This window comes from Felis catus, chromosome B4 (assembly GCF_018350175.1).
Source record: "Felis catus isolate Fca126 chromosome B4, F.catus_Fca126_mat1.0, whole genome shotgun sequence".
Classification (NCBI taxonomy): Eukaryota; Metazoa; Chordata; class Mammalia; order Carnivora; family Felidae; genus Felis; species Felis catus.
In genome coordinates this window covers 137,556,652-137,678,547 of record NC_058374.1, presented here as the reverse complement: position 1 = coordinate 137,678,547, position 121,896 = coordinate 137,556,652, and the positions used below count along the sequence as shown (strand labels likewise).

At 54.6% G+C, this 121,896-nt stretch overlaps 3 protein-coding genes and 3 long non-coding RNA genes across 11 annotated transcripts; 4 read left to right on the top strand and 2 right to left on the bottom strand.

Moving 5' to 3' along the window:
* Positions 1–3,584: 3,584 nt before the first annotated feature.
* UPK3A (uroplakin 3A) lies at positions 3,585–11,326 on the bottom strand. 2 transcript variants are annotated; one of them, XM_023257601.2, is made up of 7 exons: positions 10,950–11,102; positions 10,019–10,174; positions 9,289–9,406; positions 8,622–8,898; positions 7,459–7,541; positions 5,478–5,610; positions 3,585–3,891 (listed from the first exon to the last, which is right to left on the bottom strand). In XM_023257601.2, the coding sequence occupies exons 2-7, from the start codon at positions 10,058–10,060 to the stop codon at positions 3,744–3,746; spliced, it is 801 nt and encodes a 266-aa protein (XP_023113369.1). In that variant the 5' UTR covers positions 10,061–10,174; positions 10,950–11,102; the 3' UTR covers positions 3,585–3,743. The 2 variants fall into 2 exon arrangements, with proteins under 2 accessions (XP_023113369.1, XP_003989417.2); XM_003989368.5 differs by lacking the exons at positions 9,289–9,406; positions 10,950–11,102 and adding an exon at positions 11,185–11,326.
* Positions 11,327–31,950: 20,624 nt separating this feature from the next.
* Positions 31,951–38,228, top strand: LOC123386771. The gene is made up of 2 exons (XR_006601188.1): positions 31,951–32,138; positions 36,656–38,228. It is a non-coding gene; the product is annotated as an uncharacterized LOC123386771 (long non-coding RNA).
* Positions 38,229–42,304: 4,076 nt separating this feature from the next.
* Positions 42,305–82,087, top strand: KIAA0930 (uncharacterized protein KIAA0930 homolog). 4 transcript variants are annotated; one of them, XR_006601186.1, is made up of 12 exons: positions 43,282–43,403; positions 47,730–47,939; positions 66,154–66,305; positions 70,039–70,164; positions 70,269–70,346; positions 70,696–70,797; positions 72,041–72,181; positions 72,545–72,739; positions 75,500–75,662; positions 76,876–77,034; positions 77,551–78,390; positions 78,599–82,087. XR_006601186.1 is itself a non-coding variant. In XM_045062505.1 (11 exons), exons 1-11 carry the CDS (start codon positions 43,340–43,342, stop codon positions 77,589–77,591), a joined length of 1,431 nt encoding a protein of 476 aa, XP_044918440.1. In that variant the 5' UTR covers positions 43,282–43,339; the 3' UTR covers positions 77,592–82,087. The 4 variants fall into 4 exon arrangements, 3 of the variants coding, with proteins under 3 accessions (XP_006934214.2, XP_011282638.1, XP_044918440.1); XM_045062505.1 differs by having other exon boundaries at positions 77,551–82,087; XM_006934152.5 differs by lacking the exons at positions 43,282–43,403; positions 47,730–47,939 and adding an exon at positions 42,305–42,368 and having other exon boundaries at positions 77,551–82,087.
* A 3,153-nt stretch (positions 82,088–85,240) lies between these two features.
* NUP50 (nucleoporin 50) lies at positions 85,241–106,349 on the bottom strand. Of its 2 annotated transcripts, none has more exons than XM_045062506.1 (8): positions 105,952–106,349; positions 102,260–102,338; positions 99,818–99,901; positions 96,583–96,769; positions 94,894–95,562; positions 91,638–91,719; positions 89,692–89,810; positions 85,241–88,686 (listed from the first exon to the last, which is right to left on the bottom strand). In XM_045062506.1, exons 2-8 carry the CDS (start codon positions 102,326–102,328, stop codon positions 88,484–88,486), a joined length of 1,413 nt encoding a protein of 470 aa, XP_044918441.1. In that variant the 5' UTR covers positions 102,329–102,338; positions 105,952–106,349; the 3' UTR covers positions 85,241–88,483. The 2 variants fall into 2 exon arrangements, with proteins under 2 accessions (XP_044918441.1, XP_019691269.1); XM_019835710.3 differs by lacking the exon at positions 105,952–106,349 and adding an exon at positions 105,886–105,906.
* Positions 106,350–106,549: 200 nt separating this feature from the next.
* LOC102899874 lies at positions 106,550–110,957 on the top strand. Its single transcript, XR_002160170.3, has 3 exons — positions 106,550–106,729; positions 107,968–108,170; positions 110,898–110,957. It is a non-coding gene; the product is annotated as an uncharacterized LOC102899874 (long non-coding RNA).
* Positions 110,958–111,016: 59 nt separating this feature from the next.
* Positions 111,017–114,445, top strand: LOC123386770. The gene is made up of 2 exons (XR_006601187.1): positions 111,017–111,078; positions 112,499–114,445. It is a non-coding gene; the product is annotated as an uncharacterized LOC123386770 (long non-coding RNA).
* Positions 114,446–121,896: the final 7,451 nt, after the last annotated feature.

The following is a 121,896-nucleotide window of genomic DNA, read 5'->3' as shown; positions in this document are numbered from 1 at the left end:
CCCACCCTCTGAAAGACGCTGGGTTCCCTTCTCTCCCCCGGTGCTGCACGGGAGGGACCAACCGAAGGACCCCAGAGAGGCTGTTTTGTGGACAGAAGTGTGTGTTGGGGAGGAGGTTTTGGAGACATGGGAGCAACACTGTCACCATCTCAGTGATGGGGAGGTTCGGGGGCTGAGCGGGAGAACAGAGGCCAGAGACCGCGTCGGGGTCACAGAAGGTAGGGTGCAGCTTTCCGGTGAGTTCTCTTCCTGTTCTCTTGGGCGTCCCTCCATGCCGGCCCCACTGCGGACGCGCTCGGTCCCTTGCAGTAGTCTCTGTATCCCCCTTAAGTGATCTCAGCCAGTCCCCGGGCCTCTCACATCGTGTGTGCTCCGCGCATCAGCCTCTGTGGGCGCCTGGGCGGTTCAGTTGGTTAAGCGTCCGGCTTTGGCTCAGGTCACGATCTCGCGGTTCGTGGGTTCGAGCCCTGCGTCAGGTGAGCCCTGCTTCTCTCTCTCTCTCTCTCTCTCTCTGCCCCTCGCTCACTTGCGCGTCCCCCCCCCCAAAAAAAAAACAAGTCAAAAGAAAACAAAAAGAAAGTCTGTGGGTTATGCCGTAACAGGCCTGCCGAGGCCAGGCTGGCAGATTCGGTGGGGAACAAACGAATTTCCCTGTTAGACTCAGACAGCCAAGGAAAGCCGGGCGAGACCCCAGCCCCCTGCGATCCTGCAGGCTGACCCTGAATCACCAGGGGCCAGACCACTGCCTCCTGAGTAGGGGGACACTCCTGGACTGAACTTTCCTGCTCCAGCAGCACCGTAAGGCAGGAAGCCTTAAACCTCATCAGAACCCGGGATGGGAACCCGGCCCCTGGCGGCCTCCAGGGAAGATGCGGAGGCTGGCGGCGGCTCTGTGGCACCGACCCCCCGCGCCTCCTGTGCTCGCCTGTCCTGGGAGGTCACAGGGCGTGTGGCCAAGGCTCGGAGCAGCCGTGGGGAAGCCCTGCCTACGCGGCCGATGTGAGTATGTGCAGGGGCTTCTGGGCACAGGCTGGGAGCTGCTCCACGAGTCGCCTTTTTTTTGTTGTTTTTTAATGCTTATTTTTTTTTTAATTTTTTTTCAACGTTTTTTATTTATTTTATTTTTGGGACAGAGACAGAGCATGAACGGGGGAGGGGCAGAGAGAGGGAGACACAGAATCGGAAACAGGCTCCAGGCTCCGAGCCATCAGCCCAGAGCCCGACGCGGGGCTCGAACTCACGGACCGCGAGATCGTGACCTGGCTGAAGTCGGACGCTTAACCGACTGCGCCACCCAGGCGCCCCTATGCTTATTTGTTTTTGAGAGAGAGCATGACAGAAGGCAGAACGTGAGCAGGGGAGGGGCAGAGAGAGAGGGAGGGACACACAGATTTTGACTCTGAGCTGTCCGCACAGAGCCCACGAGAGCGGGGCTCGAACTCCCGAACCGTGAGATCATGACCCGAGCCGAAGACGGCTCAGCCACCCAGCCACCCACGGAGCCACCCAGGCGCCCTGTCTTCTTCTTCTTCTTTTTTTTTAATGTTTAGTTTTGAGAGAGAGAATGAGCAGGGGAGGGGCAGAGAGAGAGGGAAACCGAGGGCCCAAAGCTTTTTTACAAACGGGGAAACCGAGGCTGCACGAGACGAAGCGGCTCACCTAAGGTCTCCCGGCTGACAGGTAAGTCAGATCTGATGCCAGAAAGGCTGTGCTTCACTCGCGGGACCAGCAGCCTCTCCCGACGTGGGAAACAATTTGGTGGGTCCTCAACGCGTGAAACAGAACGGCCATATGACCCGGCCATCCGCTCCGAGGTACGCACCCAAGACCCCCGACAACGGGTGTCCAAACAAATACGTGAAGGTGGCCGTTCAGAGCAGCACTGCCCCCCGCAAACAGTGACACGACAGCGAACGGTGGAGACGACCCCTGCGTCCGTCCACCGAAGAAGGACAGGGTGGACTGCTACGCGGTCGTAAAAAGGGAACAAGTCACCGACACCTGCTACGGTGTGGCTGGACCTCAGAAACATGACCAAAGACTCAAACATGACAAGCCAGACTCAAAAGCCCACGCGTCGTATGAGTCCGTTGGTACAAAATGTCCAGAGACACTGGTGGTTGTCAGGGACTCGGGTTGGGGGGGGGGGGAGGAAACAGGAAGTCCCTGCTTGATAGGTACAGGGTTTCCTTTTGGGGTGATGGAAACATTCTGGAAGCAGGCAGAGGCGATGGTTGCATAACATCAAGAACGTTCTAAATGCCACTGAACTGTTTGCTTTAAAACGGTTAATTGTGTGTTATGTGAAGCCCACCTCAATGAAAATAAATACAGGCATGTTACAAAACAGAAGGCAGGGTGCGACTCTTGATCTCAGGGTTGTGAGTTCGAGCCCCACACTGGGCATAGAGATTACTTGTTAAAAAACGGAAGAAAAAACCAAAATGCACATTTGCAGGAATTTTTAACAAGGGCAGACTTCCGGAAGCCTTGCCTCCCCTCTGTGGCCGCTGGGGTTTCTCCTGGAGGAGCTCTGGAAGCATAGCCCTACTGGAGGCAGGGCTCGGGGAGGACGAATACAGTGTCGAGGGATCCAGAGCTGGCCGGAGCCTACCCAGTCTGCGCCACCTCTCCCTCCTCCCCACGGCCCAGGGACTGGATTCCTCTCAGCTCCCGTGGCCGCGGCCACCCTGATGGACCCTCGGCCGCTTTGGCTTCTCCTGACCCTTGCCTGCCTTTAGGCTTCTCCTCCTGCCTTCCTGGCTTTGGAACCCGCTGGTGGACCCGTGCTGGTCTCAGCATCCGTACCCCCAGAGGAAGATCTGGTGGTCTCAGTGGACCCCATCAGCCACTGCTGATGAAGGCCAGCGGGGAGACCGCCGCCTCTCAGGAGTGTTGTCTCCCTCACAGCTGACAAGTTAGCGTGCCTGCTTTAACCCAGCCCTGCTCGGAGAAATTTCTCCTTTCCGTGATGGGAAAACCATGACTCGTTTTGCACATTCCCCAGAGGGAAGTGGTCTTGCTACCTGGCTCAGAAGAGAGAACTGAGTCATCTGAGCCGGGAAGCGGGAGTAGGAGGGTCCCTGCGGCGCCCCCACAAGTGGACTCGGTGCCCCTCTTCTGTTTCCGGAAGCCTCTTCGGCCCGCCCACCGCGGTGCCCTCAGGGAAAGCAGGGAAGGAGCCTTGAAAGTAGCCATTTACACATCAATCCATTTTACAGATGAGGAAGCTGAGCCCCGGAGAGAAGGAGATGGCTGCTGGGGGACACAGGAGTTGATGGCCGCTGCCCCTGTGGGGCCCAGTTCAGCTTCAAGCACCTCGGAGTCAGCGAACCCCAAACACCATCTAGTGACTGCACGCCTGGCCCGTCTCCCGGGACCCCTCCAGCTCACGGGAGGCGATCAGGGGGGTGCTGCTTCCCCCATCTTCCGGAGGTTCCAGGGGTTCTGACACCCGTTTTTCCTAACCCTCACCCCCTCCACTCTGATGGAAAATCAGTCCCCTGCCCCCACCCTCTAGAGAAACAATCCGGCCCCTCCACCCAACACGGACTCAAGCATTCATTCATCTGTCTAGTCCCTCATTCATTTGGAACTCAAAACCTTGGGAAGATTTTATTAACAGTTTTCCCGCAGGTTGGGCCAACACGCCCTGTTCCGCCGTGGGTGGGGCCAGGGCACCGGCTGCCCGCACACCCCCTGGGCAAGGCCAGTGGGGAGAAGGCCTGGGCTCAGTCCTGCAGCTAGCTGGAATACGCCTCAGCCCTGTCCAGCGGCGGCCCCCGGTTCCCAGACGTGTACGCGGGCTCCGAGGTCCCCAGGGACTTGGGGACGGCCTCCTGCGTGATCTGGGAGTCGTGTGTCGTTTCCCTGTCAGAACCGCCCGTGTCCCTGACCAAGCAGACAAAGAGAGTAAGGGTTAGGGGCACAGAGCAAGCCTAAACCCCTGCAGCTGCTCAGGGACCTTTCTACTTAGACGCTGCCCTCGGCCAGAGACCAGTCTTTCCAGAGCCCTCACTGCGTGCCAGGGCCCCGGGATAAGGGAAGGGGCACCCCCTTTGGAACTGCGGGAACAGGCGATTTACAGATCTTGCCATGAGCTGGACACTTGGAGGCCGCCGTCCCAAATCCCCAAAGAGCTAAGATTGTGGAAGACAGGCCACAGCAAAGAACGACCAGACAGAACGGACAGGAAGGCTTCCTGGAGGAGGGGACAGGTCATAGATCCCGAAGGAGGGGGCTGAGAAAGGCATTCCAGGCACGCGACAGGAAGGGCTGGGGTAACAGTGGGCAGTCTGGTGTCGCTGGGGCTGGGATGGGGGTAGAGGAGGGATAAATGGGAGAGCCAGGCTAACGTCAGGTAACAGGACCTTTGGTGCCAAATTAACGTGCTGCCCACAAGGAGGGAGGGACATACCCCTGTCCCCAGGGCTCCCAAGTCTGACCAGACAGACCAGTCTCCTAGTGACTAATCTCATCTGTTATTTGTGTTTTAAGGACTTAAATGGCAGAGGGCAACCTGATTTGCAAGTTCATTGTCCCCTTCCCCATCCCCCACCCAGCCCACAGGGCTTTTCCCGCCTGGCTGGTCTCTGTGTCCCCTTAATTTCACCTGCTCCAAGGGGACTTCCCATCTGTCCTCCCACCAGCACTGGGGCAGGCACCATCTCCCCCTTCAGAGCCTCCCTCTCTCTGGGCAGCACTCTGCATAGGACCTGACGACTCATCCCCGTACAGACTCGGCTCCTCCTGCTCCTTCCTCCAGGAAGCCCTCCCTGGCAGGGATCCAGCCAGGACCTTCCTCCCCTTCCTCTAGATTCCCACAGCACCTGCCGGTGCCTTGACTCCCCCCCTGCGCCATCATCCCAGGACGAGTGGATTGTGGGCACACCTGACTTCCCGCCAGGCAGCCCTGTGAGCTGCTCCGGACCCCCCACGGGAGACCTCAAGTCCTCGTCCAACATCAGAGCTGTTGGTAGCTTCAGAAGCCCAGGGCTCTGAGCTCAACTCTGTTTTAACTGGCTGTTGTGACCTTGGGCCTCAGTTTCCCCATCTTACAGCAAGTAGGTGAACTGAACTACGACAACAAAGCTAATATTTACTGAGTGTCCAGGTGCTGCCCTGAAAACTCTAGGGATTATGTCACTTAACCTTCAAGACTCCACAAAGAGGATAGTATTTATTCGTATCCCCGTCGCCCGGATGAGGAAATTGAGGCACAGAAGGAGAGGTGTCAGAGCCGGGACCTGCCCGCAAAGCCCGGGTACCGAGCCCCTCCCTACCCAGCTGCATGATTTGACCTCGGACACCCCAGGACACTGCTCCCCTCTCACCAGCCCCCGGCCCCGCCCCCACCCCAGGGTGGAAGGCAGCTCCATGGCCTTCTGGGCTCTCCCCTGCCTGGCGGGGGGGACCCTCGAGGAGGAGCGTGCCTGGGGTGCACCCCGAGTCGCACCCTCCAGCCGGCGGCTACTCACAGGAGGCTGAGGACGATGGCACCAGCAAAGGCGACGAGCAGGAAGAAGGGCAGGGAGCCCAGGATGGACGTGATGACGATCATGCCCCCGCTCCGCCGGCCCGGCCACGTGTCGATCGCGGAGTAGGGGGTGGCTAACGGGACACGGGCCCACTTACTCCCCCAGACACTGCACCCCTCAGCCTTCTCCCGGGGACACACAGGGGACCCCCCCCACCCCCAGGCCCGGCAGCCGCAGATCTCAGGATGAAGCAGGGACCCGGGTCGGTGTCTGTCCCCCCTCAGGTCTGAGGCACAATTATCTTGCTTGTTCCACACCCACGTCCCAACTACCTCGTGTGTCTCGTCTCCTCCTCTCTTAAGGGTCTTTCCGCATAATTTTATTTTTAAAAAATGTTTACTTAATTTTGAGAGAGAGAGAGAGAGGGAGAGAGAGCCAGAGGGAGAGGGGCAGAGGATCCCAAGCAGGCTCCAGGCTGTCAGCACAGAGCCCGAAGCAGGGCTTGAACTCACGAACTGTGAGATCATGGCCTGAGCCAAACTCCGAGGCTTAACTGACTGAGCCACCCAGGTGTCCCTGGCCTTTTGCATAATTTTAAATTACAACCTAATTCAACTCGTCTGGTGAAATGGATGGGATAAGGATTATCCACAATTAAAAACGAGGCCTGGGGCACCAGGGTGGCTCAGTGGGTTAAGCATCTGACTTCGGCTCAGGTCATGAGCTCGTGGTCGGTGGGTTCAAGCCCCGCGTTGGGCTCTGTGCTGACAGCTCAGAGCCTGGAGTCCGCTTTGGATTCTGTGCCTGCCTCTCCCCTGCTCACTCTCTCTTTCTCTCAAAACCCTCTCAAAAATAAAATTAAAAAAAAAATTTTTAAAGATGAGGCAAAGGGCCCTGGTCTAACAGAACCCCTCCACCCCTCTACCAAAGTCACCTTTAGAACTCAGTGAACAACTTACAGGTCCTACGGTGAACTAGCTGCTTTCTGGTCATTGCCCCATATAGACCCACGAGATACCCATTCTACAGATCACTTTCTGCAGCTCAGGGAGATTGAGTTCCTGTCCCAGGGCACTCGGACTCTAGACTCGAGTTTACGTGCTGGTCTGTCTAGTCCCAAAGGGCACAGTCTTCCCACAAACTGACCTCGGGCCCTGCCCAAAAAGAACCGGGCCTGGTGCTTTTGCCTGGATAATTCAAAGGAATCCGGCTGGGGAGGCAGACCAAGGGTTTTTCCTCCCACTTCTGAGATGTGGGAACTGAGGTTCTGAAGGGTTCACACAGCAGTGAGGGGCAGAGGCTGGGCTTGAACTCGGGACTCTTGGTCCCAAGGCAGCACTGTTACAGGGGCGGGGGGGAGGGGGGTCACAACGCATGGGCAGGCGGGGAGCCACTCCAGCCACATGCACACACGCCCTGTCCACACCCGTCACTAGCCATGTGACTTCAAGCTACCTTTCAGAGCTACTGCATGGCCCGTCAGCTTACCGTGGGGGTGGACCCAACATGGGGTGGGGGGGTCAGGATGGAATGCAGGACAAACTCCACACCCACCTCAGTTACGCCAGCAAAACCCGCCACAACACCTCAGACAAGGGAGGGGGCAAGTGTCAGGTAAACCATTTTAAGATGCATCCTCTGGGACCTCTGGGTGGCTCGGTCGGTTAAGCGTCCGACTTTAGCTCAGGTCATGATCTCATGCTTCGTGAGTTCAAGCCCCGGCTCTGTGCTGACAGCTCGGAGCCTGGAGCCTGCTTCGGATTCTGTCTCCCTCTCTCTCTGTCCCTCCCTCCCTGCACGCACTCTCTCTCTCAAAAAAATAAATATTAAAAAACATTTTTTTAAAGATGCACTTTCCTCATCAACCCAACAGCCTGCCCTGCATCTGGGGAGACTTTTCCCCATGACAGGCTGAGTCTGCTTTCCCGGGTTCCCCTGAGGGTTGCCCCGCAGCCCTCCCCCCCCCCCCGCCCCCACTTACGACGGTTGGTGCGGATGGGGTCGGACCATAGGGTCTGGTCCTGTACTAAGCCCGCGGACATGTTGACGAGGAGGTACTTGAACCTGCAAGGAGACGGAGCAAAGGGCGACTTCTATCCATCCTGTGCACCCTGGGCCACCGGAAGTGGGAGGGGTTGGGAGGACTGGTTTGGGGGACAGACGGGGTACTTCTAGGAGATGGAAATCTAGGCGGCCACAGGGTGGGCTCTGGGCGACAGGACAGTGCTGGATTTGGCATCGGCACCGTTGCCCCATATTCCTGCTCCTGGACTCTTTCCAGGAAGCCTCCAGGAAGGGACCAATGGCCCTCCTGTCAGCTCTCCCTCTGGGAGCCCCGCCCCCACCATTTCTCTAGTATCTATACGAGGCCTATAGCATACTGGCTGAGTATTAACCCATTTGTCCTGACGGTATTTTTGCCTTCCACTATTCCCAGCTTGGTCCTTGGCACACAAAAGGGACTTAAAAAAAAAAAAAAAAAAAAAAAAGGAATAATATTCATTCCCAACTCAACTTTCCTGGGACAGGGCTATATTTTTATGTAGAAAACCCCAATCAAGTGTTTCTAATCATAAAGGAAGATCAGCACAAAATACCAAGAGCCCGCTGACGGTCTCATACATGGTCAGTTTAAAACAGCGGATATTCTGAGAACCAAAAAATCAACAACCTCTAGTTTAACACTTAAAAAAAAAGGGGGGGCGCCTGGGGGGCTCAGTTGGTTAAGCATCCGACTTCGGCTCAGGTCACGATCCCGCGGTCTGTGAGTTTGAGCCCCGCGTCGGACTCTGTACTGACCGCTCAGAGCCTGGAGCCTGTTTCGGATTCTGGTCTCCCTCTCTCTCTGCCCCTCCCCCTCTCACACTGTCTCTGTGTCTCTCTCTCTCTCTCTCAAAAATAAACAAATGTAAAAAAAAAAAAGATTTAAAGAATAATAAAAGAATTTCAAGATGACAAAGGCAGAGAATTAAGCCAAGCAGGGGTCCTTCTGAGTGCTTGGGGCCCTGGCATGGTCACACGCCCTGAAGCAGGCCCCTTCGTGAGCCCTGGGCCAGTCCTGGTACAAGAAACGCGGCCCTTCTGGGCCTTCCTGGGTCAGGGCTGGGGCATGACGGTCACTCACCCACAGCTGCCCACACCCACCTGTACTCCGTGGCCGCCGACAGGGGCGGGTTGCAGAGGCCGTGGAAGTTGGGGTCTGAAAGGCAGGTGCCGTTGGCGCCCACCTTGACGAGGTAGGCGTCCAGGATTTCCGAGGCCCGGGCCACATCCCCGATGGCATCCAAGCTGGGCAGGTCACCACAGGGGATCAGGTCAAAGGCCGCTGCCTTATAGGGGCCCGTCCTTCCCCCCTCTGTCTGCTGGAAGGTGGAGCTCAGCGGGGTCTTGGCGTCCTGCACGGAGGCGTTCCTGGAGCTGGCTGCAGAGACAGGGTCGGGAGTGAGATTCCTGGCCACCTCAGCTCAAAGTCACTCACTCAGCCATTCACCCAATACCCGCGGACAACCTCCCTGAGCCAGCGCTATGCTGGGCCCTGCGTCCCAGGCTGAGGCAGGTTCAGCCCTGCTTCGAGGGCTCCCTGTGCAACGGAGGGGGCAGACGGGATCACCTCTCGGCTTCGGGCGCCGTGCCCGGCTCCCGGCTCTCACCCACCTCCTCTTCCCACAGACCCTCCCGCCCCAACAGACTTCCACCATTTTCCCCTGAGAGCCCTGGATCTTCCGTAAAGTGAGAAAGGAGGGTGCTACGGTACAGGGGAAACAGCATGCAGGCAGACAGACCTGCGTCGGGTCCTAGGTCCCCTCCTTACTTGCTGGGTGATTTCGGACAACCCCTTGTACCTCTCTGGGCCCTGGTCCGTAAAATGGGAGAGAACCCCCCTGCAGTGGGCACAGATCGGGCGCAGGTAGGCAGGCGGGAAATGTCGGCTGAAAGAATGAAATGATGGCCCTGAACGGGCTGCCAGAAATGTCAGAGGTCGTCACTGGGTTCTTTCTCTCAGAAGCCCAGGATCGCCCCAGTGAGCAGGCGAGGCCGGGCCAGAGCACGTGGGTCCCAGTGCATGGTTTCCCTCGCAAACCCCTATCAGGCACCACCTCGGGGAGCCTGGGGAAGGGCCGGGGCTTGAGACACCACAGTGATCTGGGTTCACTTTCCAGCCTGGGGGCTCCCACGAGTGACTCCACCTCTGTGAGCCTTGATTCCTTGCTCTGTGATGGGCATCCTAGCAGCTGTCCTGCCGGCCGGTTGTCAATATTAGCTCTAAGGTGTGGGAAGCACTGAGCACGATGCAGGTGCTCAGTGACTGGTGCTGCCTTTATTTCTCCGCTAGACTGGACGCTTCTCGGGGACGAGTCCATACGTGTGGCCTCAGCTCCCTGCCCAGGGCTGGCACGGAGCCCCCAGGGCTGCCTGTCAGTGAGGTACACGGGGGCAGTCGCGTTCCAGTGCTAAAGCGCCCCACGACCCATGTCCTTTCCTCCTCCCTGCAGACAGGTCAAAGCCCCTTTCGGTGCGGCCCGCGGGAAGAAGGCCTTCACCTGAGTCGACCAGGACATAGAGGTAGACCTCAAAAGTGCCATCAAGGGCCGCTGAGCTGTCAAACACGCAGAGAGGCTTTTCCAAGGCCACCGTGGTGAGGGTCGGGTTGTTGGTGGCAAAGGTCACACTGGCCAGCTGGGGCTGGAGGTTCACACCTAGAGGAGGCAACGAGGACAGGAGCTGACCCCCAGCAGAAGAGCCCACACCCCTGGGCACACTCTGCCCCCCACCCCATGTCTGCACAGGGTTCCCGACACCCAGAGTGTGCCGGGCACTGGGGTTCGCCCTCCCCAAGGGCCATTTCAGGAACTTGTCTCAGACACAGGCGGCACCCCTGCCCCCACAACCCCCCCTCCCACCCCCTGAAGCCAAGCGGTCCAGCCCCCCGCTGCCCTCTCTCTCTTCGGTTGCCAAGAACCCCACTGCCTCTCCTAAGCATCTCGTCACACAATCAGCCCAGTCCAGCGGCTCCACTCTCTTCACGTGGACCCTTCCCCCATTCTCGGCTCTCTAACATGCAAACCTGACCCTGTCACTCTCCTCCTGAGCCCCTTCTGTGGCTCCCCACTGCGTTGGAAGGGACTCCAACACAGTCCAGCCCCTCTGAAGGGGCATCAAAGTCCTGAGGTTCTGGGCTTTGCTTCCTTGGGCCTGCGGCCTCACCCCAAAGCACGCCCCCCACCCACCCCCACCCCATGCTCCAGCCACGCTGAAGGACAGTGGTCGGGAGGTTCCCAGGATAGACCATACTGCCTCCCTCCTTGAACTTGCCGGGGCTGCCCCTTCCCCTGCAATGCCCCTCCATCCCCTCCAGTCCAGGCCTCTCCAGGGTCTAGTCCCGCGCCTTCTCTGCTCTCCCGTAGCCCCCTGTGCCTCTCTCTCACAGCACCCATCACAGGGATCTGTGATCCCTGAGCCCTGGAATCCCACCTGAGGAAGCTTAGTTAGTGTGGTCTATTGTTAGCAACACCCGAATCCCCAGAGGATCCACAGGGCTTGTCAGAGAGCAGGCAGGCGTGCCCGTTCCTGGAGTGAACACACGAAGCTCCCCGTTCCCAATGCTCCTTTGCATCCAGGTTCCTCTGAGGACTGTGGGAGGGTCAGGGCCCAGGTCACAGCTGCCCGCCCTCCCGAGGCACGGCCCCTTCTCCCCTTCCCCGCTCACCCGAGCCGAGGCGCAGGCAGCCGAGGGCCAGCAGGGCCCAGAGCGGAAGCATGGCCTTGAACCAGCCGCGGGGAGCGCGGGGCGGGCGGTCCAGCGGGCACCGCGCCTCTCAGGGTCCGCGCACCTGGCGGCCTGGGCCCTCCCTCGGCGCGCCCCGCCCCCGCCCGCGCCGGCCAATCCCCGGCCTCCTCGCTGGCTATTTGCATACGCCCCGCCCCGTCTGCCCAGAACTCTGGTTCCCCGGGGCACACGCCCGCCCCGCGTCTCCACCGAAGCGCCTACTGTGTGCAAGGAGCTGGGGCGGCGCTCACACAGCGTCTCTTCCCTAATGAGACCTCTGCGGGCAAGACGTCCCCTCTTTGAGCCACGGCTTCCACCCTGTGAAATGGGCCTCTAATTCCTACGGCTGTTTACGGAGACCCTACTAGGTGCCAGATACTCTCTCGGCTCTTGTGAAGATTAAACAGGCTAATGAGAAAAAGCGCTGTCATAGAGACCACGAGGTCCCGGGCCTGTGAGCTCTCCAGAGACCCCGGTGTGACCCTTGGGGTTCACAGGTGGACGGCCAGGGACTCTCCAGGCCGCACACACACTCTTCCAGCGTCAGGAATCTCCAAGAGTGTCTTAAAGACTATATTTTACATATAAGAAATAAATCAACAAGGGTGGGGAGGGGAACTAAAATTGGAAACTTAACAGAAAGTAAGGAATCCGGGTATAGCATGAGCGACATAACCCTGTGCAGAAAACTACCGAGAAACTTGAGGAGGCCTGTCTGACTGTGCTCCCTTGTAGGGAGCACTGTGAAGGCAGGGAGAGCTGTAGCCAAGGCCTGGACCGCAGGAGTGAAGCAGGGGTGGGGAGGGCAGAGCAGTTCTGCAGCGACTTGGGTGTGCCCCAGAACTGGGTCAGGACCCAGGTCCTCAATACAGCAGGAGGGAGATTTGGGGCGCGGGGGGGGGGGGGGGAGGAGAACTTAGGGAGTTTTGAATTGGTAGTATTGCTAAGATAGAAATAGCAACTCCCTAGCTCTGTCTGCTCAAAGGGCCTAGCCACAGTCACTTAGCACTCTGGGTCCTGCAAAAGCATTTCCCAGTAAAAGGCACTGGGCCCCCTGGGAGAGATGGTAACTTCCGGGCTGGGACAGAGAATGTCAGGAGGAGCCTAGAAACTAAAGTACTGGAAAACGATAGGACTATGTCCAAGGTGCAGGCCCAGAAGGGGCTTGAAGGGGCGCCCAGCGGCCAGATGGAAAGTTTGCACACAAAATAAATAATAAAAGTAACAAATCTAGCCCCTTGGGTGAAACATGAATCCGCGGGCCAATACTGGCACTTTAAAAAATGTTATAAAACAGGGGAGCCTAGGTGGCTCAGTCATTTGAGCATCTGACTCTTGGCTTCGGCTCAGGTCATGATCTGTGGTTTGTGGGTTCGAGCCCTGCATTGGGCTCTGTGCTGACAGTGCGGAGCCTGCTTGGATTTCTCTGCCTCCCTCTCTCTCGGCCCCTCTCTTCTGCTCTCTCTCTCTTTCTCTCTCGAACTCGGAATAAATAAATCTTTAAAAAACTTAAAAAGTAAAAAAAAACCCAAAACATGTATGGGGTGCCTGGGTGGCTCAGTCGGTTGAACGTCCGACTTTGGCTCAGGTCATGATCTCACAGTCCGTGAGTTCGAGCCCCGTGTTGGGCTCTGTGCTGACAGCTCAGAGCCTGGAGCCCACTTCAGTTTCTGTGTCTCCCCCTCTCTCTGCCCCTCCCCTGCTCATGCTCTGTCTCTCTCGGTCTCAAAAATAAATAAAAACATTAAAAAAACATTTTTTTTAATGTTGTAAAAGAGAACATTTTTCTTCGGAGAACACCAACTAATAAATGTACAAGGAATGACAAACCAAAAATCGCCATTTTGCAAACGTCCTGGTAATAACTGATTTCAAGAAATAATCATCTCAATGAATGTTAAAACCATAGATGAAACATTTTGTTAAAAATTTTTTAACGTTTGGGGATGGGCTAAATGAATAAGAAGCATTAAGGAATCTACTCCTGAAATCATGGTTTCACTATATGCTAACTAATTGGGATGTAAATTTTAAAAAATAAAAAATAAAATTAAAAAAAATTTGAATGTGTATTCATTTTTGAGAGACAGAGAGAGACACAGAGTGCAAGCTGGGGTGGGGCAGAGAGGGAGGGAGACACAGAATCCGAAGCAGGCTCCAGGCTCTGAGCTGTCAGCACAGAGCCCGACACGGGGCTCGAACTCACAGACCACGAGATCGTGACCTGAGCCAAAGTTGGACGCTTAACCGACTGAGCCACCCAGGCGCCCCATAGGTGAAAGATTTTTTAAGGGACAAGATGTGCAGGAATCTGGGGACATCAGCTCAGGGAAGTAATCAGACGTAAGATAACCAATAATGGATAGACTGACTTCATGTGCTTCCTTGGTGTCATGCCTCTGAGAAGGGCCCAGGATCTTCTTTGCAGTGTTCCCATCCTAAAAGTTTAACCTAAATCAGACCAAGAGGAAACAACCGGACAAACACAAATTGAGGGACTTCCTGCAAACCAGCTGGCCTGGGTGTTTTGAAAATGTGAATGTCAGCAAAGCCAGAGGCAAACACAACACAAAACAAAAGGCTGAGAACTGTTGAAGACTGAAGGAGGCTCAACCACTAACTGCCCCTGGTGACCCTTGATTAATTCCGGGATGAAAACTACCTACAAAGAGCCCTATTACGGGGCGCCTGGGTGGCTCAGTCGGTTAAGCGTTCGACTTCCGCTCGGGTCATGATCTCACAGTCCGTGAGTTCGAGCCCCGCGTCGGGCTCTGTGCTGACAGCTCAGAGCCTGGAGCCCGTTTCAGATTCTGTGTCTCCCTCTCTCTCTGCCCCTCCCCTGTTCATGCTCTGTCTCTCTCTGTCTCAAAGATAAATAAACGTTAATAAAAAAAAAATTAAAAAAAAAAAAAACAAAGAGCCCTATTACGGCTAGTAGGACAATGAGGGAATCCAGATTATGGAACGCGTATCAGATAATAATATTGAGTAGATCTGCCATTTCCAGAATGCAGTCACAGTATCGTGGTCACATAGAAGGAGGGGCATGCCGGACGATGTCACCACCTCCGAAGCGAGAGCAGATACATGAATAAGGAGGGACAGAGAGAAAGAGAGAGAAAGCACATGTCGCAGAATGTTAGCATTTGGTAAAAAAACATGGGTATTCATTATACTGTTCTTGAAACGTGTCTATAGATTCGAAATGTGCCCACGCGAAGATATGTTTAAAAACCGGACACGCTGCTCCCCTCTCTGGGCCTCGCTTTCCCCTCTGTGAAATGGGCACGAGTCCGATCGCCCCGAGCCCTGCCATGCCGAGTGGAAAGTCTCTGGCCCAGAGATAGCGATCTCTTGGCAAGGTGCTGGGGGGTTCCTCCAAAAATGTTAACAGGCTGACATTTCCCGTCCGATCATCATTTGTGTACGTGGACTGGAACAGGACCCGGTTGAGTTGTTCGTGAAGGTTCAGCCCAGAATCGCCCGTGAGAGAGAGAAGACCCAGGCACCCGTGGCCTTCTCCCAGACAGTGCAGTTTCTCATGAAAAAAAAAAAAACAAACAAAAAAAGCCCTCCTGTCTCTTGTCTTGCCCAAATATGGCAAGAACATCTGGGGAAAAGAGTTAAAATAATCTGCTAAGGCCTCCAAACATTCTGGGGAAAAAAAAAAAAAAAAGTCTTGGATTTATAAACATCCACTTCAAAGATGCTGACTTTTGTTTGGTGAATTCTGAAGAGGGACAAGTGCAAGGGGAAATGGGGTCACTGTGGCACATTGGCTGGGAGACACCATGCTGGTGTGCGTGGAGGGACATGGGGAACCAGGAGGCCCTGACAGGGGGGTTCCTGTGCCCAGCGCCCCGGGGTGCACATTCCAAAACCGTTTTTGGAATATATATATATATATATATATATATATATATTTTTTTTTTTTTTTTTAATTTCCCTTTTTGATCAAGCAAATTCCAGGGCACCGAGCTTCAGTCTGACTTTACATCTGTTTGCGAGTCTCAGTGCATCAGACCATCTTTGTGAACCCTGGCCCAGATGACAAGCTTGTCAGGAGGCCGCAAAGCAGGAAGAGCTGGGATGTGAGAGGTTATGCAAACCCCAGCCCTGCGCAGACCTCCTCTGAACTTGAAACGTGGGGAATTTACGGGTGGGAAATTCTTGACCCCGACATGTTTCTCCAAGCACCAGAGAGGCCTGGGCCTCTGGTTTCCATGACTCTTTTCTTTAGAAGCCAGAGAAGTTGCCAGAAATCCTCACCGCAGTGAGCTCTTGCCTTTAGTGTTGGCTACATCTGAAAAGTCCTGGAAACTTTCCGAAGTGCTGAGACCCAGTCACTTTGTTTTATTTTTTTTTCAATGTTTATTCATTTTTTCAATTATTTAAAAAAATTTCTTTTAACATTTATTCATTTTTTGAGAGACAGAGCATGAGTGCGAGAGGGGCAGAGAGAGAGGGAGACACAGAATCGGAAACAGGTTCCAGGCTCTGAGCTGTCAGCACAGAGCCCGACGCGGGGCTCAAACTCATGGACTGTGAGATCCTGACCTGAGCTGAAGTCGGATGCTTAACCGACTGAGCCACCTGGGTGCCCAATGTTTATTAATATTTGAGAGAGAGAGAGAGGGAATGGGTGGGAGACGGGCAGAGAGAGAGGGAGACACAGAATCCGAAGCAGACTCCAGGCTCTGAGCTGTCAGCACAGAGCCGGACTCAGGGCTCGAACCCATGAACCGTGAGATCACGACCTGAGCTGAAGTCAGACGCTTAACCGACTGAGCCACCCAGGTGCCCCTGGATCCAGTCACGTGAAAACAAAATGAAATGAATGTAAGGTGACCTGAGCCCCGAGCCTTGGGAGCCTGGCCATCCATCCCCCCCGCCAGCTCCAGGCTGTTCCCAGAAGCTCCCACCTCTCTCCCAGGCTCCAGCCACCTGTCCTGCAGAGCGTCCCCACCCTGGCGGTCCCGGAGGCCCCCTGCCCCTGCTTCCCTCGGGAGCAGTCCCTGCCCCTTTCCAAAGCCTTAGTGTCTTTCTCAGTAAATGTGGGCTCTCAAGGTGCCCCCTGGCAGAGCAGAGGCATGAAGTGTTTGCTGTGTGGCTGGGGGTTGGGGGCTGGGCAGTGCTGGCGGTTAGAGCTCTCATCTGCCTCTGCCCAGTGCCATCGGGTTTGTCCTGCCTTCTCTCGACTGTCCTCAGCCCTCCCTTCCCGGTCCCTGTCCTGCCAGATCCAACCATATTCGACAGATAATGAGCACCTACTGTGTGCTGGGCACACGAGTTCCCCCCCCCCCCCCCCCCCCCAAGCGACTCATATCCGTGTCTTCCTTTCCGGTCCTGCTACGCTGCCTGGTGTGTGTATCAGTTTGCTAGGGCTGCAGAAACAGATTCCACAGGCTGGGGACTTAAGCCATAGAAACCTTGTTTCTCACGGTTCCAGAGGCTGGACGTCTGAGATCACAGTGCGGGCAGGTCTGCTTCCTTCTGAGCCTCTCTCCTGGGCGTCCTCCCCCTGTGTCCTCACGTGGACATCCCTCTGTGTGCCTGTGTCCCGACCTCCTCTTTTTCTAAGGACACCAGTCACGTTGGATTAGGGCTCACCCTCCAGACCTTATTTTATTTAATTACCTCTTTAAAGGCCCCGTCTCCAAATACAGTCACTTTCAGAGACACCGGGGGTCAGGACCTCAGCATGTGCGTTTGGGGGAACACAATTGGTTCTGTCCGTGCCTTCTTGCCTGGACCAGTAACCAGTAACAGCAGGAGCCCCCGGGTGCAGGGACTATGCTGAGCGTTTGACCTATATTAACTCGTTTATCACATCTGGTCTGGGAGGCGGGTATGATTATTGTCTCCAGTTTACAGATGGGGAAACTGAGGCTGAGGACCTAGAATGTAAACATCTCTCTGGAACAGAGTCTCTAACCCCAGCACCCAGCATCGGCTGCTATGCTGGACAAATAGGTGTGTCCAGTGGCCCCCAGGTAAGAAGTAGGAAGCGGATTTTAAACGTAGGTCATGGGACCCCAGTGCCCAGTCCCTAACCACTATGCCGCCCTGCCTCCTCCCGGGTCTCTTTAACCTGTCACCCCTCCAGTGCATCTCTACCCAGAAGCCAGCGGGGACTTCCTTTTTTTTTTTTTTTAATATAATTTATTGTCAAGTTAGCTAACATACAGTGTATATATACATTGTGCCCTTGGCTTTGGGAGTGGATTCCCATGATTCATCACTTACTTACGACACCCAGGGCTCATCCCAACAGGTGCCCTCCTCAATGCCCATCACCCACTTCTCCCTCCCCTTCCTCCCCATCAACCCTCAGTTTGTTCTCTCTATTTAAGAGTCTCTTATGGTTTGCCCCCCGTCTCTGTTTGAAACTATTTTTTCCAGAGGGGCCTTTCTAAAATATGAATCTGGTTGTCACCTCCCTTGTGCAAAAAACCCCCTTGGGGGCCTTGACGGTCTTCAGGATACAGCCACACTTCCTACCCCAGCGCCCAAGGCCCTGCATGCTGGGTCAGCTCCCGCCAACCTGTCTGCCTCCCCACTCTCCCCTCACCCCTGCCACCAGCCCCACTGGACGCTGGCATGTCCCCAAGCTCCCCATGCTCTCTCTTTTGCCCTTTGTGGCTCCAAAAATGAGAGCTTTCTCTGTGCTCCCCAACTTTGATATAACTGATGCTTTCTCAAGGCCCCTCCCCTGTGCCCACTGCTTGGGGTGACTGAGCCACGATCCTGCCTGGGGGTCCCCTGTCCTCCAAGGCCCAGCCCAAATCCGTCCTTCTCCAGGGAGTCTTCCTTCCGGGGCTCTCCCACACACGACCTCTCTAGCGCTGATGACATCATTCCAGTGGCGTGTCTTGCTCCCCAAGCCCCAGAATAAGAGCCCCTCCTGGGCCACGACGGAGTCTCCTTTATTATAGTGACTCCGGTGCTCTGCCCAGGGCACGTGCCCATCAGTGTTGAATGAATGAGTGAAAGAAGGAGCTATGGCAAGGCACGGAGCAGGTTGGCATCAGCGGGGACAGGAGGAATGTTCCCCCTGAGGATATATTTTGAAGGTTGGGCCACCTTCCACCATCCACCGGCTGGGCTGGAGTGGCCGTAAACGGAGACGGGGGCGCAGGAAGAGTGGGTCTGGAGGGGACAGGGAATCAAGATGTCCGTTTTAGAGCTTTGGATTCCCTTTTTCCCAGTTGAGGCTCTGGGAAAGAAGCAAAGTGGTTAGAACAGGCCACCCAGAGCCCAGCGCAGTGGTCCATCTACAATGTTTGTCCTGCTCCCGACGGCATCCACTTTGGGGTCTACGAGACTGGTCCTCTGTCCTAGAGTCTTGGGGATCTCTTGGGGCCAGCAACAGCTTCTCCCACCCAGTGACACCTGAGGGTGGCAGGAGGTGAGGGGACTGATTTACAACCTGAATTTACCGAATGTCCCCAAGTTCCTCAGGGCGCAGGGGACTGAGGGCAGCCCCTCAGACCCGCTGGGTCCTGGAGACTCTCTTGGAGCCCCATCCCCCACTGCTCCTGCCACAGAGAGTCAAGGTCAAGGGCTGTGCCTCGAGGCACAGGAAGGTCAGCTGGATGCTCGGGCCCCCACCCCCTTGCCCGGGGCAGGGGGCGGGGGAGGGGTGGGCAAGGTGAGGCTTCTCTGGTTGAGCCTTGGCAAACTGGTTTGTCCATCTCTGGAATGAAGCCTGGATTAGACATTAATCTCTCTTTATCGGTGGGATCTGGAGGCTGGCAGGCATGGGGCCCTTTCTTGCCCGGCCCCAAATGGTCCTTGTTGGCTCAGAATTGCTCTCCCTCTGCCTCCTGGCTCAGTCCCCACTGGCCCCTCACCCCCAACCAATCTGGGTGGGTCAGAGGCTTGACCTTCTAGCTCCAAGCGCTCCCCCCTCTCTCGCTTTCCTTCCTTCATCCCCCCACACCCACCCCTGCCCTTACAGGGGAGAAAACAAGATTCACAAGCTGCAGTGACTTCCTCTGACTCCTGCTGGAAGCTGAGCCTGCTTCCCAGGCCGCTGGTCCTGTTTACGCTCTGTTACGCTGACTGTGTGTTTCAGGACTTCTGCGGGCGGGGGCTGTGGATGGAGGGATGGGTTGGGGCACCCCCAGAGCTCGGGTGATGGCTGGGCACTGGGAGCCTGTACTCCAGGCCTCCGCCTGATTTAACTGCTGTGCACCCCCTCCCAAAGCCCACCCAACCCAGGCACTGCCCAGCCAGCTGGAAGCCCCGCCCCCACCGTGTGCGTTCACAGCCACCAAGGCCCGGAGGGAAGAGCCAGGGACAGCCACGCAGCACAGCCCAGCAGGGTAGGCTCAGAACCCCCTGTTCTTGCCCTATTTGTGCCCACATCTCGATCAATCTGGTGTTTTCTGACACTGCCCTTTGGGTCTTACTCCTGCATCTGAACACCCTGCCAATAACCACACATCTAAAATGAGTTTTCTGTGTCGCGTCCCCACCCTAACTCCACCCCCTGTCCGGAAAGGCATGACAAACTAGTTCTTGTGAATCCGTGAATGCCTCAGGGCTCCCTAGGCAGTTCCCTCCGGAGGCCAGGAGGCACCCAGGTTAAGCCCACGGGACTTGTCAGCCCCTGCAGGCTGTGCTTTGGGCAAATAAAATACTCGCTACACGATGTCCTCATTTGGAAACGATCATAATCTCTCCCTCATGGGTCGGCTCTAAGGATGAAATTGACTCATGGAATGGGGCGCCTGGGGGGCCCAGTCGGGGAGGCGTCAGACTCCTGACTTCAGCTCAGATTATGATCTCGCGCTTCTTGGGTTCGAGCCCCAGACTGGACTCCGTGCTGTGAGCACCGAGCCTGCTTGGGATTCTGTCTCTCTGTCTCGGCCCCTCCCCTGCTCACTCTCTCTGAAAAACAAATAAGCTTTAAAAAAATAATAAAATCAGTAACTAATGTGTATAACAAAGGACTCAATTGTGAGGATTAAGTGAGCCGGTAAAGGGTGACTAAGCAGACCCTGGGCAGTCGCTTGTTAAGCAGTTTTCCTCCAAATAACCCGATCGCGCGATCTAGACCATGGGAGGGGAGGGGAGGGGAGGGTGTGTTTCGGGAGGGGCGGGTCTGCGGCTGCTCCTCAAATCCATCCGTACGGTTGAGCCCCGCCCCTTTCTCTAGACCCGCGTGTCCGATTCTGTAGCCGCCGGACACGTGCTGTTCACAGGTCATCCAAATTAAAGTAAAAAATTCAGCTCCTTAAGCGCACTTGCTTGTAGGATAAAGCGCCTCACTAATTCCTTCCTTCAAAGGAATATGCATTCAACAAGCGCTTATTAAGTGCTGGGGCGCCTGGGTGGCTCAGGGGCTTAAGCGCCAGACTCTTGGTTTCTGCTCAGGTCATGATCTCACGGTTTCGGGGGTTCGAGCCCCGGTTCGGGTTGAAATGGAGCCTGCTTGGGATTCTCTCTCTCCTTCTCTCTCTGCCTCTCCCACTCACGCTGTCTCTGGGTCTCTCAAAAATAAATAAACTTCTTACAAAGTGCCTACAACTGTGTGCTGGGAATACCATTATTCCAACATTGCAGGGGGAAACAGCCCCTGCGTCCAGGATGCTCTGTATTAGGAAAAGGGGACATTCATCAAATAATCACACAGAAACACATTAAAAAAAAACAACAAAAAACAAAAACAAACCTACAACAGGCTAGGGAGAGGCTCGGGGAGCCTAGAATCGGGCTTGGACTCCTTCCAGGCTGCAGGAAAGGCTCCCCAAGGAAGCGGCACCTAGGCTGGGCTCTGGGGGGGATGAGGTTTGGCTGGGCAGAGGGGTCCTGAGTCGGTGCAGGAAAGGTTTGCACACCAGAATGGGAAATTTGGGACTGCGCACAAACGAGGCATGGGGTGGCCCTTCCTAGGCCTCAAGGGGCAAGGAGAGAATCTGCTAGAAGACAGAGAGCTGGCTCCTGCCGGTGGCCTCCAGGAGAGCCAGACACACCCAGCTCACTCTCCTCTAGCCCTCCGATCTCCAGCCAGGACCCCCGCTGCTGGACCCTAAGGGAAGCCTGGGAGTGGGGAGCCCAATGGTGCAGCCCATGGGGGGCAGAGGGCCCAGAGGAGGGTGGGAAGATGAGAAAGGGATCAGCCTGGTCTTTTCCCTTCGGGCTGGATGGCTGAACGTACCACGGGAAGTGATATCTGAGGGTCTCCTCGGTGTTTGAGTTCAGCCTGCAGACCTAAGATTCTGACGTATGACGCTAACAAACGCGAACACTTAGAAAACCCGATTATTGTTATGGAGAACGTAAAGCACACACAGAAGTAGAGATAAGAGAATGTGTGCCTGGGGCTCAGCCTCACCAAGAGTCAACACTTGGCCCACTTTGTTTCATCTGTCCTTCTGACTTAAACATTTTTTCTCATGAGCGGCGCCTGGGTGGCTCATTCGGTTAGGCGTCCGACTTCGGCACAGGTCATGATCTCGACGTTCATGAGTTCGAGCCCCGTGTCGGGCTCTGTGCTGACAGCTCAGAGCCTGGAGCCTCCTTCCGATTCTGTGTCTCCCTCTCTCTCTGACCCTCCCCCATTCATGCTCTGTCTCAAAAATAAATAAATATTAAAAAATATTTTTAATTTTTTTAAATCAAATAAAAACAAAAAAATTTTTATGGAAATTATAAATATATACAAAAGTCGACCGACGACACAACAGTTCTCTGTGCCCACCCCCCAGCTGTGACAATGATCAACTCTTGTATTAATCTTTGCCCTCACACCCACTTGTCCCTCCCCTTGAATTATTGTTCAACAAACCCTAATTTACCATTATGAAAGTTACAGAATACTGGACTATTCTACTGAGTCCTTGCCTTCGAGTAGGAAAATGTCTTCAAAGATATTCTTTTTATTACTATTTTTTTAAGTTTATTTTATTTTTGAGAGAGAGAGAGAGCATGAGCAGGGAAGACAGAAACAGAATCCGCAGCAGGCTCCAGGCTCTGAGCCATCAGCACAGAGCCCCATGCGGGGCTAGAACCCACGAACCGTGAGATCATGACCTGAGCCGAAGTTAGACTCTTAACTGACTGAGCCCCCCAGGTGCCCCAAACAAAGGTATTCTTTATTGATACAATAACCAAATGAATGATGAGACAGCACAAGCACATTCTATTATGGTCACCTTCTGTAAGACATTATGGTAACTTTTTAAAAATGTTTATTTATTTTGAGAGAGAGTGAGCCAGCCAGCATGGGGAGAGACAGAGAAAGGAGAGAGAGAGAGAGAGAGGGAGAGAGAGAGAGAGAGAGGGAGAGAGAGAGAGAGAGAGAGAGATGCAGGGACTGGATCCCGTGAACCATGAGATCATGACCCAAACCAAGATCGAGAGTCGGGCGCTTAACCAACTGAGCCCCCCAGCCCCCCCCCCATTATTGTAACTTTTTAATGTTCTATATCATTATGGGCTTGGTTTTTCAAAGCGTTAGTGTGCTTTAATCAAGTATAGTCGCTTTTTTTCTTTTGAGCTCCAAATCGTCAGGACTTTGGCCAATGGGAGTCCCTTAAGTAAGCTCTTGTGTCCTCTTGATGTGACCCCAGGAATCCTTAAAAGCCTTTTTGCCCTGTGGCTCACCAAGGTGTTACAGGTCCACCGCGTAGCTCCTGGCCCACACACAGGGACACAGGGGCATATATATATATATAATCATTAATAGCTGTTAATGTAGTTATTTAAAATCATGAGTTTGTGTCAATATTTCTAATGTAGTTCTCACATTCTTACTTACATTATTTGATTCTGTGATTGGTACTTATGTTCTTACCTGAAATCTTGACTCCTAACCCATGAACATATATAGTTAGCTGTATTTTTGCTTAAAATACAATAAAATAGTTCGAAAATAACTCTGCCAGTATAAAAACCAAGAGGAAGGAAGGAAGGAAAGAAGGGAGGGAAAGAGGGAGGGAGGGAGGGAGGGAGGGAGGAAGGAAGGAAGGAAGGAAGGAAGAAGGAAGGAAGGAAGGAAGGAAGGAAGGAAGGAGGAAGGAAGGAAGGAAGGAAGGAAGGAAGGAAGGATGGAAAGGGAGGAAGGGAGAAGGAAGGAGAGAAGGAAGAAGGAAGGAAGGAAGGAGGAAGGAAGGAGGAAGGAAGGAAGGAAGGAGGAAGGAAGGAAGGAAGGAAGGAGGAAGGAAGGAAGGGGAGGGAGAAGGAAGGAGAGAAGGAAGAAGGAAGGAAAGAAGGAGGAAGGAAGGAAGGAAGGAAGAAGGAAGGAAGGAGGAAGGAGGGAGGGAGGAAGGGAGGGAGGGAGGGAGGGAGGAAGGAAGGAAGGAGGACAACCGAATCAAGTTCAAAGTGTTCTAAGTGATTTCTTTTAGGGGAGGCTGCATCCCGTTGCAACGGTGAATTTTATGCCTCACATTGGCTAGACCACGGTGGCCAGATATTTAGTCAAACATTATTCCAGATGTTTCTGTGAGTCAGTGGACTCTGAGTAGAAGCAGATTACCCTCCATGATGTGGGCGGGGCTCATCCCATCAGTTGAAGGCTTCAGGAGAACAAAAAAGACCGACCTCACCTGAGCAAGGGGGGATTCTGTCTCCTGATGGTGTTTGGACCTCAACCACAGCTCTTCCAGGTCTCCAGCCTGACGGCCTGCCCTGCAAACCTTGGACTCACTAAGCCTCCACAATCCCGTGAGCCAGTTTATTAAAATCTCATTCTCTACACACACACACACACACACACACACACACACACACTGTTGTGGCCAGGTCTCCCCGGAAGACCCCAACGCACCTTCCAAGGATGCTCTATCCAATGCTTGCTCCAGAGCAGAGGGTTTTCAGCAGGGGTCCATTCTGCCCCCCGCAGACATGTGGCAATGTCCGGGCACAGCGCTGGTTGTCCCATCCGGGGTGATGAGGAGGGGCATCCGGCGGGTGGGGCTCAGAAATGTCTCTAAACAGCCTGTAGTAACACACAGGGCAACCGCACACAGCAAAGAATGATCCAGCCCCCAGTGCCCGCAGCGTGGGACCCCAAGAGCTCTGCTCTCAAGGCTCATGTTAACCCCCCTGCCCCGCGTGATTTGTAAGCAGTCCCTTCATGAATAGTGAGTTCGATTGTTCCCTTTTGCTTTCGGTTTGAGCGGATAATGTGATGGTCCAATCCCGGGGGGCTTTCAGCTTTGGGCCTTTTCTTGCGGGCAACATACAGCACCCGGAGGAGAGGGGGGTCCTCTCTACGGGGCCACTCTGGGATGATGCCGATTCAGGAGGGGACAGTGTTGCCAGAGGCTGCGTGCTGCTCGGGGCTGACCAGCATCCACCAGAGTCGTTGATGTGGAGGCCCCAGGGATGCGGGACTGGGGGGGGGGGGCTTCCGCTCAGGAGGAGAAGAAGGGGAGACAAGAAGTAAAAGAGAGCTTTCACGAAGTAGGGGGCCACGGAAGGAGTGAGAGAGAGTAGGAGTGAGAAGCCGGAGGGCAGGAGGAGCCAGTGATCCTGGCATCCACGGGGTCTGTGCTGGGGCAACGGCGGAAGGGCTGGGGGGGAGTGGGGGGGGGGCAGGAACTGTGGGATGGACTGGAATTGGGCGGCGAGGGAGGGTGGAAGCGAGAGCGATGTCTCCCAGCCCAGCCGGCACGAGCGTTCGTGGATGTGGGTTTGAGGTCTGAGCTCGGGACGGCAGGACAAGCATCAGCTGAGAGCGGGAGTGGAAAGAAAGCAGAATTGTGACCCTCACTCCAGGAAAAACGAGCCCCAGCAGCGAATCGTCCGAGCAAAGACAGCGTCCCAAGGACCTCTCCGTCCCACGTAAAGTGCCCAGTTCGGTGGCCTTCAGTCTATCCACGGGGCCGCGCAGTCCTCACCCCTACTGGACATTTTCATCACCCCAAAAAGAAGCCCCGTGCCCATTAGCAGTCACCCCTGCGCCCCCTCTCCCTGGTCTGGCCTCTCTTTGTGGGGATTCGCCTGTTCCGGGTGTCAGACAACATGTGGCTTTTTGTGACCGTCTCCTTTCTCTGAGCGCAACATGTTCAAGGTTCATCCAGGTCACGCCATCTGTCAGGACTCCCTTCCTTTCTTACGGCCGTCTATTATCGCACGGCCAACCCGCATTGCCTGTATCCGCTCATCGAAGATGGACCTCTGGGTGGTTCTCGCCTTGGGGCCATCAGGAACTGACGCTGCCGTGGGCATTCGGGCACAGTGTCTGCGTGGCAGGTGCACCTTTCTCCCGGGGAGACACCTGGGGTGACATTGCTGGGACGGGCGCCAACTCCAGGCCACCCTCTGAGAAACTGCAGCTGCGCTATTTAACATTCCCTCCGGCAATGCCCCAGGGTCCCGCTGTCCCCACAGCCTCACCCACACTGTCGTTTTTTGTCGCAGCCGCCCTAGTAGGCGTGAAACGGTATCTCCTTGCGCAGAGAGGTTTCTGAAAATTAAAACCCTGGCGAGATCACGTCGTTTGGGTTGGAGTATTGCAGTGGCTTCCTGTTCATCTCAGGAAAATTCCAGAATCCTCCCCTGACCCTCCAAGCCTGGCAGGCACGGGTGCTGCCACCCTGGACACCCCTCCAGGGCGCCCCTCCTGCACCGCTGTGGCCTCCGTGCTGAGTTTCAGCCGCACGGGCCAGCTGTCCTCTGCATCAGGCTGCTGTCCTCACCTGCGCCCGCCTGACCCCCACTAATCTTTGACAATCCGAGTTGAAACGTCCCTCCCCACCCCCCCGGAAGGGAAACCTTTTCCTGACCCCCATTCGCCGGCTTCTGAAAACCGTAGTTAAATCATCACTTGTTCAGCTGTCTGTTCCCCCCACCACCCCACCCCTGCCTACAGCTGAAACCATTTGTACCGGGCTCCCTATGTCCCCAGAGCCTAGGACAGTGCCCTAAATGCAAAAGGTACAGAGCACGGTCGTCTCAGTGCGGGGCCTGGGCCGAATCAGCCTGCGGGAACTGGAGCGGAGGTCACTGTGAGTGGGAGACGCTTCCTAGGGTCAAATCCTCCCTGCTCCCCTGCTCAGTCCCTGGAGCCAGGCCTCGGTTGGCCTGTGCCCCCCGCTGGTCCCTGCTGGCTGAGAAGGGGGCCAGGAGAGAGTAAGGGTCTCACACATCCAGCGCCGACTATGTGCTAGCTAGGTGCTCTTCGAAGAGTTTTGTACCTGGGATCTGGTCCTCACCATATCCTTTGTGGTCGGAGCTCTTATGCCCATTTTAAAGGGAGGTGTGTCTGTTTCCTGGGGCTGGAAAAAAAAAAAATCACCACAAGCTGGTGGCTTCCAACCCCCAAGATGTATTTTCTCACAGTTCCAGAGCCAACATCTGAAACCCAGGTGTCGGCCGGACCGTGCTTCCCCTGGAGGCTGCAGGGGAGAATCTCCTCCGCTTTCTGGCCACCAAGGGCATTGCTCGGCTGGTGGCCACATGGCTCCAATCTCTGCTCCGTGGCTCGCGTGGCCTCCTACGCCATCTCTGAACTCTTCTTCTCTCTTGATAAGGAGACATGTGGTTGCATTTAGGGCTCACACGGATAACCCGGTGTAAACTCCTTCTCGAAATACCCTTCGTTGACCATCCTGGAAGGTACTATTCCCGGGCCATGGTGTTGGGGTGACAGAGTAGGGCCGGGGGCGCTGCAGTGTGGCTCCTGAGCTGATGTCTCCCCAGGGCCTGCTCGCCCCGCCCCCCCAGGAGCAAGGGGCCAACCCCACCCATAGGAAGAGGTGCTGCGACCGGTCTGGTGACACTGGAGGGGTAGGGGGGGAGCACCTCATCTCAGAGCACCTGCGTTGCAGAGGCCCGGAAACACCAAATCTCGGAGCTGCAGGTACCCGGGCGGGTGACCCCAGAGGGCATCGCTGAGGGCTCCCTGTGTTCCAGGCTCTGCTAGAGTTTGCCAGGAGTGACCCGTTGCAGGTTATCTGAGGCGCATGTGTCTGTTGTCTCAAACGTCACCTCCCCAAGGGTGGTCTAGGGGTCCCAGGAGCGGTGCCTGGCCCACAGGTGTTTGGAGAGCCATAGTGTGAGTGGCTGACCCTCAGATCATCTGGCGAGGTGGGTCCCACCGTCCTGCAGGGGGGGACTCTTCCCTGGGGAACGCTGAGGAGGCGGGAGCGGGCTTCTCATCCGGGGTGGAAAGGGGTGGGAAGGGTAGCGTGGGCCCCTTCTGCAAGCCCCAGGCAGGAAGGCAGGCAGGGGGGAGGGGAGAGGGAGGACACAGGTGCTCAGACCAGCAGAGAGAAGGGAGCCAGGAAGTCCCGGGCCTGGTGCTCAGGCAGGGCCCGGCCCCAGCTCTGCCTCTAGACGCCGTGCCCTCCGGATGTCTTAGCCAGCTCGGGCTGCCACAGCAAAGTACCGTAGACGTGGGCGGCTGAAACCGCAGACATTCGGTTTCTCATAGTTCTGGAAGCCAGATGTCTCCACGATGGCGGGTCAGGCTGATTCCCCTCCTGGTGAGGGCTCTCTTCCGGGCACAGGGATCGCGGCCTTCTCTCTGTGTGTGTCCGCACACGTCCTTTCCTCCGTTTGCATTCGGAGACGGCGAGCTCTCTGGTGTCTCTTCTTACGAGGACACTAATCTTATGGGATCCGGGTCCCACCCTATGCCCTCATCTCACTCAATGACCTCCGTATGGGCTCCATCCCCAAATACGGCCACCCTGGGGGGTTAGAGCCTCAACCTCAGTGGATGGATTCAGCAGACGAGCATGTCCTCCCTCCGAGAGGCTGGGCACAGGGTCTGGTGGCTCAGCGGGGGGACGCTGCAGCTCGGAGCTGCCGAGCCTGAGGCCACACAGCTGGGAGGTGGGCGAGCCAGCACCCCTGTCCTTAGCCACTGCTGGCACCGCCCCAGACCTACTCACTCATTCATTCATTTGTCCAGTCATTCATTCCTGCACTAAGCCCCCACATGAAGCTCCTGCTTCCTCAACTTAGGCCCCCAGGGTGAAGAGTCCTCACCCAGGAAAAGGCAGTGACACCCTCCCTCTTCCCCCCAGGATCATGACTCCGCCAACGCCCGTGCTCCTCCGGGAGCTGTGAGTTAAGGGGATGGGTGTGTTCTCACGTGTGGTCGTGGATTCCAGAAAGCGGCACGAGGAGAGAGGTTCTTGAGGGCCCAGGCCAGACCTCACAAGCCTGCCAAGGGCCCGGGGCGGGCCCAGCCACGGGGCCCGGAGCAAGTGATGGCAGACTGTGTGCTTAGCAGCACTGCTCATAACAAACCCTTCTAAGCCCTTCCTCTGTGCTGGGCCTTCTCCTGGGTCCTCTGCAGGCCTGGTCTCATTAACCCTCCTGAGAATGGAGGCCGGGGCTGGGGGTGGGGGGGTAGCTTCGATATCACCATCCCGTTTTGCAAAGGAAGAAATTAAAGCACAGAGAAGTTCAGTAGCTTACCTAAGGTCACACAGCGAGCCAGAGTTGGATGGAGCTGGGACCTGAACCCAGGAGGTGTCTCTCCAGAGTGCGTCACGCATCCCCTACGTGGTGCGTGTATGAGCCAGAGGCCAGCAGGGACCCTGGGGCGGGGTGTCCGGATGTTCTAGAACATTCAGACGCAGCCTTTCCAAAGCCATCCTGCCTGCCAGACACGCGACGTCTACAAGAGCAGCCACCGCTGTGAGGTCAAATCACGTGAGGGAAACAGATCATTACAGAGATAACCGGAACCCTCTCTAATTTATTAATTGTAAGAAAATCATTTCCAAACATCTCTGAGTCCTTTGCCAGAGTGTCAGGAGCTGACCACTCCTCTTAAGCAGGAAACAGCAGGCAGAGATGTATGGTACCAGGGAGGGCATCCCAGTGGAGGGACCAGCTGGTGCAAAGGCCAGAGGTTGGGAGCCGGAAGAGGTGGGGAAACTGAGGCAGGGCTCAGCCTGCAGGCTAGGAGGGCACTCCTCAGAGGTTACAGACATGAGATGGGACGGGGGTGGGAGCCAGGGAACCCATTACTGACCGTCTGAGCCACTTAGGCCCTAAGCAAGGGAGGGGTGGGGGGCCAGGACCTCCACCATTGATGACCCAGGAAAGGTGCGTGGGGCTCCCAGCTCCCAGATGTATTCACCTGAATACCATTGCCAGAGTGGCCATTCTGGGGTCATGGGTGACCCAGGCCCATCCCTGCCCAGGGTGTCACTGTCCACTCCTTTGGAAGAAGGGAGCAGGGTCTGGCAGTGTGGATAGAGCCCAGGGGGCTCTGGGAGGCTGAGGGAGAAGCCTGGCCCAGCCTGAGACCCAGGATGACTTCCTGGAGGCGATGGTACCTCAACTGGGTGTCGAAGGGGGAAGAGAAGCGGTGAGGTGCCCAGAGTGTGCTTTTGGTGCGGAGGGCCCGAGCCCCCAGAGCGCAGAGCAGGATTCCGCTGGGGGCGAGCCCGGCTCCTTCTCGCGGCCCAGTGGGAGCCACGCTCTGGTGTCGGGCGCCCCCTGGCGGCGTCCCCCGGCACGGTTCGGCTGGGGACCCTCCCTGGCTGTGGGGTGGAGGGCCGCCTGGCCTGCGAGTGCAAGCAGGGAGCCCAGCTAGGAAGCCATGTGGTGCCCCCACCCCCGGATGTGTCCCCTCCCCTCTGTCCCCCTGCCTTGGGCCCCTTCTCTCTCCCCCGTGGCCCCATCAACAACCACAGGCCGTCCTCCTGAAGGACCACACGTTGGACATGTGTCCCAGCATCCCACCTCATTCCTCAGGGCTCATAGGTAGAAACCCATGGGTAGATAGAGGAGACCCTCCACCATTTCTAAGTCAAGGAGAAGTGCCTTCGAGCTTCCTGGAAACCAGAGCACAAAGGGAAATCATCTGCTTTTTTGTTATTATTAGTTCAGTGCATAAGAATAGTGAGACGTCACTATTAAGGAGTGAGGAGTCACTAGTCAAGATTCCTCGAGATTTCTGGGGTCTCAAATGTCCCCCCGGTTTGGGTGAACTACAAGAGCTCAGAACTCTGGGCAAACTCTGGGTCACAGGATGGAACCGGTTTCTAGAGCCTTCAGATCTCGTGTTTCCCAACTGATCCTGGTAATTAGCAGCTCTGAAGAGGGACAGGCTGAGAGGGGAAGGCGTATCCTCAGAGAATCAGGCCTACCTCCCCTTTAGTGGTGGGGAAACGGAGGCAGGGAAGAGGGGAAAGGATGTGGCTCATGCCACAGGGGTCAATTCTGCAAATATTTATATCAGCTGGACCGACGGAGGCACCGAGCAACAGACGTGAGTAAAGCCAGGTCCCCTGCGTCCCCCAGCAAGAGGGGGAGAAGGGGCGTGTGGGCAGAGAGCTCTAGGCCAGCCGTGGACTCAACAACCCAGCACAGAAATAGTGTACCAAGGAGTCTTCGTGCAAGTCCTGCCGCCCTCCTCACCCCCTCGCCCGTTCAGACAGTCCCTGTGATCCTAGTAGAACGGGACAGTGGTCTTGTCCAATGGTACGATGTTCATCATGAATTGATGAGCTATCACTCTTCCCAGATTGAGTCCAAAGCCTGGTGTTTAAAGTTCTTCTTAAATTTATTTATTTATTTATTTATTTATTTATTTATTTATTTATTTCAGAGAAACAGAGAAAGAGCTAGAAAGCACATGTGTGAATGGGCACGAGGGGCAGAGGGAGACAGAGAATCTTAAGCCCGCTCGGGGCTCGATCTCAAGACCACAAGATCGTGGCCAAAATCAAAGAGCTGGACACTCAACCGACTGAGCCACCCAGGCGCTCCCAAAAATCATTCTTCTTATGTGAGAGCACAATACACACGCAGGAGGGAAACAGACATATGTGGGATTAAACATTCATAGGGGCAATTGGGAGAGCAATGTGGAAAAGGGGTCCTTGGGGGAGGGTGGGGAGAAAAGAAGGCTGGGAAACACCATTTCGGATGCCGGGCCTTTGTTGGATATACGCTTCACGGAGAGCAAAATGTTAAATTTGGATGAAGTCCAATTTATCAATCATTCCTTTTATAGCTTGGGCGTTCTGTGTACAGCTTTCTGGGCCACCGAGATTTTCTCTTGTAGTCGTTTCCTATTTTTATTAATTCTTGTTCGGTCTATGACCCGTTTCATAGACGCAAAATTTAGTTTTTGTGTGTAGTGCGAGGTCAGGGCGAAAATTCATGTTTTGTTTTGTTTTATGCATCTGGACATCCAATTGATCTAATGCTATTTGCTGAAACTCTCTTCTTTCCCCACCGATCCGTGTCTGTGTGGGTCTATTTCTGGACTGTTAGTTCTGTTCCAGCTAACTCGAATATTCTTAACATGCCGTGCGGACCAAAGCGAAGCCCATCTTTGAGCCACCTGTTCTGGGCCCTGCCTCTCCCCCGCTTGGTCTCCCGCAGAGACCTCCCGTCTCCAGGCCTCAGTGGCCGGGAACCCTCTGCCCTGATGTTGCCCCACATCAGCGTCTCCTCCTCTGAGAGGGAGGCCCCCTGCTCTCCGTGGCATCTCTCTGTTGATTTGGTTCTGGGAGACCTGGGGAAGGTCGGCAGACACCTTTGCGAGTGTGGCTCAGGCTGCCGAAACGGAGCAGCACGGAGGCCCCGGCCAGCACGCGGACCCTGCCAGCCGCTCGCCCTGCCTGCGCCCCCATCATCAAGGCATCCCCCCACTTTAAGAGCAGCACGAGAGAGAAGGAAGGTTAGCTCCAGCTGGCCTCTCTCCAGGGCCTTGAGGTGAGGTGTGCTGGGCGGGGGGGAAGGGGCATGGGGCTGTTAGTGCCTCATAATGACCACTGGAGCAACAGCACCCCCGTGGCTGGCCCTGTCCTTTAGGGGCCACGCCCCTCTGTCGTCGACTCCCCTCTGGTCAGCAGGGACTCGCAGGCTCCCGTGATGACGGCACAGACCTCACTCACACCCGGTTCACGGGCTCCGCGTGTATTTATCGAGCCCCTGGCTGTGAGTCAGGTGGGGACATGATGGTGAGCAAACAGACACGTTCACTCTCAGGGGTCCCAGGCTGGGCGGGGAGTGACAGAGCAGTCAAGAAGTCACGCCCACGAGCGGGTGGTCGTGGACCGCGGGGGGTGCTCTGAAGGACAGGAGTGCGTTCAGGGAGAAAAAAGGGTTCCCTCCAGTGGGCAGGAGGGCAGGGGTGAGCGAGGGGACACAAGGGGCGGGTGGCTGTCACCAGCTTCAGGCCGAGCCGAGTGGGGGAAGCCAGGAGGTGGAGGAGGTGAGACATTCGGAAATTTGAATGTGGCCAGTGATAAGAAAGGGCGAGAGGATTAACGTTAATTTTGTTAAGGAGGCGATGATATCGTGGCTGGAGGGGTGGGGGGTGGGGGGGGTGGGCTCAATGGGTGATGGGCATTTAAGGAGGCGTTTGCTGGGATGCGCGCTGGGCGTTACGTGTAAGTGATGAATCAGTAAATTCTACTCCTGAAACCAACACTGCACTGTGTGTTAACTAACTTGAATTGGGATAAATAAATGGAAAACAAAAAAAACCTGATGCACATATCGAAGCATTTAGAATTGGACAATCATCGCATCCGAAACCGACTTCAAAATATTAAGGAAAAAAGATAAAGAAAATGAGGCAAGATGTGAACAATTATTTAAAGTTAGGTGATAGGTGTAAGAGGTGTCCGTTTTCCTATTCTCTCAATTTGGGGGTTTATTTGAAATATTTCACGTGAAACTGAAAAAAAAAAAAAGAACGGAAAAGTAGGGAACACAGATCATTAATAGGTAGATGAATAGATAGGCAGACGGACAGACGGACAGGCAAGGTTACGCTGGTTGTCCAGCAGAGGCTGGGGGTGGAGGGGCCCAGGCGTCCCCGGCTGGGAGACCCCATGGAGAGGCTCTCTGTTGTAGGTGAACTCTAAAATGACCACTAGTGCTCTTGTATAATCTTCTCCCCTTGAGTGTGAGTGAGACCTATAGATATGAGATGATATCACTCCCATAATTGGCTATGTTAGATGGCAAAAGGGAATTTTGCACGTGTAAACCAGATCCCTAATCAGTTGCGTTAATCCAAAGGCGGATTATCCAGGGTGGGCCTGACCTAATCAGGTGAGCTCCCAAAGGGCATCTTAAAGACCAGGGAAAGTCCGAGAGAGGCACTCTTGTGGCCTTGGAGACACAGCTTCCATGCGTCCTACAGCTGCCAGGAAAGGAATCCTACTCGGGTGAGACCTCGACCCTTGCTGGCACCGGGATTTCCGCCTGCCAGACCGGGCAGGCAGGAACCCAGTCGTGCTGGGCCTCAACCTCTGACCTACGACAACTGTGAGGCCGGGAGCCGCTAAGTGTGTGGTGCTTTGTTACAGGGCGACAGGAAACAAATATACATGTTAACAGAGTTCAGACGGAAGAGAGCCAACAGTGTGGATCGGGGCGGTGACAGTGGGGACGGAGTGAAGAGAGGGGCTCAGGAGCCCTCAGAAGATAAATCGCTTGACGGGTTAGAGACGAGAAGGAGGGAGGAGGCGAAGGCAGAGCCTGCTGGATTTTTGGCTCGAGCGGCCGCCGTGGGGAACCTGCAGGAGGAGGTTGGGGTGTTTCGGGCAGTGAAGTCGTCATGCCGTTGGCTGGGCCCGGGGCGAGGTGAGGCACACGCGGGCAGTTGCTAGCATTGGGGGGGGGGGGCTGGCGCCATGGGAGTGAGGAGGAGGGCCCAGGACGGAGCCTGGGCCCGCTGTGCCCTCCTCATTGCCTTTGGACTCGGTCTTCTTCCCCATTCCCGGCACTGACACCCCCCAGCCCAGGACTCCTGGCCCTTTCCCTGACCCCGTGTAGCAACTCATTCCCCTAAGGGGCCTCCCTGACTCCCATTCTCTATGGTCATCCTTGCCCACTCAAATCTGAGATCGTGTCCCTGCTTGGCATCTTTGCGCGGGGGCAGGGGGGGGGTTCCCTGGGCTCTTGGGACAGCTCTGAGAGGGCAGGAACGATGTCTGACGCCCCCTGCCCGCCCCCCTGCCTGCCGGGCCCTGTGTGGGTGCTGCCGGCAAAGCTGTAGATAACTGCTGTGGTCTGTGACATTTCCGTGGCCCGTAGCCTGCAACCGTGGTGGACGGATGCTAGCTTTGAGTCAGAAGTTAGTGAACATAAAGATGTGATGTCGTTCCCACCCAAGTGCCCAGGCCTCCCGAGAATTCTATCCGCAGACCCCAAGATCGTGAGGTGGAGCTCCCTCCCCCCATGAGGCGTGAATCGGTGCACTTTGTGAGCAGAACAGCATCGCCAAGGAGGAAGAAAGCGTCAGTAAGCTGGGGCAGCAGAATCCGCAGGGCCCTTCCGCGGAGCAGGACGGATGGGGCCCCTGGCGGCCCCCTGCAGGGCGAGCAGGGTCAGGGTCTGAGGGTCAGGGGGCATTCTAGGCGGCAGGCACCGCAGGGGCGGCCTCGGGCAGGTAGGCCCCACCTCTCTCTGCCACGAGCACACGGGACAGAGGCCTCCGGGGGCCCTCGCACGGTGCTTACAGTTGATTGCCTGCGCCTCGTTTTCATCGCTGGTGAATAGGGCCCTGATCCCACTGTCCACCAGAATCCTCCCTTGGCTAAGCGAGGGCTCGCTTATGGTGCACTTCTGTTTCGGTCATGGCCCACAGCTGAGCAAGGGACAAGCCTCTCAGTTGGCTTCTGCAGGAAGGGGCGTGTGTCGGTCCCTGTCACCGATACCCTGATGGGTATCACTTGCCATCTCTCAGCCCTGCTCTCCTCTGTGTGGTCTCTGGCCTCCGGAGGAAGCCAGCACCTGGTCTCGTAACAGCCCCACTGCAGCGACAGCCAGAGCCCCAGATTGGCCCCGACCGGACCAGCCCTGGACCCATCACTGTGCCAGAGAGATGCTTTGCTCGGATGGGCTAGCTCTGGCTCAAGTGCTCACCCCAGGTGGACCGAAATGGGGGCCAAGTGGGTCCCAGTGGGAAAAGCCAGACCCCTGGCCAGAAGATGGAATGTGTGCTTCACCCACAAAGCTAGCAGAAGCCCGCTGTGCTCCCCCAGAGACACACCCACCTGGAATCCGGGGAGGTGAGTGACCTTCTTTGGAAAATGTCGTGGCAGATGCAATTAAGTTAAGACCTTTGAGATGAGAGCATCATGGGTTTAGGATGGGCCCAAGGACACTGTCAAGTGTCCTTCTGAGAGGCAGAGGCACAGACGGGAGAGGCCATGTGACAACGGAGGCGGAGACTGGGTGATGTGGTGACAAGCCGAAGAGTACTTGAAGCCAGCAGGAGCTGGAGAGGCAGGAAGGGTCCCCCTCTGGAGCCTCCGGAGGATCTCAGCCCTGTCAACACCTTGAATTCTTATTTCCGGCCTCTAGAGCCGCGAGGGAAATACATTCCTGTCATCAGCCACCACACACCCACCCTGGTCTCACTTATGAAACACCTTCCAGCATCTAGAGGTGACTCCCAAAGGTTGAGGGTCCTGCAGGGGCTGGGCCTCCAGCCAGCCCCTTACCTGCCACTCCCAGGGTGCACCACTGCTCCCAACACGTCCGCCAGGAGAGGACAGCTGCTGGGCTCTAAACGCTCAGCAAGAAGCCTTCGCAAAGCAGGTGTTAGTAAGCATACCACCAGGACCGAAGTGAGACCAAAATGTACAAATACAGTCACAGCATTCTCCTCCAGGCTCGTGGGCTCAAATCTCAGCTCTGCTGCTCCCTGGCTGTGTGAATAAGCCACTTGGTGTCTCCGAGCCTCAGTTTACTCTCCTGTCAAATGGGATGCCCATATCATCTCAAACATGAACGTACCTTTTTCAAGTGTACTTAAAAAAAAACTGAAAGGAGTTTTATAATTTTGCTCTGGAATTTACTTGGCTTCCTGATTCTGCCTTAAAAGAAAATTTTTTTTAAATGTTTGTTTATTCTTGAGAGAGAGGCAGACAGAGACAGAGTATGAGTGGGGGAGAGTCAGAGAGAGACGGAGACACAGAATCCCAAGCAGGCTCCAGGCTCTGAGCCGTCAGCACAGAGCCCAACGCGGGGCTCGAACTCACGAACTGCGAGATCGTGACCCGAGCCAAAGTCGGATGCTTAACCGACTGAACCACCCAGGCGCCCCCTGATTCTGCCTTTGATGACTGTGGACCAGTCACCTAACCTCTCTGTACCTCAGCTGGCTCATCTCTGAAAGAGGGATAATGAATGATGGCCCCAAGTCCCAGAATTCAATGTCAGCACTTGCAAAGTCAGAAAACATGGTAAGTCCTGCATCCATGTTTGCTAAATAAGATGAAATACATATCAGTACACTTTATTTTCTGATTTCCCATTGGCTGTCTGGCATTCTCAGAATCCTTGCTGCATGAGAAAATCGAACCCACAAAGAGTTCTCAAATGTCGTGAAACTTCTATGAATGTCAAACCAAACATAAAGATGATCCGGTGTCATATCTTGTAGGTATTTAATGAAGCATCTATTAATTTTATTTATTATTTTTTAAAAAATTTAACGTCTATTTATTTTTGACAGAGAGAGAGAGCGTGAGTGGGGGAGGAACAGAGAGAGAGGGAGACACAGAATCGGAAGCAGGCTCTCCAGCTCTCGGCCCCGGCTCACCCCGCTGGTCCTTCCATGATGTCGGGGCTGGAAAGGTACAAGGGGACATTGAGTCAGCCTCCTCACTGACAGACGGGAGGCCCAGGGCTCTGGAGCGAAAGAGACCAGACAAAGTCCGAACTGTGTTGGTCCCAGGTCCCCGCTCCTGATGATAAAATTTCTTTCCCTATTTGATCCCTGCCCACACTTGGCCTCGTCCCGGGGTAACCCAAGACTGTACTTCCCAGCAATGACCCCGGGGCCTTGCAGCTCCTCGAAGCGAATCTTCTCCCTTTGAAACTCATTACCCCACGTCCGTTCTCCAACGGGCCTTGCCTCCTAGAACGAGATGAGTTGATGCCAGATGGTGTGTGTGTGGCTGCCTCTCCCTTCCTCCTTCGGGAGCTTCAAATCCTGGCTCCAGATCTCACTTGCTGTGTGACGTTGAGCATCACTCAGCCTCTCTAGGTGGTGCTGGTCTTACCCAACACATGAAGGCAATACAAGCTGCCTTCCAGGGCTCAGGACCGTACTTGTCCACATTCAAGGAGCTTCCGGCATAGAGCAGTTCCTTGGGCAATGTGAGCACGTCCCCCGTCCCCAGTCCTATCCGGCATGTCTTCCTGCAAACCTTCTTGGGTCCTTTCTTCTCGCTACCGTGTCGGTGCCTAAAATAACTTTGAGGTTATCCCCTCCAGGAGAATTTTAGCAGGGATCTATTTTAAAAAGCAGAGCAGCTGAGGATGTGAAAGTATTTCGTGTGCGGCGGGGCGGATGGTGCAAAGAGGGCCGGAGGAGGGGAGGAGGGAGGCGGTGAGCCTTCTCAGGCGGTACCCCTACCCTGGCGGCAGGTGAGAAAACCCCAGTGTTTCGGGCGCTGTTGCAATCGAGAGACCTGGGAGCGGTCGGGTTTCGATTTCCGGAAAAACAGAAGGATGAGGGACAGGGCTTTCAGCAAAGGAGAACCGTAAGTGAGTCACAAGGAGGGAGAAGTCAGGCCAGGAAACTCACATGACTGTGAAAAGTATTTGAATAGATTCTCTGGAATGAATGAAAAGCCTCTGAACCTGACCCTTGTGGTTCTTGTGCTTAATGATCGAAGGTGGGGCTGTGCAGACCCAACTTACCCCCGGGGAACTGTCTTTTCTTCTTGAGGACCAAGGAGAAAAGATCAGAGCCCAACTCTAGACCCACGGAACTGTACGGGCAGGAGGGAATCTCAGCCGTCATCCGGTCCTGTCCACCCTCGTACAGACAGTAGACAGAAGCCTGGGGAAGAGAAGGTCGGTGGCACCACTTCACACGAGCCCCTGAGGCCTTCAGCTATGTAAGAACCACCGGGAGAAGGGTTCTCTGGGAGCATTTCCTGGTGACACTGGCTCTTTGAATCCGTTCAGCCCCCAAACGTTAGGGCTAGAAAAGAGAGCCGTATACACAACAATGGTGCTTGGGCATTGCCCCGGCAAGAACGTTGGAAAACAAGAAAACTGTTTTTTGCTCATCGTTACTTAATGGTTGCCCTAGTGTGTTTTGCAATCACCACTCGGGGGAAAGAGGCTTCAGCTTGTAGGGCTTTCGTGATTCCCTTTGTTGGCTCATTGTACTGTTTTTCTCTCGCTGCCCTAACTCACAAAAGAAGTGCCTCGAAACAACATAAATTTAGTATCTCACAGTTCTCTGAGTATGATTGGGGTCACACTTTGGGCTAAAACGAAGGTGCAGTCAGGGCTGTGCTCCTTTCTAAAGGCTCTAGGGGAGAACCTGTGTCCTGGCCTTTTCTAGCTTCTAGAAGCTGCCTGTGTTCCTTGACTTGTGGCCCCTTCCTCCACCTTGTGCGACTAGATTGGGCCCCCACGGATAATCACGGAGGATCTCTCTGTCTCAAGGTCCATACCCTTAATTCCAGCTGCAAAGTGCATTTTGCCCTTTAACAAATATTCACAGGTTCCAAGGATTAGGGTTGGACCTCTTTGGGGGACATTATTGGGCCTACACTTTTTTTTCCCCCACGTGGCTTTTCTAAAAGCACAGCTCGGGGCGCCTGGGTGGCGCAGTCAGTTAAGCATCCGACTTCAGCCAGGTCATGATCTCGCGGTCCGTGAGTTCGAGCCCCGCGTCGGGCTCTGGGTTGATGGCTCAGAGCCTGGAGCCTGTTTCCGATTCTGTGTCTCCCCCTCTCTCTGCCCCTCCCCCGTTCATGCTCTGTCTCTCTCTGTCCCAAAAATAAAATAAAAAACGTTGAAAAAAAAATTAAAAAAAAAATAAAAGCACAGCTCATTTATTTGCAGAAAAGAACATTTTCATCATCATAGGAAATATGGCTAAACCAGAATTTTTCCTAGGATCTTCTATTGTGTTTTAAATGTATTTTATTTTATTTTTATATTTTTATTATTTTATGTATTTGATTTTTTTAATAAAATTTTTAACGTTTATTTATTTTTGAGAGAGGCAGAGTGTGAGTAGGGGAGGGGCAGAGAGAGAGGGAGACACAGAATCCGAAGCAGGCTCCAGGCTCTGAGCCGTCAGCACAGAGCCCGATGTGGGGCTTGAACTCGTGGACCGCAAGATCATGACCTGAGCCAAAGTTGGGTGCTTAACTGACTGAGCCACCCAGGCGCCCCTGTATTTGATTTTTTAAGTGTATTTATTTATTTTGAGAGCGAGAGGGAAAGAGAGAGAGAGAGAGAGAGAGCAGGGGAGGGGCAGAGAGAGAGAAGGAGAGAAAGAATCCCAAGCAGGCCCCGCCCCGTGGTTGTGGAGCCCTGACGCCAGGCTCAAACTCACCAACTGTGAGATCGTGACCTGATCCGAAATCAAGAGCTGGACACTTAACTGAGCTCCCCAATAACCCTTTAAATCGTTTATTTTTAGTTCTATTTTATATTCCGAATATTTATATACACAAAAATACCTAACTCACAAAAGTACAGCTCCTTTTGTACATTTTCCATGTAATCAGCGTCAAGAAACAGAACATGTTCTATGGTCCCTGCTCACACCCACTTTAAGTGAAAGACGCGATTCAACATTCGCTGATATTTAAAAGTTCCCTATGTGGACCATACCTGGGGTATCGTTGAAACAAAAACCGGAGGGCACAAGAGACGTTCATTTATCCATTCAACAAATTAAAAAAAAAATTTTTTAAATTTATTTTGAGAGACGCAGAGACAGGGGCAGTGGGGGAGGGGCAGAGAGAGAGAGAGAGGGAGAGAGAGAATCCCAAGCAGGCTCCTTGCTGCCAGCGCAGAGCCCGACGCGGGGCTGGAACCCACGAAACCTCGAGATCATGACCTGAGCTGAAACCAAGAGTCGATGTCGAACTGACGGAGCCACCCAGGCGCCCCCATTCAGCAGGTATTTTCTGACACCCGTCCTGGGCTGGATACCGGGGTAAAGACCGTGACCTGATCCAGTGCTGGTCCTATGGCACAGTCTACGGAGGTGACCGTGAGGGGAGAGGTGGAGCTGAGGACGAAGCAGGTAAGAACACAAACGCATTGGCCAAAACTAACCAGAAGGCTTACCGGTTGACGGTGGGCCTTGAAGCCAAGCTCAGTGGAGACGAGGGGATTTCAGGCCCCGGGGTGGTGGGGGGGGGGGCGGGGGAGGACAGCGTCAGCAAAGGGGAGGCAGGGGGAGCAGGCAGGGGTATGACCATTGGACTTGCCAGCCTGGCAGCCCTCGGCAAGTCTCATTTCCCGTTTCTTCCAGCCCGAAGCCCAGCTGCCCAGACTCCGAACAGGAAGGGACACAGACCCAGAGGAGAAGAGAGGCCTGCCGATGGCCAAACACGTGCTTCATGACCTCTCTTGCCCCACACTTGCGTACAGAGTGCCCCCACCCCACCCCCAGGCCTGGCTCTGAGGGCACAGTGGGGCCAGACACGGGCCCAGGGCCCCCAAACCAGCAGTGAGGCCTGAAGCAGGGTCCAGACCACCCATTTCCTCCCCCAGGCTATTATGCCCCATGGTCCCAGGCCTCCTTACTGCCTCGTCCAAGAGGCTTTCCTGCTTCCTATCAGGCCTCCGGTCCATTCTTTTTTTTTTTTTTTTTTAACATTTATTTATTTTTGAGACAGAGAGAGACAGAGCATGAACGGGGGAGGGGCAGAGAGAGAGGGAGACACAGAATCGGAAACAGGCTCCAGGCTCCGAGCCATCAGCCCAGAGCCCGACGCGGGGCTCGAACTCATGGACCGCGAGATCATGACCTGAGCCGAAGTCAGACGCTCAACCGACGGAGCCACCCAGGCGCCCCTCCGGTCCATTGTTAATACATTCCTCCCACGTTCATTTACAGGGCGTCCGTCATGTCTCCACAGTGTTCTAGGTACCAGCTGTGAGCTGTGCAGGAATCAGACACTGAACAGAATTCATAGCTATGCAGTGTGATGTCCCCGGCGGTGCGTGCTGTGCTGTGAAGACAAATAAAGCAGGGTAAGGGACTAGAGGTGGAGGGAAAGCGGGGTGTCAGGTGAGATGGTCACGAAAGGTGCCACGGGGACCTGAGGGAAATGAGGGAACAGGTTTCACAACGATGGGGGAGAAGAGCACAGCTGATCCTTGGGGGATGTGGGGCTTTAGGGGTGCCATCCCCCACGCGGGTGAGAATCCCCGTGTAACTTTTGACTCCCCCCAAACTGGACCGCCCGGTGCTGACCGATGGCACCGTCGCAATGTGTGTTAGGTTTGTGTTACGTATTCCACGTGTCTGTGTATGTATTTGCATACTGAATTCTTACAATACGGTAAGCTAGAGGAAAGGAAATGTTAAGAAAATCACAAGGAAAATACATTTATAGTACTGTACTGTATTTCTCGAAAAATATCTTCCTGTAAGTGGACCCTAGTCGTTCACACAGTTCACATACCCGGGGGTGTTCAAGGGTCAACAGCACTTGGGCAGGTGGGGCGGGGCCTGGAGGCAGGACTTCCCTAGAGGGGTCAGAGCTGAGACCCCACCCCCACCCCAACACGGTCTCTCCATTTCTACCGCCCCCTAGAGGTGAGCTGGCAGGCGTGGGTGCCCGCGGAGGCCTCTGGCTGCTTCTCCCCTGGGTCTCCCTCTATCAGCGGGGGCCGGCTCACCAGGGACGCCTGGCTGGACCTTGGCCTTCATCAGGATCCTATGCACAGCCGACCTCGTACCTCCCTGCTTCTCAATCCCCTCATACGTAGTCAACACTCAGGGAGATACCCCCATTGTGCAGCTGAGGAAACCGAGGCTCAGAGCCTTTCTCAACACCCTGCACTGCACTCGGGCCAAGGACTCAGCGCGGGGAGGGAAGCGCTTTGCCTCGTGGCCCCTTTGACACTTCTTTTTTTTTTTTTTTTTTCAACGTTTTATTTATTTTTGGGACAGAGAGAGACAGAGCATGAACGGGGGAGGGGCAGAGAGAGAGGGAGACACAGAATCGGAAACAGGCTCCAGGCTCCGAGCCGTCAGCCCAGAGCCCGACGTGGGGCTCGAACTCACGGACCGCGAGATCGTGACCTGGCTGAAGTCGGACGCTTAACCGACTGCGCCACCCAGGCGCCCCCCTTTGACACTTCTTTATGGGGAGGGATGAGTTCTTCCTGGGTTCCGCGGAGGATGCTCCCGGAACTGGACGGAGAGAAGAGAGTGGCAACGGCGGACGGAGGTGACAAAGTGTTGTCTCGAGGGACGGGGGGTGGGGAGGGTGATGGGAGGGCAGAGGGGGCGCAGAATAGGCCCCGAAGGGGTGATGGGAGGGGCTCAAGGACGCCAAAGTGCTGGATGATGTTTGCCGGCGGGGGACGGCCGCGGGGGTTGGGCCTGGAGGAGGTGGGCGCAGGGGCTGAGGGGCCGGCGAGAAACAGCAGACGAAGCGCGGGAGGTCGAAGCGGGCTCAGGGCGGCCGCTGTGGGTAGAGAGCGGCTAGAGAGTGTCGGAGGTGGGCGGGGCCGGAGCGGCCGCGGCCGGTGGGGGTGGGGAAGGAACCCCGCCCGCCAGGCTTGGGGCCCTGGAAGCCCGGCCTGGGGCGGGGCCTCATCGGTCGGGGGCGGGGCCTACCGGCCCAGGGAGGGTGGGAGGTGGGGCGAGCAGCGCCGGGGGGCGGGACAGGACGTGCCGGGAGGGGGCGGGGCCTGGAGGGCCGGAGGCGGGGCGGGAAACGGCCGGGGGGCGGGGTCTAGCAGAAGGCGGCGTGGGGGCGGGGCCCGGCGGGCCGGGGGCGGGCCGGGGCGGGGCGGGGCGGGGCCGGGCGGGGCGGGCGGTGGCCCGGAGGCGCGCGGGCGGCCGCGGCGGCGCGGATCTGCGCTCGTTTCCCCGGACTCGGCAGGCGGGCGGCGGCGACGGCGACGGCGACGGCGGCGGCGACGCGCACAAAGGCGGATTGTGGCTTCACTGGTGCTCGCGGCAGGCGGCGCCGGGGCGGGGGCGGCGGGGCGCGCCGGGGGCCCCGGCGGGCGCGGCGCGGGCGATGAGCCGGGGCCCGGCATGGCCTCTGCGCGGCCGCCGGGCCGGGCCTGCGCCTCGGCGCCCGCGGCCGCGGGGCTCCGGGCCGGGCCGCCCGCCCTCGCCGCCGCCGCCGCCGCCACCTCCCCCGAGCCTGCGGGCGGCGCCGAGGCCGAGGAGCGCTCGCTGCAGCGCATGCTGCGCGCCATAGCGGAGGAGCGCGGCCGTCTCAGCCTGCGCCGGGAGGTCTGCGGCCTCGGTGAGTGGGGCGGGCCGGGGCCGCCAGCGCCGCGGGTGTGCGCGCCTCGGTCTGTGCGTGCGACCCTGTCTCTGAGCCTGTCTCGGTCTCTCTGTGTCTCCGTCTCTGCGCCTCCGTCCGTCTCTGCGTGCGTCTCGGACTCTGGGTCTTTCGGTCTCCGCGTCTCTCTCCGCCTCTGCGTGCGTCCCTGTCTCTGGGTGTCTCCGTCTCTGCGCCTGTCTCCGTCTCTCTGTTAACGTCTCTGCGTGTGTCTCTATGCGTGTGTCTGTCTCTGTGTCTCTGGCTCTGCCTGTCGTGGCCTGCTCCATGCGCCCCCCAGGTCTCCACGTATGGGTTTTTCCTGTGTCCCTGTGTGTTGGTCTCTGATTTTGGTCCCAACAGCGGCTCTGCACACTCACGTCTCTGTGTCTCTTCCTCTTTCCCGGGTCACTCGGCGTCTCCCTCTGTCTGTCCCTTCGAGTGTGTCTGTCCATCCTTCTCCTTCCTCTCCGGGGTTGTGACAGGTCCCTTCCTTCTCTAGGAAGCCCTCCCCGGGGCTTCGGTGCCGCTGCAGGGAGTGTGGGCGTGGGATCTGGGGAGACCCTTGGCCCATCACCAGGCGGGGGCGGAACAGGCCCCCAGTGGGCTCTGGGCCGACCTCCCTGCCAGCGTGTCCCGGCCAACGTCCCCCGCTTCCTGAAGCCTTTGTCTTCCTGCACCTCTCCACACTGCCATTTCTTCCTCTCCCATTAGCTCCAACTGGGGACCTGTTGGGCCTTGGCCCCCCCCCTCCCCCCAACCCACCTACTCAGCGGAGGGAGCAGGGACTGCCGCCTCTCTGGGTGTGATGCTGCTTAGCTGAGGCCCTGAGTCCTACCTCTGCTGGTGGGGTGGGGTGGGGGGCACCTGGTATTGTTTGGAAACGCCTGGGGCTGAAGGTGTGGGTGGGGTCTCCCGGAGTGGCTGGGTATGAGGTAATCACTACTGTTGGATCCTGCCCGACCCGAGCCGAGGAGCCCCCTTCCTTGTAGTGTGTGGTTGTCATTTCTTTTCCATGAAAAGACCCCTCCCTTCTTCGTGCCGGCATGATTTCATACCACATTGTCAGCCAACACCCCCCCTCCCCACCCCAATCTGAGCTGGGAGTTTCAGAGAGGGTGACAGCGTTGTGAAGGAGGGGATGCCAGCCTTGGAGATTCTACCCTTGCCCCTTTCCTTCACCACTGAGGAGTCCCAAAGTGCCAACATATCCCCTCTAAGGTCACACAGCAGCAGGGACATGGCACCCCTAGGGGTCCGGGCCCCTCAGCAGGCCACACCCTGAGTCTAGAGAGGAGAGGAAATGAATCCGAATCCTCGTTTTTTTTTTGTAGTTACCTTAGCAGAAGACGACGTGTCCCCTCAGGAAGCAGGTCCCAGCCCAGCCTGCCCCAGGAATGACCTTTCCTGGAGCGAGGGTGGGGTGCCTTGGAAGTAGGGACGGGCCAGGAAATGGGTTTCTCAGGTTTCTTTTCTGATAAGGCTTCTAGACTCAGTGTTGAGCAGACATTGAGGGATCCTCATGAGTTCATTCTAGCGTTCACTGAGCACCTACTGTGTGCCAGGCTGCGTGCCAGGCCCACCTGCCACCTGGCCCAGGATGTCTGTGATGGGAGGGGTCTGACGGACCATCTGCTCCAAGCCCCTCCGCCCAGTTTGCTCCCAAGCTCCAGGCAGCCCCTCCCCACCTCTCTGAGCACCTTCTCTCCTCTGCCAGGCCCCGCCCCCAGGAGCCCAGGGGGCCATTCCCTGAGGCCGATCCTAATGAATTCTAGCACCTGACATTTCCGGAGCTGCTCACCCTGTGCCAGGGCCTTTATGCGCTCTGTCAGTTCCATTCTGACTTGGCCTGATAGGAGTGTCATCTCCGTTTCACAGATGAGCAGGAGGTTCTGGGAGGGGGGAGGCTTGCCCAGGGAAAGCCAGTGAGGAGGTGGCAGAGCTGGGGTTGACCTGTGGCCAGTCTGACAGCAGAGCCTGCCGTGTCCCTCCACTGCTCCCCAGATGTCCCTGGCCAGACCTCGCTGTGCCTGTCGCCCTGCATCTGGGGAGGAGAAATGCCCCGTAGTTCCCGTGTCTCCTCTCCGGGCACGCGGTCCCCACTCCCACACCCTTCCCCCCTCCCCTCCTCCCTCCTGCCTTACCCACCCCCCAACCCCCGTCCTGAACTCCTGAACTCCTGAACTCTGTCCCTGTGGCGCTCTGATGCTCTGTGCTTTTATGCCCGCTCTCTTCTCCTCCCGGAAGGCCACCCCTACTCCCCTGCTCCACACACACCTACAGGGGTCTCTCCAGGCCTCAGCTCCAATGCCACCACCCTCGTGGCCCCACCTCCCCTTCCTGTGCCACTGCCTAGGCTCTTTGTGCCCGATGCATGTCTTCTGGATCATCAGGCTGATTGTGGCGCTGTAACAGTCTGTGTGACCGTGTCCCCGGTTAGCAAGCGAGCCCCTTGAGGCCACTGCCCAGTCTGTGACTCCTCAGTGCCCAGCACAGGGCACGTGCAGAGCAGGTACCCAGTAAACATTTGGCAGCACCAGGGAGAGGCTTTCTGGACGAGTAAATAAGGGTATGGGTGTATAGAGAGTAGAATCTTAGCCTCTTAGAAGGGTGCACTTTGTCCCTCTTTCATTTTTCACGAGAGAAATGCTGTGTTCAGAGAGGGCCAAGCTGAATAGTGACCTAATGCCAGAGTAGAGTCAGGACCCAGTGGGTGGCCTGCCCACCCAGAACGCCGCCCCCAAAGAACCTTCGCGTGTCCAGCAGATCGCCCGGCCCTTTCTTCTCCACTCCACAGCTGTGACAACCTGTTACGTTCCTGCATTTAAACCTCCTAGATTGTTGCCGTGGTTGTTCAATTAAAGCTGAGGCTCTTGAGAATCATGCCGTGTTCTCTGAGGTTGTTTTGAAGGTGTGAGGGAGCCTCTGGTGGAGACGCTTGACCCTAGACACACTGTTGTCATTTCTGAGTCACAGCGTCTGTCTAAGATGGGAGAAAGCGACTGCTTCTCCCCCCCTCCCCCCGCCCCAGGGATTGTCACTTGGCTGTGATGATGAAAGGCACCTCGTGGATCCAAACCTGTCTTTTGAATCTTCTCTTCGGCCGCGTCTGCAGCGGAGACGTACGTGCTTTGCGGGTCAGGCAGGGGGATCGGGCCTGGTCCTGCCTGCTCGTGCCTGGTGGGAGGGCACCGCTGAGTAGGGGAGAGAAGCCGGGTGCGCAGGTGACTCAGCCGGAGGAGAGACCCTGCTGGAAGCAGCCAGGGCTGTGGCTCCTCCGAGCAGGATTGTAGGGTTTTATCCACAGGAAGCTGTTGGGATTCCAGGCAGCTCCAGGGATTCGGATTCTCGGGCTGAATCTGTTGTGTGATGCAGACATCTGGACCAGAAGCGGATCTAGCCCGACGCCTCCTCCCGGGGCTTGGGCTCTCTCCCGGGCCCTGGACGTCAGCTGAAGCGTCCCGTACCGGGAAGGCTCCCTCTCAACAGGGGCAGCACCCCGCTGACGTTCAATGGGGCCGCGTGGACTTGACCTGGCCCCGGGGTCTGGTGTGCACCATGGACAGGTGCTGGGAGGGGAGGGGCCTACATCGTGCTGAATGTCTTTGGGCTCTGCCTGGGCCGAACACCTTTCAGAGCGGCTCTGCCTGGACCGATGTCCCCTTTTAGGTGGCCTAGGGCATTCTCTCTCTGGCCGGGAGTGCTGGGGGCGGGGGGGGGGGGGGCGGTGAGAGGAGTGTTCCGTGTTCACTGTTTCCTTTTATTCTTGAAATTGTCCTATAAGGTGGGTATCGGTACGCTCTTCTCTTTGTCCTGAGGACCAGATGCAGGTTTCGAGGTGAAGTAACGTGTCCCCGGGTCCGTGGCTCGTAAGTGGCAGGATGTGTCTGAGCCTTAGCTCTCAGCGGCGTTGGGACCCACCCATACCTGTCCTCAGGGTGCTGGTGGTCCAGTCATCACAGGTGTGCGCAGGTGGATTGAGGAAGGGCCCAGGTGGAGGCATGAGAGGTTCCCTCAGGGGCCACAGAGGAGGGAGCCACCACGGCTGCTCAGGGGGATTTGCATTGTGGGGCCTTTGAGAGGGGCCACGGCAGGGCAGGACTTGCCTGGGCAGCGGGGGGGGGGGGGGGGGGGGGGGGAGGCTGGCCCGGCTGGAAGGAGAGTGGAGGCTGCAGCAGTGGTCTGGGCCCTCGGCCCGGCCTCGGGGGGTTTTGTGGCCATTGACTTGGGCTGCCTGCCCTGTGCCCGTCGCACGGCAGCTGCAGTCATGCCCATGGGGGTAGAGTCTGTTGGCACCCCATTTTGCAGGTGAGAAAAGCAAGCTTCAGGAAGCCAGGCGACTCACCCAAAGTCACGTCGCTGGGAGGTGGCAGAAGTGGGATTTGTGGCGTTCCAGCTGCGGCCCGTCAGATGCCGGTAGCCATCCTGCAGGGGGTTCGTGGAATGAGCCAGAAGGAATGAAGTGGGGAAACTGCCTTCCAGGGAGCCTGCCAGCCTGGCCCTTTCTCATTTTGCTAGGTGCGGCGTAGCTGGGCATCGGTGTGGGGGGGGGGAGGGGGGGTGGTTTAGCGGGAGGTGTGCCTGGAAGGGAAGACCGGGGGCTGAGCCTCTGTGAAGTGGTGACCCAGAGTCTGTGGCGTCACGGGAATTGCAGGAGAAGTGACAGCTTCACGGGCAGCGTGAGGAGCAAACGAGACAGGGCAGGTCCAGACCCTACACGGAGTCGGACCCCAGCCTTGCTTTTGCTGTTGCTGCTACAGAGGATACAGAGCACCCGGGCCGGTGCCCGCGCATGGAATTGGGGTTGTGCTTGTGCGGTCCCTGAGGACAGTTCCCCAGGGTTCCCTGGGGCCCCAAGCCCTCCAGCCCAACCGAGGCAGGCTGGGCCGGGTCTGGGCCCGTGCTGTGGGGAGGAAGTGTAACCGTTTGCGTGGTGAGCGGTGCCTCTTTCGGTTCCTGGGCCTATTTTTAAGGCCTGTGGGTTCCGGCCTCTGTCCGTTTCTGGGGCTGGAGGAGGCCGCCCTGTGGTCTCTCCTGAGGCAGGGACTCTGTGTCCTTTCAGGGAAACCTGAGGACTTTGGACCTCACACTTCAGAGACCAGGCAAGGGGCGCCTGAGGGCTCAGTCGGTGGAGCGTCCGATTTTGGCTCAGGTCATGATCTCGCGGTTCATGAGTTCGAGCCCCACATCGGGCTCGCTGCTGTCAGCACAGAGCCCACTTTGGATCCTCTGTTTCCCGCCCCCCCCCGCCCCTCCCCCACCTGTGCGCGTGCACTCTCTCTCTTTCAAAAATAAATACACGTTAAAAATAAATAAATAAATGAGGAGACCAAGGGTCACATCTGCAGGGCTGTCTCTGCAAGGCAAGAGTGTGAGAGGTTGCGTGGCCTGCCCAGGGTGGGTGCCGTGGCCCCTCATGGCCATATTTGCCTCCTTCCCTGAGCCTGGAAGCCTCGGGAATACCCGCTGAGCCGTGAGGCCACTCAGGAGAATCCGCACGCAGGATACTTGTTAAAAAAACAGCCTCAGACGCCCAAAACCAAATTTTTTTTTTCCATTGAAAAAGTGTTCCACGCACATCACAGAAACTGGAAAATTTAAGAGGATGGGAAAAAAATCACAGTTCCAATCATGCAGAGACGACCGTTAACTTTGCAAAGGCTTGCTTTCCAATCCTTCTAAAGCCTTCTTAAGGAATACTCGACATTCCAGACACAAAGTTTCCTAGTCACGCTTTCTTACTCAAAACTCCTGAAGCATCTTCCGTGTTGTTCAGACGAAACACCGTCGCAGCGACCGCAAGGTCATTGGGTGGCTGTGCCCTCGTTTCCTGGATTGGTCTTACCTCCTGGGAAACTCAGCTTGGATCCAGGTTTTCAGCCGGCCTCCTGGTTTGGGCTCAGGCAGCAGAACGTCCTGTGGGTCACAGCCCGGCCTGGGGAAGCCGGATGGACAGGAAGGATCCGGAAGTCCACCAGCCCGACCCTGTGTCTGCACAGACAGCGGGGTGAGGCTCAGAGAGGACCCTGCCACAGGTGGACCACAAGGGGCAGGGTGCCTGATCTGACCCACCTGTAGCCCCCCGCACAGGTGAGAGAGAGGGCTGATTAGCGACAGGGCAGAGGCAGAGGCTCCCTTATTTTCCGTTTGCAGTGACAGGGCCAGGACGTGTGAGGGGGCCAGGTGGCTCAAGTGCACCCCTTTCAGGGCCCCCGTCGGCTACAGACGGGGGCTGGGATGTTGCTTTTGGACCTACAGGTAAGGGGTTGGAGCGGCTGGAGTTGAGCCCGCAGCGGTGGGGGCCAAGGTCGGGGGCCACCCAGCTTGGAAGGAGCCTTTGCCCAGCCCAGGCTGGGCGGCAGGAGCATCAGCTCAGTTAGAGAGGGACCCCCTCCTTTTAAAAAGGGAGTCCTGGGGCGCCCGAGTGGCTCAGTCGGTTAAGCGTCTGACTCTTGCTTTCGGCTCGGGTCATGATCTCACGGTTCTTGAGTTCGAGCCCCAAGTAGGGCTCTGCGTTGCTGGTGTGGAGCCTGCTTGGGATTCTCTCTCTCAGAATAAGTAAAAAAACTTTGAAAAAAAAAAATAAGTAGAAGGGAGTCCTGTGTCTGACATGACATGAGACAAACATCCGGCCAGCTTGAGTTTTTAAAAGAATATAGGGGCGCCTGGGTGGCTCAGTCGGTTGAGCGTCCGACTTCGGCGCAGGTCACAGTCTCACGGTTCGCGGGTTCGAGCCCCACGTCGGGCTCTGTGCTGACGGCTCGGAGCCTGGAGCCTGCTTCGGATTCTGTGTCTCCCTCTCTCTGCCCCTCCCCTTCTCACGCACTCTCTCTCTCTCTCTCTCAAGAATGAATAAACATTTAAACAAATTAAAAAAATATATATATATACATATATATTTCCCTCCCTTGAACGACCAGCAAATACTTGAAAAATGTCTGTTGGCAAAGCAGAGAAGAGGGGGCTTAGTTTTCAGGTTTTTGTCTTGTTGGTGGTGTTGTTGTTCCTGTTTATCTTTCAGGTAAAACCCGTTTGCTTTTGGATGTGCTTTGAAAAATCTTGAAAAACGCCTTTTAGACTTGGGTTTCTTAAGACAGTGCGGAGGCAGGATCCTCTCCCTCCCTCGCGGAGGAGGGAAACGCTCCCTCTGCCTGGGTCTGGCCTCACCCTGTCTGCTGGAGATCTGCGCCTCTCTGTGGCCCTTGGGGGGGGGGGGTGGCGGCTCTCCGGCCGCTTCCCGACCCCTTGACAGAATCAGCGCCCCTGCCACTCCGCCAGTCCCACCAGTCCCGTGCCGCTGCTCTCCCTGTTGTGTGTGGCCTCCCCTCCCTCGCCCCCGCCCTGCCAGGCCTCCCTTCCCTCCTGGGCTGTCAGTGCTGTGGCAGCCCAAGGTGGGCTGACCAGCCCAGGGAGGGGGGTGGCGGGGGTGGTGTGGGTGATGGGTGGATGGATGGGTATCCAAGGGGTGCTGGGGTGGGGGGTGTCCCTTGAGTGGGCCTTCCTCACGGAACTGTCTGCCTGGCAGAGACCAAGAGTGGGGAAGAGGGCAGAGAAGATTCAGAATTTAATTTTTCCGAAGTGCTGTGCTGCTTTGGGGAAACCGCTGCAGCTCTCTGTTCTGGCAGGGTAGGACCGATTTTGTTGTGCCTCCACCTAGGGCAGAGGTCAGCCTCCAGACCCAGAGTGTCGGAGAGCGTCACGGAGGCTGCCTGTGACAGGCGACAGAGCCCGGGGTCGAAGCCAGACTGTGGGCAAGGCCCTTCTCCCCTCTGGCTCTCAGTTTCCTCTTGCATCAAATGAGGGAAGGAAGGTTGACCTGGAGCAGCGTTCTCAGCCCGCAGCGCGCGGACGTGTGTCCACCAGGCCACAACGCCACTGCCTGAAACCGAGCAGGGCCACTGACACCGCCTCAGGGGGCTCGGTGCCACTGGGGTGCCGTGGCTCAGGACGGCAGGAATGAGATGGGAAGAGGCAGAAATGGGAAGCGTCACGGATCCCACCCCCCAACAAGGCGGAAACGAGGACCCTGTCCTTCTGCCACCCGGGGCCCCGGTGGGCTGCAGCCTTCATGACCAGCAGGTCCCCAGCTGCGTTTGCGGGGCCTCCCTGGGTGATGCCAACACGGTGCCACCGACCCCAGGAGGAGGGGAGCGACCCCCACGCGGCGGGGCTCCGTGCAGCTGCAGGGCGCAGGGGTGTGGGCCTGTCTGCGCAGAGGCGCTGCGCCCGGGAGCCCGCCGGGGAGGCCACAAAGCCCGCTTGCTCCCGCAGAGGGTGGGAGCCAGAGCAGCCACGGCCCCGTACAACCCTGTGGCGAGGGGTGTTCGCCCCATTGGCAGGTGAAAACGGCGAGGCCCAGAGAGGCCGGGGCGCTTTGTTCAGGGTCGCGGAGCAGCGAGGGTGGGACTCGAGGCTGTGGCCTGTGCGCTCTCGCGCTCAGACGCGCCGTCTCCCCAAGGGGAGGCGTTTGGCACCCACTCACCCCGTGGCCTCGCCCGGTCTGGTGTGTGTGAACAGGAGCCGGGCCGCCTGGTTTCCACAGTGAGGGGAAGGGGATCGCGACACGGAGACGGATGTGGGACTGGCCCCTCCTGAGCACGCGGCTGTGCGGCCCAGGGCCGTGACCCAGACCTGTGGGGGGGGGGAGGGAGCAGGCCCCCCCGGGGGGCTGGGGAGGGTGCGTTGGGCGCGTCCGTGCGCTAGGGGACGTTGGCATTGGTGCGCAGAATGGATGCTGTCATGTGGCCTTGAGTCCCTCTCGCCAGGCTGTGTGTCCGCAGGGACACAGTGCTTGGAGCGGGCGGGCTGTGGACAGCCCTAGGCCTCTGGGGCTCTGTGACCTGCCCCCACCCAGGTAGCCTGTGGAGGTGGGGCCCTGGGCCGTGGCCAGGGCCACGAGCAAGTGGTCTCCTGCCCAGGCAGCGGGGTGGGGCGCAGGTGGGCGCGAGGGTGGCCGGTCACGGCTCCGGTCTGGGATGGGGCACCTTGCGCGTGTGTCTGGGAGCCTCGGCGACCCTGCAGAACCACAGCTTGTCTCATAGGCTCTGTTTTAATGTGTCAGAGCGAAGCAGTGAGTCAGGAGTTCGAACAAGGCCACAGCGATGACGAGCTCAGAGGAGATGGAGCTTTGAATGTGCGGCTACTCTTGGGCCATAAGTGCTCCGGCAGGATTGGGGTATCTGGGAGCAGTTTGTGGGGAGTGAGGTGTGGCGTTGAGTGACAGTGGCCGCGGGGCATTTGCAGGCGCTGCCGTTCTGGAGAGTCCAGAGGATCGCTTTTGGGAACCTCGGGCCAAGGACCACTCGGGCGGACGCCCTGCCCCGTGAGAGCGACCTGGCGGTCAGGGTCAGGGTTTATTTTTCACTATGCCCGGGGCCTCATGCAGAGCCCGCTCTCGGAGCCGGTGCTGATCCGCCCTGGCATGGATTCCAGTCCCAAGTCCCAAGGCCCATTATGGCCCTTCTGGGTAACCTGGGTCAGGTGCCTCTGTTTCCCGCACCGCGAAGTGGGTCATTAGGGAGATCCCGGATGTGACCGAGGGTTGTAAACGCGCTTCGAGGCTTTCACGGCGCCGTGCATGTGTGAGAAGGGGTCGGGAGTAAAGCGCTTGCTGGTGGAGGCTCTGGGCGAGCGTCAACGCTTCCTTCCGTGGCGTCTGTCCTCTGAGCCAGCTGGAAGCCGGAGGTCGGTCATCATAACGTATTTATTTGTTCAGCCTTTGCTGGTGCCTGCTGGGGGCCCCACCCTGTGCTGGGTACTGGGTCATCCTGACAGCAAGGTGTCTCGTCCTGGAGGGGAGGGACACCCAGGCAGGTGTGTGGAGCCGGTGTGCGAGGCCGTGGCCTAGAGCTAGGAGCGCGGCTCGGAAGGCAGCCCCGGGCAGGAGTTTGGTCCTGCCGCCTGCTTGGAACTTGACGTCAGACGAATGACTCGAGCTGCGAGCTTCACGTTCCTCATCAGCTGAATGGAAGCAGTGACTTTACCTCACAGGGTGTCTGAGCTGGAGTGTGCATCGGAGGCGGAAGGGATCAGGTGCTCGGGGTGCAGGTGGCCTGGGGCGGTGGGGGGAGGTGACAGCTGCGGTGTCAGCACAGACAGGCTTGAGACCAGCACGGCCGGGGGCAGAGACCCTACGGTGGGGGGACTGGCAGGCTGAGGCTACGTTGGAGTTTGGCCAGGGAGGAAGGGCAGGGACCACACTGCAGACTTTGGGGGGGCTGTCTGGAGGGCCTGGCTCATATGGTGAGGAGGACGGGGAACCGGGCAGGGGTGTGGGGCCTCACCCGATCTGGCCACCTTGCATCACCGAAACCCCATGCTTCCCGGAGGACTGGCCAGGCCCGTGGGATCCCTCACGTGGGGACCCGTCTGACCAGTGCTTCCCCTTCCAAGGGCCTCGTCACCACAGCCGGCACCCCCGGCAGCTCCTTTGTTTGTCTTCTGTGCCCCGAGGCACGGTCTTCAGCCAGCTAGGAGCACTGAGAGGCACGAGTTGGTGAAAGGCCTATTGAGGGGCCACAGAGGCCTATTCATCCCGCCCCGGCTGCAGGGGTGTGGGGGTGGCCAGGGGCCAAGGTCTCCCTGGGACTCTCCCCAGAGAGGCTAGTTGACCTCCCACCTTTGGGAGGGGGCCAGGCGGAGCAGAGGCGTGCTCTCAGGAGGCCCCTCCCCACAGCAGAGAGACTCCGCCCCACTCCCTCCCCGCCGAACCCTTCAGGGCTCCCCTGGCCCCTGCCAGCATGGAGGTCCGGAGGCCCCATTCAGTGGGGTCCTCTCCAGCTCTGGCTCCCACTGGGCATCTTTACCCCTGGGCCCCTTCCCCATCCGGCCTCACCGGGCATCGCCTCACAGGGGGGCCTTGAATGTTCTTCCCCTGCCCTCGCCCACTTAACCTGTAGGTTTGAGCCCTCACATGAAATCCCTCCTCGGGGGAGCCTCCCTAGTGCTCCTGACCCTTACCGAGGCAGTATTAACACTCGTGTGTTTGTGTGTGTGTGCGTGTGTGCGCGCGCACGCGCGCGTGTGTGGGTGAGTTGTGGATAAATCCTCCCTCCCCTGATGCTCCGGGGGGCAGGGGCCGCCCCACACCCCGCACTGAGCATCCAGCCCCTACGAGTGGCACCCCATGCCTTTTGGCTCCAGATTAAACAAGGTGTGGATGGGAGTGACCTTGGACAACCGTGTCTTCACTGGTAAATAAAACCTGCTTCACACAGTATTAACGTCGGCAATACAAGTATTCAGCACAGTGCCGGGCACTCGGTAAACCCTCGGTGTTATTTCAGTTCAGAAGTGTTTATAAATATACGACAGAGTATGTGACAACCAGGAAGAGTCATTCCAGCACTCTGAACACGAACCACCGTGGGCCTTTGGTTTACTTCCTTCAGTCTGTCTTAGGCTTATTCATTTGCTTATTTGTGAGGGGGGGAGGGGAAGAGAGAGAGGGAGAGGGAGAGAGAGAATCCCAAGCAGGCTCTGCGCTCTCAGCTCAGAGCCCGAAGTGGGACTCGATCTCACAAACCACGAGGTCCTGGCCTGAGCCGAAACCCAGAGTCAGACATCTAACCGAATGAGCCACCCAGGCGCCCCTTCTGTGACTTTGAGAACAGAACACGCTCAGGGCACTGAACTCGAAGGGTTTGAGGAGAGTCATCGTGAAGAAGGCCCCTTTCTCGGTAGCCCGTCTTGGGACGCCGTGGTGGCACCAGCGAGGGCGTGAATAACGCTTGCTCACCCGCCAGCGTCCTGGGGAGGGCTTCCCGTGTATCCGCTCATTAAAACCCCCAGCAACCCCGAGAGGTGGATTCCATTCTTACTGTGGCTTTATAAGTGGAAAACAGGGGCCTGGGGTCTGCCAGGCACCGGCCAGAACCGCTGGAGCCCGGCGCCCGCCCTCCTGTGCCTCGGAGCGCCAGCGTTCGGTCGCGGCCGGCTGTCCCGTTAGCAGGGGGGACCCCTCGGGCTGCTTGGCTGCTCACTTTATCCTAGAGACCTTTCCTCACTGGCGCAGGTAGAGCTCTTTCCCTTCTCGTGGAACAGCCGCATCGCAGCCCGCTCTGTAAACGGTCTCTGACCTCTGTCGTGACTTCCCTGTTGAGGGGACCATGCCAGTATTTCGCAAAGGGCTACAATTAGTTACATTATTTGGGGGAAACCCTCGGGAGGAGGATTGCTGGGTGGAAGGTATGAGCATTTGTGGTTTTTGTTCCCCGCTGTGTCTGCGGAGATCATTACCCGTTCACCTGCTGCTGCCAGACGCGAAGTCCTGTTCCTCGCATCGCCTTCACCCGGGGGTGTTGTCAGGTGTTTAGATCGAAGAGGCGAAAAGTAGACGTTTGTGGTTTTCATGTGACATTCCTGTAATTGTGTAAGTGGAGCCTGTTTTCACGTTTGAATCTCCCCTCGCCGTTTGGATCTGCCTTTGCTTTGCATCCTGTTTCATTTTGTGTGCATTAGATGAAACTTGTTATTTATTAGGGAAAATCAACCTCAGTTAAGCGGTCCAGTAATTTTGGGGCGCCTGGTGGCTCAGTCGGTCAAGCGTCTCATTTCAGCTCAGGTCATGATCTCCCAGGTCGTGAGTTCGAGCCCCACTTTGGACTCTGTGCTGACAGGGCGGAGCCTGCTTTGGATTCTGTGTCTCCCTCTCTTTCTGCCCCCCCCCCCCGCCCCCAACACTCACTCTCTCAAAAATAAATAAACATTAAAAAATTAAAAAAAAAAGAGTTCCAGTAATTTTTCTGGTGTGTGTTTTCTTTTGTTTATGATGCATGTGGTGCTTTTTTTTCCCCCCATAGAAATATTTTATTTTTATGTAGTTTGATTAATCTTTTCTTTGAAATCTTCTGCGGTCTATTTAGAGAGGCTTTTTCATCTCTGAGAATAAAAAAAATGCTCTCACAGTTAATTTATTGATTTTTTTACGATTTTACTTTTAACATTAAAAGCTTTGATCTTCTGGAGTTTATTTTGGTTGAGCACAGACCCAGCCTCGTTCTTTTTCCTTAGCCTGCCAGTTGCCCCAAGACCAGTTGCTGAAGAGTCCGTCTCCAGCCTGCTTGAAGCGCCATGTTTACATAAACTAAATTCCGGTGTGTTTTTTCCGTGTTTGCTTTCTGTGTTCTTCCCTTGATCTGTCTGCTGAAGTGCTATCACCGTGTTGCTTTCATTAACCAGTTCGTTCATGTCACTTGCTTATTCAGTTAGCCAATATTTATTGCTTCCTGTAGGCTGAGCACTCTTCTAGGGACTAAGCATGCAGCCGTGAACAGTATGATCACAAGGGAAAAATATTCATACCTTCACGGAGCTTAACGTTCTCATGGGGCATCTCTGTCCTCCTAGGGACAGGTGTTGGCAAAGCGTGGGCCAGTTCTGGCCCGATGCCTGTTTTTGTGTAAATAAACTTGTGTTCGAACATAGCCATGCCCATTTCTTCACATGTTGCTCTGGGTGATTTTGTAGTTGAGACAGGACCATATGGCCTGCAGAAGCTAAAGTATTTTCTGTCTGGACCTTTTCAGGGAAAGTGTGTTGACTCCTGTCCTAAGGAGAGGCCGAGAGCAAAGTAAATACATAGGTAAAATACAGATGATGTGCTACAGTGCCAGGTTCAGGAAGCTGGAGAGGAGATGTTGGGGTGGGGTTTGCAGGTTTTAGTCGGGTCAAGGGCTTGGAAAGGCTTCCTCGAGAAGGTAGGTGTTTGAGTGAGGTGCTGGAGGGAGGCCAGGAAGCACCTGATGGAGATTCGGAGGAAGTATCCCCCGCAGGGAGGATTTTAAGCAGGGAAGGGACAAGAACTGATTTCACAGGACCAGTTAGATAGCCGTGCCAGTAACGCAGGCAGGCAGGCAGGCGATGGTGGCTTGGGCCCGGGGGGAACAGTGGTTCCTGAGAGATGGTTGGATCCCAGGTTTGTGAGAAGATGGAATCCATGAAATGATACAAAGGCAGGGAAAACAAAGGAAGCAGTGGTAGAAATGAACAAATGTGTACATTAACAAACCTGCCCAAGAAAATGATGGAACAGTTTTTGTTGGAGCCAGCTTCTGGTTGAGACGGTAACCGGAAGGTGATGCAGGGTCGGGACGTTTCTCGCTTTGTTTTCTAGCATCCGGTGAGCCTCGACGTTGTATTTGCCACAAGTCTGTGGGTTAACAGGTCCCCGCTCTCTCCTCTGTTCTTGACCTCGCTGGTCAGTTTCTGTCCTGCAGGTAGACCTGCGCGAGGCGGACGAAGGCACCCCACGGCCCCGGGCAACACCAAAGGGTGATGATGGGTGGTTGGGGCTGTTAGTAGTGCCTGAGGGTTTTTAGCTTTTTCCGGTGTGGTTTTTAACAACGATCGGAACTCTGTCCCCACATGGTTCCTCCCGAAGTGTCCTGGCCGTTCGTGCTTATTCGGACACATTCTCGTGGCATTTTCTGTTGGCTCATGTTAGATCACCAAGTCGCTCCCTCCGTGATTTGAATATTCCCAGCTAAGATCTCGGCAAACCTGTCAATTATTCAAGTCTTTGAAAAAAACTCTGGGGCGCCTGGGTGGCGCAGTCGGTTAAGCGGCCGACTTCGGCTCAGGTCATGATCTCACGGTCTGTGAGTCTGAGCCCTGCATCGGGCTCTGTGCTGACAGCTCAGAGCCTGGAGCCCGTTTCAGATTCTGTGTCTCCCTCTCTCTCTGCCCCTCCCCCGTTCATGCTCTGTCTCTCTCTGTCCCAAAAATAAATAAACGTTGAAAAAAAAATTAAAAAAAAAAAAAAAAGAAAAAGAAAAAAACTCTGAACGGAGCGTTTCTTCCCGTTACACCTTCTGCCTGGATTTATACTTACGACTTCTAGTGTTTGAATAATTTTTCAGTTGAGTGTTTTGCATTTTCCAAGTCAGGTATAATGTCATCTGTAAGTCATGATAATTTTACTGGACTTTCACGATTTCTATTCTTAATATCTTCGTTGTCTAATTGCAGTGTCTAATATCTTATCTAGTACCTAATTATACTGGGTTGTGATAATACTTAATTTGTCTCCAACTTTTTCTACTTGAGCTGTAGACCACGTTTAAGGAGCTACTCATTCATTCCTATTTTATGGAGAATTAAAAAAAATTTTTTTTAACGCTTATTATGTATTGAGAGACAGAGACAGACACAGAGCATGAGCAGGAGAGGGGCCAAGAGAGGGGGAGGCACAGAACCCGAAGCAGGCTGCAGGCTCCGAGCTGTCAGCACAGAGCCCGACGCAGGGCTCGAACTCACAAACCGTGAGATCATGACCTGAGCCAAAGTTGGTCGCCCAACCGACGGAGCCACCCAGGCGCCCCTAAATTATTTATTTTTTTAATTATTTTTTTTAATGTTTATTTATTTTTGAGAGAGAGAGACAGAGCATGAGCAGGGGAGGGGCAGAGAGAGGGGGAGACACAGAATTTGAAGCAGGCTGCAGGCTCCGAGCTGTCAGCACAGAGCCCGATGCGGGGCTCGAACTCACAAACCATGAGATCATGACCTGAGCCAAAGTTGGTCGCCCAACCGACGGAGCCACCCAGGCGTCCTGAGAATTTTTTTTTTAAATCAAGAAGGGGTATTGTATTTTACTGAATGTTTTCTCAGTACCATGGAAATGATCACGTGTTATTGTTATTTTTTTTGATCTGTCAATATATAGTGCATATATGGATGGATTTCCTAATATGGGACCGTTTTTGTATTAGATTAAATCCTGCTTGGAAATGGCATATACTTTTTAATATTGCTTCGAAGATTTTTGTGCTGCTGTCCACAAGCCTGTGCTTTCCTGCATGCGCATGTATATGCACGCACTATTTTTGGAATCAACATTATGCTGCCTTGTTAAAAAGAATTTGCAGATTTCTTAGGCTCTAAAAATGTATGAGTCGCACTGGAACTAGCTGTTTCTTGAGGCTCTGGTAGAATTGCCCTCTCAAAAACATCTCTTGGCCTGCTACTCGAAGTACCTTTTTTAGAAGTGGCTCTCGGACAGTTTTCTCTGTTGTAATACACGGTTCTCATTTTTAATGGCTGTGAGTGTTTTACTCGGGGTGTTGTTACAACGGCTTACTTATTAAGCCACGTGGCTTAATGGTCTTAAAGTGGACGGGGGTGATTTCAAGGAATGCCTCCCAAAATCTAATTCACGATTTTTCAAAGGTCTGGTCAATGGACAATAATTTGCCGGAGGCAGGGGAAACAGTTGGACCCCTTGGGAGCTGACGGCTATTAGTTCTTCCCATATGGCCCATCTTCATTATTCATGGATCAGTATTTGGAAATTCACCTGCTTGCTAAAATTTATTGGTGGCCACCAAATCAGTACTTACGGTGCTTTCGTGATTAATTGCAGACATGCGCACAGTGGTGAAAAGTTTGAGTTGCCTGACGGGTGCAGGTTCCCCCCCCCCCCCCGCCCCGAGGTCAAACAAGGTGACATTCTGCTTCTGCCTTGTCTCAGCTCATACGGTACACGAGTGTCCTTTTGCGGTCGATTTAGTGCCTGTATTTTGCATTTTTGTGCTTTGTGTTGGTGATTTTGCTGTTGAAAACAACACCAAGGGGCGCCCGGGTGGCTCAGTCGGTTGAGCATCTGACTTCAGCTCAGGTCATGATCTCATGGTTCGTGAGCTCGAGCCCTGCTCCCAGTGAGCCCCACTTCTCTCTCTCTCTCTCTCTCTGCCCCTTGTTCACGTGCGCCCCCATCTCAAAAAATAAAAATAACAAATAAAGCAACCCCAAGCATAATGCTTCGGTCTGTCTGGTCCCAGGCATGAGAAGGCTGTGACGGGCCCTTGTGGAGAAGGTCTGTGTGTTAAGTGAGCTTCGCTCAGGCGCAAGTTACTGTGCTGTTGGCCTGCGTTCGGTGTTGACGAATCGACCATGTATTAAATCAGGTGTCCTGAAACAAACACACATAAAACAAGGTTGCGTGTTGATTGGTGGACGACAGTGTGTCCAGAGGCTTGCGGAACCTAACTGGGTGGGTATCCCCTTAGGAGCGCTGGTGTGGCCCCGCCAACCCCGTGCTGGGGTGACAGTGTGACCCCGCTGACCCCACGCTGGGGTGACCCTGCTGACCACGTGCTGGCGTGACATGGCCAACCCCGTGTTTCTGGCTACTTTAAAGAACATAACAGGGCGCCCGGGTGGCTCTGTCAGTTGGGCATCTGACTTCGGTTCAGGTCATGGTCTCACTGTCCGTGAGTTCGAGCCCCGCGTCGGGCTGTGTGCTGACAGCTCAGAGCCTGGAGCCTGCTTCGGGTTCTGTGTCTCCCTCTCTCTCTCTGCCCCTCCCCCACTCATGCTCTGTCTCTGTCTGTCCCTCAAAAATGAATAAACGTTAAAAAAAAAATTTTAAAAGATGCTGCTTTAGGACCCCGGGCCAGCAGGGGAGGTGGCCCTCGGGCAGGGGGGCTGTCTGCAGTGTTTCCCAGGTGAGTGGCCCGGCATCAGGGGCTGCCTGTCTCCCGTAAGTCCCTCCACTGGGTTCAAGGGTCCTGAAAACCCGCTGGCGAAGGAGACAGGGACACAGGGACGGGGAGAGTGTTGCAGGTGAGGGAGCTCCCTGCTGGAGTGGCAGCTGCCTGACTAGTGACCCAGGGGATCTCTTGCTGGGCAGGCCTCGGGAAAGGCCACGTTGCTGAGAGAGATGTGCAAAGCAGCAGCGCAGAGGGTCCCCACGAACCCACGTGTGGATGGAACTTCACAGCTTGCGAAGGACGCTCTGTTGGCCTCTCACCCCGTCCTCACCGTCGGTTCCGGGAGGGTGGCAGGTGACACCCATCTTACGGATGGAGTCACTGAGGTTCAGAGAGGTTGCGTGAATTGGCTGCCTGGCTGGTGCGGAGTAGAGCTGGGACCCGAACGTGGGTGTGCCTGCAAATTCTGACACCGCGCGGTGCCTCCAGGAGCCAGAATTCTCGCCCAGTCTGGACTCTCGACCCTAGCTTTGGACTTGGAGCGCGAGGTCTCCGAAGACTGGCGGGGGGAGGGGGGTCCCTTCTCCACCCCCGTCCATTCTCTCTCTTTCATCAGCCCTATGACATTCACCAAAAGTTGTACCTTCACGGGGAAAGGGGGTGTCCTCTTCCTGTTGACAATACTGGAAGTGAAATAAAAGCAGAAGGGAAAAGACAGTCCCTGTCGGGTCCAGCAGCTCCTGTCACTCTCGTTCTTTGCTTCTGGTACTTCCTTGTGGCCCCCCCAGCTCTGGTCAGCGTGTCTGCGGCCGTAGCCCTGGGCTCTTCCCCGAACGTCGGATTGATTACACGCCATCCTGGACCTGCTACAACTTTTTATTGACGTTACTGGGGCCTAATTCACGTAAAACAAACTGCACGTGTGTAAAGCGGAAGCCCTGACGGGGTTCGTGGCTCCGCGTACCTGGGGAGCCACCACCACGAGAGGCAGAACGTGTGGGGACACTGGCCGTTTGCTGCTTGTCCCTGCAGGCAGAAACCCGCGTAGCCGTCTGCGCTTGTCTTCGGCAGGTCTGGAGATGCATCCCTAGCATTGTGTGGATCAGAGTTTGTTTTTACTTTCAGTAATAGGCCACTGACTGGCTGTGTCACGTCGGTCCGTTTTCCTGGCCTCCAGTTTGGGGCTGTCACGAATGAAGCTTCTAGGAATATCTGTGGCCCGGTGTTTACGTAGACACGTCTCATCTCTTGGGTGAGTACCTAGGAAGGGCTCAGTCGGTGGCAAACACGTATGTGTGTAAGACCCCGCCAGTTTTTGTAAGTGGGATTTTTGTAAATACCAACCCCGCCCTCTTAAGAGCGACAGCTCGTACTTTGTCATGGATTTTTCATCACCAGTGGGATTCATGTTTTCCCACATTTTTGTTAGCTGGTTATGCTACCTCTTTGGGTGTTTCGCCCATGTAGCTGTTAGGGTCTTAGGCATTTCCTTCCGTAACTCCTGTGATGTGAGTTCCTTCTGTATTACGGACGTCTGTTGCTCAACTGCGGATTTCTGTCTCCTGGTTTTCGAGTTCCCTTTGCTTTTCGTTTTGCTTCTCTGGGACACGAGGGCAGTTTTCAAGCGTTCCGGAGGTCAGCTCTTGACCTTTGTGATTTCTCTTCCTGCTCTTTGACTTTGAGCGTCCCGGGGGGTGGAGACGGTCTGGGGGTCTGTGCCACCGCCGTGTCGCCCGTGGCCCCCTTCTGGCGGCTGTCCTGGTGGTTCTTTGACTTCAACACCTCTCCCGCCTCCCGGTGGGACCTTCTTCACCTTGTGTTAGAGTGAGGTGTGTGGGGCTTTCCCTGACAGTTTGAGTTTCTTCCCGTGGGGCTTGTTGGGTTGGTACTAAGATAACGTTAACGATTAACGTTAAGATAATGTTAATGGCATCCGTGGCGTAGACCGAATTTCGAAGCCCCTTGTTCCGTTCAGAGCTCGGCGCTGGGTCTCCTAACTTGCACGTGCCGGGCGCCTGGTGGCAGGCTGGGTGAGGGTCAGCCCTCTCCTCTTCTCTCCCATCGCACCTGCGCGGTGCACACAGTAGGCCTACCCGCCCCACGCACTCGTCCTGCTTTCCCCCTGGAGTCGTTGCTTTGGGCCCTGGGGGGCCCAGCAAGTGCGGCTTCTTTGGGGCTTGTTAAGTCCGGGACCTGTGGCTGACAGAAGGTGGCCCGGGCTTCAGCCGGAGGGTCCTGACTGGGCCACTTCCCTGCTGTGGGCGCCAGGGCGAGTTGCCCACCTCACTGAGCCTGTGAGGTTGGGATGAGCCATTAATTTTGCCAGCATTTATTGAGCGCGTCCTGTGTCCTCAGCTCTTTTCTGGGCTCCGAGATCTGGCGGTGACCGTGGTGACCCAGACGACGTCCCTGCTCCCCGGATGCGTTCCTACAGTGGAGGACAGACAGCAGCCAGAAGTGCAGACACCGGGGGCAGGACGGTCGTGATGCAATTAAATAAGATGCGGTATGACAGGAAGAACCCTGAGGGCACGTTAGTAACACGGGGTCAGGAGGGGCTCCGTGATGAGGCAGCATTTCAGCCGTAACCGGAATGCAGCGAGGACCTGCCTGGACAGGGGTCCCAGGGCAGACAGGTGGAGGCGTGGGCTGGCGCCGGGCAGGGGCGGGACTGTCACGGGGCTGGGGGGGGGGGGCGGTTGTGGGAACTCTAGGTTTTGTTCTGAATTCCGGGGGAAGGTTCTAAGGGGGGCAGGAAGAGATCCTTCAGTAAAGATCCGGTGGCTGTGGTGTGGACAGTGGGCTGTTGGCGGGGGGGTGGGGGGGGGGGAGTGCAAGTGGCAGCTGCTGTGTCCCAGCAGAGGTGGCGCTCGCTGGGGTTGGGGGTTGGGGGCTGCGGGGAGAGAGGGGACGGCTGGGAGCGTGGCACCCACAGACCGCTGCCGGCCACCTGGCTGCTGGGGGTTTGGTGGGGGGCATTTGCGTGCCGGGCCCAGCACCGTCCCCTCCGAGAGGTTTGGGTGTGGCCGGTGGAGAGTGGGGGACCCCGGAAGGGTGGGCTTTGGGCCGAGCCGTCGTACGAGGCGTGAACTACTAGCCGGCCGTCTGCTTCAGGCTCCGGGGCCTGCGGACTTTACTCCCGGGCCGGGGTGGACGGGGTGCGACCAGAGTGTTTTTAGCGCCGTGAAGCAGGGAAGCGGGGGCCCCCTCGCCTGGCCCCCGCCGCGCCCCTCTATCGAGGGCAAACGGGTGCTTGTTTTGCGCCACCCCTGGAACTTTGCTCCTGAAGCCAGACTCCATCCCCCTCCTGGGAAGCCTTCCGTCCTCTGCGCTCCTCGGGTGCGACAGGTGTTCACCGGGCATCCGGGTCCTTCGTTCCGCCAGGTTGCCCAGCATAGCGCGGGGGCGTTTGTCAAGAGCCTGAGTGCGGGTCCGAGGGGTCTGCGGCTGCATCAGCTTCTAACTGTGAACTTGAGAGGGTCCTTGAACCTCTCGACGGTGGGTTTCTTCTCCTGTGCAGTGGGCGGTGAAGACAGGGCGCTGTGACTGCTGAAGGGCTCCCCCACGTGGGGCTCCTCGCCCACGACCCACAGGTGGCAGGCGCGTCACGAATCACAGCCGGTGGCCTGCTCGTCATCCCTGACACTGACTGGGTGCCCAGCTGGCACCGGGTCACTGCCGGGTGACTTGTGTCAGCACAACGAAAGGGATCCCCCGCGGAAGGACGCTGACGGCCAGCTTCTGCCTCTCCGTGGCAGGTGGCGGGGTTTTGAGCCGCGACTCCAGCAACTCACGGCCAGAGTTGCTTCTGGGGAGTTTTCCAGGGCTGACGGGCGCCTCCCCTCGCCTCTGCAGGGCACCCGTAGTGCCTGAGGTCGGCGTGGTGGGAATTTCAAAGCAGTGATGACACCCGGTGGGCTTGGTTCCACCTGGTGCCGGTGAGCCTGGGGCCGACGGGCAGGCTCCCTGACCCGGACCCCCGATCAGAAGGCCCCTTCTGTCTTCCTCCCTCTGGGAGCCAAGCAGGGCATGGGAGTGGGTGGGCCACAGACTGTGGGCGGCGGCCTGGCAGGGGGCAGAGGCTGGTTTGGAGCCCCGGTTCTTTGGTCTCGGTGTGGCTGAAATGAACAAAAGCCCGGGGTTTTCTGCGATTCAGTCTTCCAGAGCCTCACGGCTGACCCCACGGGAGACCACAGTCCTGTGTTGGGGGAGGGGGCCGGCACCGGCCGGCTCTCGGGTTTCCCATCTCTAGGGGTGGGGATTAGGTCTTTCTGGCATCCCAAACCCAGGACGAGGTCACAGTGGTGGAGTAGTTTCTGGAAAAGAGAGGAAGAAACCAGCAACAGTTTAATCTTTTGAGTTCGTGAGAAGCAGCCCTGTCGGGTACCTTGACATTTCGTCGGGTCTGCCCAGAAAGGAAGGAAGCCCACCGTCGTAGACCCCGCTCTGTGCCAGGCACGGGCTCTGTATGTGCCGCTTCCCGGGCAGCTCTCGGTCAGTCGACATTCGCTGTGAGGAACCTACGGACCAGAGAGTCCCCAACAGCCTGCCTGCCGTCACCCAGCAAGTGGCAGAGCTGGAGCGGGCACCCAGGTCTTGCCCACCAGAGCGCTTGGGCGACTTCTCGTGCGGGAAGGACGATGACAGATTTATGTATCCCGAAGAAAAAGTATTTGTAATGAAAGAAAGAGCCCCCCCCCCACCGCCCCCCCGAAGATCAGGCAAGAACAGATCTGGCGTGAAAGGCTCCGCTGCGTGCAGGGGTGAGGGAGGGGGTGGACGCCTTCCCTGCTTTGTGCCTGCGGCCGGGGCTGTTCCTTTAAGTCGGGTTCTCCGTGGGAACTGCCGCAGCCTGGGGTGGGGGTGGGGGATGCTGGCCGAGGGTGGTGCCAGCCTGCCTGAGCTCCCTCCGGAGCCTGAGCCGTCGTCAGCTCCCAGCCCAGACAGCGGTGACGCTGACTCTCCTCGGGGCCTCCCTTCCCTCCGAAGCTGCTGATTCATCCACGCTGAGTCGCCGGGGCTGTGGGGCCGGGAGCCGGGGCTCTCGGGCTCTGCTGGGTGGAGGCATTGGGCCTGCTGGGAGGTGTCCCTGAGCCCCCGTCCCCTGGCCGGGGTGGGGGTGGCGGTGAGGGAGCAGGGGGCTTCGCGCATCGCGGAGAGAGCTCCAGCACATTTCCAAGCAGACATGCAGGTTGGGGGTTGGGAGTGCGGAGAAGGCGGGGGAGACAGGGCTTGGCCAAGGTCACACGCCAGGGCCGGGTTGGCCCGTCCTTTCTCAGTCTTCTCTGGCCTCCCCGCTGCAGGGTGCTTCAAGGATGACCGCATCGTCTTCTGGACGTGGATGTTCTCTACCTACTTCATGGAGAAGTGGGCGCCACGGCAGGACGACATGCTTTTCTACGTGCGCCGGAAGCTGGCTTACGCGGGCAGCGAGGGCAGCGTGGACGGAAGGAAGGTGAGCAAGCCCCTCCGGCCCCAGCCCCGCATCCCTGCGGGGTCCGCTCTTAGCCAGCCGCGTCGGCCTCCCTGCAGTCCTCACGCAGGTGGTCGGGGGAAAGTGATGCCCACGGAGCACCTGCTGGGCGCCAGGGGCCGCGTGGAGACGGCCACACTCGCCCGCTGGTCTTCGTGACCCTGGAAGGGCAGAGGTTCCGTCACAATTGTACCTTCGAGGAAGCAGGTTCAGAGGCGAGGTGATTTGGCCGGCATCTCCCAACGGAGCAGAGATTTGACCCCGGGGGCCAGGGTCGGCCCTGGCCCCGGGCAGGATGCCGCAGCTCAGAGATGATGCTGGCAGGTCTGAGCCCTTAACGTGCAGCAGACACGTTACCTGTCGTGTCCTCCCCGCCACCGGACAGGTCAGACGGGGAGACCAAGGGCTCCGAGGCGACGTGACTCACCTAGGGCGTTCCCTCCACTAAACTGAAGTGCGTGGACGAGTTTGTAAGACAAACTTCGCACATGTCTGTCTGTTTTTCAGAAACGTTGCTAGCTCGTAAAATGTTTAAGCGACCTGTATGCCAAACGTGGAAATGCGTCGTTTTCCTTTCTGCCCCAAACTGGGAGGGCTGTGGAGGCGGGTCTGGAGCTCACAGACCCCTGACTCCAGGTGCAGTGGCCTCTGACCCCTCGGCCGCGGCCTGTGAGCTGTGGCCCGTGTGTCAAGCGCGGGGAGCCCCCTCCCTGCCGTGTGCCTGTTGGGCGAGCGTGGCACTCACAGCATAGGTGTTCTGCGAACGGACAGGCCTGGTGGCTGCCGCAAAGGAGACGCCGTGACTGGGTGCTGGCGGCCTGAGAGCCGACGCAGGAGGACCCAGGGTTGGGCGGGGCCCTTGGGCATCCGCGCGGCGCGGCAGCCGGCTGTGTACCCGGAAGTGCGTCACACAGAGCCGGGCGACACGGTAAATCCGGTGACTGGAAGGGGCAGAAGTGGTCGGCAGAGGCCACTTGGGTGAGGTGAGTCTGCAAGGGTGGAAGGAGGTTCCCTAGCAGGAGGGGCGATGGCCCAAAGGGGGGGCCTGCAGCTGCGTGAAAGCCCCGTGCATTCAGGCGGCCGTGGGTGGTAGCGTGCGGCCTGGGCACAGAAAGGTGGGGGGCGAAACGAGGTGGGCGCAGGCCAGACCGTGTGGAGGCTGAAGGTCGTGGCCAGGAGTTGGGGCTGATCCCTGAAGCTCTGATAAAGTGAGGAGGGGGGTGTGGTCAGAATGCCACTTAGCAGGCTCTCGGGCTGGAGGGGTTGGAGCAGAAACGAGGGAGGGGGTCAGGTGCAGGGGCACGGACGTCAGGTCGGGACGCAGGGGCGCAGTCAGTGGGCGGGGTGCAGGGGTGTGGTCAGCGGGCGGGGTGCAGGGAGGCCAAGGAAGTGGGCTCAACCAGCAGGGCTTCAGGTGACTGAATGTGAGCCAGGTCCCTGACTTGGGCCCAGGGTGAGTGCGGTGCCCTCACAGGAGGGGACGCAGGGGGACGGAGTTGAGTGTGGGGCAGGTTGAGTGCTAGGTGCCCGTGGGACATCAGACAACGATGTCTTCTGGTGGTGATCTCCTGTCTGAAAGTCAGCAGAGAGACCAGGGACAGGGTCTCGGGTCAGGACCACTGGCTCTGAGATGACACCTGGGGCCGTAGGCATGCGTGGGAAGCGGAGGGAGACTTGGAGGGAGACTTTGAGGTGTGCCGGTCAGAGGGCCTGGGGCCGAGCTCTGAGCTAGCCTGAAGCCAGAGGGACCAGCAGGAGGCCCTGAGCGGCTGGCTGGAGAGATGGGGGTCCCAGGAGAAGGGGGCGTGGCCAGCGGGGACACGGGACCTGACGAGCCAAGTCCGGCAGGGTGAGAAGGGGGGCAGGGGGTGCCCTCCGGGAGGGACGAAGAGAAGGCCCCAGTTGGTGGAGTTGGCGGGGGCAGGTATTGGTGGAGAGGTCCATGAGCTGAGCACCTCGGGAGCCTGGCCCAGGGCTCCTCAGCCCCGGGTCACCACGCCCGCCCTGTTGGGGGGGTGCATCTGGGAGATCCCCCCTTCTGGCTTTGTCGCCCCGTGACTTGCCATGTGACTCTGGCCGACCAGTTCCTCCCGGGGCTCAGCCTGTCCGGGGAAGGGGGCTGGGCAGATGCGCACTGAGGTTAGGGTCCTCTGATTGCACACACCCGGGAGACCAGACGTGTGGGATGGCGTGACCACGAGTCCCCTGGCAGAGAGGGTGAGGAGCACCGAGGGAGCCTCACTGGCTGTGGCCCTCACTGTGGCCATGCTTTCGTCGCCCAGCGCAGCCCAGGGGCACAGGCTCACGTGAGAGGAAACGGGAACCACGAGCATTCTGCCCAAGGGCACGCCGCCAGGGGACCGCAGTGGAGGCCTCTGCCCTCCAGCCGGCACCACTCTGGCCTGCCGGCCTCTGCTGGAGTTCACGTTGCAGACATTGGGAGTCTTTTCCCAAAGGCCACCTGCTCAGATCAGAGGCTCTAATAAGGATCTGAGACTCGCAGCTGGACCTTGAATTTTGGGGCCGGGGGAGGCCCCAGCTCTGGTTAGAGATGGTTTTCTCAGCCCTACCCAGCCTTGAACTCTCCGGGAGGCAGGCGGGAGAACAGAGAGGCCAGGTCCCAGGCATGTTCCCAGGGGGGCCAGGTGAAGAGGTGGGAAGGAAAGTTTCTTGGATCCAGGACTGAGGAGTTTGGGGACCAAGTGCAAACTCTCGGGAAGGTTTGGGGAGCATGTGGCAAGTCCAGCTGCCCCCCTGCTAGAATGTTCCATTGAACACCGCAGTGAGCAAATGCAGAGGCCCCTCCCCCTCCGCACTGGGAGCAGAAGTGACTCAGACCTGGCCCTGCCCTCGGGGGGCCTGCAGTCTATCGGGACACACAGACGGCACAACCACAACCGGGGACACAGGGCGGTCGGTGCTGTTGTAGTGGGAAGAACGGGGGGGGGGGGCAGGGGTGGGGTTAGGGGGAGCCCACAAGAGAAGGCGGTGACACCTGGCCTCAGCGTTGTAGGACAGAGTGAGGGGACCACGGTGGCCCAAGGGCATTCCCACTGGAGGGACCAGCACACGTGGAGCTGGAGGGGGCGCCAAGCACCTACCAGAGCGGACTGGGTGGCGTGTGTAGTGTTGGGAGGGCAGGGGGCGGGCGGCGATGTGGGGAGACCCTGCGGGCCTCAAGGGTGCAGGGTGGGCAGGGAGGGACACACAGGGAGAGCCGACCCACAGCCGTTCCCAGGCAGCCCCTCCGCCCCCACCGCCCAAAGGAACAGAAAGGGAGGAAAGCGCTGGGCAGGCGCAGTATGGGCGCTTCCGCGGCGGCGCCTGCGCGCTGCGGCTTCTCTGCGGCAAGCCCACCCCCTCCCCCTTCCTGCGGCTGAGCTGGTACCCGGTTGCCATAGCGACCCGCGGGGGGGGGGAGGGGGGCTTCCGGCGCTCGGCCGGTGGTGGCGGGTGGCAGGGTGGACAGCCCCCTACAGGCAGGTTGCACGGAAGCCGTGTGGGTGGGACGGGAGGCTGGGCTCCCCACGTCCTGCTGCAGGGCCCGAGGGACACCCCCCCCCCCCCCACCCGGGCGCACTTCTTGACCGCCCGGGGGTCGCATCGCTGGAGTCCGCGTCCGCGTGAACACCTGCCCACCCGGTAGTGGGGCGGGGGTGGGGGGGGGAAGAGCCCCGGAGGCCACGGCCAGGCTCATCCGTGCCCATCCTCGCAGCTGGCAGAGACTGAGCCCGAGGTGGACGTGGAGGTGTACCGGCGTGACTCCAAGAAGCTGCCGGGCCTCGGGGACCCTGACATTGACTGGGAGGAGAGCGTCTGCCTGAATCTCATCCTGCAGAAGGTACAGGGGTGTAGTGGGGGGCGGGGCTCCCGGAGGAGGGCTGTCCTAGGCCCCGAGGGACAGCACACCCCTCCACGCATGCCGTCCTGCGCGCTCTCTTCCAGCTGGACTACATGGTGACATGCGCCGTGTGCACGCGCACCGATGGGGGGGACATCCACATCCATAAGAAGAAGTCCCAGGTAAGCAGTGGGGCTGAGGGCCCGCGGGCCTCCTGACGGCCAGCGCAGCCCAGAAGTGGCAGCCACCGGCCGCTCAGGGTTTTGGTGGGGGGACACCACCCGCCCCCTCCTCCTTCCCTGCCTCGAGGTGAACGTCTGACCAGAAAGCCACGCGGCTCCTGGGGTCCTGTGTCGCCTGCAAGGAGCGCCCAGAACCAGGTCGCCAGGTCCTTGCGGAGCGACGTAGGACCTGACCTGGCTTTGGCCTGGCCCTGAGCGGCGTGACCACAGCGACCTGTCCCTCGAGTGGCTGCGGGCCTGGGTGCGGGGGTCGGGCCTCGCTCAACCCTCCCCATCTCCTTCCTTTCAGCAAGTGTTCGCGTCCCCCAGTAAACACCCCATGGACAGCAAGGGCGAAGAATCCAAGATCAGCTACCCCAACATCTTCTTCATGATCGACAGCTTCGAGGAGGTGAGCCACACGCGCCCAGCCATGTCTCCCCTCGGGCTCCCGGTCAGGGGCGCGGAAAGCTGGCCTCCCTGGGGCCTCACGTGCTTGCAGACAGGCGAGGGCGGTCCCGACTCCGACCCCTGCGGCTCCCCCTCTTCCTGGTGCTGGACTTGGGGCCAGGGGGGCCCCCCCAGCCCTGAGCCTGTTTTCTCATCTGAGCGTCACGATCGTGCGTCCTACTTACCTTACCCGTCGGGGTCGAAGATCAAACGGGCGCATGGGTGGAAAGATGCGTCATGAACGCCTATAAAAAGGGCTGCCCGGGCAGGAGTCATTAGTGTCTCCGTGAAAACTCCAAATAAGTGCCTCCCCGCCTTGGGATGCTAAGACGTCAGGGGGGCCGGGCTTCGGAAGTTTCTGGGCCAGTCTGGGAAAACTGGGACGCGCGGCAGAAAGTGACTCACCCGGGGAGCACCGGGCGCACCTGCCCCCACCCCGCTCCTGCCCAGCTGCTCTCCTCCTCCGAGGTGCTTGTACTCGCCTGCAGGTGGCCAGGACCCCAGGGAAGGCTCGCAGAGAAGGGAGCACATGTTGCGGGGTCTCACCTCAATTTCACGGTGCCTCGAAGCACCACCTTAGTTAGGCTCAGGGGACGAAGTGCCCTCTCTAGGCTCGCACAGCCCGTGTGTGGCACAGCCGAGATTTGAACCTGAGTCTGGGTGACCTGGAAGCTGGGTCTGCGCTCCAGCTCCTGGGGCAGTGACAGGATGCAGAGCCCCCTGTGGACCGGTCTCCCAGGTGGATGGCCACTCTGGGTGCTCCTGAGGGCAGGGGTGGGGCGGCTGGGGCTGGGTGCCCGAAGCCAGAGGGAAGGACGTGCTGGACAGCGGGACGGACAGACCACGCTCGCCGTTCGACTCCACGTGAGGGCGTGCGATGAGCGTCATCGTCCTCCTGGTGGCCAGCGGGTGGTGCATCCCCTTCCTGTCCCAGAGTCACTGTCGTGAACCTCCCCCTGCCAGACACCGGCCCTGCTCCCCCCGCCATGGTTAGGCCGTCCCTGTGCTGGTCCCTGTGCCACAGGGGCGGGGCTGCGGCCCTGGGCGAACAGCGTGACATCTGTGTCCCCTGCCGGATGGGAGCTTCTGAGCAGTCCTCCTGGCGGCCCCGGGCAAGGGAGGGGTGGTGGCCTGGGAGGCCGCCAGTGGTTTGGGAGGTGGGCAGCTGACCCTTGTCCCCTCTCCTCCTCTGTGTCCCGCCCCAGGTGTTCAGCGACATGACAGTGGGGGAAGGAGAGATGGTCTGTGTGGAGCTGGTGGCCAGTGACAAAACCAACATGTTCCAGGGTGTCATCTTTCAGGGCTCCATCCGCTACGAGGCACTCAAGAAGGTGTATGACAACCGAGTACGTGTGCGGGTGGCCCCGCGGCCCCTCTGGCCTGGTCCGGCTCCGCCTGGTGCCGTCACCGCCCCTCCTCCACACCTGTGGCCCCGCGCGCCTCTGGGTGCTTCGGGGCCTGCGTTAATGTTCCTCCTCGCTGATCCGGGCCCGCTTGATCCGAGGGACAGGAGGCCCCACCCCGAGTGCAGACACTCCTGAAGCCGGCCCTGGCTGGAGGGAACGGGGAGGAACCGGGTGGACAGGCCGCTGTCCTGCAGCCGGGCACCGTCCCGAGGCTGGCCCCTCCCAGGACACTAGTGACTTGTGTCCCCAGGAAGAGCCCATCCCTCCGTGCGCTGACTCAGGCCGTCCCCCGCCTGCCCACAGGTGAGTGTGGCTGCCCGCATGGCACAGAAGATGTCATTCGGCTTTTACAAGTACAACAACATGGAGTTTGTGCGCATGAAGGGGCCCCAGGGCAAGGGCCACGCTGAGATGGCAGTCAGCCGTGTGTCTACCGGTGACACATCCCCCTGCGGGACGGAAGAGGACTCCAGCCCGGCCTCACCCATGCATGAGCGGGTAAGGGCTGCACAGCTCGGGGAGGGGCCTCCCGTCCCTCGGATCCGCTTCCCACTGCCTCCCTGGTCCTTACAGCCCCCCGGTGAGGTAGGTGGCATCACCCCACCCTTCGGGTGAGGAGGCCGGGGTTCAGAGAGGGCAGTGACTTGCCCAAGGTCACACAGCAGGTCCGTGCGTGGGCCAGCTTCCCTGAACTGCCAGCTGCAGCTGGGCTAAGCCTAAGGGGAACCCGGGCTGGTCCTGGCACCTGCCTCCGGGGACACGCTGGCCGAGCGTGGGCACACAGCCAGCCTTCCCTGGGGACTGCCTTGGGGACGACGATGAGTTGGCCTCTCCTCCTGCCCTGTGAGGACGAGCGGGAGAACGCGAGGTCCCGGAGCCGCCCAGCTCTTCCCTCGGCCTGGCCCACCGGTTTACGAGGTGTCGTACGTGTTGAACTCTAGCAGCAGCCCGTGGGTAGGCATGGGTGTTCCTGTCTGCTTGCCGGATTTACTGGCGCTGCCCCAGGTCACACGGCTCTCGGGTGGCAGCACGGAGCCTTTGAACCCCGCCCTTTCTAGGCCACCGTCCTTCCGCAGGGGTGGGAAGCCGAGGTCGGTGGCAGCTGTATTCCCAGGGCCTCCCGTGGGGCCCAGGGCTCGGGCGGGAGAAAGTCTGCAACCCGCTGGCTGCTTTGGCCCCGCTTGGGTCTGGCAGGGGGTTGCCGCTCGGAGCTGTGGGTCTTGGCAGGGGTGAGGTGAGTGAGGGTGCCGGGGGCCGGGAAGCAGCTTTGGCCAGCCCGCCTCCAGGAAAGGACTTGGGGGTGAGACACCGTGGGCTGGAACCCGGGCACCGCTGCTCGCGTGACCTGGGACCAGTCTCTTCCCATCCAGAAGCGGGGAGCCCCGTGGTGGTGGGAGGCTCAGAGTTGCTGCTGAACAGAGGACACCTGACTCGGGCGTGACCTCAGGGGTGCTTCCCCAGCCACCAGTCACCACTGGCTGTTGACCTGCTTGGGAGAGTGACTCTGAAGGGCGTAGAACGCCCTTAGTGCTGACGTGCCCGAGATGAGGAAGCCTGTGTTTGCTACACTTTTTAGTGTAAAACTGTTAGCCGCGCATATGCCCAGGCAGCCAGATAGCAGGTGTCTCTCTCTCTCTCCTTCGTAGCCTTTTTGGTTTCGTTCCTTCTGCAACGGATGTGTTTGAGAAGCAAAATAAACATAATAAGTGCTATTTTTTTTTTTTTTTTTTTTTTTTTACCAAGACCAGGGTGGGGGTTCCAAGCGAAGGCTTCCCCTATCTGTGAAATAGAGGCTGTTGATAGATTTCTGAGCTGACGGCGGAGAAAAGGAGCCTGACTCCTCTCCCCGGCCCTGCAGAACGTGTATGTGAAAGGCCTCGCGAACAGAGCGATGTGTTACTGGACTTGCCCGAGTCTCGCTGTTCCCATCCATCGAGTGGCAGTGACAGCCCCTCCCTCCCGGGGTGGTGGTTGGGGGAGAAGGAGAGGGCACCTGGCTCAGAGTCTCAGGGAGGCCCGGGGTCGAGGGAAGGGACCCGCCAGGGTCATGCAGGTGCCGGTGGCGGGGCCTGACCTCCTGGGGACTGCTCCGGCCCCCCGCCACCTCTGTGCTTCCTGCCGCTTGCCCCCCTTTACCGGAGGGGTCCTTTGTAACCAGCTCATGACAAATACAGACTGTGTGTGTATTGTGGTATCTGGTGTTTTGTTTTGTTTTTTCTATCTTTTAAAAACCTTCCCTGGCTTGTGGGAGGACCGTCTGCAGCCCAGCGGCCGCCGCGACTTTGCTGGATGTCGGAAGCCGTGACGAGGAGGCTGATGGGGCTCCTGAAGTCTCAGTCCCAGCTCACGTTGTTCCTCAGATTCTTGTTTGCGTGGGGAGGAGGGAGGAGATGGGCCAAGTTCCCTCTGCCTGGAACGCCCTTCCCCCCCTTCTTCACCTGGCGAACTCCTACTCGTCCTTCAAGACCCATCTCAAGCGGCGTCTCCTCCAGGAAGCCTTTCCTGATGTCCCAGGCTGTCGACCCCATTTGCTCTGTGCCCCCCTGTATCCTGTGCTTCCCTTTTTCTGTCTCAGCAGCCAGCGTTCAGTCTGTGGTTGTCGCTTTCCGAGTGTGTCGCCCCCACAGCAGACTGTGAGCTCCTTGAGGGCAGGGCCCGGTGTTGTGTGCCTGTCTGTCCCTTGCGCTGCGCCTGCCTGGCCCCGCGTGGGTGTCCAGAACGTTTGGTGCCTGAGCGGTGTGGTTACGAGAGACGAGGGGACGGAAGCGTTGGCTGCTTCGCCATTGCACTTCCTCGAAAGGGTGGGGGGGCCGAGAGGGATGGGGGCTTATCAGCCGAGAAGAAATTGGGGTGAAGAGCTTAGGAGGCCGAAGACCTGGGTTGAGCCCTGGTTTTGCTCCCCTCCTGCTGGGTGACCTTGGGCGGGTCAAGGTCGCTGTCCCACCTTAGTTTACCGATCTGTCCGATGGGGCTCCCGTCTTGCGGATTGGTTGGGAAGCCTGCGTGGATCCGTGTGCCGTGGCAGGGGGCTCGGGCAGCGTCCGCAGCCAGGCTTTGTGCTGGCCGGTGTCTGGGGCCCTTATGGGGCCCCTGGCCCCTCCTTGGGCAGAGCTGGCAGCGAGGTCCTCCTGCCCTCCCTCGAGCTGGACCGGCCCCCGGTGCCCGCCTAGCCCCAGGAAGGCCCACCCTCCGGTGGGTGGGGTCGGGGCCCTCCCGGGGTCCCTGGGCTGCCCCGTGACTGCGGCTCTTTGTTCCCAGGTGACCTCCTTCAGCACGCCCCCCACCCCGGAGCGGAACAACCGGCCCGCCTTCTTCTCCCCGTCCCTCAAGAGGAAGGTGCCCCGGAACCGGATCGCTGAGATGAAGAAGTCTCACTCGGCCAACGACAGTGAGGAGTTCTTCCGGGAGGACAACGGAGGGGGTGAGTGCGGCCGTTTCTGCCCGGAGGGCCAGCCGCGGCCGTGTTTCCTCGCGGTTCGGTCCCTTGTCCCTCGTCCGCAGCCGGAGAGCCGGCGGGTGCCCGTCAGGGCTGGGGAGGATCTGTGGACGGGCAGACGGCCAGACAGAAGTCCCTGCCCTGAGGAGCTCCCGCTCTGTGGAGAACAGGAGGCACCGTCGGTTTGCAGACTTTTCCGGATGTTGATGGTGTGACTGTTGCACACGGAGGGTCCGAGAAATCCTCGCCTAGTGGGAGAGGAGCTCTCTGGTTGATTCCTGCACTCGGTGACCGTCAGGGTCTCCTCAGGGCCCACCTCCCCGCCTGTGGTGACCGGGCGTCTCTGCCTGGGTCTGTGGGGGCCCCATCCAGCCCACTCGTGCCCTGCAGAGTCTCCCGGCTGCCCCGCACCTCCCACCGTCTCCCCGGCTGGGGCAGGCCCGGCAGCCAGCGAGCCCCACGCCGCGAGGGCGGGAGGCACCCCATCTAAGCGGCGGGAGGCCATCGGAAGGTTTTAAGCAGGGAGTGACGGAATCGGATGTGAAGGCTCGAGTAGCACTGAGCGGTCCCTGCAGGGAAGGGGCTGTAGGAGGCAGGCTGGCTCCCGGAGATGAGATGTGGTTGCTGGGCACCGGGCGCGTGCCCTGCAGGGGTGAAAGGGTGGCCCCTGGCCGGAGCTGGGGCCGTCCTCGTTCTGAGCGCCAGGGCCCAGAGACAGAGGGCCCCAGCCTCGACCTGCTCGTGTGTGCTTGGGCAAAGCACCCTCCCCACCTTGGCTCCTTTCCAGATCAGTAGGGAAGGCCTGGTAGGCACCCCGGCCTGCCTCCCTGGGTGATCCATCAGAGTGGGTGGGGCCTCCCAGCCTCGCCCTGGGCCCTGCACGCCGGTGGCCCACTTCCGGTGACAGATGGGCCACGGGGAAGCAGAGAACACAGGGGGACGATGAGCCAGGCCCTGCAGAAGAGACTGTCCGGGATGGGGAAGGGGGGTCAGGGACGGCTGGAGGGGCGGGCAGGAGGGAGTAGGGCAGCCACAGGCCAGGGGCGGGCAGCTCTGCGGTAGGTTGGGGCACGGAGGGGCTGGCGGTCAAGGGCCCAGGCTGCGGCAGAGGCCGCACCGGCCCCTTAGGCAGCCGCCTGCGGTGGGGGGTGCTCCCCTGGTCCTCCCAGGGGCCCTGACTCGGCCTTCTCCCCTCCAGCGGATCTGCACAATGCCACCAACCTGCGGTCTCGGTCCCTGTCTGGCACGGGGCGGTCCCTGGTTGGGTCCTGGCTGAAGCTGAACAGAGCGGATGGAAATTTCCTTCTCTATGCACACTTGACCTACGTCACTTTGCCGCTGCATCGGATTTTAACAGGTAACTACGCTGCTGGAGGCCGAAAACCGGATGGCTCTTCCGTTCCCGACCTGAGACCTGCTCCTGGGGCTGTCCTTCCCCGTCCTGTTGTTTCCAGCCCAGAGCCCATCAGCAGGTGTCCGTGTTGGGTTCTCGGCCTCCCGTCGAGGCCTGTGGATGGGGCCCCTTCTCACAGCTCTCTGGAGGCTCCTCCTGTCCCCCTTGGGTGACTGCGGGCCCCTGGGTGTGAGCCACGGGTGGGCGGGGCGAGGCGCCTGGGGCCAGGCAGGGGCTCCAGACTCGGGCTGGCCGTACCGGAGCCCCGCTTCCCCCCCCCCCCCCCACCCCCCCGGCCTGGCTGGGCCGTGCAGCTGCTCCGAGGCCGGTTCCCGTCTGGAGGATGGGGACGACCGGTCTCGCAGCCCCGGGAGGGCGCGCGAGGAAACGCGCGGAAGTACTTGGCGGGGACTGCCCGCGGAAACGGAGCGCTCGGGGTATTCACCTCCTGGTCTCGCCCGCCCCCTCCCGCCGCCCTAGACATCCTGGAGGTGCGGCAGAAGCCCATCCTGATGACCTAGCCGTGTGCAGAGCCCGCGCGGAGCCCCCCCAGCCCTGCCCGGCCCCGGGCGTGCTGCCAAGTGCCTACCCGTCCACCGCCACCGGGGTCTTCTGTGACAGCCCAGCCAGGCGGGGCCGCTCGACTCCGGGGGCCGGGGCCGACTCCACGAACACCAGCCCAAACTGAAGTGCCTCTTTCTCCTCCCCTGCTGGCTCTGCTCCCGCCCCTGTGCCCAGCCGCCATCATGCCCGCCCCCCCCCCCCGGCCCCAGCCCGTCTCTGGGGGGCCCTCGGCACCCAGAGAGGCCCAGAGACGCCAAGAGGCTGTAAGAGCAGAGGAGCGGCCGGCGCCCGGCGTGTGTCCAGACCTACGGATCCGACGTTCACGCTCGGACAGACCGCAGGTGGAGAGACCCCCCCCACCCCCACCCCGGTCGGGGGCACTCAGTGTGTTGGACCGTCAACACTTCCCCGAGGAGAACTGGCTTCAGAGTCTGTCACGCTGTACCGGTGAACCCCGGCGTCCGAGTTAGTCCCGACCCGTCCGCCCTCCCTTGTTCACCGCTTGGTTATAAATGGGTTACTGCGAGGTTTTAAACGGGGCACGCGGCTGTTGAGGGTTTTGCCCCGGGCTGGGAATACCTCACCCCACGCCTGGTTCCAGAAAGGCCTCAAGCTGAGCAGACAGGCCCCGACCCTGCCAGAACAGCCTTTGCTTCCAGCCAAAGAGCACCACCAACACACACACCTCCGCCTTGGAGATGATCCCGCTCTGCGCCTCGGCTGGCGTGACCCGCAGAATTTGGACTCTGAGGGCAGGTGGGACGGCTCGGTCGTCAGACAGAGAAGAGTGTTTTGGGGGAGTGCGGTGGAGTCGTCCCCCTCCCGGGAAGGTTCTGGGTAGAACCTCCATCCCATCCCAGGGCCGGGGTTGGGGCGGGGGGGGGGGGGAGCTGGGAAGGGGATGGGGTGTTTCCCGGAGCCCGTTTCGTTTCCTTTGACCGAGTGTGCTGGTCCCGTTTCTCAGACCAGCTCACTGAGGCAAAGCGGAACTGGCCTCCACGCGGCTGGTCTGGTGGGTTGGCGTGAGCGGCCTGGTTCCGGCTGGAAGGAGTCCTGCCGGTGATGACAAACCACGAGCCTTCTCCAGAGCGGAAGCGTGTGCCCTGCCCCCATGGGAATAAACTGTAAGCTGGGTCTCTGTCGCCACGTTGTTTTGTTTGAAGTCCCCAGGAACACGTGAGGGTTTCCAGTCGTGCGTAGAGATCCTCTCTGCGAGGAGAGAAGGGGCCGGAGGGGCTCGCCCCCACCTGTTCTATTCTGCGCACGCTCCAAGGGTTTGCGCTGGGCTCTGGGAACAGGGGCTGCTTTGGGGCTTTCTCTAGATTTTGTATGCTGTTATTAAAAGCAAGCTATTGCGTTTCATTCTGCCTCAGTTTGCCCACCTGTACAATGGGGCTGATACCACCTACCTCACCGAAGTCTCCAGGGTTGCAGTGTACGACTGGGTCGGGCGGCCACCCTGCACGGCTTGGCTCGGGGGTAGACCTGGGATGCCTTCCCGCCCCCCAGCACCCGTGTGTGTGTGTGTGTGTGTGTGTGTGTGTGTGTGTGTGCCGGGGCTGGGCTGGAACAATCTCACATTCTCGGCAGCACCCAGCTCCTGCTTGGCTGTATCCCAGCTGCCTCAGGACTTTGCGTTCCGGAGCAGTGTTTCAGGACAGCACAGAGCCGGGCCTCGCCCCTCAGACCCGAGCGCGGCCCCGTGTTCCAGGAGTACTCTCCGGGGGACCCAAACGCTGTCCCCCAGTTTGTGTCTAGGGTGGCTAAAGTACAGCTTTTTCTTCGGGAATTTTTTCCTCCCTGGTCATCTGGGGTCTTAAGACTCTGGAACTCAGGTCTCGGGAGAAATACGGTCCTGACGTCTCTCCCGTGGAAGAATGAGGTAGCTCCCACGCAGAAGTCCAGAGGGGCACGAAAGGGTCCCCCCCCCCGCCGCCGGAACCAGGCCCTGAGGCTCAGCCCCCGCTCCTGGGGGCCCCTGGGCACACCAGACGCCTCCTCCGTAAGGTGACACACGTGAGTTCTGCCCGTGTCACAGGCGAGCTGAGGGTTAGTGATGGTACCGTGCGCGTACAGGTGCTTGGCGGGTCCTAGAAATGTGTGCAACGGTGGTGTTTGGAGACGACCCCTCATCTGTGACACACGCGAGCGGATGCGCACGATGGTCTGGCTGTTTTCCATCCAGCACGAAGGTGGTGCCAGCCTGCGCGGGCACCGTGCTGTCGTCACGCCCAGCCTACGGGCGAGGAAACCGCACAGCGACAGTCGGAGTCCCATCCAGGCAGCCGGCCCCGGCCGTACCGCGCCGTGACAGACGGACACGCGTCGTGGAGGCCGCCTTTCTCGATCTTTGCAGGACATGCTGGTTTTAGAAGCACTTGGTAGCTGGGCAGTAAGCTGTCCCCCCGAGGCTTATTTTTTCAAAGCGACCAACAACATCAGTGGCAAAGTAACAGTAACAAGGGACAGGGCCGAGACCAGGGCCCCAGCGCCCTGGTCCTGCTGTGTTCCTGGCGTTGGTACGGTTTGCCTTCTCGCAAGGCCATCTTGCGTTTTGCTGGAAGCGTGCCCGTCTCCTGTGTAACGCGGGGATGACCAGAGCACGCATGCATTTCTCAAATGGGAACTGGAGTCAAAGTACAGTTTTCCTGGGAAGAAACGAGGTGTCGCTTTTTGGGCCACAAACGAGAATGTTCTCTCTTGACCAGAAATGTCACGGTCCCAGAGTCGATGGACGGTGTGTCGCCTCCACTCCACCTGTTAGCGCCTCCAAAGCTGCGGGAGCGTTTGGTCTCCCACGCGGAGGTCTTACAGGAACTGCCCGTTGTTTCTACAAACAGCCGAGGCTCAGTATGTCAGAAAAAGAGTATTATTTATATTACATAGTCAACAAAGAGCAACAGATAAGAAAACAAAAATATTCTGCAGCCCAATCAACTTGCAGACGGAAGGGTTTTCCGAAGAGCCCCGTTCTTGCCAACGTTTGGGCTTTTCAAGGACCGTGAACAGACCCTCAGAAATGAGGTTTCGGTTCTACACGGAGCAGTGGCAGTGAACCACACGGAGGCTTGTTGCTGGTTTCCTCACATAGAGTCTAGCCAGTAGACCCTATGGTGAAACTTTTTTCTCCCCCGTTAAAAGACATTCCAGAAGGTGGGCCCTGTGCGGTCGGTAAATTCTAACGACTGACGTGACTGCATTTGACCCTGTCATAATTTGGAGGTCTGGAGGCGCTGGCCGAGATTCTTTAAAGGCGTCCCACGTTAAGAGGCTGCCAGCGTTTTCCACGAGCCTGGATAGCTTCTGCCTGGGCACGTGTTCTGGGCGGTTTTGCACATTAGCGAGAATGGGGGTTTCATAGCCAGTTTCAAGCCCAAGTATCTTTTGACATGACGTTGATTCTTCCTGTTCAGGCTGCTTCTCGTCTCTGTAGCAGAAAGCAGAATTCGCTTAAAACACATCGCCACCCTGACGGGGACACAGGCTCCGGGAGAGAGGGAGGCAAGGGCCGGCCGACACCTCCCCCAGAGCGTGAGCCTGAAGTGACCTCCCGGTCCCGTGGCCTGAGTCGGTCTGGGTGTGGGGGGGGTCACCTCTGGCTTTCCTCTGTTCTTTTCCACCTGGTGTGGCACTGACCTGGTCCTCGGGGGGAGAAGGGAGTCCCCTGGCCTTTTCTCTGAACCTCCGGAACGAACAGCCTGGAGAACCCCTTGGTTCCCACAAACAGAAGCCAGGCCGCCAGGCTGCCGAGGGGCCTGGGGCGGGGGTCAAAGCGCCACGGCGGGTAGCCCCCCGAAGTGGAGGAAGCCGCAGATGCACGGAGAGAGTTCGCGGTTTTCCTCAGTCCCCAAGGCAAACGGGCACCTTTATTTCTGCAGCTCCGGTCCTGACGCACAGGAGACCAGACGTAACGGTGATGCCCCAGCTCTGCCGAGGTGGCAGCGGCGGGAAGCTTTCAGTCCTTCTTACCTTCCTTGTGCTTTTACGCACGTCCTCAGCTCGCAGGGGGGGGCGGGCGGGTTGGGTGTAAATAGGGACCTTTTCTGGTTTCCAGACGGACTCTGTGTGTGAGAGTACTCAACCCTGCAAAGAAAACCCGTTGAGATTCTTTTTCACGACCTTGAGGCTTGAGTAACGTGGTTTCTACAAAACCTGTTTTAGCAAAAACAGCACGACGGCATCATTGGACACGTTAGGATCTGACTGTGGCGTTTCCATAGCAGCAGCAGCGGCAGCTTCTGGGCCACCCATCTTCGGTATACAGAAACCATTTCTGAGCAGCTCTTGGTTGGCTGTGAGCTGTGCTGTGCGGGTTTTGCATTTCTGTTGAAGGTTGATTTGCATGTTGGATATTAAATTTCTTTTTCCTCCGTGTTTTCCTCCAGTGGATCTGTACTTGGTTATTTTCTTTTCCTTAATGGGAATTTCAAATTAAATACGGATATTATAGCAATTCGAGAAACTCGGTGATTGAACCTTAATTTGCCTCCCCCCACCCCCACCCCACCCCGCCAAAGATTTCTTCTTCAACTGTTTTTGGAGCTTTTACATGAATTCCTGTTTTGGAAGTGTCGGAGCCGGACAGCATCCACCCCAGGGCCCCGGCTCCTGGGAGCTGGGGACTCAGGCCCGGGACTGGCGTGCCCGGGGCTTTGGTTTGGGCAGAGGTGGTTATTTGCAAAAACAAATCCCAAGAGACATGTCTCTGGTTTAGCTCCAGTCCCCGTGAAGCAGTACACGCCCTTCCGCCACACCATCAGATTTCCCACACTTAATTTCTGGAGAAACTCTTAAAAAGCCCTCATGGCAGTGGGAACGTGACTGGGGGCAGAGTGAGGGGTCCCAAGTTCAGGGACAGGCTTGCAGGCTCTCGACAGGCTGCTCGGCCTCCGGGAAGATGGCTTTCTGGGCCGTGGCTCTCTGTTGCCTTGAGACTGCAGTTAATCACGCTGAGTGGAGCGTGTTGCCTGTTTTCAAGCGGGCTCTACCCGCCAGAGGTTGAGGCGGGCCGGTCGCAGACGTTGGCAGCCTCTGTGTCTCGGGGCTTTTTGTTCCCACGCGCCAACAGACTCTCAGTTGGGTCTAAGGTGCAGAGCACACGTCAGCTCCCACGGTGGGAAGCAATGGGACAGGAAGTGAAAACAGGAGGGGGGTCTGAGAGGAGCACACACACAGATCCAGAAATATGGCAAGAATGGTCACATCGGTGACCCCTCTGACAGTCTTCACGTTCGAAACATCTGCACCAGAATTTTCGGAGGCAGCATCACCAAGGGCAGCCCGGGTGAGAGTGTGCTGACGGCAGGCGGTCTAGGAGCTGAAAAAAAGGCAACGTCCTGGTTGCCATCCAGATCCAACCCCCTTCTCGCTAGATAAGGAGGCCTTTTTAAAACAGTCACCTTGGGACGCCTGGGTGGCGCAGTCGGTTAAGCGTCCGACTTCAGCCAGGTCACGATCTCGCGCTCCGTGAGTTCGAGCCCCGCGTCGGGCTCTGGGCTGACGGCTCGAAGCCTGGAGCCTGTTTCCGATTCTGTGTCTCCCTCTCTCTCTGCCCCTCGCCCGTTCATGCTCTGTCTCTCTCTGTCCCAAAAATAAATAAACGTTGAAAAAAAAATTTTTTTTAAAACAGTCACCTGAAAGGTCTTCAGCAGGTGTCTGGAGGGGGCTGTCTGGGGGGCTCCCTGCAGTGAACTCATCCTGTGAACTGCCTACTCCTTGAAGGGCTAACGCTGCCATTTCGGCTCTTTTTTCCACCCTGGATGAACTTTTAGGGATCGTCATGTCCTAGCTTAGAAGAACATGTCGACTGGAAGAACAGACCTTTGGGAATTTTATATTGGGAGGAGGGGAAAACGGAAGAGAAATTCATTCGTACAAGAACATAGTCCATTGTATATACACATGGTGAACGGGGGACAAGGTGGACTTCGTGCTGGGCTGTTAAAATGACAGAACAGCTGAGAAAATTAAAGAAGGGCAAGTGTTGGCTTTGGGGGGGGGAGAAACCAAAAGGCGTCCTTTCTTTCGCTCACAGATTCGTTGATTCCCTCTTGCCCTGGCCTCTACAAAAGCCGACGGGTGTGACAAGGGATTTCTTTCCTATGTGTGGATTAAGGTCGTTCATCTTGGAACCGGACTTTAATAGAACAATTGGATTGCTCAGTTGGAAACAACCGTGGTTTTTAGTGAACTTTATCGTTGTTTTGAATAAACAACTTTGTTTCAGAAGGCTGTCGTCCATTCCAGAAGCCAGTGAGTGGAGTCCTTGGACAGGCGCACACACACCTTCGAGCGGCACGCTGGGCAGAGCCTGCGTGGCTCTGGGTCTCCCCAGGCGCGTGGCAGCGGGGGCTGGGTTTTCTCAGCCACAAAGTGGGCTCACCACCTCCCGCCCTGGGTGCACAGAGGGTGGGGACACGCGTGTGAAGAGGCTGCCAGAGTTCCTGTCGACAGAGTCCCGGCCGTCCCCCTGCTGCAACGTGCCCCAAGGGCATCTCCTAGGTTACCTTTAAACAAAAGTCCTAAGGGAGCACGAGGGAGACGGCCCAGGAGTTCTCACGTTCGAGCCTATCCACCGGAGGAAACCCAGATGGTCAGCGATGAAACGTTCCAGAACGCGTGGTGGTGGTTGCACGTCTCTGCGCCTGTACCAACACCGACTGAATCCCGCACTTCCAGGCGTGAATTTCTCAACAGACACAGAGCAAAATCCATCCCCAGGCTCCGATTCCGGCAGGTCTGGGGGGAGGGGCCCGAGGGTCTGCAGTTTGAACAAGTTCCCAGGTGTTACCCTTTTGAGAACCCTGTTCTCACCCAGCCGTCCTGAGCGCCTACAGTAGGGCTGGTGCGTTTCCGGGACAGGCTCCCTCCTCAGAAAGCACCCTCTCGTGTCGCTCGGATGGCACCCATTGGACCTTTGCAGCCTGGGAGTGCTACTTTGACGGGGAGGTCGGTCCTCCCAGTACCGACCCAGGTGACGCCTCCGGTACAGCCTGGTGCGGAGTCAGCCCCGGACCGACGACACAGCAGTATCCTAACGACTACTGCAGTTTAATCTGTGAACACCTCGAGAGCGGTTTGCCAAGTCGCTGAAAATTTCAAATTCTATAACCTCAGTGTATTTTTTTCTTGATCATTTTGGTCCTTAGTCTTAAAATATCCTTAGGAGGGTTCAGATTTCTGACAGATGACCCGGACACAGATGCCAGCTCCGCTCACTTACGTGGAAGAAACACACTCACCTGCCCAAACCCCTGGCTTTGCAAAACCCACCGCAGGGCCGTCCGGGAGGTCGGCCCGGGCACTGGATGCAGAGGGCAGCGCGCCCAGCACAGTGCTTCCCATGGTGGCCGGTGACCATCTACCGTCCCCGCCGCAATGCTCATTTGTGAAAACACGAATCCGACACGGCGAACTCAGGTGGCTTGGAAGGGGCCTCACCTGCACACACGGGGGCCGATGGGTAGGTCTGTCCTCACCTCCAGATCTTCCTGCGACCTGGGGGCTTCTGGGCGCTGCCTCCCCACACCTCTCCTCCCTCTGGTCCGCTTGACTTGTGTCGACACCAGGAACATCACAGGAGCATAAAAGCGTCAAACACTGTGACTTTGTTTACTTTCCATTTATTCACATTTCATGGATATTACACTTCCTCAAAAACTAATACAAATTGAGATTACATTGTCTGACAATTCAAGTATTTTAGTTTTAGGAAACAATTTCCTATGTGACATAGGAAGCAAACATCTTATCCAACTGATTGCTAACAGTTTTACAGCTGTTATAACTGCACCTGCATTGGCAGAGTCCACGGTCCTCAGCACGATGGCCTCTGGCCAAGAACGTACCAGTGTGTAGAGCGCGGCCTGGATGGGCTGCTCCCAGCCACCTGCTGGTACCACAGGACACATCAGGTCCTACCACAGATTCTCACTTCCAGAGCGAGCACAAGTACCCGGGGATTGGGGAGTGAGCCACTTGGTCTGCAAAGCCTTCAAACGCCCGCGCTTGCGTCCTGACTGCTCCGAAGTAAAGAGTAACTGACGAATGCTCAAAAAGCAAACAACTTGTTTAAACTTTAAAACTAAACCAAAAAAAGGCTCAGTGACAACTTGTTCTGAACTCTGATGGTAAGGTGAATTGTTTTTTCTCTACCCCGGAACAGGTAGATCTTTTTTGGCATGCAGCTTATCAAAACTATAACGTAGAACTGAAATTGTACAACAATAATCCTTGTCAAGAAAATCAGTTTAACAAATGGCCAGACTTGTCCTTCCGTAGAAAACACAATCTACACACTGCTTTAAAAACGGGACACACGTTTCCAGCCCGTAATTCCAAAAAGAAGACAGCACAACGCCCAAGTTTTTGCTTACTGGGGAATGCTCCAGAGGAGATGGGACAGGCACCAGCTTGAAAAAAAAAAAAAAAAAAAGAAAAAAAGAAAAAAAAAGGCCACTGGGACACTCAGTATGATGCAGCACGGTTAGGATCAAAGGTGATCCTTCGGGCCACGCAGATGATACACATCACAGATCCTTCAACTAAATACAAAAATTTCCATCTACATCAGACAGTTTAAAGCCAAATTTCTAGTTATTTTGTTAAAAATAATTCTAACTAAAGCCAAGGGGTGGAACTGAGCTATGAGTACGGTGGGGGGTGAGCTCTCTGGGGGGCCCCGCCCCCGAGTAACATATAAGCACTTAGACTTTACAGTAAAATCCACACACACTCACGCTCTTTTCTATTAGTACGTAATTAAAGTGGAGGCCAAAGTTCCTAACGCACAAGGGACACGGAGGAAATAGCACGTTGTGAGTGATGGCGCACATGTCACATCTGTCCCTGTAATGATCACTTTCACAGTGACAGCTGTAGCAGCAAGTTTGCCGGGAATGTTAGGAAAAGAGAAAGCCACACATACCCACTACTTCAAAGAGCTATGAGCTATTTTTCCAGGGGGGTTGAGAGGTGGCCCAATTCTGATGTTTTCGGGCCATTTCTGGCAAACGTCTCACCGGACAGGCCGAGGCTACTGCCACCGAGGCGCTCCTGAAGGCGCCTGGGGACCACGGGAGCACATGACGCCAACGTAGGACACACGGGGCCCCACATGTCCTCGTCCTTCCAACGGCTGGATAAACCTCAGGTGAGGGAACAGGACCAATAACGCAGAAACGGTGTCAGCCACCCGCTTCCCACAGATCGCCGGTAACAGAAACTCACCCACGTACTCTTTCTAAAAGGAAAATGCAACAGAAGTGGCCACGCCCTCCCTGTTCTCCCAGGTGAGAGTCTGACCACGTCCCACAAAGTGTAAGCACCTCTCTGTGTATTTGTCCAGAGTCACACACACGCGGGGGCCAAATTCTCTCAGCAGAACCAGAAAACAAGTACAAGAATCTCATGATAAATGTTGGGCCAACTACCAGACTTCAAGTGTTTAACACGGTTGATCATAAAACGGTTTCCCTGCCCCCCTTATATCTAAAACTTATAGCTTCTTTTTTAAAAAAAGCAACTGTACTATCTACAGTTATCGTGACTGTTCTTTCCTAAGTCAGAAAACATTCTATGCGCTGAAGATTAGAATATACAAACGTGAGCCCTCAGGCACGGACCCTGAGCCTTTAAAACAAGATCATTAAATGACTAACGAGGAATGAAAGTGGACATTTAAACATTAAAAACTGCATCTAATTCATGTGCCCAGAGTCTTCCCAGAAGGCTAGGATTAGCGACCCAACAGCGGTGGCGAAGTGACGGGATCTTCTCATGCACAACCATGGCTCCCTTCCAAATGGACATGCCGAGTATCTTACTCTTAAAAAAGTCAATGGAAACTTATCAAATGCAGAATGATATACTTCTGTCTAAAGTTAAAGGCAACATTTGCACACACGATTTCAATTCCATGACCTTATTGCATGTTTCCTGGTGAACTTACATGGCTCATGTGTAGTAAAAGCTCTGAGATCCTCAGGGTTCATCACGGTACAAATGAACTAGGACAGATTCACTTTCTTTTTTGTACCGTGCTCGAACTGTAACTTAATTTTTTTCCCCCAGGTCTATGGTCTATCAACTATAAGCTACCAAATTTGTGCTTTTAAACCCTCATTCCTGACCACCCCCCATTCTGTCTGTAGGGGACGCACTGGTAACAGCACCTCAGGAATGCCACTACAAAACCCCATCTACAAAACCAAAGAACAAACTTGTTTCCTTTTAAAATGAAAAAGCAGTTCCTGAATCAGGTAAAACAGGCCACAGGGCTAAAAGGCCGATGTCTGCAAATGATAAGCTAAAGCCTCTAATGCGGAGGGGGAACATTTGGTGGTCAAGATTCAGCTTTAAAACAAGACGATGCGGCAAAGGAAAAACGCCTTGGTCACGGCGCGGTAGCGAGATTCATTTGGAAAGGGTGCGGTCCTCCCAAATCAGGCGAGCCCACCAGAGAGAATGCCACAGGCAAGTTTCCTCCTGGACGCAGGGGTTGCCGGCACGCCTTGCAGGCCGCAGCAGCACACCCCAAAACCCGTGGATCGGCACAGCCTTTGGGAAGTCTAATCGATACCCTGATTTTAGTCTATTAAGAAATCACTTGCGGTCAGTTTAATAAATGAACATTAAAAATCTTCCAAAAAATTTCATTCAAACGTATTTTACACATCAGACAGTTGTTAAGAAGGGAGAATACGGTTTCTTGACGCTTAACATTTGCAGGTTTTATTGGCCACATTCATCTTCCTCACAAAGTTCTAAGTTACCGTCCGCGGCGGGCTGACTACGCGGAGGGCGGGGGAGGGGGCAGCAGCTCGGCAGCGACTCCGCAGAGGGAGGGCGTTCAGGCGTCCTTTTTCTCCAGTAAAATTTTGTGCAGCTCATCTGCGTCCTCACCTGTTTTTACCCGGATTAACATGGTGACCGGGACGGTGGCGTTCTTCTCATCGATGGGTGGGTTTGGGACACACACAATAAGTACGTTGTTTTTCCCCGTTCGGGTGCACGGCATATTGGGCGGGATCAGGACATTCAGCAGTATGTTGCCTGCATTTAAGCAAAGGAAAAGGTACATCAAAATCACACAGACCCCGTGTCGGGAGACTACAGCTTTAATACGCGAAGCATTCAATCCAGAAGCCCTCTTCAACTTAACCGATCTAACACGGGGGGCCATCAGGGAGGTCACGGGAAAGGGCACTGGATCCCTGGTGCACATGCCAGCACGGCGTCCCTCCAAGAGGACCACGAGGACTCTGGCAGGCCCTGGCCCTGCTGCGGGGAAACCACCTTCCACCCCGCTCCTGCCCACATCCCCGGCCTCCGTTGCAGCAGCCAGGCCCTGCTGAGAGGCGTCCGTTCTTACACGAAAGGAAGAACACTTTGGCACGACCCGGAGCCTTCACGAGGTCATTGGAATAAAGGCAGAATGGTCAGCAAAGAAACCTCTGTCCGAGGCAAGCATGGCTCCCGGATGGGTAGTGGGGCGGTGGGGGGACCCATTAGTACCATGATGGCGTCACCCATGCATCACGCCTTCGGGGAAAAAAAGCCACAGGGAAGTTTCTGTATCCAGCCTGGCAGGGCCCAGAGCTACCCACCACTTCCTCTCAGACCTGCCCCGTCCTCCTTCCGGCAGGCTGTTCTGAGGGCGAAGCTGGGTGTGGGGTGAAGGATGGACTGCAGCACGTTCAAGTTTTTTGCCTACATAAACCAGATTCCTTCGAACGGTTAAGTCACCTTCTGTGTTTATTAAACCATCCACTTTATCGATAGCTTCTTAGTTACATTTCTAACACAAATTAAAACGAAAACCATTTTGGTGACTTCTTGGCTATAGTTTTTAACACACCTATATCTCCTTACACATTGTCACTTAATTAAATCTGTAAATAGTCAGTAAATATACAGGATGCATTTGGTTTGAACGACTGCTATTCCGACCCCAAACACAGCAATATACTTGACCTAGAGGACTGCAGTGAGCGAGGGGAAGTCTTTTACACCATGTGGTTATGAGGACTTGGGCCACTTGAAAAAAGAGATACCCACCTAAATTGGTGTCTGCCCGCACTAAAAGCTGTGTCTTCTGATTTGTTGTAGGTTTTAAATGCAAAGTACCCACACCTTTCTCTTTAAATTCATTGTCTTTCTTGTAAAATAGTTTACACCTGTGGGGAAAAATAGGCATCATCAGATATTCCAAAGACAAACCAAGTCACAAGTTTTCTGACCACCACCGTTCACACTTGTGTGGAAAAACCCACATTAAACGAGCAGAGGAAGCTTCAGGATGAATCCTTGATTGATTCAAGCTGGGTCTGGGCACAAACCAGAACAAGCAAGCTGGTTAGATCCTGTAGAACCCCTCCCTAATTTTAAAATAATAATAATTCTTAAAATAGTGGCTCATGGGGCGCCTGGCTGGCTGTCAGCTGAGCGTCCGACTCTTGATTTCAGTTCAGGTCACGGGGCACGGAGCCTGCTTGGGATTCTCATTCTCTCTCTCTCTCTCTCTCTCTCTTTGCTCCTCTCCCCCATGCGCACATATACCTGCTCTCTCCGAAAGAAAAATAAAATTGCCACTAGCTCCTAAAAAAATAACCCAGTGGGTCACATACAACTTTTAAAATGACACTTTCTAAAATGGACACTTTTCTCAGTTCAGTCAAAATCACAGCTAAGCAGCCCACAGGTCTCTGCCGTGCTCCTCTGGCCCCGAGCTCAAGAGGTTGACCGGGTCCTTTAAGGACAGGAATAAATGCAGGACACTCTGCTCCCATCTCTCTTCCCTCTTTTCCTATTTATTTTTTAAGTTTCTTCTGGACTCCAATTTTGGGTCTACCAAATGCTGAAATCTTGGAAAACATTCTTAAGCAAGGCTGAACTACCAGTAATGTAATCAAATGTCTCCCTAGCCTGCCGTGTCCCACGTCTCCTTAGGTTGTTAATAAACAAACCCAAACCACTGCCTGCTCCTTTGATTTGTTCCAGTTAGCAAAGAATCTCAGGTCAGGATCACTCCTTTGTATCATCTGTGTAATTAAGAATAAGCAAAAGGAATTGTTGGATCCTTGAAAGTTCTCAGATATAACACTTGGGGATTCCATAGAATATGGTGACCTGTTATGAAACTCAGTCTGAAATTTTTGTTACTTAGAAAAACACATGTAGGGAAGCTTCTAAAATGGCACAAATAAGTATTCTGTAAATATCTTTATTAAAAAGCACTAATTTCATCTCACTGGAATGAGAGAATTCAAAATTTCCTCTGATCTTTTTTCTGAAAGCAACAGCTCTCATATAAAAACAAACAAAAAAACCCAAAACAACTCTCATCACTGGGGGAAAGACCAAGGGATGGTCACTGTGCACAACTTGCTGGCTGAGAAAACCCACAAAGGCCAGCCATGTCCCCATGAAGACAGGAGGCTGCCTGAGGAAGAGCGGGAGTAAAACCAAATCTGGAATCAGTGACAAGGTGACTTTGTGCAGGAAGGAGGAGGGGCAGAGAAGGAGAGAAGCCCAAGTGGAAATGGGGCAGGTGGGTCACGGAAAAACCTGTCTCTAAAGCACTTTAAAAAGCACTTTAAAAAGCAGGAAAGAAGAGGAGCACTGGGGTGACTCAGTCAGTTAAGTGTCCAACTTTGGCTCAGGTCGCGATCTCACAGTTCGAGGGATCGAGCCCTGCGTCGGGTTCTGCGGCGGAGCCTGCTTGGGGTTCACTCTCTGCCCCTCCCCCACTCGCTGTCTTGCCCTCTTAAAAAAAAAAAAAAAGGCAGAAAAGAAAAATAACAAAGAGTAGGATACGCCCACAGGAAATTTACAGAATCAGCTTGTTGTAAACACACAGGTCAAGAATTCTTCCTTGTCCAGTTCAAAGGGCAAGCACAGCCTGACCCCGGGACGGGATGCTCGGCGTGTTCCGTGGGCCCCTTTCTTCCTCCCACGTCTCCGAAGACATGCTCACCAAAGGCACTCCCAGGACTCCCACTTACTTTTTGGAGTAAAACGCATCTTCTTCTTTCACTTCAGTAACTACTACTTTGGGTGGCTCATCATTCTCTTCTTCATCTCCGCCTTTTATAAAAACAAGACCAACTCAGTAAAATTCAAATCGAACGCTTAACGATGTAACAGAAGAAGCTGTCTATCCCCGCACCACCCCCCATCCTCAACCTAAAAATCCTACGTAAGCCGATGTAGAAATCGAAAGCACGCGTCTAACTGGGCGTGGGGGAGCGGGAGGACTCGCTGGATTTTAATGGTTTTCTGAAAAATGAGAATTTTTAACAGGACCCTACTTCTCTCTCCTAGACGTCAATTTGTAGAAGGCCTTGGAATGAAAAGTTATCGACATGATTCAGTGCCCAAATTTTAACAGGAAAATAACCAATCAACACCCACACATACTCAAGATTACCCCACTAGAGAAGAAGAATGTCAGATGGGGTTCTAGCCCCCTTCCCCCCAAATGCTCCTGCTAAGGAGCTAAGGAATAATCGATCTGAGCAATGGCCAAAGATAAGGAAGATAAACTTGTTTACAGGACTTGTCAAGAGAAACCACCCCCGTGTGTAAGCAAGCTTTGCCTGAACTGCCACAACGCTTGGGGCTCGGGTCCCAAGGGTCCCCTCCCTGACCGAGCCCAGGGCCCCAGGCACAGGGGAGATTGAAGTCACTGTGGGATGCACGTAACATCCTTTGGAGAAAGTCTCAGGAAACTCAATAAATTAAACAGCAACAATTCTGGTGCTCAAACAATTCAAAGACAAGATTTAAATTTTAAGAAGGCAGTCCTGGGGGGCCCCTGGGGGGCTCTGTCCGTTAAGTGCCCGACTCCTGGTGTCCACGCAGGTCATGAGCTCACCGTCATGAGTGGAGCCCCATGTCAGGCTCGCGCCGAGCGTGGAGCCTGCTTGGGATTCTCTCTCCCTCTGCCCCTCCCCTGGCTTGCACCCTCTCACAAGGAAGGTAGTCCGGAGTTAGGTTCTCCACGGCAGGCCCCAGGCATCCCGGTATTTTAACAAGCTTAGTCCTTCCGATGCGCCAAGCACCTCAAGCACCCGGAGACGCAGGCACCCTCACTTCCACATCCCTCCCACAGGCTCTGCCACTGCCCCGGGCCCACTGGTCCCGTTCAGGGCAGGGGAAGGGAAGGGGCGGTCTCCATCCTCTGCTGTGCATGGGGCAGCCGGTGCCTGACGGCGCACCTGACGGCCAGGCAGAGGGGTACCGGCAGTCTCGCTCCAGGAGGAGGGACACGGAACATTTGGTGGCAAACCGGCCACCGCGGGTTCCTTTCTTTCTCCCTCTCATGAAGTTCACATCTCCTGAGATGTATACTTTTTAACTGCTTACGAAGAAGTATCTTCACATGTGCGGGCTGTTCACAGTCACCACGTGATGACAAGCGATCGGGACGCAAACCCCTCTCCTCAAAGAGCTAAGAAAAGAGGGAGGGAAGGCTGACTGGGGGCACTGATACTACACAAGGTGGAAACTTCTGGAAAGGCGGCTGCAACCCAGACACATCCAGGGAAAACCCCGTCAATTTGTTCCCCATGGCTAACAAGAGTCTACCTGTTTTATTTATAGTAGAGCACTTTTCTGCCATGTGACCTCACCTATGATTATAAAAACCTAAACACAAGAAATCCCATAGATGTTTATGACCAGTTTTTTTTAAATTTTTTTTTAACATTTATTCATCTGTGAGAGAGAGAGAGACAAGCATGAACGGGGAAGGGGCAGAGAGAGGGAGACACAGAATTGGAAGCAGGCTCCAGGCTCCAAGCTGCCAGCACAGAGCCGGATGCGGAGCTTGAACTCATGAACTGCGAGATCATGAGTTGAGCCGAAGTCGGACGCTCAACTGACTGAGTCACCCAGGTGCCCCTATGACCAGTTCTTTCAATAAGACACAATTGTCAAATGAAGTTAATTCACTTAATTTTTATTTTAGAGAGCATGAGCAGGGGAGAGGGAGAGAAAGAGGAGAGAGGAGAGAGGAGAGGGGAGGAGTAGGGGAGAGGGGAGGAGTAGGGGGGGGGGAGGGGGAGGGGGGAGGGGAGGGGAGAGGGGAGGGGAGGGGGGAGGGGAGGAGGGAGGGGAGGGGAGGAGGGAGGGGAGGAGGGAGGGGAGGGGAGGGGAGGAGGGAGGAGGGAGGGGAGGGGAGGGGAGGGGAGGAGGGAGGGGAGGGGAGGGGAGGGGAGGGGAGGAGGGAGGGGAGGGGAGGGGAGGGGAGGGGAGGAGGGAGGGGAGGGGAGGGGAGGGGAGGGGAGAGGGGAGGAGAGGGGAGAGGGGAGGAGAGGGGGGAGGGGAGGGGAGGGGAGAAGAGAGGGGAGGGGAGAAGAGGGGGAGGGGAGGGGAGAAGAGGGGGAGGGGAGGGGGGAGGGGGGAGGGGAGGAGAGAGGGGAGGGGAGGGGAGGAGACAGGGGAGGGGAGGAGACAGGGGAGGGGAGGAGAGAGGAGGAGAGAGGGGAGGGGAGGGGAGAAGAGAGGGGAGGGGAGAAGAGGGGGAGGGGAGGGGGGAGGGGAGGGGAGGGGAGGAGAGAGGGGAGGGGAGGAGACAGGGGAGGGGAGGAGACAGGGGAGGGGAGGAGAGAGGGGAGGGGAGGAGAGAGGAGGAGAGAGGGGAGGGGAGGAGAGAGGGGAGGGGAGGAGAGAGGGGAGGGGAGGAGAGAGGGGAGAGGGGAGGGGGGAGGGGAGAGGGGAGGGGGGAGGGGAGAGGGGAGGGGAGAGAGAGGGGAGGGGGAGGGGAGGGGGGAGGGGGGAGGGGAGAGAGAGAGGGGAGGGGGGGAGGGAGAATCCTAAGTAGGCTCCACGGCTTAACACAGAGCCCAACGTGGGGTTTGATCCCACAACCCTGTGATCATGACCTGAGCTGAAATCAAGACTCGGGCACTTAGCCAACGGAGCCACCCAGGCGCCACTCAATTTTTTACATGTAAAGCCACGCGTTTCATAATTTTCAAAGTCATCGTGCCAGATATCTAGATGTTCCTCACTTTTACCTTTGTATTCTTAATCCTTACAATAAACTCTACAAAAGCGGTCTTGCTCCATTTTACAAGTAGGGAAAACAGACTCAGAAACAGCTGGCCAACTTTGTCCGGGATCGCACCTAGGAAGTGACAATCACAGCGTGAATCCAGATCCGTCCGAAACACACACCTACGCTCGTGCCACTACACACCAACTCGGACACACCCGGAGCCGACCCGCGAGGACGGCCTGGGACTCTGTCATTACCTTTGCGTTCGTTGCTGCCGCCGTCGGCTTGAACCTCCAGCGTCTTGGTGGCGAACGGTGAAGAGACCGGTTTACTCTGGCTGATATCTTTGCCAAATAAACCGGAGCTTCCAGAAGAGAATGAAAACCCAGTCAGGGGGCCAGAGTTTAAGGAGCCCAAGGCAGAACTCTCGATCTTCTTGCTAAAGTGAAACGAGGCACCTGCTGCTCCCGCCGACGGGTCCGCTTTCTTTTCAGGATCCGCCTCCGTCTTCTTTTCGGACGTGTCCTCGGTTTTGCCACCGTGAAACAAAAATGTGGACTCCTGCTGTGACTTCGTTGACCCAAAGAGGGAGGGAGACGGGGTGGCGCCGGGCGTCTTGTCGGAGTCGCCTTCGGAATCCCTGCAGCTGCCGCTGCTCCCGAGCTGCTGCTCGATCCCCGCCAGGTATTTCTCGTAGTCTTTGAAGATGGGCGTCAGGTCGCAGAGCGGGTTTGCGTTCACGTGCTTCACGATCCAGTCCCGCACCGAGCAGTTTAAGGCAGCCAGCTGCTTGTGATAGGCGTTCCTGGGGCAGGCCGTGCCAGAGGGGAGGCCGGAGGAAGAGGGCTGCTGGCTGTCACCGTTAGTTTTGAGATTTAAAATCTTTTTATCGACCAAGGAGGTAGGACCATTTGCGGCGACAGATCCTATAGGAAATTAAAGTTTGAAGCGTTTACTGAGAGGCTGATTGGATTCTATCCCCCAGATTTTTATGCGGCACTGCCTTCGTATTTTCTTTTACCGTACCCTAGTTTTGTGACAGTTCAAGAAGGGTGTGCACGTCTGACATTTAGGAAGCAGTGATCACAAAAATCAAACTTTGTACAAAAACGGGGCTCGTGTCAATTAAACCTCTAAAGGTTTAAAATGGTCTTTTCTTTCAAAAGGATGCCTGATGCCTGCCTTCCCCGAGAACTGTCACAACGGTCAGGGGAAAGCTTAACCCCCAACGCTGTGGGATGAGCACGTACTCGTGCAGTTAAAATCTTAACAGGGAGCGCTAGCTTCATCACGCCGAACACTCCGCCTAATTAACACCCAACGGGCCACACTTAAAATACCTAGCGAAGTACAATCCAACCAGCCCAGGGTCACTTCTGAAAACCGAAGACCGCAGCGCAGGATTCCATTCTCTGTCACTGATCCCGAGAGCTCTTGACCAACTCTCTCAGAACAGATCAGGCAATGAACACACGCCGGGCGAAACCAACCTAGGCCGGAGGACCCCCTAGGTTCCAGGGGGGCGTGCACCACACAGAAAGTCCTCGGCCCCCACAGAACGAATGAGGAGACGGAAGGCAGGTCTTTACAGAGGGTCCACTGAGAGCGTCCTCTTCTCCTTTGACCCTCAGGTCAATTCCGAGGGTCACTCTCATTTCACAGTTGAAGATCTGGACGCTCACAGGCTAAGGGACTTTACCAGGGTCACAGAGCCGGCGACCGGCAGAACTGAGAACAGAACCTCGGTCTATCCTGGCTCAAAAGCTTCTGCTCTATTCACTTCCTCTGCAAATAGCCGATATCTAATTTGCATCCCTTTCGGTATCACCCTGTTTCTGCTCGTTTAGTCCCAGGACCCGGGATAAGTACAAGAAAAGTATCTTTGCAGAGTTACTTTCCAGATGGTCTTTACCCAGATGTGACCAGGGGGAGGGGAACCTACTCACCAAAGGCTGCCTTGGTCTCGCTCGCCGCCCTGGCACTGGAGAAGGAAGGGGCACTAGTTATGCTGCTTCCATTAGACAGTCCTTCCAAAGGCTTCCCTCCAGCACCGTTACCAAATCCAGAAAACCCTCCTCCTCCAGATGGTACGACCAAACCTTTAAAACCTTTAAAGGCCCCTCCACTATCAGACTGAAACACAAAGAAAGAGCACACATTAGATAACTCTCTTTTACAACTAAGTAAGTAACAGTATTATCTTGGCTCAACAGCACCTAGAATCCTTATGCCGGCAGCATTAAAGGAAAACTGCCAGCAAAGCTGGAAATGAGGCAGATTTTCCTCCTGATGACACAGCTCTGCCATCCAAAGCTGCCTTCCTGAGACAGCCATGAAGGACAGTCCCAATTTACAGTGAGATTTGTTTTTAAAAATAGATTTAGGAAATAGGAGACAAAAAAGACGAATGCGGTAAAGTTATGTACGCAGCCTCAGAACTGTAACTAAAAGCAAACATTTCAATACAACGAATCCCTAACGAACCATTTTTCACGTACTATGCAATCAAAAAGACCATTGGCCCCAGGATGCTGTAGAAACATCAAGTCAGGTGAACTCCAAGTGCTTTACCCACTTACCTGTAATCTCCTAAGCCCTTCTGCAGCCTTTCGTCTCTGGGAACTGGTGAAGCTGACTCTCAGATCTAGACTTTCCCTTAGTTGAGAAATCCACAGGCGCCATTTTTATTCTCCACTTTCTTGCGACTTCCAGTAAGTAGCAGGGTCTTTCTAGCACTTTCAACCCACTGTGGCTGGCTCTCTCACCTCTCTAACCTGAGATGCTCTGGAAACATCTGGCACGCCTATGAACTTCTAACACTGCTCTCTGCCCCTGGAAACTTTTGGAGACACGTTCCTCAGTTTACAGTGCTTGACTGAAGTTACTATTTCCCTCCCGTTCAAAACAGTGGTTCTACCGCAGCAGGGGATGGTCTGCTTTCTGGATCAAGGATCCAAGGGAGGCTCTAGGAAATACTCTCAAATACGTATGCTCACAACATCCACGGGAGTGCACCGACCTTAAGTTCACGCACAAACGAATTAGAATCATGAGCTCACAAAAAATTACTTACACTAGAAACTCTTCATTTTCTAAATGGGCCAGTTAGCGTAATATTATTGCAAAGTTTTAAAAAATCGTTCAAAAAGTTTCAATCATAAACATAGGATTTCAGATGGTTACTGACCATGGATACAATTGGGGCAAAAAAATTAGGCCAGAAAAACCCAGAAAACAAAAACAAAAGCAAAGCCTTAACTTGCATAAATTTCAATGCATGTAATAAATATAGTTCTTCGGTTCTGACACTCTATAAATTTGATTTTTAACGACTCAGTATCCCGAAGACACCACACAGAGCGCGATCATTCTATAAGATTCCATGGCCGAAGCATAAAAAGCTGTGAGTAGCTCCTCAGAGCCTTTTACTTTGCATGAGATTTAAAAACCAGAGGATATTGATAGTTATTTTAGAGACTGCTGACAGTGCATTGGCTCTAGAGCCATCACAAAAATTCAAGAACCACTGGCTTTTAAACGAAGGAATGGAGTCATTCAGAAAAATGAGAGTACAAGCGAAAGAGGTAATCCACCGGGGCTCACACCCGTGTCTGTCAATCTCCCTCACGTACTTTGATTTTTCTCCATGGCACTTAGAGGAAAACTAAAATTATATATTCAGCGTGTCTCTTCCATCGTTAGGACGTAAGTCCCACCAGGCACAGATATTTTACTCACTCCTGTCTTCACCCACCAATGAATCGCTAGTGCTCAGCACAACAAATCCAGGACAGTTGACGTGGGAACAACCAGGGGTTAGGGACGCCAACATCCTCCCTTATCAAAAAAAATAATAAATCTGCGTATAAATGCAATTCAAACCCGTACTGTCAACAGTCAACTGTATATAGGAAAAGTCACATTTCAGCACTTAAGCAGATGATAGAACTGTTAATTTCTCTAATATACAAGCTCTGATGGAAACCTGACGCTGCAAGTTATAGTCGAAATTATGTGTCTTTTATTTCCTTCAGCAGCCAGAGGGCCCCAACCCCCTTCCCTCTGGCCCAGTCTGGACTGTGGTGGACACGGCTTGTACTTCTTCACTGTCCCTCATCTGACAGCCGGGCCATCCCTCCCTGAGGCGGTCTTCCTCTGGTTTCTGTCTACACCGTGAGATGCCACTCTCAGCCACCCTCCCTGGTTTCAACCTCCCGCGTGGTGAGGACTCTCACAGCTGCACCTCCTGTTCCAGGAAGCCGCCCACAGACCTAGTGGTCTTCCAGAACTTCACCTCAATGTACCCCAGGCTCTTAGAACACATTTCCCCAACTGAACCGATCACTTCCTCCACAATTAAGTTGTCCTTCCCTCCTGCTGCCCCCTCTCCGAGGAAGAGCCATCAAACTTCACTAGGCTTGATACCTAGGTTTGACCGGTCACCAGTCTTTAAGAATGAAATCGCATCAGTGCAAACTTGGAATAACAAAACCGAACAGAGTCGCCACGGAAGGTGCAGGGGAGCAGATTCATTCCCAAGCTGCCACCCCGGATGTTCCAAGCAGCTCCTCCAGCCTGACAACAGATGTCCGGGCCACCGAGTCAGCACTCAGGTATCTGGAAGGTATCTGAGGGCTGGGAATTGTACCGGGGGAGACTAGTTAAACGTGGGAGTGATTGCTGCATACGGACCACGTGATTTCCATTCACAAGTTACAGTTCATCCTTTATCCTTGTGAACACAGGAAGGAAAACACTGTAACCTACTATACTGGGAAGAAAACCCGCACCTGCCATGCTTCTTTCAGAGCTAAAGGACTCCCCCCGACCCTCCCCTCGACGCCAGGATGCAGCAGGACTCCGAGGACACCTTGCGTTTCCCTTCCCTACGCCACCTGCCACTACTTCTGTCTGTATCGTTCCATGTGTCTTTTCCTCTCCTTACTGCCGTTCGGCTGGAATCTCGTCTACAGGATCGACACTGGATTTCTGCAACTCGGTCAGGTACAGATCTCACGCTTCTTGTTGTCCATCTCCCGTGGTCTACATCAAGGATTTTCACAAGTGGAGTTAGCATTTTAAAAAGCATTTATCGATCTGAGGGCTCCCAGAGGTAGAAATGCTCTGCAACTCAGGAGTCAAATTAGCGTTTAATGCCAAGGGCGGTAAGAAAACACTCACTTCAAATCCAACATTTCTACGCTTTGCTTTCTTTATGGCTCTATTCTTCAAGACTTCCTCACTGGCCACTGAGAATGTTCCCACCTGCAGGTGTACAAATTAAACAGCAGTTAAGATGAGGCCCCAAAAAAGAAATGAACAAAAAAGCCTAACCAAACTTATCTTCATATCTGGTTTTAACATACTGTTAATACTAATAACAAAGTAAGGAGAGGGCAGATTAAAATAAAGTTTATGTCTGTCGTCTACATCGTGAATCCCAAAGCTACTTAGATGAATCAGAAATCTCCCAGAACGAGGCGCCTAGGTGGCTCAGTCAAACATCTGACTCTTGATTTCGGCTCAGGTCATGATTCACGGTACATGAGTTCCAGGCCCGTTCTGGGATCCAGATCAAGCCCCCAAAATGGGCTGCGTGCTGGGCTGGGCTCTGTGAGGGGCATGGAACCTGCTTACGATTCTCTCTCTCCCTCTGCCTCTCCCCTGCTAGTGTGCTCTCTCAAAAAAAAAAAAAAAAAAAAAAGGAAAAGAAAGAAGTCTCCCAGGATCTATGCAAATCCAGGCTTTGCATACAATCCGGAGAGGAGCACACACAGAAAAAAGTTTTGCTAAGACCAAGACCATCAAAAGTTTGGTAGAAAACTATTCAGAACTGGTTCTTCAAATTTTAAATATATTTAAAGACATGTATCTTAGAATAAAAATCCACTTTTAAGAAGCAAAATTTGTTCTTCAAAAGCCAACAGTTACCTTAAAGATCATCACCAGTTAACGGTGGTGGAGCCAGTTCTAAAACCCAAATGCCCCAATCTAGTACGTTACTACTTCAGTTTCCAAAAACACATTTTATTTTTATCACGTGTGCATACCATTTTTAAGAGAAACCTTGCCCATTTGTCCATCACCCAAAAGCCCACTGATGTACCCGGGACTCCTAAGGGCCCCTGCTTGGAAGCTACCGCTCTTCCCAGGAGCTAAAGTACCTCGTCCATAATCAGAAGTTGGCTGAAGATCTTTGGGTTTATTTCAACCCTTCTTTTACCCTGTAGGGCTGGCATGAAATACTTTCTGTAAGAAGATGTCATCCATAGTTATTTCAGGTAAGGTTAAAGAGACCTCCATGCTTACAGACGGGACTATTTGGTTGCATTTGTCCCCAAACAAATGGAATGCCCTTTCAGACTCATGAGATTCAATCCAAATGGAGGTCCTTTCATACCTGAAGTATCTTAGCATCAAAGCAAATCATTATGCCGCAGTCTTAAATCTTACTAGGCCCAGAATGAAACTCGGCAGAAGATCTGGAAAAAACCCGAGTTACCAAAGACCTGGTTAAAAAGCACCAAGTCAGTTAGAAATGTTGAAAACCTTGTCGAAATATTAATAAACTTGTGATTTTGGTTTCCCTAAACATAGGAATACATGTATTTGTAAAGGAAAAAATGTTCATACGACAAGACAGATTCAGCAAGAAGACAGTTTTAGAATAAGCTTGGAAACAGTTTTGCAGATTTCTACTTCTTCCTCTTTTTTTTAAACTTAGCACCATTCTATTGGCCTGGGAGCATCAAACTGCTGACAAGGCACTAAAAATGCAGCTGTTATTTCTATTCTTTGTAAGAGAGAAAAGGAAATATTTCTGAGGGAAGACCATTTTTATTTTGTGAGGAAAGAAACTAGGCCATCCAAATTCTACTTCATTGTTGTGGGGGTGGGGGCGGGGGTGGGGGTCTCAGATCTGTGCGAACATGAAGTAAGACAGGCCTCCAAGAAGCATTAGGGTAAGGGAGGTGACCCCAATCAGAAATCTCAAATTATGGGTGCGGCAGACGGAGAAGTCACGTGGCGTAGTACCACTTCTCACGTTCGGGCGCGATGCTAAGTTCACGACCAGATCGCTTACTCACCCTTCAGGCTTGACTAAAACTATGAGTTTAGAATGCAGCAAGTATATGAAATTCAGGAAGGTGCTTCTACAAAGGTGCAGAATATTTCAGGAACGGGAACTAGTGGGAAAAAGACAGCCAAATGTAATAAATAAATTTCTACACTAAGTACAGATCATAAGAAACCATACTATTTCCTGTTCCGGCTGTTCTTTAAAAGGCCTTTTTTTTTTTTAATAAAAATTTTTTTTTAATGTTTATTTATTTTTGGGACACAGAGAGATGGAACATGAACGGGGGAGGGGCAGAGAGAGAGGGAGACACAGAATCTGAAGCAGACTCCAGGCTCCGAGCTGTCAGCATAGAGCCCGATGCGGGGCTCGAACCCACGAACCGTGAGATCATGACCTGAGCTGAAGTCAGCTGCTTAACTGATGGAGCCACCCAGGCGCCCCTAAAAAGGCCTTTTGATTTTCCTGCCAAATCTGCCCAAGGAATCCCAAAATGAATTTAAATTTAGAAGCAGCAGGGAATCGTTCTTGGGGAAAGGTCTTACCTCCTCTGCTTCGTCTTCTTGATCCCAGTTCCTGTCGGTCAATTCCTTCTCAGCAATTCTTTTGGCCATTGTTTCAACCCTACGTTAAAAGTGAAAGAAGTGAAAAGTTTACTTTTCTGGATCAAGATGTAATTCCTTACAACGAATTTTTAAAGAATTTTTACGAAGAATTTTAAACAATGCTAAACCAGCTCCGTTTGAAAAAACACTATAACACTGATTTTTAAAAATCTGAAGTACTGTATACGTAATCAACAAGTGATTAATTTATTCTATGCAAATTATAATCACAGTCTTGCTACAGGCAAAACATTTTAAACACTTCAAATTCTCTTAAAGATGATTCAGTAAAGAAGCTCATCCTTAGACAAGAATTTTAATAAGGCAGTGGAAATACCTTCACAGCATGAGTACCTTTCTTTAGGCTACAGACAATTGATAGAAATAAATTGCCCGAGACTGAACATTTAATTACCCCAATCTGTATACTGCTAAGCTAGAATATCATTTAAAAGTTCAAAATGTAATTAATATCGATGTGTTAACATTCTGAAAATTTACATATAACCCTTCAAGAATAAGACATCAGCTCAACTCTAAAGCCACTGTTATGAGGCGGGGGGCAACAGTATTATCTCTGCAGTGGACACAAGCAGCTAACCAGAGAGGGTCCTTGAAACCAACCCTTAAAATCTGCAATGTTTTCTGATCCTAATATATGTTGTTTACTATAAAAAACAAAAATGCCAAAACACTCAACAGAGAGCTCCATTGTGAGTGCTGAACTGGCTCGTTCTCTAGCTCACCAGCTAAATGGACCAAGCAAATTCCATTTCCCGTGCTACCCGCCTTGCCTGGAATTCACCAGTTCATTCAGGGTCCCTGAAACCTGTCTAGACTCCTTTCTGAAGGTCTTTCCCCACTCATTTTACTCAACACCACAACCTACCAGAGTCAGTTCCTAGAATTTCATGGTCATTAAGATACACATTTACACCCGGCCTATTTCTCTTTACTATCTACACAATAAAATTCAAATGTTGACATTCCAAAGTCCTCCAAACTCTGGCCCCCTGTGGAGTCATTACATAGGGGATTTTCAGCTTTTAATAATATCTTAATAATATCTAAACTTCTCTTTTACAAGTACGTACATGCTTTCTTTCCTGATTACAGAATAAATGGTTTTAAAGCCCAAGTTGCTAACACATGAAATAGGAGACCCAGCCATTACCTGCAAATCCTTTTTTAAGGTCTCCCCCCACCAAATACCTCGTTAACTTTTGCCGTTAATCTTTGTGATTCAAACAATCAAGGTACTTTCAGACATGCTCTTACTGAACTCCAAAGGTTCAGAGGCCAGGTCTCTGCTGGGATTCTTTCCCTACTCAGTAAGTAGCACCTCCACCAGAGGGCAGAAGAGGGGAGAAGTTGAAATAGTCGCTTTTGCCGTAACTGTAAGTGATTAAGGCAAAAAAGGGTGACGCTCAAAGTGCAAAAACCATAGTAAAATTTCAGCATCGAACTCACACCCACAAGTGAGGAGACAACCAGCAGAGTAAAAACCAAAATGACCAAAATGAACACAGCCGCGTCCGTATCCTACCCTATGTATTGAATCTGTGACCTCGCCACAGGGCAGGGATCTTCGCTGTGTTTACTGACCCCCTCCAAAAGCCCCCAACCTGTCCATCTTCTAGGAGGTATTCCAGAAGTGCTCAATCAGTGACCCGGGGCACTACGGATTTCGGAAAATGCTACGCGATGCCGGCATCTCGGTTCTGCCATTTTCTTGCCAGACCTTTGGCAAGTTATTTAATTGTTGTGACTTGGCCTCCTCATCTGTAGACAAGGCAGGTGTGGTGAAGTAAGATCAAGAAAAAAAGTTAGTTTGGGGGCGCCTGGGTGGCTCAGTCGGTTAAGCGTCCGACTTCGGCTGAGGTCATGATCTCACGGTCTGTGAGTTCGAGCCCCGCATCCGGCTGTGTGCTGACAGCTCAGAGCCTGGAGCCCGTTTCAGATTCTGTGTCTCCCTCTCTCTGTGCCTCTCCCCTGCTCATGCTCAGTCTCTGTCTCAAAAAACTTAAAAAAGAAAGAAAGAAAAAAAGAAAAAAAGTTAGTTTAGCACAGTGCCCAGAACAGTGGAAGGGCTTAATGAATCTTATTAAAGAAACAAATTTTGTTAGAAGCAAAGGCTATAAAAAAATACTATTTTTTTTTCTTCAAAATGTACAAAGTACAGTGTGGAAAAAAAGACTTCAATTATGAGCCAGGCTTTAAAATATATTTTAGCAAATCCATATTTTATTTCAAAGCATGATGCTTCAGTTAATAAATTTTTCTTTTTATGCAAAAAGAAGGGGGCGGGACGGAAGTCTCTGTTACGTACTCAGAACGAGGCCTAGCACCTAAGGAGTTTTATGTCCCGGCTATTACTAAGAATTTAGGGGCACCTGGCAGACTGAGCCAGTAGAGCGAGGGACTCTTGATCTCAGGGTTGTTGGTTTCAGCCCCACTTTGGGTGTAGTTTACTTAAAATCTGTTTAAAAAAAAAAAAGATTTAGAAAACGTTTGGGCTTGTGGTTAAAAAGGTACCAGCTTTTGAAAGGATTCCTAGGTGGGAAACACTGTCATAGCAAATTGCGAGTTTTCGTAATTGGGAAAAAGCTATTATTTGCGCCGGATAGAGTCATGCGGTCTCTGCTACCAAGTGCTGCCTCATCCTTGGGGCTGAACTTCAGTCAACACCAGGATACCCTAAGATGAAAACACATTTGCCCACATTTGACCGAGGAAACAAACAACAACAAAAAACAAGGGGGCAGACCCCGGAGACTGACATGCCAGGGGAAGAGGAAGTCTCAAAATTGCTTCTTAAGGGAACAGAGTACAAGAGCCGATCGATAGCCCGGGATTGCACTAAGAAAGTGGAGCCGAGGCAGAGGTAGCGTCGGGAGCGAGGAGAGGGCGGCGAGCTGGCCAAGAAGGAAGAAGTACCGAGGGGAACGGCTAGGAAGGGTGGCCGGATCACGATGGTCCCTGCCCGCTCCGGCCTCCGCCGGGGCCGCCTCACCCAAGTTGGGCGCCGCAGCCCCGACAGGTCGGTCCCGCGCCCGGCTTCACAAACAGCACCCGACTACGCGCCGCTGGGATCGTCCCGCCCCACCCTCCCCGGCTGACCCCACCACCCCACGGCCCGGACCCCTTATCCAGGCTTCTCCTTCCAGATCCGAGTCCCGCGCCCGGACCCCAGCTTCCTCCACCCCAGACCCAGGTTCCCTCACCCCGGCTCCCGCCCAGAGTTTCCCTTCCAGGTCCGAGTCCCGCGCCCGGACCCCAGCTTCCTGCTCCTCAGGCCCGGGCCCCTCACCCCGTCCCCCGCCCGGAATCCCCCTTCCAGGTCCGAGTCCCGCGCCCGGACCCCAGCTTCCTCCACCCCAAGCCCGGGCCTCTCACCCCGGCTCCAGCCCAGGGTCCTCCTTCCGGGTCCGGGTCCCGGATCTGGATCCCGGCTTCCTGCCCAGGGTTCCCCTTCCAGCTCCGACTCCCGCACCCGGACCCCGGCTGCCTCCTCCCCAGGCCTGGGACCCGCAGCCCAGCTCCCCCTTCCAGGCCGAGTCCCGTACCGTGACCCCGGCGCCTCTCCCCAGGCTCGGCTCCTTCTCCTGCCACGCTGCCCGCCCTCCTCTTACCTCCCAGGCGGCCGCCGCGGCACTCGCTGGGTTGTGGGTGCGCCGAAAGCCGGGTGCGCGACGGCGAGCAGGTGCGAGGTTGCAGCCGCGCGGGCCTCGGGTCTGGAGCGGCCGCTGCTCGCCGGGTTGGGCGCGCCTGGTCGCTTCCGGTGCGCCGAGGTTCTCGAAAGACTTGGTGGTCAGCAAGCCCCGGGTCTCAAACACCATGTCCTCTGGGGGCCTCGCCTCGCCTCTCTGTGTTCGGCAGTGAGGGTGAGCCGCCGCTCAGCCAGAGACCGCCGGGGGAACGGCGCCGAATATGCTCCAAGCCGCCATTTTACAACTCCAATCTCCCCCCAGCCAACTCTATAAAAAGGAAGGAAAGAAACGCCCGCGTCTAGTTACTGCGCAAGCGCGCCCGTGCTCAGACGCGCAGCACCTCCCTCCGCGGGCGCTGGAACGACGCGCGGCGCAGGCGCCCAGCTGCTAGGAAACCGTCGCCGGGAGGAGCGCGCCCGTCTCACGCATGCGCGCGCATGCGTGCATTCACGCACGCGCGGGCCTCGGCCGGGGGAGCCGGCGCCGGCGGCGGGAGTTTGCTCGCGGTGGTCACGTGTCGGCGGGGGGGGGGGGGGGAACGCGTCTGAGGCGCGGGTGTCGCGCGGGTCTGTGCTGTCGGGTGAAGTGGCTCTGCCAGGCTCTCCGGACCGCACGGTCAGGCAGTGAGCGTGACCGGGGCACGGGGTGTTCCGTGCGAGGCGCCGCGGGACTGCGAAGAGACAGGCGGCGGTCGGGAAACGTGAGTGGATTTGGGATGCCCGGCGCCGCCTCCTGTCCCCAGAGCGCTGGCCCAGGCGACCCTGCTCTGATGGCGGCGACGTCCGTCCCTGGCCGCTCAGGGCAGGGAGGCCTGGGACTGCGGAGCGCGGAGCACCGGCCTCGGTCGTGGATGAGAAGAAAAAAAAAAAAAAAAAAACGGATCTACTTGGACACCTGGCTCGTATTTGCTTCCCGCAGCGGGTGCCCCGGAGGCGAAGTAACTTGCTTAAAATCGGGCCACTGGTGAGGGCCAACGAAGAGGCGGTGCGCAGACGCGATGTTACACTGCGCAACTAATGCATCCGTCCCTGCGCTCTTGTCGGAATACTACCGCCTAGCCCTTCCAGGTGTTTCTTCGGTGCAGGGCTTCGTGTAGTGGAGGATTAGGTTACGCCGCACGGAGCAGCGCGTCTGCCCCTGCCTCTTGGGGGTCACGAGACTTGCCAGCCACGGACACCCCGGGAGTCACTCGCGAGAATTAACTATTTAGGAAGCTTGCTTCAGAAAAGGAACATTCCTAGAGCGATGGTTCTTAACCTTTTCGGTGGGGGAGGGGTTTATGGCTGTTGAGCATTTGAAAACCTAAAGGTTTGTGCATCCGTGCTCGTAGAGGACAAGTTCGCATACGATTTCCCGTGCGTGGGAGCCCTCCCTAAAAGCCCATCCTCGGACCACTGTGTTAGGGACTCCTTATCCAGCTCGATTGCACACACAAGGGTTAAAGAAAGGTGGTCCCTCGGGCGCCTAGGTGGCTCCGCTTTTGAGTTCAGCTCGGGTCATGATCTCCAGCCCCGCCATCGCCATCGGGCTCTGTGCGGACAGCTCAGAGCCTGGAGCCTGCTTCAGATTCTGTCCCCCCACTCTCTCTGCCCCTCCCCCACTCGCATTCCGTCTCACTCAATAAACATTTTTTAAAAATTAAAACAAAAAAACAGTGGTCCCTGCGTTGGGCATTTAAAAGAAAGCCTGATGTATTCCCTGCCCATACGGTGACTTCCCCTAGGAATCCAAAAAGGTAGATGTTGCCAGATGTTTGGTTTTCCCCCTGAGGATAGATAATGAAAAAAATGTCCAGCCAGGAAACTGGATTAGTTGTTGCCTGACTTTGTCTCACTGTCCTTGTTAATTGTATGTGTAACTAGTCCAAGAACGTTGACTAATCATGTGTCATCGCGTGGGCCTTAATGCTGTGCTCATTAATGGTTTTGTTTTTATCAGTTTTTGCAGTACAGCTCCTTCTGGGTGATACGTGACTTATCAGAGCTATCCGTTTGGTTAGTGCCGGAACCCAGGTCTCACTTCAGCCTGACGTCCCATTCCACAAGCCCTTTCAACAACTGTTGAACAGCTGCCTATGTTGGGGACTCCACAGATGTTTGGTGCCGAGCCAAGTGGCCACTCGTGTCTGCCGTCTGTCCCAGGTCAGCCTTCCTATTCTTTACAGGGACTGTCCTAGACTCTCCTCACTTAGACCTTTCCAGCCACCTTCCTCCCTGTTCCACCTGCCAACCCCCAGTCTCACCTCACTTCATCTGTAGTTGGGTTGTAGGCACCCAACCAGTTACTAAAAGAACGAACCCATCTGTTTCCTTATTGAGAGAAATATTATCCCAGACTTTCCTGATCTGATCAGCAGCTTGTGAGTCTTCGTATTTGGTTCCATGTGAAGCTCATTCATCCCAAAATGTCTCTAGTGCCTATTTATTTATTTATTTATTTATTTATTTATTTAATGTTTTTATTTATTTTTGAGACAGAGACAGAGCAGGAGCAGGGGAGGGGCAGAGAGAGAGGGAGACACAGAATCCAAAGCAGGCTCTGGGCTCCGAGCTGTCAGCACAGAGCCCGATGCGGGGCTCAAACCCACGGACTGTGAGATCGTGACCTGAGCCGAAGCCGGACGCTTAACTGACTGAGCCACCCAGGCGCCCCTCTAGTGCCTATTTAAAAAAAAAAAAAAGATGGGCTGCCTGGGTGGCTCAGTCGGTTAAGCCTCCGACTTCGGCTCAGGTCACGATCTCGCGGTCCATGAGTTCGAGCCTCATGTCAGGCTCTGGGCTGATGGCTCAGAGCCTGGAGCCTGCTTCAGATTCTGTGTCTCCCTCTCTCTCTGCCCCTCCCCAGTTCATGCTCTCTCTCTGTCCCAAAAATAAATAAACGTTAAAAAAAAAAATTAAAAAAAAAAAAAAGAGAGAGAGAGACTGTGCGAGTGGGGGAGGGGTAGAGAGTGAGAATCCCAAGCAGGCTCCTTGCTGCTGGAGCTGACCCCGACTCCAGGCTCGAACCCACAAAGCCACGAGATCATGACCTGAGCCGAAACCCAGAGTTGGATGCTTAACTGACTGAGCCCCCCAGATCCCCCTCTAGTGCCTTCCTGTAAATTGAACGGTAATTGTTAACGTGAAAGTAAAAAGGCTAGATTACTTGCTGTGTAATATCTGGGTTGTTACCACATAAGAGACAGCTTAGGTAAGTAGGGGTAGCCTTTTGCGCAGGTACAGGTGACCCTTGAACAACGCAGACTTGAACCGTACGGGTCCACTTAGGTGTGGAGTTTTTTCAATAAATACAGTATAGTACTGTATTTTTCTCATGACTTTCTTAACACTTCTGTCTAGCTTATGCTAAGAATACAGTGTACAATGCGGATACAAGCTCTGTCAATGGTTAATTGACTATGATTTGAGTAAGACTTCCAGTCAACAGTGGTTCGGTTTTGGGGGAGTCAAAAGTTATACTTGGATTTTTGACAGGGGAGGCTGTCAGTGACCCTTACTCCCGTGTTCAGGGATCAACTGTATTTACCATTGAAATGTAGCGAGTTAAAATCACAACTTTTATTCTGGAAATAATACAAAAGTTTTCTTGTGAGGCGAAGCAAAATAGTACATTTACTTCTTTTTTTTTTTTTTTGAATGATGATTTCCAGATTTTCTTTTTTTTTTTTAATTTTTTTTTCAACGTTTTTTATTTATTTTTGGGACAGAGAGAGACAGAGCATGAACGGGGGAGGGGCAGAGAGAGAGGGAGACACAGAACCGGAAACAGGCTCCAGGCTCCGAGCCATCAGCCCAGAGCCTGACGCGGGGCTCGAACTCACGGACCAGACCGCGAGATCGTGACCTGGCTGAAGTCAGAGGCTTAACCGACTGCACCACCCAGGTGCCCCTATATTTACTTCTTAATTGCGAATTGTAGTGTGAGGTGATGGATGCCTTTCTAATGCAAATAAAAAGATTTATGCATTTAATAGCACTTTGGCTGACTTGCACATTATGTGTTAAAATCCCCTGCTTACTGAAATGACAGCGTTGAACTGGCTATAACTCAGGAGAATAGAGGCAGTTTGCACACAGACCTCTATCTCCATTGAATTTGGCTGCATCCATTTAGTGAAGGTCTTTGGGAAATTTATGAAATAGTTCTCCAAAGGTGTTAGACAGTATTTCTGAAATCCCTTTCACTTTGCTTAACCACCGAGGATTTTTATGGTTGCCCAGGCTGGGTTACTTTCTTATGTTCAGTTAATAAATACCCACACCTGTTGGTTTACCTGCTTCACCTAATTCAAAACGAGTTCATTTAGTCCTGCCTTTGTGCTGCTTGAGTTCCACTAGCGGACAGGAACCGCCACTGGGTCGGCTTCACACTGTGATCAAGTCATTAACGTCGTGGACAATTGAAGTCTAGTTTAACCCGGTGAAGAAAATTGCAAGATAAGATCTGTTGAATGGCCGCTGTGTCCTGGCCTCTGGTTCAGGTAGACTTGAACTTTGAGATTGGAATCATTCTCTATTAGGACGTAACAGAAAGCGCGGTTCAACGGGAAGCCTACAGGGCCACTCTGCTCCCGATGTTACGGAGTTCACATATGAGATGTTGTACCGTCAGCCCCGCAGTGGGGCTGCTGGTGTGGAGTAGGGCTGCAGAAGTTCCCGACTAATAGAAGCCACCACCTCCTTTGTATCTGCAATGGCCTATTCATTTATTTTTAAGGAGGCTTCATGCCCCGTGCAGAGCCCAATGTGGGGGCTTAAGCTCACAACCCTGAGATCCAGACCTGAGCGGAGATCAAGAATCTGATACTTAAGCGACTGAGGCACCCAGGTGCCCCTGCAGTGACCTCTTTATTATTTTTTTAATTTTAGAGAGCATCCAAGCGGGAGAGAGGAGCAGAGAGAGAGAGAGAGAGAGAGAGAGAGAGAGAGAGAATCCCAAGCAGGCTCCACACTCATCACGGAGCCTTCCACGGGGCTTGATCTCACGACCGCAAGATCATGACCTGAGCTGAAATCAAGAGCCTGATGCTCAACCGACCAAGCCGCCCAGGTGCTCTTTAAATCTAGAAATGACCTCTTAAAATCTAGAAATGTACTTGCACTTTTGTCTTTTATTTTGGGCCATTTGTCGAAGAGAATTTGTGCCCCGTCCTGGAGTATCTTTTATCTAAAGAAAAAGGGGAAAAGAGGTTAGAACAAACTGGTAGAGAGCAGGCAGTGCCGAAAAGAATATCACGTGCTGCTTTCCTCATCCCATTCTTTGGTTCCCAAGGAGGGTGACTGAGTATTGATAAAACGATATCCACAGTCAGGAGGAGGTAGGTGCTAAAGGCAGCAGAATGAAGAATTTGGGGTCGTTATCCCCAGACCATAGAGCATGGAATTCTTAAATGATTGTGCCCCCAAACTCCATAGTTCTTAGAAGATACGCATTTCCCCTGACTCGTCTGAGATCCAGAAATCCACAGGGCGATGTGTCTCCAACAGACACTCCCCAAGAGCTTTGTTTCCTCCCATGCTGCTTCTTGCCTGAACTTGAAGCTACTGGGAGCCCTCCTCCTTTAGTTGTTGGGAAGGCAGAGGCTATCCAAAGTGAGAGAGGAAAGGGAGATGAATAAAATCCGGAGACGAAGAACGTGAGCTCTGGCATTAATTGCCTCTTGATTCCCGAGCAGGCTGCTTGCCAGCTGGATGGCCTTGGACAAGCTATTGAACTCTTGGACAAGAGCTCACTCAGTTTCCTCATCTGTAAATTGAAGGTAGTAATAATACCTTCATTAAGTTGTAAGGATTGAATGGGAAGGTTTTAAATTGTTTTTTTCTTTTTTTTTTAAATGCTTATTTTACTCTCGAAAGAGAGAGGGTGTGTGGGTGCAAGTGGGGGAGGGGCAGAGGGAGACAAAGGATCCGAAGCAGGTTCTGCTCTGACAGCAGAGAGCCCATTGTAGGGATTGAGCTCATCATGAGATCATGACCTTTGCCAAAGCTGGATGCTTAACTGACTGACCCATCCAGACACCCCTAAATTATTTTTTCTAATGGGATTCTTGTTTTAAAAGATTTTAGTTACAAAACAATAGTTTCCTTTTACTAATCAAAAATGTACCATTCAGAGGTTTTGGCTTCCACACCATAACTAATGTAATTCACCAGGTTCTTACGATTCGAGCTGAAAGCAAAGAACTGTGATGTTTTAACTCGAGTAGTTTTATTGTTAGATTTATGATTTCCAGTAGGCTTTTGGAACGTTGCCCAAGGGCCGGAGACTCCCTATCCCCCTTTATAGATACTAGACTAGATCTTTCAATGTCGACACGTTTGGTTTCGTAACAAAAAAATATCAATGATTAAACTGGGATTTAGCTGGATTCTCAAGACTTTGAGCAGTGCCTGACTTGCTTCGTCCTAGAGATTCCACTCCCATCGGGTGCTCCCAACATGTCACAGCTTTTGTGTTTTTCACATTTCAGACGTCAGTACAAAAAGATTAAGACAAACTGCTACATCTTGTACAGCTGTTACTTATTTTCTCGTGAGGCTTTACGGTCTCTGAAAAAGCAGTAGTGGTATTTCGCATGTTTAAAAAAATGCTCAAAATACCGTGAATTGTATAGAGTAGCCTATCGTATCACGTTTCTGGGAACAAAATTTTGCCAACAAGAATTAAAAGAATGAAAGAAAACCGTCAGGAGATATCGTGGCCCAATGATGGCAGAGGCAAAAATTGTTCTGGGCTCTGAAATGGGAGAGATCCCCACAGAGGGCGTGATGAAGGACGCGTTCGCAGCACTGGGGCTGAGTGGCCTCCAAGGTGAGTGGGTTTCGCGTACGTGGAAAGGGGGCAGAGGTGGCGACGGAACGGTGAAGTGACTAAGGTGCCCGAGTCTTCGAGACAAAGCCAGAGAGAGGCCGCACAAGAGCACGTCCGCCACGTCTTTGCAGAGATCCGGCTTGCTTCCATCCCCCGCCATGTCTAACGTGTTTGGAATAAGACGCTTTTCTCCTTTCTGGTCGCTGGTGCCTCTGAGTGATCAACAGTGTGGAGGTTTGCTGAGCGCAGGCGCTTTCCTAGATGCAGCCGAGGATGGTGCCTGGCCTGCCTCTGAGGACTCTTCGGAATAACGAGATGCAAACGTGCTCTCTGTGAGACTTGTCCTCAACCAGCCCACAGTCTTCCTGCACCGGGTCTGTCGTGGCGCCTCCAAGTTGACGTGCTTGGATCCTTCATCTGTTTTTGTGGCTCGCCCTCTCTCATTCTTGGCCTTCTTTCTGCCTGTCCACCTGCCACCCCTGCCACATACTTTTTCTCCGAGTCTGTGGCTTTCGGGGACTCTTCTGGTAAGGAGGAGGAGAGGGATAGATGCATATGCGTTTAGCAGTGAACAAATAAATGCCTGCACGTGATGTAACTGCCATGTGACCTAAGGTCGCATCACGTGGAGTATAGTACTTGAAACAAGGGAGGTGGTCTCTTCTGACTCTTGAGTAGGCACGAGGCGAGGCGGCATAGAGGGTAGAGGTTAAGAATACAGGGCTCTGGAGACAGGCTGCCTACATTTCAGTACCAGCTTTCATTTCCTAACTTGGTGGCCTTGAGCAACATACTTAACTTCCATGTCTGTTTCCTCATTTCCAATATGGGGAATAGTAATAGTAATCTTGTCTAATGGAGTTGTTGACATTAAATTGCACTTCTGTAATCAAAGTGCTTAGAAGGGAGCCTGGCACATAAGTACTCCATGGAAGTTGGTTTTTACAGTTGTCGGTTCCGGGAAGCATTCTTTAAAGAAGCGTGCAGACGCAGTGTGGCCGACTTCGAGGATGTGACTGTGGGGGTAAGGGGACAGGCCATGCGATCTAAGTGAAGGCCGCAGGAATCAGGGAGGCCGAGACTAGAAAAGAAAACTCAAGAGGATGTACGGTTTTTTTTCAGAGATCTGTGGAAGTCTCCTCTTGTGTTTGTCATCTGTCACAGTGTGTATGGCCCCAAAGTGATGGCCTTTGTAATAGTCTTGGAGGAGGTGAAGGAGTCAGGGGGGATAGGGGTGACAGGTGTATTTCCATGATCACGTCAGAGTCCAGATTCCAGTTCTGTCCTCACCACGTTTGACCTGCAGCTTTACTCACATCTTTGGTAGCTCAGTTTATTGATCTGTAAAATGGAAATAATAAAGACTTGTGCTGTTTTGATGGAAAGAGGTGACAGGGATGCTAGCGGTTTGTAGTGGGGCAGAAGGGTACCTGCAGGTGTCCGAGATCTGGCCCTCAGCCTGGCAGGTGTAAGCTTCTGTTAGTAACTTGCCCACAGGCGATTTTGGCGACAGACTGATGCTAATTTCTCTCTTTCAGCGCTGGAGTAGTGGCCCCCAAAAGATGTATCCATGGTCCTCGTTTCCAAATAAAGTAGCATTTACAAATCCCTGGGGTTAAGACTTGCTGTCTTGGGGTGCCTGGGTGTGGCTCAGTCGGTTAAGTGTCCAGCTTCGGCTCAGGTCATGATCTCACAGTTTGTGAGTTCGAGCCCCGCGTCGGGCTCTGTGCTGACGGCTCAGAGCCTGGAGCCTGCTTCGGATTCTGTGTCTCCCTCTCTCTCTGCCCCTCCCCACTCATGCTCTGTCTCTCTGTCTTAAAAATAAATAAAACATTAAAAAAAAAAAAAAAGACTTGTTGTCTTTGAGTGGCTGTTGTTCAAGCTGCTGTGATGGACCGAGGAAACAGAACATATCCCCCTCTTAGGTGTTTATGTTGATATTTCCTAATACATCCTGTGGATCAATATTCAACCATACAAAAGGAGATACAGAGAATAATGTCTTATCTCTTGATCTCAAAGGGGGTTATGTGGATATATCTCCTTTCTGATCATTCATTTAGCTGTACCCTTATGATTTATAAACTTTTCTCTGTATATCAAACTTTGATTTAAAAATTTTACCTACTGGGGCGCCTGGGTGGCTCAGTTGGTTAGGCGGCCGACTTCGGCTCAGGTCATGATCTCACAGCCCGTGAGTTCGAGCCCCGCGTCGGGCTCTGTGCTGACAGCTCAGAGCCTGGAGCCTGCGTGTCCGGGCTCTGTGCTGACAGCTCAGAGCCTGGAGCCTGCTTCGGATTCTGTGTCTCCCTCTCTCTGACCCTCCCCCGTTCATGCTCTGTCTCTCTCTGTCTCAAAAATAAATAAACGTTAAAAAAAAAAAATTAAAAAAAATAAATAAAATAAAAATAAAAATTTTACCTACTGAAAACCCTAAAACATCTTTCCATCCCTGAATTTTCTCTTGTGATTTCCTCACCTGAATGTCTTTCCCTCTTCTCTGCTTATTCCAAATTCGTCTTCATCTGTCAAAGCCCACCTCACCTCCTTTCCTGAGCGCTCTGCCTTTTTTTTTTTTTTTTTTTTTACTTACAGTTCTGTTATTCATTTATTCATGTATGCCTTCATTCGTCCATTCAATGGCATTTATCACGATGGGATTAAATATGAGACTTGGCCAGGCCCAGGTGATACCTTTGCTGTCAGGGGGAGTGGGAGTCGGCCAGGAACAGACAAGGAAGCAGAGATGGTCTTTCCTGGCTGGCTCTGCTGAGTGCCCCAGCTTTTGAGGAGTCCCCACTCAGAATCCCACAGCTGTATCGATCTGCTCCATAGCATCTTTATCTGCGGCGTGATGGCATTTCAAATAAGAGTGTGTATGGTGGGAGTGTGAACACGTGGCCGTAGAGCCTCCCCATGTACATTGAAGATCCTAGAGCAGTGGGTTTCAGCTTCATGGTCCCTTGTTCTCCAGAGGCTTTAAAGATGTGGTAATGGGTCTAGTCAGCTTAAGACAACCAGGGACATTGCTGGGGTTGCAAATGAGTGAGATGGGGTCCCTGTTGACAGGGATTCAGAATCTAGGGGGAGGATGCAGTCACAACCACAAAATGGCGATACGATATGCTAAGTGCGACGATGCAGACACTGTGTGTGTGTGTGTGGGGGGGGAGCATACACTTCAGCACATGTGACACTCCAGAAGGTCTTGTCTCCAGCCACAACACGCACACACATACACTCACACGCTCCCCGCAACAAGTCCTCACAGATCGATGTGAATGTCAGGTTCTCCTCTTGGTTGAGATTTTATCATCTCAGTATGGTGATTCTAGATGTTACCTGCTGATCACATCTGACCGGCCTACTGTCTTTGATTTTTGGAAATGAAGAATTTATAAGTTAATAAGTGTACTTTGGCAGATGAAATCTTTCAAAAGCTAGGAGTCCACCGGGGGGAGAAGTGACCAAATGGCATAAAAGGAGTCCCTTCCCTAGCAGGCGGTGTCTCACGTGTATCATCCCTGTGGTAGCTTTTGCCATGGGCTGAACTGTGCCCTCTCCCTTCCCACACCCCTCCGGTGTTGCAGGAGTAACCCCATGACTCAGAATGGGCCACATTTGGAGTTAGTGTTTCTAAAGAGGTCATTAAATTAAAATGAGTGCATTAAGGTGGGCCCTAATCCGAGGTGAATGCCATCTTTACAAGAAGGGGGGGTTTGGACACAGTTGCACGTACAGAGGGACAGGTGGGTGAGGACCCAGGGAGAAGGCAGCCGTCTGCAAGCCGAGGAGGGAGGCCTCAGAGGAAACCAACCTTGCTGACCCCTAATTTCAGATTTCTCGCCTCTGGAAGGAGAAAATTAATGTCTGTTGTGAAGATACCTAGTCTGTAGGGGGCGCCTGGGTGGCTCAGGTGGTTGAGCGTCTGACTCTTGATACTGGCTCAGGTCAGGGTTTTGCAGTTCATGAGTTTGAGCCCCACGTAGGGCGCCGCGCTGACAGTGCAGAGCCTGCTTGGGATTCTCTCTCCCCTCTCCCTCTGTCCCTATCTACTCGTGCTCTCTCTCTCTCAAAATAAATAAACTTAAAAAAAAAGAGAGAGATGTAGTCTAACAGCTCTAGTAAATGAACATGTTGAGTGGTATTTTCTTACGTGGGAAACGTAGGCTCTTTGGCACTCGGGGACCTTCACATCTTGTCCCCAGTCCCTTTTTCCAGCCCCTCCCCTCCCAAGCCTCCTTGTCATGCCTTCTGTACCCTCTAGACCCTGTAGCCTCTCAGTGTTCACCAGATACGTCCTGCCTTTTGAGGTGTCAGTCCTTGCCGGGGATTCTCTCTTCCCGGGTTGCTGTTTCCTCGCCTAGTCGGGCCTCTTTGAAAACCTTGCTCAAATCTGTGCTCTGTGGAGCCTTTCAGAACTCGCAGGCTGGGTTGGAAGCACTGATCACGTATTTTCACAAGACGTCCCTTCTTCCTAGAGTCTGTGCTCCTGAAGCAGAGGGCTTTGGCTCATTTATCTGCCTCTCTCTAGAGCCAAACATGGTACATAAGTCTGCTCAGGTTGCTATAACAAAACGAGCAGGGTGGCGTAAGCAACGGACATTTATTTTATCACAGTTTTGGAGGTGGAAAGTCCCAGATCAAACCCTGGCAGGGTCCATTCCTGGCTAGTCGAGGGCTGGCTTCTCACTAAGTCCTCACACGGCCTTTCCTCTGCACTGAGGGGGACAGCAAGAGAAAGAGGGAAAGAAGTGTTTCTGTGTTGTCTTTTTACAGGACGCTGATACTAGATCAGGGCCCCACCTTTGTGATCTTATCCGGCCTTAATTCCTTCTACACCCTGTCTCCAGACACAGTGACTTCTGGGATTAGGGCTTCAACACAATGAATTTGGCTCTGGCGGCACAATTCAGTCCATAACGTGGTCGATAAGGGCTTAAATTGATTTGGAAAAAAAAAAAAAAAGGCTCAAAGTGTTGTTAGTAAACACTAGTCTCAGTCTAGACATGAGCTATAGACAAGTAATTCTATTTGAATAAAGAGAATATTTTGAAGGAGAAGTGCATGTAGAATATTGAAAACCCCAAGCACAAGTGGAATGAGATAACCTAGGATTATATGTATCTCCCTTATTACGTGTGAGACTATTTGCACCGAGCTGTATTAGGCAAGGATACTCTACGCACTGTAATTGGAATCTTTTCCAGAAGAACATGTTGGATTCCAGAGATCTATAATAGCAATAAAGCTCCCAATCTATGATTTAGCTGAATTATTTCCATAATTGTTTTGAGACTCTTTTGCCAGCAAAACTCACATTTGTTCAACTGCCAAGTGCAAAAACAAATCTATGATACTTAACCTTTGGATAAAATTCATAAGGAAAGAACATCTCAGAGCATGTTAGGAAGACAAAGACTGAAGGTGGAGACGGGACTGGCTAAAAGTCCTCATTATGGAGACTAATGAATGAAATTCTGATTCAGCATTTCACTTTGAGTTTGCTTATAGTAGAAACCCACATTGTGAGAGAGGAGTGATGGCGAAACAAGCAGTTAAGAAACTAAAATAGCCTGTGATACATAAAGCTATGTACTGAGAAGTTGGGGAATCTAGGAATAGTGACTTGACCTGGGATGCAGTCTACACAGATTCTAACATAGATTCTAGCTGGAGATAAGATCCTGACAGCTGTGTAGTTTGGCAATTATGACTTCCAGGTGAAATATATGGTTTGGGTGAAATACAATGTAAAGTTTGAGGATATTGGCGATATGGGGCACATCACTTTCACCAGAGAAAACTGAAGAGGGCATTAGGGGTCAGTATGCCAGTTTTCAGCTACAACTTTGGTCATGACCTTCATATGGTGCCAGATGGTGAGATCTGTGAGCTATCTCTGGAGGAAATGAATATTATCATTGTACACTGTGAACTATGAACCCTGATGTCACACCCTAGAAGCTATTTATAGAAGAATATTGATCTCCAGTGGAAAAGCTCACATGTTTTCTGGGCTCCAAACAAGATACCAAAGATGGAAGCACTTCTGGGATGATAAGGACCTCCAAAAATCAACTAACCTTTCATAAAAGCAACCAAAGTACATGAAACAAAAAGAGACAATTGAAGGGAGAAATAGACAACTCAACAATAATAGTTGCAGATTTCAATGTCCTACTGTCCATAGTGGATAGACCACCTTGGCAGAAGATCCCCAAAGAAACAGATGACTTAAACAACTCTCTAAACCCGCTAGACCTAACAAGCATCTTCAGAGCACTTCGCCCAACAACACCAGAGGACACATTCTTCTCAGGGGCACATGGAACATTCTCCAGGATAGACCATATGTTATGTCATAAAACAAGTCTCCTAAGGTTGAAAGAATTGAAATCATACAAAGTCTGTTCTCAAAGCACAATAGAGTGAGATGAGAGAGGGAGGAAATTTGGGGAATTCAAAAATATGGAACATTGAAGCGGCACATTCATAACGAAGAGTCAAAATCACCAGAGAAACTGGGAAATACATAGAGATGAAAGAAAAGACAATATACGAGAACTTAAGGAAAGCAGCAGATGCCACGCATAGAACAAAATTTATATTAGAAGGAAGTTCTCAGATCAATAAACAAAACTTCCACTCTAAGAAACGTAAAAAAGAGAGAATGGGAATAAATGAAAAAGAGGAAAGAATTAGAAAAGAAAACCAAAGACTGATTAAAAAAAAAAAAAAAAAAAGTAAAAAGTAGCAAAATTTTAGCTAGTCTGACCAAGAAGGAAAGAGAGAACACACAAACTGTTAAATCTGAAATGAGAGAGGAAACATCACAACTGACTTCAAGCAATAAAAGGGACTCTAAGGAATATATGAATAACTATGCCAAGAAATCATATGACCGAGAAGCAATGAACAGTTATATAAATGTTTATAATTGTTATGTCTTCTTGTTGTATTGAACCTTTTATTAATATATAATGTCCTTCTTTGTCTTTTGTATCCTTTTCTGATTTAAAGTCTATTTTGTCTGATATTAGTAGAGCCACTGCTGCTCTGTGCTGGTCACTATTTGCATGGAATAGTGCACTCTCTCATTTTCAGTCTGTTTTGTGTTTGGATCTGAAGTGTCTCTTGTAGACAGCATATAGTTGGGTCGTGCATTTTTATTTCTTGTGCCAAACTGGATCTTTTGAATGGGGCGTTTAATCCATTCACGGCTAAAGTAATTACTGATGAGAAGGACTTTGATCATTTTGCTATTTGTTTTCTGCATGTCCTATAGCTTCTTTGTCCCTCATTTCCTGCATTACTACCTTCTTTTGTGTTCAGTTGACTTTTTGTAGTGAAATGTTTAAATTCCTTCCCCATTTCCTTTTGTGTATATCCCAGGGCCGTTTTCTTTGTGGTTACTGTGGAGATTATATTTAACATCCTAAAGTGACAATATTCTAATTTGAATGTATACCAGCCTAACTTCAGCAACATACAAAAGCTCTGCTTCTTTACAGCTCTGTCCTCACCCCTTTTGGTTGTTGATGTCCCCCAGATTGTATCTATATATGTTGTATGCCCAAACATAAGCTGGTAATTCTTGTAAATGCATTCATCTCCTATGTAGAAAACAAAATTTGGAGTTATAAACCAAAGTTACGACCACATTAGCTTTTAGAGTAATAATCCTGTTCACGTAAGTCTCTAAATCATGCAGAAAACAAAAAATGCATTTACAAACCATTGCTACAATACTAGCTTTTAAATAATTGCCCACGTATTTGCCTTTATTGAGATCTTTATTTCTCTGTACAGCTTCAAGTTTCTATCTGGTGTACTTTTATTTCACCTCACAGGACTCCCTTTAGCATTTCTTGTAGGGCAGGTCTAGTGGTAATGAGCTCCCTCAAATTTGATTTATCTGGGAATGTCTTAATTTCTCCCCTCACTTAAAAAAATTTTTTTTTAACGCTTATTCATTTTTGAGAGACAGAGACAGAGTGTGAGCAGGGGAGGGGCAGAGAGAGAGGGAGACACAGAATCCGAAGCAGGCTCCAGGCTCTGAGCTGTCAGCACAGAGCCCGACGCGGGGCTCAAACTCACAAGCTGTGAGATCATGACCTGAGCCGAAGTCAGACGCTTAACTGACTGAGCCACCCAGGCACCCCTTTCCCTCACTTTTTTTAAATGTTTATTTATTTTTGAGAGAAAAAGAGAGACAGAGTGCAAGTGGGGGAGGGGCAGAGAGAGAGGGAGACACAGAATCTGAAGCAGGCTCCAGGTTCTGGGCTGTCAGCACAGAGCCTGACGCAGGGCTTGAACCCACAAACCATGAGGTCATGACCTGAGCCAGAGTCGGATGCCTAACTGACTGAGCCACCCAGCCGACCCATCTCCCTCACTTTTGAAGGATATAGGATTCTTGGTTGACAGGGTTGTTTTTTTTTTTTTTCTTTTAGCATTTTGAGTATATTGGCCCCCTGACTTATGGACTTCAAAATTTCTAATAAGGAATCTGCTGATAATCTTATTGAGGATCCCTTGTATATGACAGTTTGCTTGTCTGTTGTTACTTTCAAGATTTGCTCTTTGTCTTTAAAAGGTTTAATTATATTGTGTTGGTGTGGGTCTCTTTGAGTTCATTTTACTTGGACTTCATTGAGCTTCTTGGATGTTTATATTCATGTCTTTCATCAGGTTTAAGAAGTTTTCAGCCATTATTTCTTCAAATATTATCTCTGCCCCTTTCTCCTATTGTGAGACTCCCACATTACGTATGTTAGGCTCCTTGATGGTGTCCTACAGGTCCATTAGGCTTTGTTCACTTTTTTCCAATGTTTTTTTCTTTCTATTCCTGAGACTTAATCATTTCCACTGTCATATCTTCAAGTTCAGGGATGCTTTCTTCTGCTTGCTCAAATCTATCTTTGAATCTTTGTAGTGAATTTTCTGTTTGAGTTATACTTTTCGGTTCCAGAATTTTTTTGGTTTCTTTTTAGGGTAACTGCTGCTTTATTCCTATTTGCATTTTGTTCCTACATCATTTTCTTGACTTTGTTC

What these genes read in the sequence shown, in the direction of transcription:
- UPK3A (XM_003989368.5), bottom strand. Translation starts at nt 11,236, where the DNA reads ATGCTTCCGCTCTGGGCCCTGCTGGCCCTCGGCTGCCTGCGCCTCGGC. An exon ending in CTATGTCCTGGTCGACTCAG is followed by an intron (nt 8,899 to 10,018) that starts GTGAAGGCCTTC and finishes CTGTCTCTGCAG; the next exon opens with CCAGCTCCAGGAACGCCTCC. An exon ending in CCCCATCCGCACCAACCGTC is followed by an intron (nt 5,611 to 7,458) that starts GTAAGTGGGGGC and finishes GTGTCCCGTTAG; the next exon opens with CCACCCCCTACTCCGCGATC.
- KIAA0930 (XM_045062505.1), top strand. Translation starts at nt 43,340, where the DNA reads ATGCTGCGCGCCATAGCGGAGGAGCGCGGCCGTCTCAGCCTGCGCCGG. An exon ending in TCCATAAGAAGAAGTCCCAG is followed by an intron (nt 70,347 to 70,695) that starts GTAAGCAGTGGG and finishes CCTTCCTTTCAG; the next exon opens with CAAGTGTTCGCGTCCCCCAG. An exon ending in GCTGCATCGGATTTTAACAG is followed by an intron (nt 77,035 to 77,550) that starts GTAACTACGCTG and finishes CCGCCGCCCTAG; the next exon opens with ACATCCTGGAGGTGCGGCAG.
- NUP50 (XM_045062506.1), bottom strand. Translation starts at nt 102,328, where the DNA reads ATGGCCAAAAGAATTGCTGAGAAGGAATTGACCGACAGGAACTGGGAT. An exon ending in GATGCGTTTTACTCCAAAAA is followed by an intron (nt 89,811 to 91,637) that starts GTAAGTGGGAGT and finishes TTTTCCCCACAG; the next exon opens with GTGTAAACTATTTTACAAGA. An exon ending in GCGGGCAGACACCAATTTAG is followed by an intron (nt 88,687 to 89,691) that starts GTGGGTATCTCT and finishes GCTTAAATGCAG; the next exon opens with GCAACATACTGCTGAATGTC.